We start from the raw sequence: 124,184 nt of genomic DNA on the forward strand, positions 1-124,184 counted from the left end.
GGTGAATTCAGACAGGCGGGATCCCACAAACCCAGACCCCCGAGCGCGCACTGCAGCGCCACAGACACACCCCCGACACCAACAGGTCACTGGGTGAGTCCCCTTGCGTCTGGGGACAATTTTGTCTATTTATGCAAAGACAACAGGAGGTCTGAGGCGCACATTTCAAACACTGAATTGTTAACCCTGTAAAATCACCCCACGAGTGCGGAACTGCTGCCACCCTACGTCGAGGGCAAAAGCGTGCAGCGACCGGCGGCTGCGCGAGGCACGTTGTCCGCGTGGACGCGCGGCGCTGCCTCTAGGATGCGCTGCGTCACTGCGGGGCTGGAGTCGCTTGTCACGCAGGCAGCTGGCAAATCAGAGAAGCTGAACTCTGGAGGCCTCCAGTTCTCATGTGAGAATGAGGAATTTGGATCGGTTGGGTGTTTCCTAAGCCATGAGCCCTACACATAGGATTCTATGGGTAAGTTTAGGAAAATTTCGGCTTAATGAGTTAAATAGGATTCTTTACTTCTATATTTCTCAGATTTCGTATATTAATGATCTTGTGACTCCCTCGAAAATGGAGATAAAGTAAGTGATGCTTTTCAAAGATGCCTGAACACAGGGAAGTGGTGAACCAGCGGGTCTAATTGTCCGCGATTCTGGGAAGAGAAGGAGGCTGTGAGATGTAGGAGCAGGGTAAGAGAGAGATGCTCAGCTCTGCCCCCAGAACCCCCTCCACGCATTCCCGGGAAGGGAGGAAGCTTCCCGAGAAGGGCCCCTTCCAGGACTAGTGGCAACGTCAGGGGTTATAATTTTGCGAAAACAAATGACACCAGCACTTTCTAATTAAGGCGAAAGTCGTGTTCAGATGGAGTATGCGCTGACCTGTGATGTGCTGGCTTAGGTGCTGAAAAGTTAGTTCCACCCCCTCCAAATTCTTCAGCCGCTCACAGTGAATCCAGTCATGGTCTTTGTGTCGCGTTAAAATGCAAATATCCCAGGAGAGAGAGATCCTTAAACCTAATACATCCTAAATGTGTACGAAGCTGAAGCTGTCAGATCCTTTTCTGAGGGAAGGTTTTGATTAAAAAAAAAAAAAAGACAGACAGAAAATGTGAATATAGGCTGTCGCAGAGGAAAGGCAGCAGAAAGAGGATTGTAGACACGGTGTGAAGGTCTCAGATTTTACTTGGTGGACTGTCTTAGGCTGACTTCCTCAGAAGCAGAGCCTGAGACAGGGGTTCTGGTGGAAGAGGTTTGTTGAGGGATTGCTCTGGGGGGAAAGAGGGTTGGGAAAGCAAGATCTGACAGGAGAAGAGAGCTAAGCAAAAATAAATTCTGCTGTTCCCTGGCTTCAGCCTGCCCCCCAGGGATGCTCTGGGCCACAACTGCCCCTGGAGTTAGTCTGACCCTGAAGCAGAGGCCAGCATCTTGTACCGAAGTACAAGATGTGCATGGTGGTCTATGTACAAGGCAGTCATTGGTTGCCAGCTGTTCCATCCTCCAACCCTGGGGTAGGGCATAACCTTCCAGACCAGGAGACTCCCATTTAGCTGAGGGTGCTGTGCTAGCAAAGGGGACAGGTGTGAACCACAAGAAGCCTACGTCACGGCAGCTGGGCGACGGGGGCTGCAGCCAGATGACGGGATCTGGGCGTGAGCTGTACCCACAGCACGCATGTTCAGAACTGGCTCTGTCTGCCTAACAAAATTTCAAGGAACTGGAACAGCTTATGAAATTCCTCCTGTTCCTCCTTCCCTTGGAGTCCTCGGGTTGATTAAAAGCCGTCTCTGGTGATGCGAGTCTGACATTTCCTTGGGGGAATTTTAACAATACTCTAAGCTCTTCTCTCAGTTCCAGTAATTATGAGGGTTAAAGGAATAGTGATGTTTTCCCGTCTGTAGAGATTATTTTCCTTTCTTTCTATCAAAAGGATTTTTTAAAGGTCACTTGACATGCCCATATCCTTTTGAGCGATGCTGAAGTTCTATAATGCAAATAAATAAATAAATAAATAAAAAAAATAAAAAGGAGGAAGGATTTATCTTTTGAAAAGAAAAAGCTAGTTTCATGGCATTCATCTTCTCACAAATTTGCCCACAGAAAAGTTAAAAAGAAATAGGAAAAGATAAAGAAAGAGAACTCTCTGCCTTTTGGATATTCTTTACCGTAAAGCAATTCTAGATCTATTTCAAGGAGATTTCAAGGTAATCTTTTGTAGTTCTTAGTATAAAGTAAGAGTGGTGTGCTTCTTATTGCAAAGGGAATTTAATTAATTTTCCTAATAATTATTATTTTGCTGTAAAGTCTTTTCTTTGTGTGCCTTGGAGAACTGTTAAAGGCTTAGGTTTTCTCTTTGAAAAGCCTCCATTTCCCTTTTCTAAGTATTTCTCAAATAATGGGAGAAATTCTGCTTCTTCCATTTCCTGATTTCTGCTGGTGTTTGGCAAGCTTATTTAGGTGTTCTCGGCATCCTGGGCTGTCCATAAAGTGACATTTCTTGTCCTCCTGGAAATGCTTCAGGGAAAGGTCTGTGAATGTTTCTGGAAGATCTTATCAGAGGCCGTCTGCTCTCTGGAAGCCCAGGCACAGAGCCAGGAATCTTAGCAAAGTCTGGGTCAGTAAGAAGGCGAAGACACTCCTCACGTGTCTCTGTTGAGAGAGTTTGTCCCTTGCCCTCATCAGACTGTACGATCTTTTGTCAAAAGGGAATTTTCTTTTATTCTCCAAGAGCCTTGCTCAAAGAGGCACTTAAAGTGAATTACAAACCTCCACGCCTTCCTGCCTGCTGGTCAGACTATATTCCTTTTGATGGCGTGTGTGTGTGTGTGTGTGTGTGTGTGTGTGTGGTGCGGGGAGAGGGGATGGGGGTGGTGTGGAGGGTGGGGTGCCTTGTGGCCAAACTGCTATCTTTTGCTTCTCTGTGTCTTATTTTCAAAATCTGTGCCTTTAATTTTCCAGGCTTTGGCTCAATATTCAAGGTTTAGCCCTTGGAATTCCACCCCACCCCCCCCCAAAAAAAACCTCCTATTTTCTCTCTCAAAAAAGGCCTGATTTATGTAAATAAATAGTACCACGGCGTCCAAGCAATGGGTCTGCTGTGAATTTTCACAATCCATGTGGCAGTGCATTTGACGTCAGACCCTCTCCCCTGGAAAGCAGTGTACGTCCAAGCATTCTAGTGAGGCCAGCTGCAGCTAGAAGGTGGAATTGTGCAAGCAAAAACAGGGAACAGCAGCTTCCTGACATAGCCAAACACTGACCCCAGTACATTAGTACCTCTTTGTAGGATTAAACTGAATGCCATGGATAGAGCTAAATGTTTCCGGCAGGTGTGGAGAGCCAGAAGCCATCCTTGCCAGCTAGCTGCACATCCAGGCCTGTCAAGAAGACTACACAAACGGTGACTCATCCTTCATCCTTCTTACATGTCAGAGAGAAAACGGGGGTCCTCAGCTACAACTGCCACCAATTTTCTTCTAAACTCCGTTAGCACCCATTCTTTCCTTTTCCCCTCCTGCCTCAGAAGATGAACAGTTCCTCCTTCCATTTCATGCCAATCCTGGAAAATGTCTAATTACCAGGACATGGGGTAAATGTCCTCTCTTGTGTGACTCCTTGGCTGATTCAGCATCTGTCACATCTGTTGGTCCCCATCTGCGAGCCTCTGTTCTGGCGCTGCTTTCCCTGCTCTGTATCTCTGGACACATCTCTCTCTTCCACTGGAGCGTGAGCTGCTCAAGCGTGGAGACTCTGCCTTATTTGTGTTCATCTTCAGAATGTGGCGCAGTGTTTGCCCACGGTACCTGCTCCTTAGGGTGTTGTAGAATAAGTAACAGAATGAGTCATCTGTTCCAAGGACATTCAAATCGAAGTGGTACAGAAATGTATGGGAGAAAGAAAATTTGTTGATGGGGGTATCTGTAAGAAAGCAACTGTAATGACCTGGTTGATGAGTAATGAGCCCCTGAATAGCCACAGTGGCAAGTAGAAAGGCTGTGATGCAGACTAGTAAGGAGGGCATGGAGTCAGAGAAGATTCCAGCTGTGGAAGCCATTGGCAAATCTTGATAGTGTTCATTCATTCATTCAGAGTATATAGTGTCACTTCTCATGCCAGGTACTCTTCTAGAGCCTGGGGACACCGAGAGAAACAAAACAAACAAACAATAAAGAAAGAAACTCAGTGGAAGAATCAGATTTCAGGGAGGAATAAAAGTTATACACTTAACTGTTTTTAGCTTATCAAGATTGGCAGGTAGTGCGCTGTTGGAAACGGAGTGATGGAGCTTTGGAGAGAGTTTAGATGTTTAGATAAATATTTGGGAATCATTTTGCAAAAGAAATAGTTAATTTAGGATTCCCAAGGGTAATGATTGCAGGAAGAATTAAGGAGAAGATAGAGTCTTGTGAAATTTTTGAAAAATAACTTTTGAAACATAAAGAAAAAAGTCCTACAAACATTTGGGCAAGAGGAACAGTGGTTACCTCTTTTGGGGGAGCACAGGCTAAGACGTATGAAGGCAGAAGCTGAGGGAGTCATCAGGAGTGGCCACAAATATTTTGATTTTCTCTTCCTTCTGGGGACATAATGGGATTACCTGTCCTTAACCCTCTTGGAATGAAGTGAGACTCTGTGACTTGCGCCACGGGAGGAGTGATGAAGTGGGCTTCTTGCTGAAATCCTAAGAGACAGAGCGTAGTTTGCCCACTCCCTTTCTCTCCTGTGTGCTCATTAAAGCACATACATAGGAGAAGCCCTCTGCTAGGCTGGATTCCTGAGTGACTACCTGCGTAGGGCCACTCTACTGACCTGTGACAGACATACAGCATGAGTGAAAAATAAATCTTTGTTGTTTAAGCCGCTAAGCTTTCAGGGTTGTTTGTTACTGCAGCAGAACCCAAACTATCCTGACTGATACTCTAAACTGTTCTAATCAAGAACAGACTATCTGTATACCACATGGTCCTTCAGGGTCACCGGTCCCTTCCATTTTATGGCCCTCCCATCCCCCCAGTGTGTTTCCTCATCCGCGTGGTTAGAGGTGGTTCACCAGCTCCACATCTGCATCCCAGCCCTAGGGGAGAGACAAAGGGCAATCAGTTTACTTGGAGGGAAGTGAAGTTAAAGTTGTGCACATCACTCCTCCTCATGTTCCATTCATGAGAATCTGGTCCCAAGGTCACACCAGGGAGCATGGGAGACTGGGAAGAGAAGTAACTAGCTGGGTGGTCCTGTGCCCTACTAAATCTGGAGGAGAGTAGGATGAGTTCTGTTACTAAAAAGAAGGAGAGAATGGCTACTGGGGATCATTTATAGTGTCTACTGCAGGGTACATAGCATGTCCAAAGGACTGAAGTAAACATAACGTAGTTATGGCTGAAGAATATAGTGAGACATGGAGAGTGCCTCAGAGGGAGAAAGCCAAATACCGTATGATCTCACTCATAAGTAGAAGATAAAAAGAATGACAAACAAACACATAGCAATGGAGATTGGATTGGTGGTTACCATGGGGGAAGGGGGGACGGCCAAAGGGGTGATTAGGCTCACATGTGAGGGGATGGACTATAATTAGTTTTTGGGTGGTGAATATGATATAAACTACACAGAATTTGAAATATATATGATGTACATCTGAAAGCTATATAATGTTATAATCCAACATTACTGCACTTAAAAAAATAATAAAAAATTTTTTAAAAAAGAGACTGCAGAGGTAAATGGGGCCAAGACCAAGGAGGGTCTTCCAAGATTTATTTAAATGTAGTGGAAAGCCACTGAAGAGTTTTAAGTGGGTGTAACACAGACAGATTTTTATTTTAAAAGATTTTTCTGGGCCCAGCCCTGTGGCTGAGTGGTTAAGATCACACACTCTATTTCGGTGGCCCAGGGTTTTGCTGGTTCAGATACTGGGTGCCAACATAACACCACTCGTCAGGCCATGCTGAGGTGGCATCCCACATGCCACAACCAGAGGCCCTCACAACTAGAATATACAACTATGTATTGGGTGGGAGGCTTTGGGAAGAAGAAGAAGGGAAAAAAAAGAAGATTGACAACAGATGTTAGCTGAGGTGCCAATCTAAAAAAAAAGATTCTCCTGGTTGTGGGAGGGAGGATGAATTGAAGAAGACCACACAGGATTAGTTTTGCAGGATCTAGGTGAGAGCTGGTGGTAACTTAGACTGGGGCAGGGGCCATGGAGGTAGGGAGATGAATTCCACAGTTAGGTAGAACACAGAAGCAAGAATAACGAAAATGTGGATGAGGGAGAAAGGAGCTGAGGGAAAGGGGAGAGTTAAATATGTTCCTGTGTTTTTCTGGCTTTAGAATTGAGGTGGATAGTTCCATCATTTTCTGGGGGGAACATTCTGGCAGAGCAGGTTTCCTGGGGAAGAGATGAGTGTCATTTTGACCATATTGTGTTGAATGTGTCTGTGGGACATTCAAATGGAGACAGCTGGAGTTAGTTATACATCTCTGGGCTTGGGTTCAGGAGAGACATCTAGGATAAGTCTAAAGAACGGGGAATTGCTAGCATATGGATGAGAATTAAATCCAAGGAAGTGGATTGACATGACCCAGGGTAAGTGAGTTAGGAAGAAAAAGGGAGCTCTGAAGAATATCAACATGTAAGGGAAGGGAAGAGAAGGAGGAGCCAACTCTCATGATTGAGAAAAAAGTGCCATAAGGAAGGCAAAAAATCAGGAGCTATGTAGCTTCACGGATGCCAAAGAAAGCAAGAGTTCCAAGGAGAGAGTGAGAAAAGTATGAAAACTTGCTGAGAAGTAAAGCACATCAGTGCAGAAAGTGAAATTTAGATAAAATCTAGTCCATACGGCAAAGGCAGAAAGCAAAGGAAACTGCAAGTCAGTATAGAAAAATAGGAAGTATGCAACACAAGGATTGAAGTTAGATCTCATATGACAACAGTATCCTGAAAGGTATAGGATAAAGCAAAGATTTTCAGATTGTTTTAAAAATCCAAATGAAAATATATATTGTTTGTAGGATGCTTGGCAGAAACACAAGATCTCATTAACAGGTTTTGGTAGAATAAGAAAACATTGATTAGAAAACTTGAATAGCAAAATTAATAAATAAATATGGAATGGTTGATTCCACAAAGAAACCATTCCAGGTCCAGGAGTTCAGACACTGATTAAATTAGAAAGTCTGTAAGATAAAAAATGTTCTGAAAAAAATCATCAAAATGAACTCAAAACCAGATTTTTTTTAGGAAAACCTCAACAAATAATCAGCATAAAAGAAACTGAAAATATTTTTATAAAGATTTGAGGGTTGAAAGTCTCATCTGTTATGTCTTATAAGTTTAACAAATAGTTTATTTTCTTGCTACATAAATGAGTCCAGAGCATGGAAAAAACTGAAACAGTTTTCAAAATTAGAAGAAATAAATTGGGCCTTATCAAAATTAAAAACTTTTAGGGCTGGCCCAATGCTGCAGCAATTAAGTGCATGCATTCTGCTTTGGTGGCCTGGGATTCGCTGGTTCGGATCCCAGGCGTGGACCTTGGCACCGCTACTCAAGCCATGCTGTGGCAGATGTCCCACATATAAAGTAGAGGAAGATGACCATGAATGTTAGCTCAGGGCCAGTCTTCCTTAGCAAAAAGAGAAGGATTGACAGTGAATGTTAGCTCAGGGCTAATCTTCCTCAAAAAAAAAAAAAAATTAAAAACTTTTGTGCATCAAAGGATATCATCAAGAAAGTAAAAAATGACCCACTGAATGGGAGAAAATATTTGCAAATCATATACCTGATAAAGCCTCAGTATCCGAAATATACAAAGAACTTTTACAACTTGATAACAAAAAGACAAATAACCTAATTTAAAAATGAACAAGGGGATTGAACAGACATTTCTCCAAAAAAGACATACAAATGGCCAGTAATCCCGTGAAAAGACTCAATGTCATTAGTCATTAGAAAAATGCAAATCAAAATCACAACGAGGCCCCAGCCTGGTGGTGTAGTAGTTAAGTTTGCATGCTCCACTTTGGTGGTCCAGGATTCACTGGTTCATATCCTGGGCACAGACCTACACATCGCTCATCAAGCCATGCTGTGGTGGCATCTCACATAGCAGAAGTAGAAGGACTTACAACTAGGATGTACAAGTATGTACTGTGGCTTTAGGGAGAAAAAAAAAAGAGGAAGATTGGCAATAGATGTTAGTTCAGGGCCAAACTTCCTCACTAAAAAGCATACCTTTAAAACACACACACACAAAAGCCACAATGAGACAACACTTCTCACCCACTAGGATGGTAAGAATTGCTGTTGTTCAAAACCACGAACTCAACTTTCACCTTAAGAAACTAGAAAAAAGAGCAAATTGAACGCAAATTAAACAGAAGAAAGGAAATAGTAACAATCAGAGCAGAAAAAGTGAAATAGAAGACAGAAAAGTAATATAGAAAATGAATGCAGCATAAAATTGGTACGCTGAAGAGATTAATAAAACTGATGTATCTCTAGATCGATTAATTAGAAAAGAGAGAGAGAGAGAAAAGACACAAATATCCAACATCAGGAATGAGAGAGGTGACATGACTACCATTCTGTGCATACTAAATGGAGAACAAGGGAATATTATGAAGAATCTTATGCCAATAAACTTGGCAACTTCTATGAAATGAATAAATCACTTGAAATACAGAAACTATCAAATATTATTCAAGAAAAAGTAGATAAACTATGTCTATCAAAAAAATTGAATTTGTAGTAAAATCTTAACCATGAGGACTCGGATGAAAGAAATCAAAGATCTAAATAAATGGAGAGATATTCCATGTTCATGGATAGGAAGGCTCGATATTATTAAGGTCTCAGTTCTTCCCAAATTGATCTATATGTTCAATGCAATTCAAATCAAAATCCCAAGTTATTTTGTGGACATTGACAAACTAATTCTAAAGTTTATCCAGAAAGGCAAAAGACCAGAATAGCCAACACGATATTGAAGAACAAACACAGAAGACTGATGCTACCTGACTTGAAAACTTGTTATAAAGCTACAGTATTCAACAAAATGTGGCATTGGCCAAATAATAGACAAATGGATCAATGGAACAGGATGGAGAGCACAGGAATGGACCCACATAAATACAGTCAACTGATCTTTGCCAAAGGAGCAAATTCAATGGAGAAAAGACAATCTTTTCAATAAATGGTGCTGGAATAACTGGACATCCACAGGCAAAAGAATGAATCTAGACTTTTCACAAAAATTAACTCAAATGGATCATAGATCTAAATGTAAATTACAAAGCTATAAAACTTCTGAAAGGTAACATTGGAGATACTCTAAATGATCTTGGATTTGACAATGAAGTTTTAGATACAACACCTAAAGCACAATCCATGAAAGAAAAAAATGTCAGACTTCATTAAAATTAAAAACTTCTGCTCTGTGAAAAACACTGCTAAGAGGAGGAGAAGAAACGGTACAGACTGAGAGAAAATTTTTGCAACACACATAACTGATAAAAGACATATCAAAAACATAAAAAAAGAACTCTTAAATCTCGACAATAAGAAAACAAACAACCCAATTGAAAAATGGGCAAAAAAGATGAACAGACACTTCACCAAAGAAGATATAGAGATGGCAAATAAGCATAGGAGGATATGTTATGCATGTTATGGAAAGATGTTATTAAAATAAGCTCAATATCATCTGTCAATGGGGAATTGCAAATTTAAAGAAAATAATAAGATACCACTATATATCTATTAGAATGGTTAAAATCCAAAACCACTATTGACAGTGTTCCAGAAAAAACATCTTACATTCTTAAAGAATGCTGACAGCAGCATTGTAATAGGAAAAAAACTGGAAATAACCAAAATGTCTGTCAGTAGAAGAATAGCTCAATATATTGAAGTGTATTCACACAATGGAATATTACAGAGCAGTTTAAACAAATGAATTATGGCCATAAGAAACAACAGGGACGAATCATAGAAACAAAGTTGAGTCAAAAAAGCAAGCAGTAGACTATTATATAGTGCATGAAACAATTTTCATAAAGCAAATGTAAACGATATATCATTTAGGGACGGATTCATATGTGAAAAATTTTTGAAACCCTAAGAGAAAACTAAATTCAAAACTAGCTAGTAGACTCTTCGGGGGCACGAGGTAGAAGGAGGTGAGGCCACAGGTGGGCACCATCATTGTGTGGCCGTGTCCCAGCTCTTAAGTTAGGTGGTGATTTCACTTTTTAAAAAATTATATTTCAGACCTTATAAGTTTTATACATTATTTTGTATGTATCAAGTATAACATACTTTAAACATTTTAAAAAGGGGCCTACACATAACCCAACACTGAGAAACACCGTCCCAGAGGACGTCCATGATTTTTATCTTTTAAAAAGTTCAAAATCAGTGTGAACAAGTCTCTCACATGCCATTAAAAATATCCCGAACAAAGTACTTTCAGAAGGCTAAATTTTTACTAATATAACTTCTTATTAGATACTTTTGGTACTTGTAAAATGTACTTTTAGTTAACCGAATGAGTTATATTCTCAAAACGTTAAAAGTCATTTTCCAAAAATTATAGCTTTTGCTTGGGAAACATTGAGCTTTTGGCTCTTATTTCTAATAGTACTAAAAATAGCGGGGCCAGGCTCTGTTAAGATAATTACTGTTGTGTGACAATGAATCATGTTGCCTGCACATAGAGGAACACTGATCGTTTTATTCTTTATGCATTTAGCTCATCTGAAAGTAATCTCACATCCCTTGGGTCCAGGGGCCAGAGCCAGCCCCTTATACTCCCAGTAAATATTGTTATCAGACCCACACGAAGAATGTTCCCACAGGCCCTGACACTTGTACTGATAAGGAACTAGTTCTCTATTAAAATCAATAAATAGCCAGGGTTCTATTTTGAATTCAAAGAGTTTTATTCATACTTGATACCAGCCTCAAAGGCTGAGTAGAGATCAACAAATCTGAACAACCCCACTCTCTTAGCAGATTTTTCCATGCGGTGCTACTAACAGGAGAAGAGCCACAGCTGTTAGCTTAAAAAGCCCAGATTTATTAAGAAAGAAATTGATGTAGACGTTCCCTGGAATGTCCAAAGTGTTATTGGTTAAAATATGGCACAGTGAAGGTTTACCTTTTAATTTTAAAAAAGAGGTTAGATTATACTATGTGTCCAAGCAAATAATGGCATCAGAAAGGGCATGCATGTTCCTGAACAGGTCCAGAGGCAGGCAATACTTCCTACATAATTACTTTTTCTAGAGGTTTTCATAAAACCTTGGGAGAATTTCTGACTCTAGTCAGAAACAATTCCTAGATTTTTAAAAATACTTTTCAGCATTTCATGACTTTTAGACAATAAACACATTGGTCAAATGCCATTTCCATTTTAATTCAACCTCCCTCAGCTGAGTGAGCATGGGATTTTGACCTGAAAAAAAGCTGAAAGTATTTTACAAACTTTGAATGTGTGAAAAGTGGCAGAGCAAAAACCACGTTCATTCTCGACACGATGGAGGCTGGCGCTTTACAGGTGGCTTTCTATGGGCTTGGCACGAGGCTGAGCACCTTGCGTACTTCTCTCACTCGTCCTCAGATCACTGTGAGGTTGGTGTTATTATTATCTCCATTTTACAGATGAAGTTTAGAGCGTTAGAGTTTGAAAAATTACACCACTGAATCCGGAGTCTGGCCACTTCACCACTCCTATAAATGAACAAACACAAAATGTAAGTCTTAGCAAGATGGTGGATCTACAGGAGCTACAGAGAAAATTAGCGTCTATCAGTCCTATTAGTAGCATAGTTGGCTCCTTCCAAGGAGATCAGAGGAACAGTTTGGAAGATTTGGCATCCTCATCCTGTTCTCCTCCAGGTTTCCTCTCTACCTCTGACTGTGAGTTATCAGTTGTTTCCCGGCTCCTTATGGGGCACTACCCAGTGCTCACCAATCAATACCATCCCCTCATCAATGTAGCTATTGGTCCACCAAACAACTCAACAAACACACATTGAATTCCCACTCTAGATGTAGCATAAGCAGATGAACAAGGCAGGATGCCTGTCTAGTCGGGAGAGAAGGTGTTAGGGAAGTGGTACATTCAAACATCCTCCATCGGTGGGGCAGTGCTCCCTCTCTCCTGAACTCGCTTAGTGCTCACTTTGGGCTCATATATGCCTTGTGACATACACCTTGTGACATACGCCTTGTGAAATATCTTGAAGTATTTACGTTTTCAAGTGTGTGTATCTTTTATTCTCTTAGATGCTGTAAACTCCTTCATGATCAAGCAAGGTGATGCCTTACTCCAGGGGATGCTGGAGCAAAGCTGAGCATCTTCACAGACCTGACTAGTGTGGCATTGTATTTGCAGATATTTATAGTGAAGTCTAGAAATGAAAAGAATTTTCTATAAGAGTTTAAAAAGTACCAACTTTTTTTTTCTGCTTTTTCTCTCCAAATCCCCCCAGTACATAGTAGTATATTTTAGTTGTGGGTCCTTCTAGTTGTGGTATGCGGGACGCCACCTCAACATGGTCTAATGAGCGGGGCCATGTCCACGCCCAGGATCCCAACCAGCGAAACCCTGAACAGCCAAAGTGGAGCATGTGAAATCAACCACTAGGCCAGGGGCCAGCCCCCCCAACTTTTGACACTTGTAATGCTTGAAAGAACTCTATGCGACCAAAAGACAGCTACAAATCTAAAATATTACATTTAAAACAGAAAACTACATCAATTTGCACTAAATTATAAACCCTAACTAATGTAGTAATTTTACTGTATGTGAGAGAATGACCTTTTTGGATGTTTTTGTTTCAAGGATTACTAGAATTATTTATGTGATACTTTATAAACACGATGAGTATAAAAATTTTCACTATTAGACACAACTAGAAATTCCAGATCCTTAGCAATCAACATTTCCATTTCTACAAAACTGTGCTAAGGAAATAATCAAATATGGGCACAAAAACTTAAGAATAAGCATGTTCAACATAGCATTATTTATAGAATACTAAAAAGCTTTGGGATAAAAATAAAATAACCAGCAAGAGGAGAATGGACTATTAGGCAGACATATAAAATGTTTTCATGAAATAGTTAATAATATGCAAAAATATTAATGTTAAGTTAAAAAGAAAAGATAAGGACTAGCAGACGACCACGGTAATATTATTCTGTGATAACCAAGCCCCTGCCACCATGGATGCCTTCCAGTAGCCATATTTGTTTTCTGTGACCCTGACCCACTACCCAGTGAATTTAGGATTAGGATTGACATTGAAAGATACTCGTCTCGGCTGGCCCCACACATGTAGCTGTGTGCACATAGAGTTGGGGGTGGGGGAGGGACAGAGGGAGAGAGAGGCTAGTAGATGCCTGGATTCCTGATGGCTTCAAGTGCTGTATCCAGGCCCTCAGTGGCACCACTTCAATTCTTTCCCTTTCCACTTAAGCTGGTGCCATTGCATTGAAAAAATTACTCACATTACAACTGGGTAAGCAAAGAAAATGTAGATACTTTTCATCTTGAAAAAAATCTGATCTTCCTTACAAGCTCCCCTGGGTAGTGGGAACATTGTGTTTTAGGTATATCCAGTAAATGCAGTGTAATCCAATGACTTAGAGCCTCTGCAGGTAACTCATTTCCCATGGATGACTGAGTATTTTGTATTTTAGATTAGCTCCCCCTCACTGCTCTTTTCCAAAATGGTGTCTGGGAATTTAGAGGGCTTACATCAATTCAGTGTCCTTCTGGCATCCATTGCTGAAACATGGCACCAGCATAGCTGGAGGTCTGTTCCTTCATGGTTTAGCTAGCCTGGTAAGCCCTGCTTACTGACCCATCACTTCCTCAGCTTTACTCTTGCTGTGTGCCCCTGAAATTTGGCTGTGTCTTCTATTCTAGCAGTACATTTCCCAGCTTCAGGGTCTCTTTGTCCTAAAGATGGTAATCTCCTCCAGCAAATGTCTAGCCAAATGCTGACTCATTTTTGAACACCTTTGGGGTATTCGGGAGATTCTGAGATCCCATCCACGCCATATAGAAACTGAGGATGGCTTGGAAGAGCCAAATTGAAGCACACTGTTTGTCTATCTTGATGGTGGAGGCTACATTTCCAAATGGGAAGTGGGCAATGGCCCCTTCCCTTCACAGCCCCTCTCTGCCTCCTCCTTCTGGGACCTTGGCCAGAGATGAGGCACAACATCATGTCTAACCATGGATTTGTTTCTCTTTTTCTTTCTTCCTCTTCTTACAAGCCACCAGAATCAGAAGGGATGGGCTTTCTTCCCTTCATCTTTCTTAACATTCTCCTACATCATATGCTCCACCTTCCAGTGGTCATACTCAACCTGCTCCCTTCCCTGGGGCTGTGGTAGCTGATGAGGTGGAGATGGGGGAGAAATCAGCCTCCCAGTAAGGGAGGTGTCAGGATTGGAAGATACCTATCAAATGAATGATGTAGATTCTTATTGCTGGGAAACTAAAAGACCAAGACAGCAGGATACATGACTTCATGCAGAAGATTATTCTAGATCTGTAAAAACACACATTCAAAGGCTCTTTTGACCACTATCTCTGCTTTTTTTAGATTTGAAGTGTGTGACTGTGCTCCTTGTTAACTGAGAGTCTTTGTTATAGAAAGTTCAGCTAAAAAGACTGCAAGGTTAAGCTTCATGCTTTGAATGTACATTTATTCTTCTGAGACCCCCATGTGTCCGTCTTGGCTACGGTTTCTGCCAATGTTTTCTTGTAATTACTTGACTCCTGTAGATTAGATACTGACCTCAGCTTCTTCACTGAAGAGAGACAACAGATTCAGAAAGGTTCCCTGAAAGGTCTTTGTAGCCACGTTGCCTGGTGATTCTACAAAGGCTGAAGCTGGGGGAAAGTGGGAGGAAGGAGGAAACTGTCTTTCCGTACTCGCTTTCATCTTCTCCACAAAGCTTTTCCTGAAGCAGTCTGATCCATCTTCCTCTAGCTCACAAGAACTTGAAATGCTTTTCTTGCTCTCTCTTCCTGATCCTGTCACATTAGGCAAGTTATTTAACCCCTCATGCATAAAACCATGGTTATAACAGTGCATACTTCAAAGGGATTTGAAGGTTTGACCAGAAAGAGAAAAGCTTTCAAGATCCTGAGGGATTCTGGGCACCCCCAGGTCACTGTGTGGCCAGGGCTTCCTGCCTGAACTGCCAACTGGACCCGGTAAGAGTTCTCCACCTCACCTTCTTCATGAGTGCCTCCCCAGATCAGGAGGTCAAGTACAGTGAGATGAAAAGGGCTAAAATGGATTGATCAGTGTCTTGTGAAGCCTAAGTGTTGGGAAAAGAGACATGGTGTGGATTGGGATACCAAAGTTGGGATCCTGCTTGGGATTCTCACTAGCTCCACGAGCTTGGGGCAGCTCACGTGGCCTCTCTGAGCCTTAGTTTCCGGCTAAGTGCAAGCTGTAAATCTGCTCTTCCTGGGAAGATCGCTGGAAGTGAACAGACGGTTTTCAGAAAAAACAAAACAAAAGCCTGAATGGTGAATAAACATGTGCACTTATAAGTAAGGAAATGCACATTAAAACAACAAGGTATGCCTCAGATTGGCAAAGATTTTGAGGTATGACAATATTGAATATTGGTCAAAATATCGAGAAATAGGAGTTGCATTGATATAATTCCTATGGAGATAAATTTGTTTATATTGAGTAAATTTGAAAATGTATTCACCTGACCACTGAATCATCCCACTTCGTGTGTACTCTAGAAAGTTCTTTTGCATATGAGCACAAGGAAACATGCACAAGGATATTTATTTGAGTACTTCTCATAACAATAAAAATTTGAAACCCAAAATATATATCAAAGAGGAATAGATAATTAAATATTCATGCAACTGAATACTACATAGCAGTTAAAAGGAATGAATAAGATTATATATATTATACTTATAATATATTTCATTTTGACATGGATAAATTTTAAAAGCCTAATGTTATTGTCCAGTTATATGTATCCATTACTATTTATATAAATTAGAAATATTCTTTCACACAAAACACTGTGTTTAGATATATATATATTAGGCTGCTAATATACATAAAAATGAAGTGGTAATGGTAATGGTTGCCTCCAGGGGGAAGGAGGGAAATGAGACTAGAAATGAGGGTAAAGGAGATTTCAACTATTTGTGATGTTTTATTCTTTTAATAAGAAAGAAAAGCAAATGCGATCAAATGTTAATAATTCTGTACTTGACTGTATTTTTAATTTTCTTAAAATAAAGATTATCATTATTCTTGACTAATACTTGTAGTCATCATTACTGTGACTTCAAACAGATTTATTAAAGAGAAACAATGCAAGTGAACCCAGCATTTACATAATTAATCTGTGAAAGCAATTTAAGTTTGATTTCTAAGGCTTCCTACTGTCCGATTGTCAGGAAGGAGACACAAGGAGAAAGGCTCCGGCAGAGATGGGAGCCATGGTAGGTATCCCATGATGTAAAGAAGACGTTTAGGACACACCTTCCCCAGGGCATCTTTTATAGACTTAAAACTGCTTATTTTGTTTCTTTGTGACATCTTTCCCTTCCTCCTTCTCTGTCAAGACCACTTTGGATGCTCATGTTAAACTGATCCCATCTGTATAAAAACGTTGAAGTTGGGAGGGATGGGCCAAGATTGGCCTTGGCATCCCTCACATCCCTGGACGTCGACTGAGCAGCACCACAACCCGCCCTGCCTGCCCCAGCTAAACAAACCTCGTATTTGTTTTCTTATCAGGCTTTCAGTGATCCGTGGTTTGCAAGGTTGTCATCCATTCTACGAACAGAGTATCAACAGCGTGTGAACACGGCAGCACTGAAATGTGACATTCAATCAGAGAAACACTGAGGCCAAGTCCAAGAAATCCCCCAGCCCTTCCAACAGGTCAGTCATCACCCTTATCAGGCCATGTGGTTTCTTCCCGAAGTGAATTTTCAACCGAGGCTGTCTGTTATCTCATTAATGAATCAAGGAAAGGGCATTAAAAGAGGAAGAGAAGATGTTTTGAGACATGTCAAGTTCCTGAACTTTCTCCTTTCGGTTGCAGTGATAGGAACTCAGGGATGGAGGAGTTTGGGAGAGGGCAATCTGAAGTCACTGGGGCAACTACAATGACATAGACTTCTACACCTCACAGAAATCCCTGAGGTCACTATCCAAACTGACCAGGGCCCAAAGGGCAGTATGGGAAAAAACTGATCCCAGATCTGAAAGAAAGTGGATATGAGATGACAAAGGATCCAAATGGATATTTAAAATTGTAGCAATGGTTTCTGTGTTAAGCCTTCCTTTCTTGAGTTACTCATTGATCCAGTCTTAGGCTACATCACGATTTAACTCAGCAGTTTTCCCTTATTTGTCTGAGATACTTACAAGCATGAATCTCACACGGAAAAACACTACGGTATTTCACAGTTGCTGCATCCATCGGTGTTGATGGCTTGGATTTTATTGGTTGCATCCCTGGCATGCTAGCTGTAACTATGCTCATTGCTCTTAAGAATGAATACTGGAATGTGTGTGACAATATCATGAGATAACTTTGAATTTGTTAGAACTCATATTTAGAAGAAATTATTATCCAAAGCTGGTGTTTTCTAATTTGTAACACATTATCCAAACCTGGTATTTTATAATGTGTAAGACATTATTGGTGTCAGAGTCACAATCGATCATGATAAACAAGTTTCCATCAATAGGAGATGTCTGAAACCTGATGATTTAGATTTCTGGTTGCCAACTTCAGGTTTTGAGGTAATTGAGGAGAATTTCAAAAGGTCAAAAGAATAACTTCACAAAGACTTGTTCTAAACTACATCCTAGAAAGAAAATATTGCTGCTAACTTGACAAAGAAATAGTACTTTAATACATAATATTTTTACAACATAAAAAGCTAGATGGTCTGATGAGAAACACTCTAAGCTTCTCAATACATAATTGAGGAAAAATTTCAGAGAAGACATAAGAATGAACTAGAATTAGTAAATAATGTGGGAAAACATTAACCTTGCTAATAATACAAAAAATGCACATTAAAATAATAAAGAGCTAACACTTTACAGTCTTAGAATTAACAAAAAGCTAAAAGATTTTTAAAAAATTAAAAGATAATTCCCTGTGCTCAGGTGAGTGCCTCAAAATTATCATTTTCATAGATTACTTGAACCAGTATAAATAGATAACAACATTTGGGATAGCAATTTGGCAAATAAATATCTAGAGCCTCAAAAATACTCATAACTTTAGGCTCAGTCATTAGTCTGCATAAAGCCATATGCATGCAGATGTTTATCATAATATAACTTATTACAGTAAAAATTAGGAACGTATGATAATTAAAAATTGGTAATAGCCAATTTGGATTTGTTAAGTGATCTTTAGTACACTTCTAAGATGGTCTACAATTTAGTCACTAAAATGATATATATTTAAGACTAGGTGGTTAAATAAAAATCATAATAAAATAATATTCAGCACACAAACCAGATTCACCTGTGGATACACAAAATTGCAACATTTTAGATCAAAAGCAATAAAAACTTAGGCATAGAATTAACAATGAAAGAAAACATCTGAAAAAATAAAAGTTAGCCCAAACTGCAAAGGTAAAAACTCTGCCATTGGTCAGGCTGGTATAACAGACACAGATCAAGATCAAGGCGGCTGCTAAGTTGATGGGAAACGTTTCTCCCAAGGCCCTGCTGCAGCTATAAAGTGTTGTCACGGTCCCCTTCATTGAGAGGCTCCTACTCTCTCACTCACCGAAAAATCTTGTTTTCTAACACCTAGACCATCAGAAACATTGCTCTTTGAAATCCTAAGAATGGAGCACCCACTCTTCTCGCTGGACGATTTTGGTCCTTCGAAACAGAGAAGCAGCCTTGATTTCCAACCCATGATCAGAGCTTCAGATAAGGGATTTCTGGATGCATCATTTCACATCCATCCTAACTTTGTGATTTCTAGAGAGAAAGGACTCTGGGTCCACTTTGCAGTCCAGATCTTCATTCCTCAAAGGAGTTACACTACTGAGTGGAGGAATTTTCCAGTTGCATTTTTGAGGTCATGATTGCAGCCTTAGAGCATGCTGACTCTTTCATCCACAGCCTTGCTTTGCTCTGAGCCTATCAAAGCACTGCTGCACTTAAATCCTATAATAACCTCATTTCTTTCTTTCTTTGATGCGACACCCCAGGGTTCCTCTGGTTTGTGGTCTGCCTTATTTCAAAAAAGTCAATAAACGTGATTTTTCAGACTACAGCTTACCCTGCTAGTGGCTTTTGACCGACGGGGTTACAACACATCAAAATCATAGTAGGGACTGTCTTCATGTGACAGTATTGTCCTATGTTTATTACACTTTTCCAAATATTTTTCAGTAAAGAACTGTTTCTTTCATAATGCAGAAAAGTTAGGCACTATTATTTTTAACTAAAATTAATCATCAAAGTCTCACATTACGCAAACATGTCACAATACTAACCATAATTACATCTGGAGGGTAAAATTGTGGGTGATTTATTTCTCCTTCCTTGAGCTTTGTCTTTTTTTCCCCTAAACTCATTATAATAAAAACGTGTTACTTTTTAAATTAGAAATGTCAGTAGTTACTATTTAAAAACCTTTGACAAAAATTCTGCTTATTAACAAAATGAAAGCTATGTTTCTGGACAATTATACTGCAGCGTGGGAAACTGAAATGACAAGTCCAGGGCCTGACCAGGAAGGGAGAAGGACGTGGTGCTTCCTCCAGTCACACGGTGGTGGTGGCATCTCCATGACCTCTGATGAGCAAATTTGACCTCTGTCCTCATTTCGCATTTAGGCTCCGGTAATTCAGAAGCTATAGTTCTGCTTAGGCCTTTAGGAAGCACAGTTTATTTTAAGGTCTTAGTAAGAAAAGACTGGAAGCCTTTGATGTAGGAAGACTGAGTTCCGATCTGCTCTTCAACTCTGTTGAGTGTTCTATGATTTGTTAACATCCCCTGATAACTAAGGCTCAGGGGAGGTCATTCTAGTGCTTTCAACTCAAACCAGAAACGAACATTTCAGAAGTTTTATTGTCAGTCTCAGTCACTGGGTGGTTTTATTCAAGTTCATCTTGCAGCCTTGTGCAGTATTTCTGAGGCTCATTTGACATCCTCAGTTAAAATGAAATGCTGCGAGGAAGAAGGGGATAAATGAAATTTTTAAAAAAAATTCTGGTGAGATATATAGAATATAAAATTTTCCATTTTAATCATTTTAAGTGTACAATTTAGTGGCATGAGTTACACTTACAATGTTGTGCAACCATCATGACCACATATTTCCAAAACCCTTTTAGCATCCCAAACAGACATTCTGTACCCATTAAGCAATAACTCCCCGTTTCCTCTTTCCGCTTAACCCTTGGAGACTTCTAATCTACCTGCTGTTTCTATGACTTTGCCTATTTTAGATACTTCATATAAGGACAATATTTCTCCTTTTGTATCTGGCTTATTTCACTTAGTATCATGTTTTCAAGATTCATCCATGTCGTAGCACGTACCTGCTTCATTCTTTTTTATTGCTGAGTAACGTTCGATTGCATGCATATACTTCATTTTGTTTATCCATTCATTTAGTGATAGACACTTGGATTGTTTCTACTTTTTGGCTATTGTGAAAAATGTTGCTGTGAACGTTGGCATACAAGAATCTGTTTGAGTCCCTGTTTCCAATTCTTTTGGATATATTCCTAGGAGCAGAATTGTGGGGTCATGAGGTAATTCTATGTTTAACTTTTTGAGGAAATATCACACTGTTTATCACAGTGGCTGCACCATTTTACTTTCCATCAACAATTTACAAGGGTTCCAATTTAGAGATGGAGGTAAATTTGGGACCTGATTTTTAATCCCAACTCTTCTAAGGATTTGGCTTATTATTTAACAAACCTAACTCTGAGTGGCGTATCTTATTCTTTCATGCATTGTTTTTTCTTTTTCTTCTATTGAATTACAAATGTCAGCTGTCTTTGAGCACAGATAAAGAGATTAATTATTCACTTGCCTTGGTATCTATGCTTGTAGATTAACCTTGAGCAATTACTCTGTTATTTCAATAACCAAAATCTTTCGGCTGGATTTCAGGATGAGCCTTCCTCATGCCCAATTCCAAATTTACAAATAGGATTACAGTGATATAATATATAATATACTATAAATTATATAATATATTATAAATTATATATTATAAAGTTATATAAAATATATTTATAATTTGATTATATTCTGTTATAATAAAAATCACCTAGAAATAAAGGTGACTTTTGTACTGCATGTAGTGTGATACTATTATGCCATTCTCTTGGGAAAATAATCTGGAAAAAAAATTCCCGCTTTGATCCAATACATATATATGTAATATTTCAGGAGAGATTTATATGTTAGCTGACTTTGGTTCCAAATGTGAGTACAGGTCACACCTACTGTCTTAAAAAGCATACTAGTCCTTCCAGATGGTAGCTCTCTTTTTTTCTCCTAATTGTTCTTCCCATTTGGCAGTGAAATGTCTGAAGCGTTAAAATTAGTAAATTCAAATGCCGTACAGTCTAATTGGCACAAAGATGTCTAGGAAGCACGCCATATCTAAATATCCAAGGTACCTGTCTGCTTTCTTGGTGGTTACTATCTGGTCATCCTGGTGTCGAGAACTTCCAGGAAGGATATTGGAAAAGCTGCACGTTTCTCACACACTGGCCTCCCTGGAGAATTGTCACATTTCAAACATGGAATTGCCTGGAAAAATCAACATCCACATTCTCTCACATTGCCATTCCAAAGGCCAAGTGCCAGAAATCTCCCATTTCCCCCGAGATTTCCCCTCCTCCTGTTCTCTCTGCCCTGAGACCTATATCCCCGACATTGACAGATCCCCAAACGCTCTGGCTTCTGGCTGGTTGGATCAATGGGGAGCCAGCAAGAGATCAGAGGGAGAAGAGTGAGGATAGAGATTCATTTCTCTGGCTCCCTCCCTGAGCAGTTACCTCAGGCTAGCTGGGACCCTCAACAAAAGGTCACTCTCAAGGAGCTCTCTTCTAGACAATTCTCTCTTTCTTGCTTCTAGTATCTCTCTCTCTGCCACGAGACCTGGTTCCTGCATGATTCCTTGTGGTTCTCCTACTTTTGTAATGAGTTCCTTTGTAAATAAACTCTTCCTTAATTAGTTTAACTTGACCGTTCTTCTGTATTCTGTTGGGACCCTGTGTGATACAGGCAAGAAAAGGATTTTGGTATTGCGGCTTCTTTCAATGAAGCTCACCTTGGCTAAACTAACAATTTTCTATCTTGGTTTGTGACAGTTCTGGGTGACACTATTTATCTCAATAGGTGTCATGAAATTCTCAAAACAGTTTCAACTGTAATTTAAAATGAAAAACTTGACATTTAGCACTTGTAACAGGGGGGAGTAAAGGAGTGTGACTGTTAGAAGCATTGGCTCAGTCATTCTTGAGTTGATAATTGGCCATTAAAAGAGGTATGTTCCAGGAGGCTGGGCATGAGGCCAAGGAGTGGCAAACACACATGCTCAAGGACGAATCAGGGGCAGACACTAGAAAATACTGGATATTGTGAATTAGAGAGTGGATGCTTTGCCTCAAGGCATTCAAATTCAAATTCATTACAAAACTGCAAAACTAAGCTGTAATTTTTTTGAATGTAAGCACAGGTATAATTTTTGGGATACAAGCACAAATTCAGTGAAAAATGATAACGTTTGCCAATAACTGTAAGTCAAGCGAGTGACCATGTCTCAGATGGGAGAAGGAAGACATTGTCATCAGGAAGGGACACAAGTGTCCTTCTGAGGGTGCTGTAATAGTTTTCTTGGGCTGCCATAACGAAACACCACACACAGGGTCGTTTAAACAACAGAAATTTATTTTCTATTTTGGAGGCTGAAAGTCCAAGAGTAAGGTGTCGACAAGTTGGCTGTCTTAGGCGGTCTCTCTCGTCGGCTGCAGCTGGCTGTCTTCTTGCTGTGTCCTCAACACGGGCTTTCCTCTGTGCATGCGCATGTCTTGTTTCTCCCTCTGTGCAACCAAATTTTCTCTTCTTATAAGGACACCCATCATATTGGATTAGGGCCCACCCTAATGACCTCGTTTAACCTTCATCAACTCTTTAAAAGCCCTATCTCCAAACACAGCCACATTCTGAGGTCCTAGGGGTTAGGACTTCAACACAAGAATTTTGGGAGGGTGCAATTTAGCTCACACCAGGTGCACATGTTCTATTTCTTGACTTGGAAGATGGTTTCACAAATATTCAATTTATAATTATTGATAATACTATATATTCAAATATTAAGCATTTTTATGATTTTTATATTATATTTCACAGCTTTTAAAAGTTGAACAAATCAGCATACCATGCTGGCCAAAAAAAGAGTTCTGGCGCACCCTTTCAGACTCTTTGTGTAGGCTAATAATATTCTTTGCTAAGAAGATCATCAAAAATAAGATATATACTAGGACAAGGCAATTCATCTCAGCACTGTTTTTCCTCCTCAAGAATGTTACAGTACAGAATATTTAAGGATACTTATTCAGAATACCTAATGCATAAATATTTTTTTATTTTATTCTTACGCCTTCTGAATATTAAAACTGTGTGTGTATGTGTGTGTTGAATACAAATTCTGGTGTATGTATAATCCCCCAAAACCCCAAACCTACTGTCATGAGAAAGCCTGCTCTTCTGTGAAATATCCTTTGACTCTGTCCACTGGGTTGTGGGTGACCTTGTGAAACTGATGGCTCTGGGAATGAAGCTGCTCTGTTAAAAGTGAGAATTTCCAAAAGGAGCAGCATATTACAGCTCAAAAGAGGGAGAGACGTTTTGTTTTCCATGTTCCCTAGGGAAAAAAGATGTTTATCACAAAGCAGAGATTTATCATGGTGTGTTCATTTCCACACTCTGCCATTGAGATAACCTAACATGTAATTGGATTTTGCATTATCTGTTCTTAGTAGGAAGGATCAAAAATCAGGTTGTGTAGGATTATTTGAAAGGTGCCAAAAAGCCTTTCTTCCCCCAGGAGAGCTTACTCATCACCTGGTACAGAATAATAGATGCCCAACATCCCAGTTACTTATCTATTCATTCTCCATCAATGTGCCAGGTAATGGAATGCAAAGGTGAAATGAATGCAGTTCCTGTTCTGTGGAGCTCCCCATCTAGTGAGGGAATCAAGTTGGTAAACAAGTAATTATAACATAACACAGTGAAGAAATAACAGAAGTCCATACGGGGGATATAGAAACAGAAGGGGGTACCCAAGGTAGTGTGAAGCCTCTGAGAATTCTTCCCAGAAGAGAGTCTGTGCTTAAACATAAAGGAGGATTAAAAGTGAATAAGGTTACACGTCAGGTGATAATGTCCTGAGGAGATGGAACCACATGAAAAAGTCACAAGGCATTAGCCATCTCACGGTACAACTACGATCATTTCCACATTCCAAAGACAAAAATGGAAAATGCGGTTGGAGAGGTGAGAGAGAAAAGAACTTTTAGTTTATGTTGAGAGATGATGTCATATTTCTTCTAGATATATTAATCCGGCTGCTATATAGATGATGGACTTGAAGGAGAAAGCATAGAAGGCAGAAGGACCAATTAGGAGAGATGATGAGAGAACCAAAGATAAGCTGAGTCTCCAAATTCTAGCTGGGATGAATAGATGAATGATAGAGGCACTAAGACATTGAGAATATAGGAAGATTTGTAGGCAAGGTTGATCATTTAGTTTGGGAATGGATGAGTTTGTGGTATGAGTGTGACTCTGGTGAGCAGTTAGATATATATCCAGAAGAAGTTCAAGAGAAGAATCTTCACTACAGATAAAGGTTTGGTGCTATCTAGAATCATGAGAGTAGATGAGATCACCCTGTCAAAATTCCTATGCAGAATAAGAGCAGTGGACAGGGCTGGAATCCTAGGAGATGCCCTGTCTAAAGAGTAGGAAGAGGGAAGCCCAAAGAGGAAACGGGGAAGGAACTAAATATAAGCAATAGACATGGACCAGGAAAGTCAAATGTAATGAAAGCCAAGAAAGTAGACAGTTTCAAAAAAGAGAGAGCAATCAATAGTGTCAAAATAGTGTGCTAATTCAATACAAAATAACTGAAAAATATCCATTGGATTTTATAAGTAGGAGGTTATTTATGACCTTAACTCAAGTAGTTCCTGGAGACCAGTGGGGGAAGAAGCCCAATTACCAGGAATGGTGCAATGAATGAGAGATGTGATGAAGTAAGCTAGTTTGTGCTACTCTTCTGAGAGGTCCAGATCAGAAGAAGAAAGTGAGTATTGGTGGTAACTCAAGTAGGACACTGGGTTAGAGGAGGATATTTTGATGATGGGCAATACTTGACATGTTTATAGGCTGCAGAGAAGGAGCCCTTAGATAGAGAGAAGAGGGGCTGACTGAATAAGGACCATGATGTGATGTGATCAGAAGAAGGAGGGAGGATGTATCAGCCTTTCCTAGGGCTGCTGTAACAAAGTACCACAGACTAGATGTCTTAAAACAACAGAAATGTATTCTCTCACAGTTCTGGAGGCGAGAAGTCCAAGATGAAGGTGTCAGGAGGGCCTTGCTCCCTAGACTCTGGGTAGAATCGTTCCTTGCCTTTTCCTAGCTTCTGGTGGTGGCCGTCAATCCTTAGTACCCTTGGCTGTGTGTTTGTGTCTTCACATGGCATTCTTTTCTCTCTCGGTGTCTGTGTGTGTGTCTGTATTTGTGTCTGGATTGCCTTATTCCTATAAAGACATCAGTCATATTGGATTAGGATCCACTTTAATGACCCCATCATAACTTGATTCCATCTGCAAACACTCTATTTCCAAATAAAGTCACACTCACAGGTACCAGAGGTTAGGACATCCACATATGTTTTTGGAGGACACCATTCAATCCCTAATAGAGGGGTTAATCTTGAAAAAAACCCCAACAGAGGGGTTGATCTTGAGAAAAGATATTTCATCCTCTGAGAGTAGGGAAAAGGAGGTAGAATGGAGATGAATGGAGACAAGCTTGTAGGTAAAGAGGGCAGGAAGTTGAAACAGTTCATGCCTAATGGCTTCCATTGTCATGTGCTGAGAGTAAGTTGGGGCAGAATTGAACAAGGGGCTTAAAGAGGGTGGCAATGATCTAAAAAGTTATTAAAGGCAACAGATAAGATAAATGACCGAGAGGAGTAAAAAGATTGATGGATAGTGGGGATGAGAGTTCATTTAAGGTAGGGAAGTAAAGGGAGTGAAAATGCTACCTCCTTCCCCCACTCTCCAAAAAAGGACGAAAGGATGTTCTCATTAGATCAAAGAATCCAGCAAGACTAATGCAAGAGAGTGGAAAAACCCCAGAATAGGAGGAGTCAGCAGGGAGTAAGGGATGGGGTGGTGAGAAAGGGTGAGCTTGCCTTTCCCCAACTGAGGGGTGAGAGGCCTGGCTGGAAGAAACTGGCTGCACATAATTTATTTCTGACACATATTGGAGTAGACTACTCATTCCTTGAAAAATATGGCGAAGACTCAGTGAAGACAAAAAGTAATTTTTGCTGTTTTATAATTTGCAAAGACTTTTCATGTATGCTGTTTTATTTAAAGCCAAGAACCATGTCTTACAGTAATTTTTATAGAACTTGGTACATGGAGGGGCTCAAAATAAGCTTGTTTCTTGTGGATTCAAATATTTTACTTGAAACAAAGAATGTTATCAATTATGTCTATGACAATAATGAAAATCTAGGGAAAGAACGAGGCACAGACAAGTACATTTTAGTGGGAGGTAGAGGGATAGAAGAGATCTAGTTGACAAGAGTTTCCAGCAGAAAAGAGCCAGAGATCTGGAGTCAGATAGACCTCTGTTGGATTTCCAAGTTTCGTGTGTCTATGTGTGTGACTGTGGGGGAAGCTGTTAGTCTTGGTTTCAAAACCTGAAAAATGATGACTAGGGTGGCAAACTGTCCCCTGGGAGGCTGAGGGCAACCTGAGATGTCTCAGATTTGGCCAGCATGGAGCTTTTTTAAAAGTTGATTTTGAATGCTTTTAGATAAAGTCCTGCCTGTTTATTATAAAAGAAGGGACAGCGGAAAACACCACGTTGTTATGAAATTACTGAACCTGGCTGATGCCAAAGTGACCAGGGTAGGTTTTCCACCATCTACCAGAAATGGAGGCCACGAAGAGAATTAAGTCCAATTATGGAAAATTACAGACAGCTACATTTCTTAAACACTTCAGTTTGCAGCCTATGAAATTAGTTAATGTTAATTATTACCATTTGGGTTTTCACAGCTCCTTAGAAGTTATGATTGTGTGTATAACATTGTAGCTTTATTTTCCTTACTATTCTTGCTGCAAATAAGTTTCTGTCTTTCAAACACCCTCTCCCCCTCCTCTCTGCCATGTGGTCAGTAGCATTTGGGGTGGTCACCGCAAGTGGTTGAAATGTAGGGCCAACACTAATGTAACTTAGAGAAGGGCAAGGAAGGAAAATGAGATTGATTTAAAAATATATCTATTTCTAATTGTTAATAAAAGGTGAAAAGATCTTTAAATACTTGAGAAAACCTTTCTCTATTAAAGCAATCAAAGGCCATTAGTGTGGCCAAACTCCATTCTTCAGTCTCCAGGTTGAAGAACTCACTTTAAATTCCGCCTAAAAACTACCAGAAGTCTTTTAGAGCAGTGGGTAATAATGGTACCACTTTTACCGTATCAAAAAGCAGTAGAATGTAAGATAATTAAGAGTTTCAAAGCCAGACTGATGTGTGTGGAATGGACCTCCATTAATGAGCTGAATAAACTCGTATAAAGTCTCAATTTATCATCCCGGACGTGAGAGTCGCTGTCTGCATCTCAGAGGGTCATTTCCTCCCTTCCTGCTTGCTAGCAGAGCACAGGGCAGGAAACTTGGAGATGAACCATCCGCAGCCTCAGGGGGTGAATCTCAATTAGTTGATTGGTGAAGATGCTCTTCCCTTGGGCAGCATTTTGCAGTGGGTTCTGTGGAATCCTAATTCAGGGAGGTGTTCATTCTGACATTATTTTGGGAAATGCCACATTCTCTTCTACCATATTCTTGGAGACTCCAAATATATTTTTTATATTAATGTCTCAGAGGAAGCCCTCACTAAGAAAGTTGTTTAATTAGTGTTTACTGTTCGTAGTTGATTACAGTACTCTGTTTCCATACTCTACTTTTTAACAACTATAAGAGTAGTCTTTCAAGAAACACACTTTGGGAAATGTTGCATGAGTATTTATTTATTGCTTTTAAATAAGCTATGTTTAACCGTAAAGCATTGAAAGACTGTTAATAGTATAATTGCGTTTAAATTATTTACATCTAAATTATGCTCTCTTAAGCTAATGTCAAAATTATCCTTAGCATCTTTATCTCTTGGTGGAGATGATTTCATAAAATCCTGTGCCACAGGAAACTGGCTGAGTTTTAAGCATTCTCTCCATGAACTACACAAAGTAAATAATCAATAGCGACTGTCCACAGACACTTACGGGACACTTTTGAAGTGCTTATATGACTTTAAACCGTAATAACTTTGTATAAACACATGCAATTCCTAACATTTTTCTAGGATAGACTTAAACATAACTAGAATATTATGTTATCCATCTGTCAATGTGATTTCTTCCTATTATAAATATACAGTATGTCATTTTGGTTGCTAAAAAGTTCTGTAAATTGTACTCCTCATTCAGTAAACACTGAATAAGAGCTTTATAAACAAATGCTCTATCACAAACATACAAATAAAGAACATGTATGCACATCTGTTTGTTTTGTATTTGATGCTGATAACGAAATCCTACAATTATCACTAAAACGGAACAATGCATGACCTGGAATCCTCATTTTCTTGACAGGTGTTATAAAAACGTGGCATCATCGCAATGAGGGACAGTTACTTCTTGAGAAGACCTTGAACCTCATATTTGGCAAAATGTTTCTAGGGCCACCAAATGGAGGACAGAGGACAGAGACAAGTCTGGGTCCTGAAGGAGTCAGTGACCTCATAGGGATGGGACACTCCTCCACTTCACAGGTCCACGGTGTTCCTCAACAACACTGACATGTCCATGCCTCACATATCTAAGATTCATTTTCCTTTTCAGCCATTACAAGTCTTACTGACACCTCAACTAATGGATGCTGATTTTCAAAACAGGTAAGAAAAAAACATCATGGATGGTGTCGTAGGTTGAATAACGGCCACCCAAGGATATCAAGTCATAATGCGTAGAACTTGTAAATGATGTCTTATTTGGAGAAAGGGTCTTTGAATCTGCAATTAAATCTTAAGATGTAATTAAATTAAGGATTTTGAAATAAGGAGATTATCTCGGATTATGTGGTAGGGCCCTAAATGCCCTCATAAGTGTCCTTATAAGAGAGAGAGGCAAAGACAGATACAGAGAAGGCCATGTGAAGATGGAGAAGCTACTAGAAGCAGTAAGAGGCAAGGACTGGAGTCCTCACTGGAGCCTCCGGAGCAAGGGTGGCCATGGTGACACTTGATTTGGACTTCTGCACTCCAGAACTGAGAGGACACATTTGTTGTTTTAGGTCACCGAGTGTAGGGTAATTTGTTACAGCAGCCACAGGAAACTCGTACAAATGGCAAGGCCAAGGGCATTCAACAAATGTGCTGTTAGGATTATCCATGATGTCCCTCTTCCTTTCTTTCCCTTCTTGGTTACCTGCTGTCACCTCTCTGTTCCTCTTACCCTTCCTTGCTCCCTTCTTCTCTTCTTGCAGTCTTTCATTTTTATCCTCTTTCTTGCCATCTTCCTGTCTTCCCTGCACACACACACGTATACACACACACAAATTTAAGAATAAACTATATAGAGAAAACAAACAATAAAAGCAAGAAAAATGCCATATAGTGTTAAGTGCTTCTGTGAATAATTTAACTAGGAATCTAAATTATTGGGTGATCTGGCATGGCCTGCTGATAAAGTTAAATTTGAACAGAAGTCTAAACAGTAAAAAAAGGTCCAACCAAAAGATGATTGGCATTGGGGGTTGAGGGGAACGTTCCAGGTAGAATGAACAGAGGATGCAGGTTTTAGGATGGGAGCAAATTAGACCATTTGAGACACCGCAAATCCCCCAGAGCGGCTGCAGGACCATGGTAACCATTATTTTAACTTGTGTCTGTCACAGAGGAGGACAAGATGGTGACTCGTTCAGGCTCCTTTGCTCCCCTCTCCATCCACTCCTAGCACAGTGATGGGCACGTAGTTCTGTGGTTAAGAATGTAGAATCTAGGTCTGGACTGCATTTAATTCCTAGGTACTGTCTGCGTAGACTTTGGGCAAATTTCTAACTCTCAGAACCCATTTATAAATAGAGAAAATAATAATAATATCAACAGCATAACATGCCTGGGAGAATTAAATTCATTAAAGCATGTAACACTCTTAAGCACAGTTCATGGCATATAGTATACAACTCAATAAAGAATTGTTTTTGTGATTATGGCAGGTTCTCAGAAAGTGCAAGGTGAATGAAGGGATGCACTTCTATCACTGAAATTAGAAGGAATCTCCTAAAGCTCAGAGCTAGAAAGATAGGTAAGGAAGAGGCCAGTCAGGAACCTTGGGCATGGGCTGGATCTGAGTTTATGAGCCGCAAGAGCAGCTCTTCTCTTCTCCTTTGTATTCAGCTCTCTGTTTTATCCATCCTAAGATCCTGGAACCTTCAGAAAGTTCTTGTAGAAGTTGAATTCCCATCTCCTGTATGGGATAAGGAGTTAAGGGGAGGCAATAATCTTGCTTGGAATGGAGCCAGAGTGTAAACACAAGGGACCTGTTTCTGGGAGAACATTCACTGGGGACATCTCACTCAGGCTGGGGGCCCTACGATCCATCAGTTGACAAAAGATGCTGAAGAAATTCAGATCTTGTTGCCCACCACACATCATGCAAAATCACGGGAGTACAGGTTGGGCCAGTCTCCGACAAGTGGTCTGAGTCTATACTGAAGGCCATGATGGAACATGGACACAGTTCTGTCAGGGCTGCTCATAGAGAGGTGGATCCAGGTCTGTGGGCCCAAGCATATATAATTGGCAATCTCTCTTTAAGAAGATGAATGCAAAATTACAAGTTCAAAAATAAATGCAAAGCTGAATTTTTAAAACAATTTAAAATTCTTTTAAAAGAATTCTAGAATTTCTTTAGTATGCTTTTTTGGTAAAGAAACTATCGCAAAATACAAAATTTTTAAAGCTGATAAACAGCACAGTCATAACAAAATCAAGAAAAGGAATATATCTTCATAACTATCTGACAAATTCTAAACATAATTTCCTACATTTTCTTTGATCATCTCTTTGTAAGACAATGATTTTGTAACATCATTTTTGTAGAGAAAACAGAAAAATATTTCAGTCTTTCCTCTAGAATAATAGATGACTGAAATTCAATTTTTATTACTGACACTTTAAAAAAGCTTCCACAGGCTAGTTTCTGGTTCTGTACATTTCAAACTTTGTTTTTCCTCCTCTTTCTACAGCTTTCTGGGACTGAGAGTCATAGGTCACACTCAAAATGGGATTACAGTCCCTACCTTGAATCTTTGTGTTTCCATCGTGATGAGTCAAAACACTAGGGGGCAGTATTCCTGGGAGCTCTTCCCATTCTAGGACAGCTAGTAAGAATGTAACTACAACTCGAAGTGACTGTGAACCACATAAATGTATCCCACTTATTCATAACCAAATGTAACTCTGTCTCAATTTCCCATTAGTTGCATCTTCAGAATTCCAGTGACCACCCCACTGCCAAGAGGGGAGTGATGGAGGGGATGTCAGGGTGGAAAGAGATAGTGGTCTTGAGCAATTGTAGATAAAATAGCTTAACTGTGCAAATGTTGCAAAACAGAGGACCAATTGAATACATTGCTGAGGCATCCCTCAGGACCTTGGAAAGGGCTAGTGGAAGTGAGAGGTGCTCTAGTTTGAGCTTCATTAGCTTCCCAGTGAATCCATCTCTGCACACATACAACCTCATTTCTTCTAATGCAATGAAGAAATACTTCACTGACAAAGCTTATAAAACAAGATCCAAGACAGACTCCTTCATATAGAATTCTGCTCTCCAGTTGATGGTGACATAAGGACCGACAATTCGTATTTCAAGCCATTATTTTCCCCCATTAACAGTAGATTCTAAAGGACTGTGACTTTTAGCTGATATTCTCATCTGCTTTAGCTTTGAATAAAGGAGATAAAGTTAGTGAATCTGCCGCTCTGCACCTTCCACCTTCCCCTTCTCCCCTAAATCGTTTTCTTGGATCTAAAAGCACCCCTGTGTGAAGCAGACAATAGTATCATTGGGAGCATTTCAAAAGGGAAGCATTTGCACCAAAATGCTTCGTACGTACACTAATGACATGCTGAGACACAGCTGCAGGGTGTAAGCAATCCATCTTTTTGTTTTGCTCCTCATGTTGCTCTGCTTTTTTCCTTCTTGCTGTCTGAAAGCATGAATGAAATAACAATATGAAAACCGCATTCTTTTATCCTTGAATCTGACAAGATGGCAAAGCCATAATATTGCTAAAATGCTTAATTAGTCATGCAAAACTCATAAGAAATTTTAATGACTTTCAAAAATATTTCAATGAAACTGGAAAACAATTTAAATTTGCATATAATACATGCTCAATAAATATTTGTTGATTTATATTCTAAAAGCAAAACTGCTAATGCACTTTTGGAGGGGTTTTTTTTTTTTTTTGCAGTAATTTTTCGAAGTGAGGTTGAATATAGTAACAAATGTGAAGGAAACATTCTCTATTTTGGCTGTTTTGAAATTAACAGTATCTTAAAAAGTATCTTGATTTAACAATACTTAGTGATGTAACCACAGGACCAGGAACAGATTTTGCACCCCCAAATTTGCCTCTGACATAAGGATTATTTTGAGCTGATGATTGTTAAGAAGCAGCAGACACAGGAAAAGCTCTGAAAACCTAGGAGAAATTACCCTTTTTGTAAGGGAAATTTCCATTTATAAAAGAAATCTCCATTTGTAAGGGTGTATCCCTCTGTGCCAGGAAGAGAGGGATGACTCCAAATCTCTAGAAACTCTTATCAATGGAGAAGGCAATGACTTAAATCTGCATGACAACTTTACCCTTGTTTATTATACTTTTCCTAGTAATATCCCATAACTGACCCTCATCTTAACAACTGAATGTTAAAGCTGGTTTTTTGGGAGCAGCAAAGCCAGCCAGGAGCATTCACAGAAGAAAAAATTTTGACCTGCCAATCAAAACTCATCCTGTCAGCCCTTTCAGACCAGCTGGCTCTCCCTAACCCCTTAAACTTTACCCCACACCTTGGATGGGCAAGACAGATTTGAGAGCTTGGCCTCCTGTCTCCTTGCCGGTTGACCTCACAATAAAGCCTTTTCTTTTCTCAAAAGCTGGTGTGCCACGGTGTCAGCTTCTGTGTGCATCAGGTGGCGAGCCCTTGCTCAGTAATAGTGGTATGCAAAGTGATTCATTGTATCCCCTTATAAGTTTGAAATCTATTATTGATGAGGATTTTTAGGCTGCTTAATTTTAAAATGGTTTATGATGAGGATTTTTAGGGTGGTTAATTTTAAAACTGCAGATGAGAACCAGGCTCCGAGGAGTGGAATTTGCTTGCCCTTTGATCAGAGACAGTTGCATTTGTGAAGGAAATCTCCATGCCTCCCTCTCTGCCCCAGGAGGAAGGGGCCATGGCCTTATCTCTGGAAACTCTTAATGGGGAAGGCAAGAACTTAAGTTGTTTACTGTCTGGCAACCTCATGTAACTGACCCCCCACCCCAAAATCCTCCTTTGTCTTTAGCTGAAGATAATATTTGAGCGGTGACTTCTGCCATTTACTCAATCCGGTTTGATTCTTATCTAAAAGTTGTGGGACCGCCCAATGGCCGGACCCTACCGGCACTGGTACCATTTTAACTTTTTTTGTTTGTCTCGTAAAGAGATAACTCACATACCTATGCCTTAAATTTAGCTCTAACCCTCAACTTGGGGCAGCAGAAGCTCTGACTGCCCATGGGTCCTGTCCCCATGCTATTCTATACTATTCTCTAAATAAAAGAGCACTACTGCCAGATCTTGAGAGTCTAAGAAATCTTTCTTTTGACTCCTCGGCTCACTGACCCCGCATCATTATGACTAAAATTTTAAGAGATTGAACTTTTAAGATGATCAATCTATAATTGACTCTAATTCATGAATTTCTTGTCGTTGCATTTTTCAAACAAGTATTGAATCAGTATATGATAGCCCATATTAAAATATGAAATGAATAAAAAGTCATGAAGAATATAAAAAAAAATGTGTCCAGGAACTCTGAATGGGGAAAGCAAACAAAATGCTACCGTTAAATAGAATTGGTTAAGTGAAAGGCATAAAACAAGAACTGCAGAGAAATGACATTCCGTTTTTTTCAGACGGGGGGACTGTCTTTATGGTAGTTGCCATTTTCCTTTCGGTAACTGGGTCTTTCTTGAGCCTCTACTTTTTTAGCCATTAGTGCTTATGCCCTTCTACACATTTGACTTACACTCTTTTATTTACTATAGGTGAAATAATTCCTTTATTAGAAATCATTGTGAAAATCACAAAAAGTCACAGAGATTTCATGGAAATGGGGCATCTTGGCTTAATTGTTTGACTTTCAGTGTTAATTTAATGTGCATTCTTAGTTAAGTCACATAATTACTCAGTATTCAGCTTTCGCATCTGTGAAATTAATAATAGCACAGCTCAGTCCTGGATGACAATGATCATGATGAACTTCAGAATAAAATGCAAACTCCGCACAACAGGTAAGACTGTCCTCTTACCTGTTGTGCAGAAATTGAAATCCGAATGTCTAGGCATCAGTATTTTTAAAAAGCTCCCCAATTTGCTTCCAAATACTAACAAAATATAGAGAAGAGTGTGGGATTGTGTGAAGGTTTAGATGAAACAAGGTTAGCCATGCCTCATAATTGTTGAAACTGGGTGATGAGTACGTGGGAGTTCATTAGACTGTTCAGTCTACTTCTGTAAAAGTTTGAAACTTTTCATAATTAAATGTTTTTTAGAAAAGCTCTCCAGGTGATTTTAATGTGCAATCAGAATCTGCTTCCTGGGGATCCCAACCTGTAATAGGAAATATGAAACTAGAATCCTTACTGTTCTTTCTTTTTAATCTCTCTATTAACTAATTAATGACCTAATTAATTAACTAAACAAATGCTTATAAACGTTCATTCTAGGATGTGTAGGGGAGGAAGACATTTCCTGTACCCACTCTAGGTCCTTCTGGCCAGACAACAAATTAAATTCACATGAGACAGAATAACAGGAGAAAAATCAAACAAAGCTTTATAACATGTATACATGGGAGAGACTCAGGCAAACTGAGCAACTTGCCAAAATGGCAGAGTTTCTCATCTTAAATACCATCCTCAGCTAAAGGCAAAGGAGGATGTTGGGGGTCAGGGGGTCAGTTATGGGAGGTTACCAAAAAAGTACAGTAAACAAGGTTATTATGCAGATTTAAGTCCTTGCCTTCTGCATTGATAAGGGTTTCTAGAGATAAGGTCATCTCCCCTTCTTCCTGGTACAGAGAGGGAGATACCTTTACATGTGGAGATTTCCTTTACAAATGTAAACGTCTCTTAACAAAGGGTAACTTCTACTTTTCAGAGTTACTCTCATGTCTGCAGTTTTTCAAAAAAGTAAGCATCCCAAAATAATCCTAATGCCAAAGAGGCGGATCTTGGGGTGGCCAATTCCAATCCCCCAGAGCTGGAATAGTCCTAGATCCATGGCAGGCTCTGGAGTTCCCTAAGGTGCTGACAGTATAGTGGATGAGATATACCTGCAAACAAATAAGCTGTGGGTCCTATGGGGGATGACATGTTTAGGGAAGAGTAGGGCATAAAGGAAGTGTGTGTGTATGTGTATGTGTATGTGGTGTGTGTGTGGGTGTGTGTGTGTGTGGGGGTGTGTGAGGATGTGTGTGTATATGTATGTGATGTGTGAGTGTGTGTATGTGGTGTGTGCAGTGTGTGTATGGTCTGTGTGTGGTGTGTGGTGGGAGAGGTCAGTTGTGTCTCGGGGAAGCACCAGGAACTGCTTTATGGAAAAGTGACTCTGAAGGTGAGTTTGGTGAAATCCTACCCACCCTTTAAGATCCAGCTCAAATTCTGCTTCCTGCATCCTTCGTTCCTGTTACCAGACAAATATAGTCTCTATTTCCACTCTGCATTGCAACCCTTTGTTTCTACATTTATTCCAATTACATTAGGCCGTGAGTTATTATATTGTAAGTTCTTTTTTTGAAACATATGTAACTATTCATTAAACAATCTGAACTCGGTAACTCAGTGTTGGAAGCTGAGACAGTGGAGGGCTCACCTCATAAGCTTCCTGACTCTCAGGATCTCTTCGTTGCCTGATGTCCAGTGTCTTGAAAATTGTCATTTCCTATATTTTGTGTGTTTTTTTGTGGGGGTTGTTTCATACTGGAGGATAAATTTGGTCTCTGTTATTCCATATTGGTCAGAAGCAGAAGTCCCACTAAACATTTTGTTCACACAGTCCGATCCCCCCAAAATCGAACCTACATCCCCATCATATTTATATTTATTTGTAAATTTTATACACATATACTTGGGAATATGCAGAGTAAATATTAATCATATTTCTTACTATCGCTATTAGTAACAGTAAAACTTAATTTCTTTCTTCATCTTTAGATTAGAACATCGACACTCCTAGAAGTTAAAATATTTTCTTCTGGCGCTCCATTGGATCATCCGCATACTCCACAGGTCCAGGTCTGAAGGACCAGGAAGTCCAGTTCTGTGAACTTTCAAAATCCCATGAAAAAGGTACCCAAGATACTCGGTGTGGGTGATATTATATACTTTAGTTCTGAAATAAGACACTCAGAAGGAAGAGACTAGCACACCTTGGCTGATACCAACTACGTGGAAGGTTCTGTAAAAATAGTTCTTTAAAAATAGAGTCCAAAAAAAGTACATTCCTTGATCCTGTTTGGCAAAATTCCCATTGTCTTTTCCCTTTCCCTTGGTCAGGCCTTATTTACATGTCAAAATGGTCCATAAATCTTCAACGCATTCTCAGCACTATGTGAGGTAATGTGGGGGGATGCAGAAGGTCTTCTAAGACAAACGCCCATCTTGAGTTCAGCCATATTGGCTTTCCCGCCTGTGTCAAGGGTGAGATGCGCCGTGGGTGGGCCTTCAGCACTTGCACATTCTTCTGTTCCCAGGGTCGGGCTAATTCAGTTTTCTGCTCCATGTTGGCTCCGTGTAGGCCCATCCTCTTCCAAGTTCCTCCGCCGTGACTAGAGATGGCTACATTCTGCCGAGGAAACCAGCAGGGGTGTGGGCAGCCAGCTGCAGATCTCAGGCATCAGCACCCACTCAGGAACAGCCCAACGGAAGAGATGCACAGGGCAAGGCCTGGTGTTGAGGGGGCGGGGGGGGGGGGGGGGCGGGTCGGGTCGGTGCACAGAGCTCTCTGCCGTCTCAGCCGCTCTCCCCCAGTCTCCACGAATTCACCCGCCTGGGAGCTCCTACTTAGTTCTTTGGGATGAAGAATTGTTTTATCTATCTTTGCGTCTTTCAAACTCTTCTAGAAAAGCGACCTGAACATTATAAGAACTCAATAAAAGTATGCCGAATTAAATGAAATAGATTCTCCTTATACTGTATTGCTCTATTAAACTTTGTCGTATCATTTGAAGTTTGAGTTTATCCATGCGCCTTAATTGGCAATCAATATTAATTTAGGAAAGAGTACTGGTTTAAAAGAAAAATACGTCAAGTTGGAAAGAGAACCTTTTTTTTGTTGGTCAAAAATGGACACTGCTCTTTTCAAAGAGAGCTATAAATAAACACCCTAATTTTCCTGTTCCCTGAGAGAGGCGCACTAGCCAGCCGGGCGCAGCCTTGAATGTTAATTTTGCTCTATTGAAAGCACCTGGGATTCAAAGGCTTTCCTTCCCTGGCTGGCACAAGAGCTGTTTTATCTGCTGCCTAGACTTTGGAATGACCCAATTCTGTCACTTTTGTGAGAACAAATAATTAAAAGAAAGTTGGTTGACAGAGATAAAAAGTACAGAAAAAGAAAAAAGCGAAGTGCAGGAAAAATATCAACGAGGGGCTTTCTGGGCACTTGGTTAGTTTGGAATGAGGTCCTATTCTTTTGCTTTAAACTTGATAAATTCAAGGCTGTTCCTAATGCTTGGTATGAAAGTTCTGGCATCGCCAGTGAAGGGCCTGCGGGCTCACACCAGGGGGCACGTTAGTAAACCTACTGATCAGGCTTCGAGGGACACAGGGAGCGAAGAGGCTCCGCCCACCTATTGGCGACTGACCAACGCTTCAGCCCACTGCGCCCTTAACGCACAAACCTAATCTCCTGCAGGCAATGCACCGAAGCAAGCAATTTTAGAAATGAACTTACCGTGAGAAATTCCCGAATAAGTGTTTCTGCTATCCATAACAGGACTTTTGCTTTTTATTTTTTCCAACTCCAATGAGCACAGAACAAGGACATGATGGGCCAGCATTGCAAATAAGTACAATTTACTGCATAAAAATGGTTTTTGAACACTAGAAAACTTGTATTTTGACAAAAATCATGAGATATCACAAACAACAACAGGCATTTAAAAAAAATATTTCTGTCAGCTTTTTGGTGACTAATACTCCCGCCAAGAGCTACTAGAAACACTGGATAAAATATTTCAGAATATTTATTTGAAAGCCTCAGAGACCTACCGAGGCAGCTATGGCTTAGGGGGCCAAATTCCAGAGAGAAGAAAAGCGCAATCATGTGAGCCGAACATGAGGCTTCACCTCTTACACTGTTTGCCAGTCATGAGCAGCACTGGGAAGCTGTGAAACTGAGAATCCAGTCTTAGGAGACTGAAGTTAAAAAAAATTGGATTCAGAATCCACCAAGGAGGACAAGTGCTAGCTTTCAGTTGGGACCTTAAAGCTGCTATACACTGGGAGCAGGAGGAACTAGAGAGGGAGAAGCCTTGACAGTGACTGAAGCTCAGGTCTGAGATAGTTCAATCCACGATTAGATTAAGGTCAGCTGTCCTCCTAATCGTTTAACAGAAGGAAAAGCACTGAGAACCTTAAATTTTATTTAGATTTTCTTTTTCATACCCAATATCTGACATTCAGTAAGAAATTATCAGGCATAACAGGTAATAAGATGAAAGGACTAAATACCAAGAGAAAAAACAGAAAATATAAACTGACCCATAGAAGGTCTAGATTTTGGAGTCCTCAGACACAGAATTTAAAATATCTGTGATTAATAAGTTCAGGAAATTTCAGTAGAGGACTAGAAGCCTATATTACAAAATCAAAAGGAAATTGTGAAACTGAAAATTTTAGTAATTGAAATTAAGAATTCAATATATAGATTAACACTATATTAGCCAGGCTGAAGGGGATAGCGCCTACCTGTGGGGAATAGGGAGGGGTAGTGATGTGGGGTAGAGAGGGTCTTCTGGGATTCCAGTGATATTCTCTTCCTTTTATCTGGTTCCATGGGTGTATTCACTTTATAATAACCCATCAAGTTATAGACACGTGATTTGTGCTCTGTTACGTATGTGTGTTAACTGGTGAGACTTTTTTATTAAAGCACATGAAATACCCCCACACAGACTCTGAAATTCTTGGAGGGACGGGGTGCTTCAGGAAGCGAAACTGTTGTAGGTGGGGCAAACACCAAGCAAAAATGGATAACATTTTCGGGAGAAAAACGGTAGACTTTTAAAGGACTTCCTCTGAACTTACTTGCTAGACTAACTGGCATTTCCCGCGCCCTCTGTTCAACCTTCTGACGGATGCCCACGGAATGTGGAACACTCAGCTAGGACGTTCACATGCTTTTTCCATTTGCTAGGCTGTGGGATTACAAGAGCCAGTTGTGTTTACTACTAAACCTGAATAAAAATGGTTTTTGAACACTAGAAAACTTGTATTTTGACAAAAATCATGAGATATCACAAACAACAACAGGCATTTAAAAAAAATATTTCTGTCAGCTTTTTGGTGACTAAACCTGAAACTAAGCCTCTTGTACTTGTTCCTTTCATGACAAGATTTAATTAAATATTATATAAACCGACGACATTTGAGTGCAAAAAAACCCTGTTTCTGTGAAAAGTGTACTGCTTCCTCAATAAAGGTGAGTCAGTAGAAAAGAAAAATAAACAGACTGCACAGTGAATAAGGTCATTCATTGATGAATAAAGGTTATTGAGCAATGACCTTTTGTGTGCACACACCATTAATGTATTATCCATTGAGAAGGAGGTGTGTACCCACATGGACATTCAAACATGTGTGTAATAAAGATAACCTAATAATTCCTACTTCACAGACTCGTTCTGAGAACCAAATTAGGTGATATATCTAAACGACTTAGAAAACATAGGCTAAATGGCAACTATTATTATTAGTCATTAATATAGAAAAGCCAGATTTTGGATTTGAGTCCTTGAACAGAAATAGCTGCATTTCATGAGGATTCTTTTTTAAAGTTTTACTGTGTTACGAAATAATTTGCTGACTTAGGTAAAAACTTGTATCATCCTAAAAATGGTCTTACTCTGGCAATACTGAAACCAAGTGGGCCCCTATTAGTAATTGGAAATGTATGCAAATCATATGGATTAATAATATTTAAGCACATTTTTCTTTGCTGGACAGGGACAATCATAGAAAATTAAAAGAGATTGTTACATTTGATCACTGAAAAAACCATAAACTGAACGAGAAAATTGCATGGGTTAAATCAAAATTAACTCATTTATTTCCCACTGTCCCTATAAATTCTATGGTTTGCAACTTCTCGTGCGTGACAGAAATTTAGGGTAAGCCCCCTTGATCTTAAAGAGGATCACAGACTTCTCTGATCACATTCAAGTAATAAAAACAATCCCAATTCAGTAATAGTAATATGCAGTGCCTGAACTCCATTCGAGGTTCAGCCTCTCTCTCTTCCCAGATCAGGCCGCTGCATGGCTGGCCACCAACAGTGGGAGAGGGAGCAGGATTGGCTGTTCCACTCTTTCCCTGGCTGGCCTGCTACCTCACCTCCTTCTTGCTACCTCCATTTCTTTCCCCTCCAGGATCGGAGCTGTGTGAAAGAAAGGGAGAAACGGAAAGGAAAAGCCTTTCTTAACAGCATGGGCTTTCCCTGGGCTTGGGATGTATTTGAAGCTGTCTCTCTCTCCTAGGGCCATCTTTCCCCATCTCGGGGAAGTCACAGCTACCATCCCTGTTGTGGGACATTGTATGTCCTCTGGCTGCTCACCTGTGGTTTCTTTTTTAGCCTCTGGGCATACAGTGGTTGGTCCTCCTGTTGGGGTCATTTGTCCTGCCTTGGATAGGCTCTCTCTTGTGGCCCACATGCAAGGACACACTCATGCAACCATTTCCCCCACCAGCCCTGTGAACACAGGTGACCCCCAGTGCAGTAGCCTCTGTTTGCTCCAGCATCAGAGCAGCTGACCAGCCTGCCGCTGCCCCCTGCATGCATCTGGACACTAGAGCCTGGGTGCACTCAGTGTGCAGGGGACACTCATCAAACTCCCCAGTTTCCCAGGCTTGAGGTGGGGAGAGGTGCTTACCTCTTTAGGGCTGTGTCATCCAGCACATTAACCATCAGACCCCCGACCTTTCCATCTCTAACTCTTCCTGCCTCTCCAACCTCTAGTTTGGAGGTGGGAGGTATTTTCACAAATTCCTTCTGAAATCTTGCATAGTGGTTTCACAACTTACTTTGCACTGTGGCATCTGTTGTCTTGGATCTTCAACCCAAATGAGACATAAGTAATTCTCTCCCCTTAAGTGATTTTTTACACAACTGGAATGGCAACGAAAGCCTACCAAATTCATTGATTTCTGTCTAAATGTGTAAGTGCTTACTTACTAAGTATCTGTGGAATGCCGAGTAAGTGTGCTAATACAAGTTTCCTATTTGTAGACGTCATTTGACTAAATGGCCATCATGGGAGATGGGGAACGTTTCCTCTGAGACCTTTTGAACTGAATTAAGTTGTCATGTTAGAATGGGTTTGGGCTGCCTTCCCTGAGATCAGTGGTAGGGACCAAGGCCTGTGGCAGCCTTTTCCTCATCCAGGATTCTAGAACCAACGGTGCTAAACTTGTGAAAAACGTCTGAGCTTCACGTTCCAGAGGTAACTCCCTTTATCTTACTCGCTCCTGAATTCCGTGATTCGTTCATGTACGGTATTTTAGACTCTGAGAAAATGGATTGAAAGCCTCACTCACCGTGTTTGTTCTGGCTCCCAGCTGCTAAATAACCCTCCAATCAGTCTGTAAAAGGGAAGTTTCACTTAATAATCAGGCTTCTTCAGACCCCTGCTGGAAAGAAATCAGGTGCTCCTTGGAAGGGTTCCGAGGGCGGCATCCAGGGGCGGGCGCTACGTCTGGTCCAGGCGAGGCAGACACAGTCTTGGGAACTGGAGTGGTAGGTAACCGCTGTCTCCACAGAGGGAGGAGATGAGCTGCAGGGCCAGGAGGAGTAATTACCAGCAAACGACTCTCATGCTGGGGAGACAGAGGCTGCTTCCCTGCCCTGCCACCCTGAGAATGGATCCGAAGTCCTTCTTGTGCCTGAAAGTCTGTATCACCATCACCTCTGACCCCTTCTCCGCTTTGGCCACTCCAGCCACACTCATCTTCTTCGTGTGACTCAAACAAGGCAGCTCCTATTTGCCTCGGCCTTGTCACTTGCTGTTCTCTCTGCCTGGAAATGGCTTCCCCCAGATCTGCACATGGCTCACTCTCCTTTCTTTCAAGGCTCTGCTCTGGTACCATTTCTACAAAGAGGGCTTCTCTGACGGTCCTCCTTAAAATAGCTCACAGCTCCCCACACCAGTCACCCTATTCCCTTATCCTGATGTATTTCAGGGCATCTGCCCTGCCTCGTGTATTAATTCTTATCTGTCTATTTGCTTATTTTCTGGGTCCCCCACTTCAGAGTGCGCCTCTGAAGGGCAGGGACTTTATCCACAGCTGTTCCCCAGCACCTCGAAGGCTTCGTAGGGGATCCATAAATGTTTCTTGAATTATTGGGTATTGTTCTATTTGCTTTTCATTTTTGTTTGTTGTATGAGATGATGTATCTCATCTGCACAGAAGTCTGATAGTGTGACTTACAAGCTAAACTGGGAAAGTCTTACAACCCGAACTTGGACCATCAGAACTGACACTCCAAAAATTGAGCCTCTGACTTTCTTCAAAACCACACAAGAAGATGACCATGTGTTAGTTTCCTCCGGCTCCCACAACAAATTGCCGCAATCTAGATGGCTTAAACAATAGAAATTTATCCCCTCACAGTTTTGGAGGCTAGAAGTCCAAAGTCAAGGTGTTGGCAGGGCCACACTCTTTCTGGGGCTCTAGGGGGCATCCCTCCTTTGCTTTTTCCAGCTTCTGGTGGCTGGTGGCATTCCTTGACTCCAGTCTCTGCCTCCATCTTCACGTCACCTTCTCTGTGTCTGCATGTCTCTCCTGTAAGGACACTTGTCCTTGAATTTAGGGCCCACCTGGATAAACCAGGACGATCACCTCATCTCAGAACCCTGAATTTAATTACTTCTGCAAAGACTCTTTTTCCAATGAGGTAACATTCCAAGTTGTGGGGAGTAAGCCGTGGACCCATCTTTTTAGGGGTGCACTACAGACAATGGAGCTAAAATTTGAGCTCCGTGTTTCTGACTCATAGTTAAACTTACGAAGCCTGCGATTTCCATTTAGATGTCAACATTTCAAAAAGCTACCTTCAAAAGGAAATATAAAGTGCCTTAATATAAAGCACTTGGCACAAATATATTTTGATATTTAACCAACGGGGAACAGACTTAAACTGACTTTCCCCAGCACACACTGAACGGTCCTCCCACCCAGCCCTGGGGGAAGGTGTGGGCAGGCAAGGCTGGCCTTTGCCGTGGCCCCTTCTTCCCCTTCGTGACCCCGTTTCTTTGTTAGCAGCATCCCCTTCCCTCTTCGGTACCGTATTAATCCACCGGCAGCTTCTCAGGACAGTACTTCATGTCTTCAACCTTGCCATCCCACATTCATCCAGGAATCTTCCACTTTCTTTTCTTCCCTTGTGTCTATTGAAGTAGTATGGCTGGTCCTTGATATTTTTTTATTTACTATTTAGGTTTTGCTTGGTAATCATTGACACCCCTGTTATGGGTTGAATTGTGTCCCCCCCCAAAACATATTGAAGTCCTAGCCCCCCTGTATCAGAATGTGATCTTCTTTGGAAATTGGGTCTTTACAGAGCTAATCAAGTTAAAATGAGGTTATTAGGGTGGGCCCTAGTCTAACATGACTGGTGTCTGTGTAAAAAGGGGAAATTTGGACACAGAGATAGACATGTACAGAGGAACGATGGTCACATGAAGACGGAGGGTTGGAGAGATGCGTCTACTTGCCAAGGAGTGCCAAGGGTTGCTGGCCACTGCCATAAACGCAGAAGAGGCAAGGAAGGATCCTTCCTCAAGGTTTCAGAGGGAGTGTGGCCCTGCTGACACCTTGATTTCAGACTCCTGGCCTCCAGAACGGTGAGACAATAAATGTCTATTGTTTTGAGCCACCTGGTCTGTGGCACTTTGTTATGGCAGCCCTGGCAAATTAATACAAACCCTAAATGACGTAGTCTCCCTTTCTTTAGCACACAGAACTCAGTCTCATCCTGCCGCTGCCCTCTGAATCGCTGTCTGGGTTTCATCAGCCTCAGAAAATTGGTGAGATTTGGAGGAACGCAACAAAGGCTAATCGTTTGTTTGAAGTTCCAAAGAAGACTTTAGGAGAATTACTCCAACATTTGGGGCAAGTGAATGCATGAGTAATAGTTGAAGATAAAGGCTTATTTATATAATCTCAAGTTGGCTAGGGAATATGTTAGTTCATATAAAGAAGCTGCCTAATTATTTACTTAATCACAGTTTAAGATTTAAAATGATTTAAGAAGACAGGAATCCTGTTGTGAGAATAATTGGGCACTGGGCTAAGTCTGGAATAATTGTCTCACATGAACTTATGAATTTACTCATAAGACTCATATGAAAGTAGGCATTTTCCCCTTGTCTTCCTCATGCTCTATTGGCATGCACCGAGCCTCCCTGCAGGGCACAATCTTTGCTCCTGCACGCGTGGCACATCCAATTTCCAGGGGCAGAGAGCAGAAGGAGCCATTGGTAATGCCCAGGATGCTGACGTGGGCGGGGCCCTATCACAGGAGGTTCGAAGGCCTCCTGTATCTCTAGCTGAGGAAGGTGCTTCTCAGTGGGTGGTACTATTATGGGTTCTCCTCACTGTTTGAGTATTATTTAGATGGGAAAAGATATCTACTTGAAATGTAATTGGTAGTTGTATACTATCTTTAACTCTGAGAAGAAAATTTTCGCTATAACCTGTCTATTGTGGACATTTGGTCATCTAAGATACGCACGTCTTCTTATTTCCACTCTATATGAAAGTAAGATATTAACTCAAATTCTTAGAAAAGGGATCACCTTCCCAGAAAATATGTGCATTTTACCAGGGTTCTTTATCCAAACACATTAATACCTGTATCTCCTATACTCTGTAAAGTTGATGAGGGTGGATGTTTCTGGTACGGGACTTGCCTAATGTTTCTCAAAGCGCACAGCAGGATGGCTGCCCACTCTGTCTTTACATAAAGTCCGTCCTGAAAGCTTGGCAGAATGAAAGTTCAGCACTGTGTGCAAACTCTGATGGTCAAGCAGTAGGTGGTATCCCAGCTCACACGAGAACAAAAGGGTCATGCAAAGTTCCCGAACGGAGTTCATGTCAAACTTTCCTTATGCAGGACGGGGGACCATCATCGCCTGTTGCCAGTGAGACCAGTGTCCCACCAGACTCCTCACAGATGACGTTTCCATGAACTTCCTTAAGTCACCATCAAGTAGTGTTGGGTAAGTGTCACCATTTGGTGACTAGTGCTGCGAACCGTCTAACCTGGAAGGTGTTCACAAGCTTCTTGAGCACATTAGACCTAACGAAACCCACCTCCTAATAGTCTGCTTTTCCTCAAGAGCCTGAACTCACAAAAAAGAAAATCAAAATCTCACTCCAACTTCCCCCTCTTTTATTTAATTACCATGTTTAGCTAATGTTTAATTACCATGTAATAATATTTTCCATTGTAAATATCTAACATTTTAGATTAAGTGATTTTAATTTTAAATTAAATTAAATCTTTGAGGGCCAGTCTGGTGATCTACTTTCCATGCATAACCGCTTCAATGGAGAAATGTGTTCATAGTTCCAAACTATTGAGTTATTATTAGACTTGGACTTTTGGTTTGCAATCTCCTGATAATTTGGAAGAAAAAAAATATATATACACACGTATATATCACCAGATACATATTTTACTTCGATATCAGCATGCAAAATGTGTCATTTTTTTCCACCCTTTAAATAAAATGCAAGATTTTCGAGATCTCCATCTTGCTGTAACAGCGGGAAACTCAATCTCACTCATGATTAGATCCCCTCTCGCCAGTCCCAGCATGGTTATTCAAAGGTCCAAGAGTCTCATCCAGGCAGGTCTTACGTGAAGGGCCCTCTGGTCTTCAGTCTTCATGGTCACTGCAGATGGTGGTGGCAGCACAGAGGAGGCAGATGGGTCTGCTGGTCTCATTAGCGAAGGGGCAGAGAGATCTTTGCTGAGCATCGAGTCCCCTTCCCAGGCTCTAGCTTGTCTAGGGGCACCAGATAGGTATTCCTTCCCCAGGGCTCCTGCCATCTGCTCTCTCTCTGTCCTCCCACTGCCCAGTGCCACCTGCCCAGGTGGGGAGGGGCCCTGCTCCTCCTTCAGGCCCCCGTCTGCTGTCGGAGCAAGCTGTTTCAGTTCAGGCCACTCTGCACCCCACCCCAACCCCATAGCTCTCCATTCCTCACCCACAGCCCCCATAAGGCAGAGATTTTAAAAATCTTTTGAGGCGAGCCGGGTGGTGCAGTGGTCAAGTGCCCACGTCCTGCTTTGGCGGCCCGGGGTTCGCCGGCCTGGATCCCGGGTGCAGACATGGCACTGTGTGGCAAGCCATGCTGTGTTAGGCGTCCCACGTGTAGGGTAGAGGAGGATGGGCAAGAATGTTGGCTCAGGGCTAATCTTCCTTGGGAAAAAAAAAAATCTCTTAATGCTGCACTGGGAGTAAAGGCAGTCACAAATCTTCTGGATTTGAGTCCTTGCTTGTCACCAAGCTTGGGGCTGTGGGGAAAGAATGCTCCTCATTCTTTCTGATTCTTCTGTAGGCAAACAAATGAAATAGAAAGCAAGCAAAAGTAGCAAAAAACAAAAAAAAAACAAAAAGCCCCACAAAATTAATATCTTAAGAAACTGCCCTTCAATGCATGCATACTTGTGATTGAACTCTGACTTTCTTAATCTTGTAAGGTGCTTTCCATAGCTGAGCAGTTAAATGTCATACTTCATGAAATTGTCATCGAGTCTTTGCAAAGGCTGATAGAAGATACTGTTTGCGTTGCATTTTGTGTGACTCTAAAGAGATCGATCATTCTAGTTTTTTAAATTGCACTTATTCCAGAAAGGTTCCCACCTTTGTGTAACATACACGCTCAACCCCAAAACATTTAAAAATAGTTGTTGAGATGAGAGGCACGGTTTACCGGCAGGGTGCAGCTGCTCCCGCGTGATGCTTGCTGAAGAAAGGGGGGAGACTCAGCCCTGAGTTAGCTTCTTCCTTGCTCCCCTCTCCGTGCGAGCCTCTCTCTAGAGTCAGTAGCAGAGTCAGAAAGAGTTACACACCCATGAGGCACAAATCTATTATTTATCATCCTCCAAAGAGAATCATTTCAGAAGAAAGATATAAGGTTGGGTAATACTTGTAAGAATTGAGTGGATTTTTTGAAAAGGTCTTTTTTCTTTGAAAACCAGCTTCCTTCAGTTTTCTTGGAAAAATTTGAAAACCCTGCAAAGCCGATGACGATAAATACAGCCCTTGGCCGGCTTTCCCTGTGTTGGAGGTGCTGATGTAGTTTCCTTTCTTTAGTTATTTCAGGGAATTGAGCTCATTTAAATTTCACCATTAAAAAAAAAATTCCACCCCCAAACAGTGCTGTTCCGTGTTGGTTGAATAATTCACGAACGGGCAGATGGAAATGCACAGAGAGCCACAAGCTCAGTGTCCCTTCATATTTGCACCCTCTGTTAAATCTGCCCTATTCGCTCCACAGCGGTTAAAGCAGCACATGGGATGAAGCAACAAAATCAACTTCCCCACTAAAATTCCACATTTATGAGGGTTTATTAAAAGCCCTCCTGGCTAAGCAATGTGTCTCCAGAATCGTAGAGAACAGGACAGAGTAACTAGAACCCAGGCATTGTACTACACAATAAGCAGCCTTCCAAAGAATTATTCTCCCGGTTCTGAGTTTCTCTATTCCTTAAAAAATTTTTTTGGGGAAAAATGCAGTTATTGTTTTACCCATTCAAAGCACAAACAGAAAAGTAGAACTAAAGCCACCGCCGTGTTTTCCTGCGACTCTCAGCCCAGGCCTCCTGCCGGGCAGCAGTGGGGGCCGAGTGACTCAGGGAATTAAGCATCCGGCTCGCCACCCGGGACCTCCATCGAATTTTCAGTGACCTTGTGAAAATTGCTTCAAGCATCTGTGCCTCTGCTTTTAAAAGGTGAGGAGAATAATATCAGCCTCTTACCAAGGGAGTAGGGTGCAAAGCAAATGACTGTAATTGAAAATGCATTGCTAGTGGTTTGTGATGAGCTGTGTTCAACCCTACCCGGCGCAGGATGACTAGAAGGTGAGTGATGACAAGGAGCCTGCTGTGTTTCTAGAGCTGCAGTTCAGCCAGGTGGCAGCTGGAAGTCATTTGAAGGCTTTGCCAAGGTAGGAGGGCATGAATAACTCGTTTTAGTCCTAAAGAAATGAAACATTAACACCTGCATAATCAGGCATTTCAATAAGAATAAAGAAATATGTCTACTTCTAGGTTAGCCTGAGACCCTAGAGGCCTCAGAAGTCATTCAGCTCACCACTACCCAGGCCTCGTAGTATAGGATCCACATTCCCAAGTGGGGCCATTTCCCATGGAAGACTCTCTCCATCTCCTGGTGAATGTGTTAGGCGGCAGTTATTCCTGATCATGAGCTGAATTCTGATTCCCTGCAACGTCTCTCTATTGGCTCTGGTCCTACTATCTGAAGCAATAGAACCAGTCTATTCCTTCTTCCACGTGACAGGCTTTCAAATTATTGAAGTCAGAACTCCCACTTTTCTGTCTTTAGCTAAAATATTTCCTATTGCATTGCTTATATGGAATAGTGCCCGTAGCTTCTCATCATCATTGCCATCTTCATTATTGTTTCTCTTAAAATGTATTTTTCAAAACAGGTCACTACCTCAGGAGGTGGGTCTAACAGTTCAAAGCATAGTGAGGCCTCTTGTGCTTAAATTTTCATCACAAATATTTATCGGGTGTCCTCTGTGTGTTTGGTACTATGGATATAGTGATGAACAAAACAGACATAATTCCTTTCCTCATGAAGCTCACGTTTGGGATGGTAGAGGTGAAAGAAGGAGACCCCATCTCCCAAAAGAAAGTTACAAAAAAGTCAACAAAGTAATTCCAAGTCTTGAGATGTGTTGTGGTGGAAATGGCTGATTGATACTTGGCATCCATTCCCATCTCCTTCCAGTTTGTCTTCCTTCGCTGTGTAGCCTGAAAAGCCAACACTACACTTTCCAGACTGCTTTGTAGGTAGGATTCCGGATGAGAATTCAGTTCTCAAATAAATGCAACCCAGCTAGGCCCTTGTTAAGGAGTTTTATTCTAAACGCAATGAAAAGCCATTGAAGGATTTTAAGCACTGTTCCAACATTTATAGCTTTAATAGTTTTAAATATCCGATAAGGCTGATCTCCCCTTACTTCTTTTTATTTTTGAAAATTTTAAGCTTTTTTTGCTCAGTTATTCTTCTAGATGAAGTTTAGAATAATTTTTTCAATTTAAAAAATTCTACTGTGGATGATTGCATGCGGTTAAGCTTAAAAATTAATTTGAGAACACACAATTTAATTTTTTCATCCTCAACATATTATATCTATCCACTTAAATTTTCTCTCTCTCAGTAAATTGAATAGTAGACTAAACATACTAAATATTGCTACAATAGGGAGTTATTGGAGTACTGTGAGAGCTTCTAATAGTGGAAGCTAAGCCATACTCAGGATTACAGGCAAGTCTTTCCAAAAGTGACATTGCAGTCGAGTCTTAGAGAATGAATAAGAGTTCACTGGGCAGAGAGAGAGAGGGAGGGAGGAGAGTTCCAGACAATTTGATCAAATTATTGAAAGGTCCAGAGGCAAAAGAGAGTCTGAGACGGTGCTTCAAGGCACTGGAAAAGTTTGATATGGCTAGCACATAAAGTCCAAAAGGAGATGGGGACAAAAATTGACTAATCTAGGTAAGCAATGACCAAAATATGAAGAGCTGTGTAAGCTGTATTTCGGTATTTAGATGTGTATTTGGAGTTTAGACGGAAGAACCAACTTGATGTGGCAATAGAAGGGCAGGGATGGTATGGAAAGGAAGCTGTCAAGGAGAATGCCCAGGTTTCTGGCTTGGGAACTGGGAAAATAGCAGTGCCTTTTACAGAGATAAGGAGAACAAGAGATGGTTCATATCTGGGAGGGAAAGATCATAAATGCACTTTTGTGTCTGTTGAATTTGAGGTGCCTGGGGACACCCAAGTGGAAATGTCCAGCAGACATTTGAATCATAACCAAAGAAGATGAAAACCACAGAGGAGTGGTGCAGGTGGAGAGACTGATTTTTGAATCATCGTGGTAACTGAAGTCATGGAAGTGGACAACATCAGCCAAGGACGGTGTCAGGATCAAGTACAAGAAAAACCACACGTAACTTCTGCTTTGAAGCCCAAGGATGACGTCAGTGAAGTTAGAAGTCCCATTACACTGGTGTCTCTGCTGCACTCATGTAAACCTTCTGGTCTGTTTCACACAAACTCTAGCGAGACCATCTGGCTGCAAGTGGCAGATACTCAACTCAAACTAGTTTAGGGAAAAACAAAAGGAGCATGGGCTCAAAGAACCAGGAGATCCAAGTTAGACTTCAGACACAACTGCATCCAGGGTGCTCCAAGGCTTATTTCTGATTTGCAACCTTCTCTAAGGAAGCTCCTTCTACAAGGTAGACAAGATGAGCCCCAGCCAACCCAGCTCACAGCCTCAAAGCTTAGCACTATCAGTGGAAAGAATACTGCTTTTTCCAAGTGTACGTACATTAATCCTAGAGAAGACATCGATTGGCCCTGCCTAGGACTTATGACCAACCATAATTCAATTGCAGTGGCCAGGATAATGGAAACCCAGATCGGCAGCTCTCAGAAAACTTAAAATTCTTGAGATCCACTCTAGACCTGAATCAGAATATCTAAGGAAGAATCCCAGGTGTTAATACTTTTTACAAGCTGCTAGAGTGACTCTTATTGAAGGGGTTCACAGATCGTGTTTTGAGAAACACTGCAAGCTCCCCAACTGGCTGGGACAGGATGTTGCCTGAGAAGACCTCAGGTCTGCACCCTGTCAGTCTCGGTGAAGCTGGAAAACGTTCAGGCTTTTGAGTGGACTTGGGCTCAAATCTGGTGTGGATCACTTTATTAAACGTATGACCATGCAATTCATTTAACTCTCCTGACATTTAGTTTCTTCCTCTCAGTACACAGGGAAAATAGTTACCTAGAATGGCTCTGCAAGGTTAAACAAAACATCTGTGAGGTCTGACTGCCAGTCGCTCTCCCCACTGCTCAGGCCCCTCAGGTCCAGGACTAGCATCTAGGCCTTCCGCTGCTCTGGGGATGGGTCCTGCCTCCTGTATCATCTGCCATTTGTTGCCTAAGACTCTTCCCAATGTTCAGTCCTTCCATAGCCATTCAGGTCCCTACCTCTGCATTTCCAGGATGCTAAATTCTGCCCTCCCACCTAGACCATCACTGTCACTCTGCCCCACCTTCTACCTGTCATACCTTCTACCTGCCCCCACCTCCCCTCCTCACCCAGCCTGCTCACTGATCTCCACATTCCATACTTCTGACCCCTGGCTCTAGGCCTGGAATATATTTTCATGTGCAAAGTGGTAGCATTGCCTTCAGATGAAAGCTAATCTTGGCTTTTAGAGAGTGCTAGATTGCAAAAGAAATAGCAATTATCACTCTTTTTCAGGAGAAAACATCTCATTTAAAGGACTTGATAATAGTCAGACTCATGAGACTCTTCCTTGAAGAGCTGCACTTAGAGAAAAACAGACAAGAACCCACAAATGCCATGTTGCATTCTCCATATATTTGGTCCTTCAGCATTTTTAATTTTTTTTTTTTTTTTTTTTTTTTTTAGTGAGGAAGATTGGCCCTGACCTAACATCTGTTGCCAATGTTCCTCTTTTTGCTTGAGGAAGATTTTCACTGAACTAACATCTGGGTCAATCTTCCTCTATTTTGTAGGTGAGTTGCCACCACAGCATGGCTTGATGAGTGGTGTAGGCCCATGCCTGGGATCTGAACTCACAAACCCAGGCTGCTGAAGTGGAGCATGCTGAACCTAACCATTAGGCCACTGGGCCAGCCCCTTTCATTGTTTTTTAATATTCCTTTTTTCCAGCTGCCATCTTAGGAGAGAGAAAAGCAAAGAGGACACAGAAAATTAACCTTAATTGAAAAAGAAAATGACTCTACTTACGAAAGCCCTGATGGGATCGACATAGCACATATTAGAAATGGGACAATGAATGAATTGATGTCAGAACTCCATGAACTTACACCAACAGACAGTGTTTCACCAGGTGAATAGGCAGGCTATCAGACTGCTACAAAATATGTACCGAAAAGAGGTTTGTACAACTGCATTTCTGTGAAGATGCTGTGAAAGCCCAGCCTTTTCAGCTTCAAGCTTTCTTGGATGTTAATGCACTGAGTTGTGTTTTGCATATTCTGCCCTTCTCTGTGGTTGTTGGGTTGGTGCCAGAAAATGTTAGTGGAGCTTTCACTCACATCATCCAATGACCTTTATTCTAAACTTTATTCCTTACATTTAAGAGGCATTTTTCTTCTAAGGAACTCAAAGGGGCAAGATACTATTTTGGTATTATCTTGTCCTATATTATCCTATTTTTTTCCTCCCCATATTTTCTTTGTTGAAATGCTCATAAGCCTGGCCCTCCTCACCTCCAGAGAGGAGGGGGCAGGATTGACTTGGAAATCCTGGCTTTTCCTGTCCAAATCCAAAGCCCTGGAGGGAGGGGAAAATTTGTGGGCCCACGGAAAGTGACCTAAACAAGCATAGTGGGGAAAGGATTCCACAAGGTGAGAAATATTCCCCAGGGCTCAGGGCTGTGGAGAAAGAGATGGGAGAGCTCATGCTCTGCTTTCTGGCAGTGCTATCAGAGGGGCAGCAAGACCTCTGAGGTCTTAGACGCCAAGAGTAGGAGGGGCTAAGAGCAAGACCATGGAGGCCAAGGCTTTGTGGGTTCTCCAACCAGTGTCATAAACCCAATGTGTCCAGGTTCCTGGTGGGCCGCATAAATGGGCTGGTGCAAAACTCTGGAGTATGTGCCCTGCCCAAAGGCTGTGAGGGCAAGACAAAGGTGACCTATTGTTCTTGACAAGTTTTGGCCCATGGTCCAGGGGCCACATTTCATGGGACAATGGCTGTCTTAGTAGCATCTAGTGTGGGCAGATTACTAAGGTCCAGGGTGTACCCAATGCCTTGGTGCACATCAGCTCCCAAATATTGTCTTTAACTCAGAGGGGAACGGGAGGGGTAAAATCTTGAAATGACCCTGGTTAACTACTCATAGAAGTTTTAGGGTGAGGCTTAAAATAGAGATTAAGCTGAGTTATAGAGATTTTCACAAGTTTCTTATACACCTGACTTTGTGGGCTGATACTCCTGTCATCAGAGAGGGGTCTAGGATAGTTTTGGCTTCACCAGTGTGAATCTTGATGCTACTAATAACCAGCTGTGTGATCCTAGGAAAGTTGTTTTGCATTTCAAGCCTCAGTTTCTTCATCCGTTAAAGGGGACCAGTAGTAATATCTCTAGAAAGGTTGCTGTGTTAAATGAGACAATATCGGTCAAGGACCTGGAATGATGCTTGACTCCTAAGAAGCAGGCACTCACATTGTAACTCTTGGTACCAATGATGTTGATACCTTGTGCTCTTTGCCTCATAGAGAATTTGGTGAAATGATAATTGGTGAACTTTCCTTGGATCAATATGGAGGATGTCAGTATGTTGATTCTCTTGTTTCTTAAGATGTGTTTCCCATCTGACCTCTCTCACCCTCATATAAAGAAATTCCTAGAGTCTCCGCTATGGGTCCTCCAGACATCTTCAGACTCACTTCAGTCTTAGGTTTAACACAGCTTAGGACCAAGCTAGGATGTTTACTATAAAATCCAATGAGTTTGTGTTTTAATCTATATGCTAGAAGAAATCTGATGTTTTTCTTCTTTTAGAAACTGTTCATTTTCTTTCAAGCTTATTTCCATTTTCTGTTTAAGTGTCTGTGGAAGAACAGCTTAAGCCCATTCCGTGGTTGTTCCCATGCATTCAGTGGCCTGAGCAGCCGGAACTGCACACCAGTCTCCAGTGGCGGCTGAGCACTCCAGTCTGCAGCAGGGAACTGCTGAATAGGCACAGAGGACACCTGCACGCCTTCAGACCAGTCTGCAACCTTGAGCTGAAAAGCAGTAAATCTGGGAGCTGGAGCAGTCCATTGACGCTGAAATTCCTCCTTGGTGAAGGCCTTTGTCAGCAGTGGTCTGCTCTTCTATTTCAATCTCTTCAGGATTCTGCAGAAGCAGAGATCAGGCAAGACCTCCCATGGGTCGCCATCACAAAGGCTGGTGCCACACCCGTGCAGAACTTCCTGGGCCAGCATCCACCACATCAGAGCTAGTGAGTGAGCTCCCTTATTGTTGGACAGGATGGCCATGTCCACATAGCACAGGGGAGAGTCTGTGTTACACACAGTGATGGCAGGCAGGTTAACATAAGGGCCTCTGAGTGAGGCTGGTGGTCAGCTGTGGGATCAGTAACCACTGGAAGCTTTGGCTCCTGGAAGGCTGCCAGGATCCCGTTAGTGAAGGTTCCAGCAGTGAAGCAGCCAGCAATAGGAGTGGCTCCAGTGGCAGCAGCAACCTTTAGCACAGCCTGCTGGCCAGTATTCCTGGAGGATATGACACTGACATCCGCCGGCTTTTCAATGGGCATAATGGCATGAGAAGCTTCTCCCAGGTTCTCTTGACATTTATGAGGTAATGCCATCATTTTTCCTTTTGTAGATGTATTGTTCCATTTGGAAGTCAAGGTTGGTGCCACCTAAGTGGGTACCTGCTGCAAGGAATTTAAGGACATCCTCCTCCTTCATTTTCAGGACATCAAGGGCTCTGGACACCGTGAAAGCTTCCCTTTAAGTTACAATAGGAACCCAGAACAATGCCGTGTGGAGCCGGCTCGGGGTAGCTCAGAAAGGCCAGAAATTTTCATCGAAACTTGATGAAGGCACTTCTACGAGGGGCTAAGTTGCTGTGGTCCACATGTATGGGCTTTTGGAACTCTAATTTGATTCAAGGCCAGAAGTTAGATATTCACAGAAGTGGAAGAATAGATGCGCCTTATGCTAAAACTTTAGATACCATTTCTTTCAGCTGGATTCTGAGTCATTGCAACTCCTTACTCCTGAAGTTTTGTGTTTAGTTTTCTACTCAAACCCTTCCCCTTGGTGGAGAACATCACAACTCACAGATCTTCAGCTGGACCTGTAGTTTTGCCTGGCAATTCTGGATTTCCCCAGTTATCTTCCTCTTTTCCATTATCTCTGACTATTCAAACCACCCATCCTGAGGCATCCTCTCTCCCTCTCAATAGATGATCTTATTTGGTACTTGCTCTAGATTATTCTTCCCTCTGGCCTCCTGGGAAGCCACCCTTCATGGCTTAGCCCCTCTTGCATCTTCAGCTTCTCCCTTTACTGGCTTCTCTTCATTATTTAAGTGTGCTTACAGAGTTCCTTTATTAATAAACAAGCAAAGAAGAAAAAATGAAACCGTTGCTCAATCTCAGGTCGCCCTACAGCCATCTTGCTATCCCTTCCTTTCCCCTCAGGATCAAGCATTTTGAAAGCATTGTGTCTGCATCTCTCCCCACGTCCTCACCTCTCCATCCTTCCTCTGTTCACCAGGGTCCGGTGTATGCCCCTTGCCTTTCCACAGAAATTGCTCCTTCTTGACAAATCCAATGGCAAGTTTGGAGTCCTCACCTCCATCCGGCGGCACCTTTGACACTACTGCCTCTTGCTTGTCCTCCTCCCTGACTGGCAGCTCCTTCTAAATCTTCTCTGAGCACTTTTCTCTGTTTGCCCAGCCTTTATACATCTACGTTCTTTGAGGTTCTGCCTGAGGCCTCTTCTCTCACTCTTCATTCTCTCCCTGAGTGAAGCATCTAATCCTGTGCCTTCAATTACCGTCTTAAAAATATGTCTAATATTGTAATTGGAATCATTCTTATCTTTCCACCTTCTCAACTCACATATCCGGCCTCCAACTCTTTTCAAATCTTCACCTCAGCATCTTTTAAATCATTGCCATTGCCCCAAACCAACTTCAGACTCCCGTCCTTTCTCATTACGAATTTTGAGGTAGACTTCTGGCTGGGCTTACTGCCTCTCGTCTTGGTTCCCTCTAACCAACATCATAGCCGGAGAGATCTTTCTAAAACAGAGGCCAGCAAACTTTTTCTGTAATGGGCCAGGTAGTTTATTATTTGAGGCCTTGCAAGCCCTACGGTCTCTGTTGCAGCTATTCAATTCTGCCACAGTAGCGTGAAATCAGCCACAGACAATGCGTAAATAAATGGGCATGGATGCGACTCAATAAAATGAGTTACAAAATAGGCCGCGGACCAGATTTGGCCTATGAACCATGATTTGCTGATTCCCGTTTTAAAACATGAACATAGTCTTCCCATCGCCTTTAGAATAAATTATAAATTCTTGAAAGCAGCTTATAAACCAAGCCAGACCTCCTACCATCCACCTCCACTGCTAACTCAGCTCCAGCCCCTGAGAGACTTGCATCATTGCGTTGCGTTTTGATCCACAGCTGATTAAGTAGGTCTATTTGGGGTTGATATTCTAAACAACAGAAGCTTGAGAAGCGTGAAGTGATAGAGGTTTGAGTTACAGCTCTATCCTTACCAGGACTATGATCTCAAGCAAGCCTCAATTTCTTCATTTATTAAAATACATGGGGTTAATTATATTATCTGAGGATAATACTATTTTCTGCCTCTTCCATGATTCATTTGCTTAAAAGTGAATGGCATAGTGAAGACAAAAATCTCTCATGAACTGTAAGGTGTTGTGTAAATATCTGTGTTGCCTACACAGGCTGGGCCAGTCTGCCCTCTGCCCTTCCATCAGACCCTCTCAGCAGGTCCTCTCTCTGCTCTCGCTCTCTACAGCCATCTGGTTTTTGGCAGTGCAGGTCAGTTGCAGCTCAGCAGAGCCCCAGAGGAAGAATTCACACCACCTGTGCCCTCCTCAGATCAGCTCGTGCATTCTTTTGCCAGAGCAGTCCACTCCCACTTCCCTGCCCAGCCCCAAATCTGGTGACGGGAGACCTGGCCCCAGGCCCAGCCCCATAGCTGGAGCAATTAATCACTCCCACGAGGGCTAATTAGAAGTGACCTCTATGTCTGTGTGTGGGGAGAGGTGGTGATAGACAGGGAAGAATTAGGCTACTCACTGTATCTGGCCTCTTTCCCTCACTGTTCCAGAAGGGAACATTGCATTTCCAAATGGAGGAATTGTGGACTGAGCAGATGTAGTAAGTAAAAGCAAGTCAAACTGACGTGGATTTATGGATCACCTATTCCTTTTGTGAGCCTGGAATGATTTCCATCGATTTGCAGCACCAGCATGCAGTCCCTACTTAAACGTTAAACAGGACCTTTTATTTTTATATTTGCCTTTTTTTTAAGCTGCTTTATACCTTCTAACTTTGGTTGTCTTATTATTTAAAGATTCTCTGACTCATTCAGGCTTCTTAACTCACCTATTGAAATTTTCTGACAGGCGTCAGAAGCACAGGGAACTAACCTTCCATATTCTTTAAAGTTTCGATGAAGCAGCAGCTCTCACATCTGGGTGCTGGATCGGTCACACAGGAGCAGCAGAGGAAGAGAGCACAGCTGTCTTTTATTTGCCGCCTGGAACTAGATTAAATTACTTTTTCATGATAGAGAACTAGAAAATGCACTGCTTTATACTTTATAGAAGATTCACTCTTTGGATTACAGAATTACTAAGAGCATCATGACAGGCATTTACATAAATAAAGTTCATTTACTGTGAGTGGTGCCTTTTGCCAAAAATCTGTTGTGTATATATATATATATAAATTGCATATTGTAACATTTTCACAAGAAAGGAAGTTCTGCAGGGGTTTCTGTAATTGATTTTCCTTTCAAATTTCGTTAGAAATCTATTTCATTGTCTTAATCATTCTTTTTCCCTGTTTTAAAAAATTCTGTTTAAATTAATAATTGATTAACTATACAAAAGCTTCTAGATCCTGCATTATGGCAACTACTGTATATATCCCAAATATTATGTTAAATATTAAACTGTAAAACATAAGGCACCCCAATCTAGTATTAGATTACCTGGGCATCTTGGAAAAATGCTATGGTCCCTTTACGTTTCCAAATGGATACACAGAGGCTTCATTATTAAGCAGATATAACAATTATAAACATATACAGAACCGGCAATAGAGGCCCAAAAACATTTGAAGCAAAAATGGACATAATTAAAGGGAGAAATAGACTGTTCCACAGTAATAGTTGGATACTTCCATACTCTACTATCTATGGTGGACAGGATAACTAACCAGAAGATCAATAAGGGAATTGAGGATTTGAACCACACTGTAAACAAGCTAGTCCTAAGAGACGTATACAAAACACTCCACCCCAAACCAGCAGAATGCACGTTTTTCTCAAGTGCTCATGGAACATTCTCTGGGATAGATCATATGCTACAATACAAAACAAGTCTCAATAAATTTTTAAAGTTTGAAATCATCTAAGGCGTCTTTTCCGACCACAGTGAAATAAAACTAGATATCAATAACAGAAGGAAAACTGGAAAATTCACAAATGTGAGGAAATAAGACAATATACTCTTAAACAACACAATTTAACCCATCACAAGAAGGATTATTGTTTTGTTTTTTCTCAACCCCAGTTAGATAGCAAACTGGAGAATGACTCTAATGGACCATCTGGAAGGTGCTGCCTGTGGGCCAGTCAACTGCCGCCAAGGTAGTGGATTGGGGTAAGAAGATGCTCTAGGGCAGACAGTGGTGTCTGGGTGATTTCCCAGGAGCAGGAAGGGGATCTGGTCAGACACATTCCAGGTCCATCACATTGATGGTGGTATGTAGAAAGTCAAAAGAATTCTAAGGAAACTAATAATTTGAGGCTCACATGGAGAAAAGAGGCTGATGAGATAAGGTGTCAGCTACTGTTCTGCTGGGTGAGGGGAAGCTTTGAACCCGGTTGCCTGGGCAACCGAGTCTCTGCCTCTGGATGTAGCAGTGGTCAGTGAACCTGTGAGTGGGTGTCTTTGGCTTTCTAAGCCACAGAGAATAGAAGCATATCCAAATGTATCATTAGAACGATACGGCCTGAAGTAAACAAGGAGAGCTGAGGTACAGAAGGAAATGGGTTGAAGAACCTAGGAAAGATATAAGGACAGAAGCATAGCTTAGATAAATACACAGATTGGGCTGTCACCCACAAGAGTGTAGGTGCACATTACTAGAAGAATCTGGGAAGGGTGCGCTAGGTCCGATAGTGAAACCTAATGATTTTAAGAATATCTTTATCTCCTTATTCTTATTCTTTCATGTGTATTTCATTTCTTTCCTTTTTTATCTCTGCAGGTGGAATGGAAAACACTTCTGCATTCTGGGAGCAAGCGTTTCTATTGTTACTGTCAATTAAAGGAGAAGACCTGGTCTAGGTAACAGGTCCTGTTCTCACTTCAGAGAGTCTCCTGAGCGTTGGTTGCAGTGTTCCTCATGTAAAGGTGCCCATCCACTTTTCTGGATGCAGTGGAGTGGCAGAGAAAGCACCATGAGCAGCTCGGAGCACGGACGGGTCATGGGTTTTCAAGGCAGAGTTATCTTTTGTGCAGAAGCTGCTGAGCTCGTCTCTGTTGCTGACAGTTCACAGACTCTTCTTCACCCTTGCTCAGGAAGAATTTCCTTTCCTTCTTGCCTCTGGCAGTGACCAGCCATACTTCTTAGACAGCTCAGTTAAATCCCCAGGAGAGAAAGAATAAGAATAGCTCTTAGCAAATGTATGGCAGGAGGAAATTCTTTTGTAAGGCATTTAAATTAGGAAATATATTGGCTTTAAACAATGTTCATCCCATTTTGGGAACTTAGTAAAATGTCTTCAAATATTTTAAATTCATTTGGTACACAAACTATGTGACTTAACTAAAAGAAACCTTTCCGAGTAATATCTAAAAATATTAAAAAATCTAGCAAAATATTTGAGAAACTTGAATTCCCTTAAATGTGCTCAAACTGTTCATAAACTTAATAAGATTTCATTGTGAAATTACAAGTCTAAATTAATTACTCAATTATACATTTTAAATTAGAATTACAAGGCTGATCTGTTACTCTAATTGACCAAATTCTTATGAACATCATAAGTACATAAAATATTAAAAATGCCCAGATTCATTAAAACAAATAGTAATACTGTGGTTTTTATTACTTAGGCATTTCTATTTTTAATTCTAAATCTTTAGAGTTGAAAGATGTTTAACCATCAAGGAAATAATTATGCCATTTCAAGCAATTTTGTAGCATATCTTCTTTGCTAGTTGAAATTCCGTAAGAGTGGAGAACTTCAGCTGGAACAATGATTGGATTCTTGTTGAGGACATTGATGGGACAGGTTTTTGATCTATTATATTATGACCCTCCATGTAGGGTGGTCTGATGGCTCTCATGGTCCATATTCCTGTGTTTAGGTTATATAAGGCCCAATTCTTTCTTCTACTCACAGAATATGAGACCCCCATTCAGCAGCTATATGAATTTTTTATTCTCTTATGTCTCTCTGTTCTTTCAGGGGGTGCAGGCAGAGGGGTCTTGTTCCATGTTGCTACATAGCAAACTACTCCAAAACTTACTGGCTTAAAACTTTTTTTAATTGCATCTCACAGTTTTGCGGGTCAGGAATTTGGGCAAGAATCAGCTAGTCCATTCCTCCAGCTAGTTCATTCTCCAGTTCCACCAAGTGACTTCCATTAACACCATGTAGAAGAGAAGGATCACCCAGCTGAACCCCAAATGGTCACTCCTATGGCTCATACTTTGGGGGAATGGCCGGAAGGCTGGGCTTAGCTGGGACTGTCATCCAGAATGCCTACATATGGTCTCTCTGGCAATGTGACCTCAGGGTAGTCAGACTTCTTACATGACCTCCCAGCACTAAGAGCAAGTGTTCCTGTAGCAAGGTGGAAGCTGTGTGGCCTTTTGTGATCTAACCTCGGAAGTCACATAGGGTTCACTGCCACTTGATTGGTCAAAGAATCACAAGCCCCGTCTATATTCAAGAGGAGGGGATAAAGACCCCTCGTTTCAACGGCTGGAGTGTCAACGAATATGTGACCTTGTTTTAAAACTGCCATAAAGCTCTTAAGATATTTAAAAATCTTTTCCATTTAACTCAAAAGTTCTTTGAATTTGATATGCATTCTTCTCATAGACTCCCTGTATTTTACAAACACCTAACTCTTAGAGATATTAAAACAACCTCTCATTAAATTCTAGGTATATTGCATGACATGGTCTGATAATCTGGTCATGACTTTGAAAGGTTGTTCTACTTGATAACAGACCTTGAAAGGTCATTCTACTTGATGAAATCATTTGTAAGAAAATCTCTGTATTTTATTCACTGAGCCATGGATGCTATCTCTTGAAATGTACTCAGAAGGTGAAAAGTCCTGATTTTACATTAATAATTTCTTGAATTTTCTTAATTGATAAACGAAAAGTGTTTTACGTTCTCATATACTCAATTCAACAGATATAAAATGAGTATCTTCTTTAGTGAAGTGTGTATTAAAGGAAAGTTTGAATTGTATCAGGTATTGATGGTTAGGATGTCATTCAAGTTGAATGGGACAAGACGAGCAATCAAGGAAGAAATCACTCAACATGCTTGAGGATGAGTCTGCTAAGAAAAGAAGCAAGTCTGCAACTTCACTTGGTCAGGCTCAGGGTCCGAGCCCCTTTTGTGTATTTCTACCTGGCTGGCTCCGATAGGGATCTTAATCTTGACTCTACTTTTTGGGTGATTTTGCCCATTGCCTCTCTTTGAAACAAGAATTGTTAGATGTCGAATAAATGTTTGTTGACTAAATAAATGAATGACCAATTTTAAAATAATTTGAATGTAATAAATCAGCTCTTTGCACTAAAATCAAGCTGCTCACTATTTTTCAGAGATCAGGAGGCATCTTAGGTCCTCTAGGTGTGCCTGTGGTCATCATTCTAAATAATGTTATCATTGTTTTTCCCAGTCAACTTTATTTTGCTTTTCTGAGTATTTTGATTCCAGATAAAGAGCCGCATACTGGGTTTCTCTCCACCTGGATTTTCTATCTAAATAAGGTAATAGAAAATCAGGACTCCGAGAATTCAGGGTGAGCTCAGTGATAACGCAGACCGTCAGCAGCTCTTGTCAGTGGCTACTGCAGTCAAATAGAAACAAAATATCCTCAGGAATAAAGTCTCATTTGCTTCCAGCAAAATGCACTGAAGAGAGTACGATGTTTGAAGTGTGCTAAAGGCAAGATAATGTTACAAAATCACCACTGCCTAAATTCACCTGGTTTTGATCTCACTCAGTTGTGACCTACAATGTGGGTGTGGAGAGAGATTTGCTTGATCTACCCCTGATTTATATAAAGTTTCGGGATCACTCTACCTTTTACATTTCATTGGCGGGTTCTGCCTCCACATTAACCTCCTCTTTCCCCTCCAAATACTGCGTTCTCTTTGCTTTGTCTTACATGCCTCATGCAGCTACCTACTATAGTTAAGGGGGCCCAAGAGGAAAAGCTCTACCCATGATTTAGGATGATGATTTTCAGTTCTCAAATGCCCTCTAAATACAGAATCTACTTGCCTGCAAAATGTTTAGAATGGGGTGAGCTCTGGCAGGTTTCTTGCTTTGAGGAATCCAAAGGGAGTGCTGATCAGAGGGGAGGAGAGAAATGTGGAATGAGTCTCATAGTTCTAAACCTTGGCAGGCTGAGCTGTGCCATGTGGGAAACAACTCAAGGGGCTTGGCGTCGAGCGGTGGATGTGACTGCCCCTCCTGCTATTGCAGCTAAGTGACTGGAGTACCAATGTTTCACTCTCATTTAAAAACAAAAAGCTTCCTGGTAGGAGGGCCTCTAGCTATTTTTGATTTATTATCTAATTTTCAGACACTAGAAATTAACAGCAATGAGAAGTGAAAATGGACAGAGAATAGCAGGAACTCTACAGTGATGATTCATTCATATGAATAAACAGGATCATTTTCAGCAATAAGACAAACTAGGTGTGGCCATTTGAGAAATTTTGAGGTCTCTACTATCTTCTGTTTCCTAGAATTTCATCATTGTACATTGCATACTGATGAAATTCTACAAACACCCGATCATGAACATTAGCTTTTTTTCCAAGCTGGTTTGTAGGACTTTAGTAAGCAGTTTTTGGATGAAAAAAGATTTTTTTCCCCTTGAGAAATTAAGTTTGAGAAAAGAGGATTGCTGATCTAGTGAGCCCAAAATTGTAAAAAAAAAAAATTAGTAAAGTAAGTTTGCATGTGCAGAGAATCTAATGCTGATTTGGCTTCCTTTTCTACTGAATATGAATTTGTCTGATTCAGTTAATTTTGCCATGTGTTTTTTACTTAGGTAATATAGCAATAAATTTTTTTAAAATTTAAGTTTATTTCATTATGTTGCATTAGCTAAACTTGCTGCTTTACCATGCTGTACTAGCTAATATTGGTTATATTAATGATCACAGTCTTATTTCTGATTTTAGTGAAAATGGATTTAGTGTGTTTTTATTTAAATTTTATTTAAATTGATGTTTCCTTTGGTTTGGGGTAGTGGATTGGATCACTGTTCCCAGTTCTTCCCTCAACCAGTTACCCCTCCCCACTGTGTCCTGGTAGGTAGAGTGTCTTTCTCTGCCCATTTGTCGTTGGGCTTGGCCATGTGACCTGATTTGCCCATCAGAATATGAACGTACATGACTCAAGAGAAGTCTTCACAAGTGTTCCGTTGATCTGCCCCACGTAGCTGGTACCTCCTGGTAAAGGTCTGAGAATGAAGATACTTGTAAGGAAAAAAAAAATCTGGACCTCAAGACTGGAGTTCAGGTTGGCATCGCAAAGCCCAGCCTCAATCAGCCAAAATGCTGCACCGTGCAGACCCATGAGGATGCAAATAAATGTCCACTGTTGTAAGCCACTGAATTCTGAGTGTGTCTATTCTGTGGCAAAAATGGACTAACACAGACATTGGTGCTCGAAGTGAGTTGTTGCCTTTACAATAACCTAAAATATGTGGTATTGTCTTTGGGACTAGGAGGCAGGTGGTATGGAAACCAGTATAGGAAATGGAAAACTTGAAATCTGTGTTATATACTGGGAAAACAATTGGCTAAACTATTATCTGCTATACCCTGAAAGGCAGAAAATGTACCTAATAAACTTGTGGAATTGGAAAGATATTTTGAATGGTGTCAAGATGGTGGTGTAGGCGGACTCTGAACTCACCTCCTCCCACAGGCACAAGAAATTTACAACTATCCTTGGAACAATTACCCCTCAGAGAGAAGTGAAAACTGGTTAAAAAGAACCCCTGCAACAAGGAATAGTGCTGACTGAGGGGTAAGAGGCAGAAATTCCTTTCTGTAGACAAAAAGTCACCTCTATAAGCTGTGGCACTTCAGAGCCAGCCGGGAGCAACCCTAAGGTATGAAGCCTTCCCTGGAGGAGCGGGGCATTCAGCCGGGGAGGGTTACCACTATAAGCAACTTTTGGGCTCAGCAAAACCGAGATAAACGTCATAATATCTGGTTTTATGGGGAATACCCCAGAAAAGCTATCAAACATAAGGGGAAAAAAGCCTGCTCTTAAAGGGCCCATACACAAATTCACTCATTTTGGAAAGCAACCTAAAAGCACCATAAAGAAAGGTACACAGTCCTTTGGTGAAAATGACTGTGCACCTTTTCACTGAGCATCACTGAGATGCTCCCAGAGCCTATCAAGAGAAGTGAGACCTCTCCAGGGACTGAGACATTGGCAGCAGCCATTATTGTGACTTAGTACAAGTGTGCTGACACAGATGCTGGCAGATGTCATTGGAGTTCTTCCCCAGGCCTGTTAGCCTAGAGTCTTCTCCACCCCCTAGAGCACTGATTTAATCTTTCTCAGCTAAGGCAGGCAGCCTGCCCTAGGGACTGGCCCCACCCAACAGTAAGCCCTCAGGCAACCTGTGGGCCATCATAGATGGGGTGCCTGGAACCTCTGCAACCAGGCAAGTGGGCCGCCCTCTATGTGGCAGGGCATGCATGAAGAGCAGGTGGAGTATGTGGAGCCTCTGCAGTGGGGTGACTGGGTCCACTTCCGTGGGTTGGGGTGCATGCACAGGGCAGGACTATGTTGATGGGCTATGTGGCCCTGTGGGAATGGGGCTTGTCAGCTGCATTAGATTTGTGCTTCTCAAACAGCCACATAGGGGATTGACCTCATCTTCCAAAGCCTGAAAAATTTGGGTGCCTGTATGCCTGGGGCCAGCATCAATCTCTCAGCTGCTATCCCGAGAGAGCTAACAAGAGCCTTGCAAGCTGGAGGCCTACAGCAGTTATAAGTCCATCAGCCTAGCAACCAGCCACGCTGGGGACCTACTCACTTAACAGAAAAACTGCAACAGGAATGTGCTATCAGACTTTGCGACCAACTGTGTTGGGGCTCTCCAAACAAAATAAAGTGACTGAAGGGTCCACAGCAGCCACATGCAGCTGAGCATTACAACCAGCCAGCCAGGGCTACAGCCTAACCTCCCTGGGCACCTGCAGCAAGTGAAACCCTGCCACAAAAGAAGGACACATATAGCCTATATGGGGGACACTCCTGGAAGATTTGGAACTGGTGATGAGAGGGAAGCACACTCCTGGGCCTCATAAGGCATCTCTTACATAACGCCAATGCCACCTCTCCAAGATCTGGAGACATAGATGACCTACCTAGTACATGGATATAAGCACAAAGAGGCAAAATGAGAAGACAAAGAAATACATTCCAAGTAAGGGAACAGGACAAAAACCCCATAAACAGAACTAAACAAAACAGAAATAAACAATCTACCTAAGAAAGAGTTCAAACAAAAAAGTGAAAAGGGTGCTCACTGATCTTGGGAGAAGAGTAGATGAACTCAGTGAAAACTTCAACGAAGAATTTGAAAATACAAAAAAGAAACAATCAGGAATGAAGAATACAATAATGGTAGTGAAAAATTCACTAGAGGGACTAAAAAGTGGAGTAGATGATACAGAAGAATGGGTCAGTGAGCTGGTTGAAAGACTAAGGGAAATCGCCCAAGCTCAATAGATAAAAGAAAAAAGAATTAAAAAGAATGAAGACAGTCTAAGGGACCTCTGGGACAACATCAAATACACTAACATCCAAGTTATAGGTGTCCCAGAAGGAGAAGAGAAAAACAAAGGGGCAGAGAATCTATTTGAAGAAATAATAGCCAAAAACTTTCCTAATCTGAGGAAGGAAACAGACATCTAGGTATAGGAAGCACAGAGAGTACCAAACAAGATAAACCCAAAGAGGCCCACACCAAGACAGATTGTAATTAAAATGTCCAACATTAAAGATAAATAGAGAATCCTAAAAGCTGCAAGAGAAGGGGAACAAGTTATGTACAAAGGGAACCCCATAAGAAGAAGAAGTCAGCTGACTTCTCAGCAGAGACCTTCCATGCTAGAAGGGAGTGGCACAATATATTTATAGTACTGAAAGGAAAAAACTTCCAGCCAAGAATACTCTACATGGCAAGTTATTATTTAGAATGGAAGGAGAGATAAAGAGTTTCCCAGATAAGCAAAAACTAAAGGAGTTTATTGTCAAGAAACTAGCCTTGCAAGAAATGCTAAAGGGACTTATTTAAGTGGGAAAGAGAAGACCACAAAGTAGAATAAGAAAATTATTTTTTTTTAAAGCAATAAAATCGCTGGTAAAATCACAGCACTAAAGGACAAAAGTACTAAAATTATAAATTTCCATGACAAGAGGGTAATGGATACACACACCCAAAAAAAGAGTTTAGATGTGATATCAAAAACATAAAATATGGGAGGAGGGGTGTAAAAGAGTAGAGGTTTTAGCGAGAAATCAAACTAAAGAGACCATCAACTTAATGTAGATTGCTATGTATGTAGGTTATTATATGTGAACCTCATGGTAACCAGAAACCTATAATAAATTCACAAAAATTAAGAGAAAGGAACTCAAACATGATATTAAGGAAAGCCATCAAACCACAAGAGAAGAGAGCAGGAGAAGAAGAAAGGAACAGAGAAGAACTACCAAAACATCCAGAAAAAAAGTAACAAAATGACAATAAGTACATACTTATCAATAGCTACTTTAAATGTCAAGGGACTAAATGCTCCAAGCAAAAGCCATAGGGTGGCTGATTGGATAAAAAAACAAGACCCATATATATGCTGCATACAAGAGACATGCTTCAGACCTAAAGACACTCACAAACTGAAAGTGAAGGGGTGGAAAAAGATACTTCATGCAAATGGCAATGAAAATAAAACTGTGGTAGCAAAACTTACATAAGACAAAATAGACTTTAAAAACAGTAACAAGAGACAAAGAGGGGAGCTACATAATGATAAAGGGAACAACCCAACAAGAGGATATAATGTTTGTAAATATCTATGCACCCAATATAGGAGTACCCAAATATATAAAGCAATTATGAGTAGACATAAAAGGATAAATAGACAATAAAACAATAACAGTAGGAGACTTTAACACTCCAATGGATAGATCTTTTACACCAATGGATAGATCATCCAAATAGAAGAGCAATAAGGAAATGACACATCAGACCAGGTGGATTTAGTGGATATATACAGAACATTCCACCCCAAAACCCCAGAATACACATTCTTTTCCAATGCACAAGGAACATTATCGAGGATAGATCACATATTAAGCCACAAAATAGTCTCAATAAGTTTAGGATTGAAACAATAACAATCATCTTTTCTGACCACAATGGTATGAAACTAGAAATCAACTACAGGAAGAAATTCAGAAAAGCCACAAATATGTGCAGATTAAACACAATGCTACTGAACAAGATTGGATCAATGAAGAAATCAAAGGAGAAAACAAAAAATACCTGGAGACAGATGAAAATGAAAATACGATATGCCAAAATATGGGATATAGCAAAAGTGGTCCTAAGAAAGAAATTTATAGAAATACAGGCCTACCACAGCAAACAAGAAAAATTTCAAATAAATGATCTAACAGTGTACATAAAGGAACTGGAAAAAGAAGAACAAGCAAATTCCAAAGTCAGTAGAAGGCTAGAAATAAAAATCAGAGCAGAAATAAATGAAGTAGAGACTCAAAAAAAAAAAAAAAGAAAAAAATCAATGAAACTAACAGGTGGTCCTTTGAAAAGCTAAATAAAATTGGCAAGACTTTAGCTAGACTCACCAAGAAAAAACAAGAGAAGGCTCAAATAAATAAATCAGAAATGATAGAGGAGAAATTACAACAGACCCCTCAGAAATACAAAAGATTATAAGAGAATACTACAAAAAGCTATATGCCAACAAATTGGATAATCTAGAAGTAACGGATAATATCTTAGAATCATACAACCTTCCAAAACTGAATCAAGAAGAAATAGAGAATTTGAATAGACTAATCAGCAGTAAGGAGATCAAAACAGTAACGAAAAACATCCCGAAAAGTAAAAGTCCAGGACCAGAGGGCTTCCCTGATGAATTCTACCAAACATCCAAAGAAGACTTAATACCTATCCTTCTGAAACTCTTTCAAAAAATTGAAGAGGATGGGAAGCTTCCTAACTCATTCTATGAAGCCAGCATTACCCTGATACCAATACCAGACAAGGACAACATGAAAAAAGAAAATTACAGGCCAATATCACTGATGAACATTGATGCAAAAATCCCCTACAAAATACTAGCAAATCGAATACAATAATCCATTAAAAAGATCATACACCATGATCAAGTGAGATTTGTTCCAGGGATACAGTGATGGCTCAACAACCACAAATCAATCAATGTGATATGTCACATTAACAAAATGAAGAATAAAAGTCACATGAATAACCAAAGGAATCCTGAGAAAACAAAACTGGAGGTATCACACTCCCTGATTTCAAAATATACTACAAAGCTATGGTAACCAGAACAGCATGGTCCCGGCACAAAAACAGACACATAGATCAATGGAACAGCATCAAGAGCCCAGAAATAAACCCACACATCTATGGATAGCTAATTTTTGACAAGGGAGCCAAGAACATACAATGAAGAAAGGAAAGTCTCTTCAATAAATGGTGTTGTAAAAACTGGATAGCCACATGCAAAAGAATGAAAGTAGACCATTATCTTTCACCATACACAAAAATTAACCCAAAGTGGATTAAAGACTTATGGTAAGACATGAAACTATAAAACTCGTAGAAGAAAATATAGGCAGTACACTCATTTACGTTGGTCTTAGAAGGATATTTTTGAATACCATATCTACTCAGACAAGGGAAACAGAAGGAAAAAAAATGACTCTTCATCAGACTAAAGAGCTTCTGCAAGGCAAAGGAAATCAGAAACAAAACGAAAAGACAACCCACCAACTGGGAGAAAATATTTCCAAATGATATTTCCAACAAGGGGTTAATTTCCAAAATATATAAAGAACTTATACAACTCAACAACAAGAAAACAAACAACTTGATCAAAGAATGGAGAGAGGATATGAACAGACATATTCCCAAAGAAGATATATAGATAGCCAACAAGCCTATGAAAAGACGTGCAACATCACTAATCATTAGTGAAATGCAAATCAAAACTAAAATGAAATATCACCTTACACCTGTCAGAATGGCTATAATTACCAAGACAGAAAACAACAAATGTTGGAGAGGTTGTGGAGAAAAGGGAACCTTCATACACTGCTGGTGGTAATGCAAACTAGTGCAGCCACTATGAAAAACAATATGGAGATTTTTCTCAAAAAATTAAAAGTAGATGTCCCTTACAACCCAGCTATTCTACTACTGGTATTTATCCAAAGCACTTGAAATCAACAATTCAAAAAGACTTGTGCCCCTATATGTTCATTGCAGCATTATTCACAGTAGCCAAGATGGGGAAGCAAGCCAAGTGCCCATCAACTGATTAATGGATAAAGAAGATGAGGTATATATATACATAGTAAGGACAAAATAGTCCCATTTACAACAACATGGATGGACTCTGAGGGTATGATGTTAAGTGAAATAAGCCAGAGAAAGATGAACACTGCATGATTTCACTCATATATGGAGGATAAACAAACACATGGACAAAAAGAACAGATTAGTGATTACCAGAGGGGAAGAGGGTTGGGCGGGGTGGCGAAAGGGGTAAAGGGGCACATATATATGGTGACTAATAAATAATAATGTACACCTGCAGTTTCACAATATTATAAACTATTATGACCTCAATAAAATAACAATAATAATAAAAGTTTTAAATAATTAAAAACCCCCTCTTTTTAGAAGGTATATTATAGTGGTTGCCAGGACATCCTCATCTGACTGACCAATTGTGTCTGTAATAAATGTCCACCACATTAGTGTCTGAATGGCATCAATGAGAAATCCTGTCACTCACAGTCAGCTCTCCTTGATTTTCTAGTGGGGAGATCTTTTTAATCTTAATCTTACCATAGAAATATCCTACCTTGACAACTGAAAATTAACTTTTCCATCCATATATTTTTTCTTTGGCTTTTTGACAGAGTAGTATACTTTCCCCAATTGATTCTCAAAAGAACTAACTGCCACGTACTGAAGGAAAGCAGAGGAAGATTGAATAGTGACAAGAGAAAGAGGAGGTTCAGATCATCATCACTTACAAAATATTTCTCCTACTGAAGGGCATACAGGTCCTTTATGAATTTTTTCTCTTCTAGGCTATGCTTTGTTTGATGCTGTAATGTATTTGTGTTGCCGTCTCCTCATTCACACATACATACATCTAGAAAAGTCATTCCAAACTAAAAACAGAGAAAAAACCAGCATCATATGAGAGACACATGTGACAATATAAAATGGTCTAATGTACAAATAATTAAACCTCCCAATGGAGTGGAGAATGTGGCGGAACAAATATTTTAAAATATAATGAGTGAGAACTTATAAAAATTGATGAAAGACATAAACCTACATATCCAAGAAGTTTAGCTAATCTCAAGCAGTTTAAATACAAAGAACCGCATTTAAGCAAAACATAGTCAAACTACTGAAAACCAAACACAAGCCTCAATAACAAAAGCTGAGAGAATTTGGAGCCAGCAAAAGTAGACAACCTGAGATGCTAATGGCCATTCTTCAAATTGAAGGAAAATAATCACAGGTGGAAACATTGGTCTTTGGGAAGGAATTAAAAGCAAAGGAAAGAGAACTATGTGGGTAAATAAAGAAATACTATTTTTATTAATTGTTTTTTTTTGGTGAGGAAGATTGGCCCTGAGTTAACATCTATTGCCAATCTTCCTCTTTTTGCTTGAGGAAGATTGTCACTGAGCCAACATGTGTGCCATTCTTCCTCTATTTTGCATGTGGGATACTGCCACAGCAAGGCTTGATGAGTGGTATGTAGGTCTGCACCCAGGGTCTGAACCCGTGAGCTCTGGGTCATCAAAATAGAGACTACAAACTTAACCACTATGCCACTCAGATGGCCCCTATTAAAATTCTGAAGATGCTGTTTACCACCTAAAGCAAAAATAAGCAACATACTGTGGGATTTACAATATATGTACAAGTAAAATATGTGACAATAATAACACAAAGGGCTAGATGGTAGATAATGGAAAAATACTCTTGTAAGTTTCTTACATCATTTGTAAAGTGGTAGAATATGAACTCGAGGTAGACAGAAATGTTAGGGATACATATTTTAATCTGTAGAGCAGTGCTATCTGATAGAATTTTCTGGAATGGTGGAAATGTTCTATAATCTGCACTCTCAAATATGGTAGCCACTAATCACATGTGGCTATTGAGCACTTGAAATGTGGCCAGTGCAACTGAGAAACTGAATTTTTAATTTTATTTAATTTTAATTAATTTCAATTTAAATAGTAACGTATGGCTAGTGGCTACCATATTGAACAGAACAACTCTAGAGTAACCACTAAGAAAATACAAAAAGGTACAGCTAAGAAGCCAATAAAGGATATAAAAAGAACAATAAAAATAACTGGTTAATCCAAAAGAAGAGAAGAAAGAAGGAACAATGGAACAAAGAATAGGTGGAATAAACAGAAAACAAATGCAAGATGGTAGACTAACGCCCAACATATTAAGATTTATGTTAAATCTAAATGGACCAAAATCTCCAATTAAAGGATAGATTACTGATTTTTTAATGGAATTTATTAAAAAAGAACCAACCATATTCTGTTTACATGAGACACACGTTTTCTTTTTAACTAATTTCAAACACAGAGAAGTTGTATGAGTATACAAAGAACTCCTTTACTCAGAATCACCAATGTTTTACATTTCGGCACATTTGCTTTCTCTCTGATTCTTCTGAACTATTCAAGAGTAGGCTTCCTATATCATGTCCTATTACCCTTGACACTTCAGAGTGTATTTTCCAAGAACAAGGTTATTTTCTTACATAACCTCAGTATAGTTATCAACATTAATACATTTGCACTTAACATACAGCTGATATTCCAATGTTACTAATTGTACCAATAATGTCCTTTATAGAAATTTCCCCAGTGTAGGATCTAGTCCAGCATTACATATTGTGTCTAGTAGTCATGTTTCTTCAGACTTTTATAATTTGAAACAGTTCCTCATCCTTTCTTTTCTCTTTGATGGCATTTTGAAAGAATACAGGCCAATTATTTTATAGCATTTCCTTCAATTTGTTTTTTTCTGATGTGTCATTATTAAATTCAGGTTACGCATTTTTGGTAAAATACTACATCAATGACGTTGTGATCTTCTCTGCATATCACATCTGGAGGGACATGATGCCTGTTTTCCCTTATTAGTAATGTTAATTTGGAAAATTTGGATAACATGGAAAAGTTACCATTTTTCCTTTTTGTGATTAATAAAGAACTTCTTGGGAAATTGCTTAGATAATGTAAATATTATTTTCCTTATCAAATTGTCCCCCTATTATGTGAAATACTACCATTGGTAATTTTAATAACTATTACTGATGAATCTTGCTTGAATCCATTTTTAATATGGAGTTTTTAAAACTCCATCATTTTTTCTATATTTATCAGTTGGCATTCTAATATAAGGAAGAACCCATACATACAGCTTCTTTTCTTTTTCTTTCCTTCCTTCCTTCTTTATTTCTTTCATTCTTTCTTTCTTCCTTTCCTCCTTTCTTTCTTTCCTTTTTTTTCTCTCTCTCTTGCTTTCTTTCATTCTTATTAGTATGGACTCTGGGGTTCTTATTTTATTAACTGAATTATAACTCATTACGTCCTTACCTTTTCTGATGTTCAAACTGCCCCAGATTTGGCTAGTGGGAGACCCTTAAAGCTGGTTCCTGCATCCTTTTGGCATGCCCCAATTTTATTTTAAGGGCTTCCTTAGTTTCTGGTACAACAAAATATTCCAGGCTCATTTTTTTTTTGATCTTCTCTTTTCCGTCATGAGCTCAATCGTTCTCTAAGGGATGTCTGCTTCCTTTTAATGAGGAAAAAATTTAGAAACCAATATCTGGGCAAACAGAAACATTAATAATAAGAACACAGATACAATAAAAGAAAAAAGTGAAAAGGTTATGCCATCCAGATACTAATCATTAAAAAGCTGGCATAGTTATATTAATATCAGATAAAATAGATTTCAAGATAAAGGGCATCCCTAGAGCTAAGGTAGGATACATCATAATAATAAATGAGCCAATTCATGAGAAACACACAACAATCCTAATTATGCATGCATCTAATAATGTTACTAGAAAAGCAAAGAAACAAAAAAAAATTAAGCAGGAATAAAGAAGAAATTGAGAGATTTGCAGTCATCAGTGTTCTTCGTCACACATCTCTCAGTAATTAATAGGACAGGTAGGCAAAAATCACTGAGAATATAGAAGTTTTGAACAATGTTAAACAAATTAACTTAATTGCTGTTATAGAACACTACAACAAATGACTATAGAATACACACTCTTTTCAAGTTCACAAGGTACATATATCAATGCAGATCATATGTAGGGTCATAAAGGGGGATTAAAATTTTAAAAATATGTTTCCTGACCATAATAAAATAACCTGTAAATCAATAAGAAAAAGAAAATAGAAAAAATCTCTGAACAATCTCTTGTTTTTAAATAACTAAAGGATCAAAAACAAAATAATAATGGAATTTAGAAAATTTTTTGACCAAGTAATAATGAAAGTATACCATGTGAAATTTTGTGAGATGTAGCTAAAACAGTGCTTCAAGGGAAATTTATAGTTATAAATATATATAAATTAGAAAAAGGAAGAGTTAATACCAATCATTCACTCTTCCTTTTCCAGAATCTAGAAAAGGAAGCGTAAATTAAACCTAAAGAGAGTAGAAGAACTGAAATAGTAAAAAAGAAATTAATAAAGGAGATCTATAAGATGAAAAACAATAAAAAACCAACAAGGTCAAAGTTGGCTTTTTGAAAAGACAGATCAAAAAATAAGAGAAAACCCACAAATTACCAACATAAGGATGGAAAAAAGGGACACCATTACATAACCTACAGATATTAACACAATAAATATGGAATATTAAATGAACAACTTTATGGTAATATATTTAACAACTTAGATAAAATGGATAAATTTCTTGAAAAAAGCAAAGTACCAAAACTGACACAAGAATATGTAGAAAATCTGAAGAGTTGGACATTGTCTTTAAAAAGTGAATGTGCAACTGAAAACCTTCACACCAAGAAAAATCTAGGCTCAGATTCTCCTTTGGAGAATTTCACCAAACATTTATGGAAGAGATAATCTCAATCCTATACAAATACAGAAAATAGAGAAAGAGAATACTTCATAAAGCATTGATTTATGAAGTCAGCATAACTCTATGACTAAAACCTGAAGAAGATATTATTAGAAAAAGACATTAAATCTTTATCTCTCATAAACAAAGATGGAAAAAATCCCTAAAGTAAATAGTAGCAAATGGAATCCATGGATGTGTAAAAAGAGTATTATATCATTACCTAGTGGCAGCATTTCAAGGTTGGTTTAACTTTAGAAAATGCACCAGTGTAATTCACTACATTAACAAAATAAAGGGTATATGATCATCTCTGTAGAAGGGGAAAAAACTTTGATAAAACTCAACAGTTTTCATGGTAAAAAACAAACAAACAAACAAACAAAAAAACAACCTCTCAGCAATAGGAAGAGAAGGAAACTTTCTCAAGCTGATAAAAGATATCTACCAAAAAGAAATCTTTGCAGCTCATATATGCTGGATGCCTTTCTCCTAAGATCAAAAAGAGGACAAGGCTGTCCACTCTCACTACTTCTGTTTAACAATGTAATAAAAGTTCTAGCTCATGTAATTAGAAAAATAAGTTACAAAGATTGGAAAGGTACATGTAGAACCATCATTTGCAGATAACATGATTATATAAGTAGAAAAGCCAAAAGAATCTATACACTACTAGGACTAATCAGTGAATTTAGCAGTCATCTAATACAAGATTAATATTTTAAAATGTCAATAGCATTTCCATATACATGCAACAAAAACATTGAATACTTAAATTTAAAGAAACAATCCATTTACAATACCTTAGAAACAGTTGATACCCAGAAGTAAATTTAACAAAAGAAAATTCTTCTACACTGAAAACTACAAGAGAAAACTATAAGAAAACTACTGATGAGAAAAATTAAAGAAGATCTAAATAAATGAAAAGCTATACCATGCTCATGGATCAGACTCAATATTGTTAAGCTGTTAATTACAATACCAGACGAAATACCAGCCGTCTTTTTTTATTGAGGTCATAATAGTTTATAACAGTGAAATTTCAGTTGTACATTATTATTTGTCAGTCATCATATATATGTGCCCCTTTACCCTTTATGCACATCCCCCACCCCCCTTCTCCTCTGGTAACTACTAATCTGTTCTCTTTGTTCACGTATTTGTTTATCTTCCACATATGAGTGAAATCATAGGGTGGTTTTGTCTTTCAGTATTTTGAATATATGATTCCACTCTCTCCTAGCCTGTAAGGTTTCTGCTGAGAAATCTGCTGAAAGCCTGACAGGGGTGTCTTTGTAGGTTATTTTCTTCTGCCTTGCTGCCCTTAATATTTTTTCTTTGTCATTTACTTTTGCCAGTTTTACTAATATATGCCTTGGAGAAGGTATTCTTATGTTGATACAACAGGAGGTCTATTTGCTTATTTTACCTGTAATTCCAGCTCCTTCCCAAGGTTTGGGAAGTTCTCAGCTATTATTTCTTTGAACAAGTTCTCTGCTCCTCTCTCTCTCTTTTCTCCCTCTTGAATATCTATAATCTTCATGTTGCATTTCCTAATTGAGTTGGATATGTCTCAGGGAATTTCCTCATTTCTTTTTAGTCTTAGTTCTCTCTCCTCCTCCATCTGAAATATTTCTATATTTCTATCCTCTAAATGGCTAATTCTGTCCTCCCTAATGTCAGCTCTGTTTTTTTAAGGATTCTAGATTGTTTTTTATCTCATTCATTGTATGCTTCATATCCAGTATTTCTGTGTGGTTTTTTTTAGTGTTTCAATCTCTTTTGTGAAGAATTCCCTCTTCTCATTAATTTTATTCCTGAGTGCATTGAACTGTCTTTCTGAATTTTCTTGTAACTCATTGAGGTTCTTTAGGTTGTACGTTTCTGTGACTTTAGAACTGGTTTCTGGACATTTGTTATTTTCCTTCTGGTCTGGTGTGTTAACATATTTCTTCATGCTGTTTGATGGGGTGGACCTTTGCTGGTGCATAGCAGTAGTCTGGTGGCAGATTCCACCTGCCACCACCGAGGGGGCAGGAGCTGTGTTTTCTGAGCATGCTGCATCCACTGGCAGTCATGCCCATCTGTTGGAAGCTGTGCCAACAGGGCCCATCTTTGTTTGCCTGCTGGTCACTGCTGCATCACTCATGCAGGCCCAGGTGCTCTGGTGCAGAACCCCTGCCCTGGCTGACTGACCAATCTGGTGCACCAGGCAGGATTGGGGGAGGGGGTGCTTTCTTTCCCACCTGTGCTCCTGCTCTGCACTCACTGGTGGCCTGCTTGGGCTGCTCAGCTTGGTGGGGGCTCCCTTGTAGTCACTGAGCTGCCTTGGTGTGGAGTGTTCCCACAGGCTAGGAAGCAACTCCGAGAGTGAAAGTGTTCCCATGGAGGGCTGTCTTTTCCCCCATCTCCTCTCAGAGTTGTGCTGGCTGCTGCCTGAGATCCTGTAACCTGGATCACTGCTGCTGGGGATGGGGAGGAGATCTGCTCACCTCCTTCCACTGCTTCTGGGAGACCCAGTATCCCTACTTTCAGATGTATGGCTACGTGATACTCTTAGATGTCTATTGTGCTGTGTGGATGTCCTCTGTTGGTTAATGAACATCCTTTTCATTGTATCTTAGTGGGGAGAGCTTAAGGGAATAGCTAACTCTGCCATGATGCTGACGTCACTCCTAAAAAGAGTTTTCAACTATTTTTCTCCCAAACTTTGCTTCTTAGATAGCTATTCAGTAATACTAATAATAACAAAAACAATAGTAATGCTAGGAAAGAGGAGAAGGTGAAGAGAAAGGGTCAAACATTTATTGGGCTTTTATTCAGTGCAAGACACTGCACAAAATCTTTCTGAATTAGATTTTCTTATTATTCCCATTGGATTGAGAAGGAAACATGTACAGTGAAGGTATGTTACTCGACCAATGCAGAAAGCTTCTATCCAGTTACCTCCCCAGTGAGTGGCAGTAATGATTTTGGGGGTATTGACTTTGGACCAAGTGGTAAATCTAGGAAACTATTATAGCCCTGATATTTTTTTTGCCTCCTATTATATCTGTGGAAAAAGTACCAGGAAAGAAACTTTCAGACTCCTGAAGAAAAGAGACTCTACACTCCCTTAGTGTGCTCAGTGTTGGGCACCTGATTCTTAAACTAGCATTTCTTTCTGGAATTTGACTTAGAATTCTTTATTCTGGGATATTCTTGCTCAAGGATTACCAATAGGGTGTTTTATATTTTTTGCTGAAACACAAGTAAAAATGACAAACTCTCAGTTGAGACTGGCAGAATTTGACCATTATGGCTCTGCTATTTCCACTGCCTGGACTGCAGGCTATATTGGCTCAGTGGTGACTCACCCAATCTTTGCCCTCCCCCATCCACCAAATGTCACTTCCACAGCTCTCCCTTATGACCGGGATATGGCACATTGTCCTTAGGCCCGTCTCTTCCCTGCATTCTAACTTACTTCATACAGTGTAGAACTGATTGTCCCTTAATAACCTTAGCTTTTGTTTTGTGGATTCATGGCAAGAACTGTGAAGGGTCTGAGACCTTACTCTGTGCTAACAAGTTATCACGCATGACAGCAGAAGACATGAGACTCCTGGGTCAGAAAAACAAAATATTATCACTCACAGCAAAAGCAGTAGACAAATCTTCATGTTCATTTGCATGTTTCCCATGACATCCAAGTCCCTCAGGGGCAATGCAAAGAGCCCACGATGGATGCCTGGAGACACAATGAGTTGCATTACAGGAGAGGATCACTGACCTTGGAAAGCTGCCACTTTTATAGTAGGCCCATTCTTTGTCTATTGGAGACGTACCTCATACTCCAGGGGGCTGGCCAAGTGGTTGAATGGTTAAAATTCCATGTGCTCTGCTTCGGTACCCTGGGGTCATGGGTTCAGATCCAGGGTGCAGACCTACCCCATTCATCAGCCATGCTGTGGAGGCATCCCATGTACAAAGTACAGGAAGATTGTCACAGATGTTAGCTCAGGGTAAGTCTTCCTCAACCCCCACCCCCCTCCAAAAAAAAAGAAAAAATTATACTCAATTATTAAAATGTTTTAAATTTCATCAATAAAATAATTTCTCTTTTTCTGTAAGTTCCCATGTAATATCCTCAATTTTATCTCCTGGCCTGCAAATCCTAAACTATCTGGCTCTTGCTAAAAAAACTTTGCTGGCTCCTGGTCTAGGTAACTGAGAGAAAGTTTATAAGGAGTCCTGCTTATTTGCCATTTTTATAGCTGCTAATTTCACAGCTAAGCTTAGAAGAAATGTGTGACTAAGCAAATTAATTCAGGTGTCTGCAGATTCTTTTTTAAATATAATTTTTGAGTAGGTAAACATGTACATTAATTCAAATTGGAATTTAAAAGGCTCCTTATCAGTCTTTCTCCACTAGTCAGGTTGATCTTTGAGTCTAACCATTGGCAAAGCTGAGGTTTATCACTTAAAAACACCTTTGCTTTATATTCAGTCTGATAATAAAAGAGGCTAGCATGCTTGACTCAGAGGGATAGAATACTGTTTATTTAAACTGTCTTTTTGTGTCATTTCCTCTTCTTTCTGGTAAGCCAGCTTGTCTGGATTTTTTTTATTTAGTGCATAGTACAAATGTCAAACTAGGTAAAGTGGATGTTTCAGTTATGTATTGATACTTAATAAACTACCCCAAAATTTAGTGGCTTAAAGCTTCATTATTTCCACTATTCTGTCGTTGACCAGGCAGTTGTCCATCATTCTGAGGTATCAGCCGGATGCAGAAATGTCTGGAAGGGCCAAAATGGCTTCACTCACATTGCTGGCAGTTGGTGCTGCCTGCTGGCAGGGAGCTCAGTTGGGGTTGTTGGCTGGGGGCCTTGATTCTTCTCTGAGTCTCTTCAACAGCTGCTTGGGCTTTTTACTGCATGGAAGCTGGGCTCTGAGAAAGAGCATCCCAAATGCAGTCTAAGAAGTACACACCACCATTGAATTCCATTGACCAAAATATGTCAGAGGAGTGTTCCTCCATCATGCAAAATGTTAACATATTGGGAAGCTGAGTGAAGGGTGCACAGGAACCCAGGATCTCATGTCTGCAACTGTTCTATAAATTAAAATTATTTTAAAATAAAAAGTTTACAAAAGTGTAGCTTTCAAGGTCAGCCCATATTTGCCCATATTTAAGGGGAGGGGAAACAGATTCCACCTTTTGCTGGGGGAATGACAAGGTTATATTAGAAGAGAGCACATGGGATGGGAGCAGCTGTTGCAGCAACCTAGTGGGCTTCTAAACTCTGTTCAGCAAGTCTTAGTCATGGCATGATTTGGAGTGTATGCATGTGAGTGTGTGTGTGTCTGATTTCTAATCCTTTCCCCTCTGAACTTGACAATCTTACTCTTTCACTTTTGAACCAGAAGTACTTCTGTGTTAATATTGCCTCCACTCTCCTTTGGATCACATTTCCTGAGCACGATCTGGAAAAAAATATGGTCTGTGATGTGCTTAACACTGAGACTGAGCAACAGACATAGAAATCCATCACTGGCAAACTGTGCACGAGTTAATGTAGAGAGAGTTTTTTCCTGAAAGACCTGGTTCTCTAGGCTACAACCTCAAGAATCTCGATGAACTGCCAACCATCAGTGTTTGCTTTGTGCGCTAAGAAATCATGAAACACCCTTAGATTTCAAAGCTTGGCTGCGATAATTTGCAAGTCATTTGTAAACACCTCAGCATTTCTTTACAACTCCATTTGAGGGTCTGCTTTGGCCTTTCCTGAAGTTCCAAATTCCACTTTCTGCTCCTCTAGCCTTCCTTCAGACCCCTGCACGGGAATAGAGGACTTACGAGGGAAGAGGAAGAAACCCGGGATTATTCGGCATGAAAATTCCCCCCCAAATTTCATTGTTTAAGAAAGCACCATATTCACAAATGAAGTTGACCTATGTTTTACTTGTTGTGCTGTCTGTATCAGCTCTGGCATTAGAGATATGCTAGTTTTCTGAAATGAACTGGAAAGGTTTCATCTTTGAATGTTCAGCAATAATTGAAATAACCCAGCAGCCATCTGTTCTTGGGGCAGGGCACATTTTTCAGACGTAGATCTTTAATAAGTTTTGCATTTTTTTCAGTGATTATTGGTCTATTCAGATTTTTTATTTATTCTTGAGTCAATTTTCAAATTTTATTTTTCTAGAAAATGAGCAATTTCATCTAGATCTTCAAATTTATTGGCAAAAAGCTACACGATACTTCATTACGATCTCCCAAATGTATTCTACCTGTGGTTTCACTGTCTTTCTCCTCAATGAAGTTGTATATTTTTGTCTTATCTCTTTTCTTTGATTGATCTTAGTTACCTTGTTTTCTTTTTTATTGTCTTTTTGGAAGAAAAAACTCTGATTTTATTAATTAATTCTACTTCTCTGTTTGTTTTCTGATTCATCAACTTTGTTAATTTCTTTGGTGGTGTGAGTACTCTCACTTTACTGAGAAGGTCCGGGAACTGAGACACCTGGGTGGTAAATTTTCAACCTGGATATCGAAGTTGCCCACTGATGCGGGCCACATGATGGAGAGGAGAGCTGTTAGATGTGGTAGGGGTTTCTGAAGGGTCGGTGGACGAAGTTGAGAAAGGTAGGGACCACTTTTGGTTCTTATGAGTGATATCCGAAGATAGCCCTTTCGAGTGATTTCCCTGCAGTACAATGAATAATTTAAAGATGTTCAGAATAAGTAGAGCATAAAGGACAGAAAGCAATAAAATGAGCACATTTAACCGTGCTTACCTGGATCTACCCTCCTCTTGCTGCTGTCAAATTGCTCTAAAGCAATTAAGAGTTTCATGACTTCGAGGAAAAAAATTACTTAGAAGGTTATATTTCGAAATTCAAGTTTATGAAATCCCTTGTTATTCAGTGATACTCATTCTTCCCTCCACAGCTGAGTACTTCCCACACCATGAGGTGGAATCTCGTCTTTCTCAAAATCAGCGCAGATTCCTGATGAGCAGAAAGAGATGTTTACACCGCTGGGAAAGCGAATGATCCTCCTGCCATTTTCATAACTTAGGGAGAATAGATGAGATGGAGTTAGGAATGTAGGGTTCTGTCTTAGGTTTCAACAATGAAGAGACTATTATAGACAGGTAATTCCTTGGCTTCAGATTCCTCTGGGATCACAATATCTGTCTTACCAACTTTAATGCAGAGCAAATAAAACTTTTCCCGATGGTTCATGCAAACTGAATAATGATGCATTTATATGTACTGCTGTTGGCCACGTCCAACAATTTTAATTACATCCACCATCTTTAATTCCCTGGCCCCAAGCACATGGATATACCACAAACCTCTCCAACTGAAATTGTTGAAATCATTCTTCCATCCTATTATTGTCTTCTCATGAGACTTGGAGCCTCCTCAGCCGCCCCTGTTTTGCCTGCTCTGAACTCAACCATCTTTGAGTTTTTGGCCACCCCTCACTTTCCCCTTACAACCAACCAACCATCAGCAATTCTACCTTCAATGCCTCTTTCATTCACCTGTGCTGATCTAGATCAGACCCTCTCTTGCTCTCAGGACAAAGGAACTGGGAGTCATCGAGCACCTGTCACGTGCTGGATACTGTGGCAGACGTTGGCTGCCTCCTGTTGCGTATTCTCCCCTTTCTTTTAGTAAGAAAATCCTGATTTTAGACTGGGCACGCAACTGCTCATCTAAAAGGAAGTCTCAGAAGAGGATGTGCAGCTTCTTTCTAGCCTTTCTTTGTCCAGCTGCCTAAAGGAGGGATCAGTAAAGTACAGCCTGCGAGCAAGAAGGAAGGGTTTTTATGTATTTTAATGATCGGAAAAAATTAAATGAATAATATTTCATGAAATGTGAAAATTACGTGAAATTCAAACTTGTGGCCATAAATTAAGTTGTACTGGAGCACAGCCACACCCACACTCATCTGTTTACATCCTGCCTGTGGCTGCTTTCAAGTGACCACGGCACATTGAATGGTCTCAAAAAAGACTGTGTATACAACCAGCAGAGCTGAAAATATTTACTATCTGGCCTTTTAGAGAAAAATTTGCCAACACCTCATCTAGACCATGAACGAGTCTAGAAGTCCAAGATCAAGGTGTCAGCACATGGAACCCTAATCTTCGATTTCCAGCTTCCAGAACTGTGAGCAATAAATTTCTGTTGTTTATAAGCCCCTCAGTCTGCAGCCCAAGTGGACCAAGACACCCCGCTTACCAGTACCATTAAGTCAGTCTATGTTAGTGGCAAATCCTAGCTATTTAGTCCCAAACCTAGACCGTGCCTGGCACACAGGGGCTCATCAAATGCTTTATGGTTCCATTGGAGTGCATAGTGCGCAGCCTCAAATTTAAATCCTTGGCTACTTCACTACGTTATCATCATCCTAGACGCTGGTTGTTAGGACCTCTGAATAAGAAAAGAATAACTGAATATTCCTTCAAATAATCTCCTTTTATACACTGACACTGTCTTTGTGCATAACAACCCCACATACTGTCACCATGACAACACACTGTCCTGAGTCCCATTCAGACCATCAGACATACTTTATAAATAGAATAGTCAGTTTCATTCCACCCAATTTTGCCTTAACTTTTTTTGTAAGAAAACCAGAAAGAACAACCATCATATTAAGTCTTTGCTTTAAAACTCAGGACATGGTGCTTTCCTGAGGTTTTTATTTAACAGTTCACATAGTCATGGGAGATCTGGCATGAGTATTTAACATTTAGAAATCATTTTGTTCCGTAACAAATAGCAGAGAACCTTCCATCTGGTAGGTGTAAAATTAGTTGCCGGAAACACAAAGAAAAGCAAAACCCCTTTCCTTCCCTCGGGACACTAACAGTACAGCACCTGCTCTATTCACGTGTACGATGCGCGAATCTCTAAGTTCAAAATGAGAGATCACACGTCAGAGTGTTACCTTCATTTCCTCTAACACAAGCGAAGCCAGTTATCAATGTCCTCTGTCCTTTGCAGTTTGCTCCAGATTTTACTCAGAGTCTCAGGTCATCATAACACTGAGGGGTTTATAACTTGTCAAAGGACAAGACGGCCACATTCGGAAAAAAAGAGACAACGCATTAACTCCAATTAGTGGGTTGTCTTCCTGTTATATTTTAAAATACTTTTTTAAAGAAGCATTTTTCTTTACCTCGGGCAATATAATGTGTTCCAAGAAAGTTTTCAGAGAATACAAAAATTCTACCTTATTTAATAATATTTTATATTCAGTCTTAACGATCATCTTTCAGATTTTCCTGGGGATAGAAAGGGTGTGCAGAATTGACTGGGATTGGTAATAATAAGAATGATGATAACAGTTGTTACTGAGAAGTCAGTATGTGTTAGGCATGGCGATCTGCCTGTTTACATTCATTACTTCAGTTAACCCTTACCGTAATCTAGTGAAGTATGTACTATCATCAACTCCATTTTAAAGATGAGAAATCTGAGGCTTAAAGAGATTAAGGAACTTGTTCAGCTCCTACATGGTGGAGGTGAAGTGGAGGAAATTCTGGATCTTATTGGTACTCATCTGCATGAGTAAAAGGTCCATTTTTCTCAAAGTAACTGTTACATGGAGCATTTGTAGCAGAATTTTTAGTACCGGTGAATATTTTATTAAGTGAAGACATTTCTAGTCCTTCGCCATATATCTTGAGTTAGTAACTTATCTCTTGTTGTGAGTAAAACCTACTTCCTGTCACTCTATAAAACCAAAATAATCTCCAGCCAGACTTTGGAACCCAGAGCACTGCCCCTGAGGTCGCTGTGACGTGGATGTTTCTATTGGGATCTTCCTCTTCTCCGGAGCCCTGTTCTGCATCCCTGACTCACAGCGCACGCATGTCTCTAGGTGGCAATGATGCAAGGGGCCTCGGTGAATAAGCCCATTAGCAGTCAGCACTGCTGTGGGTGGAAGAGAAAACGACTCAGCTTGGGGGAAAGTCAAAGTGCACACTGTTCACAGAAGCAACAGGAGGAATCGAGTGTTAACTGGAAAGGCACAGTTCTCATTCCTTAGAGACCTCACACTGTAAAAAGCTCATTATAATATTTCCTTCTCATCTTTCCGTGACTGAGAAGTATTTCTTAATGTTGAAACAGAAGGAAAAAACATTGAAACTAAAACCTGAAAGTTAGTGGAAAGAATAATGTTTTACCCAGAGGCCTGTAAATGGGCCAAGAAGAAAAATTAGAGTCAAAAAAAGAGAGAAAAAGCAGAGCTCTTCAGGACTTCAGAGCTAATGGGTAAACCTCCAAAGTGCCCACCACTTGAAAGCAACTTATATGAACACTCAGCAGTCGGAGACTTCACCAGACAGGAGCCTAATTACTCAAATCTATGATGACTGTGGAAGAAGGAGGTTGCTCTGCAAGATTCTCGTCTTCCAGGAGTGATTCAAATATGGTCACGTATACACCAAGACACATAGCTGGACAGCCTCGACCAGAGTTTCTCAACCGCAGCACCAGTGACATTTGGAGTCAGGTTATGGAGGCTGTCTTGTACCTTGTGGGATGTTTAGCAGCATCCTTGACCTCTGCCCATGAGATGCCAGAAGCATACCCCCGTCCCTCAGTCATGACAATCAAAAATGTCTCCAAACATTGCCAAGAGTCCCGTGTGAGGCATAATCACCCCTAGTTGAGAACCAATGGCTTCGATATTTCTTTTTCAAGCTCCTATAATGTCTGGTGACCCAAGTGACCTTTCAGGAGACCTAGCTGCACAGTGTCAGCCCAGGGGTAAGGACTTTCACATGCCTTCAGATGGCTTCAAATCCCAACTTGTTCACTTGCCAGCTGTGTGGCCTTGGTCAAATTACAAAATTGAGCAAAAATAATACTGACTCTGATTCCATGGAACTTACAGCCTAGCAATGAGATGGATATTAATCAAACAACTGCTCATGTGAGTGTATAATAACCCAGTCGGATGAGTGCTGTGAAGTGAAGTACTTGGCAATAGTGCGTGCATAGGTCCTGTGGTTGGAGAAAGAATCAGACATTCTGAAACATCAGTGTGGTTGAACCCAGAAAACAAGTTTACCATAGGCCAGACACTCTGCTAAGCACTTTCCTTGTAGGATGGCATGGAGTGGGTACATGTGGCATGACATGGGTACGTTAATACCTTTATCTATCAGGTAAGGATCTGTGATGTTGTCACTTAGCCAATGTCACATGATTTGAGAGTGAGGAAGCTGAGGTTCAAGACCAGATCTGTTGACTTCAGAGCCCATGTTCTTTCACCATTCAATTATACCACCTCTTCATTACTGCCATCTTTTAGTTTTTTTGTTTGATTAATTGATTTTTAATAATGAAACACTTCAGATACATCACAAAGATGTAGAGAATAATAGAATAAATGTCCATATATCCATCATCCAGCATGAGAAATCCAATGTTACCAATGTAATTGGAGCCCTCTGTTAGCTACTCTCTGCTCCTCATCCCCACCCCAAAACCATGTTCCCCATAGGTAACTACCATCTTGAATCTGCTCTGTATCTTTCCCATGTATATTTTATACCTTTATTACATATATACGTAGTTAGCCTAAAAGAAATGAATAAGCTTTTAAGCTTCATAAAATGATATCAAATTATATACGTCCTTCAATTTGCTTTTATACTTTCTTTTGAAGTTTATCCGTTTTCTTTTGAGGAGCATCCACGCTGACACATGAAGCTCTAGTTTATTCATTTTCATTGCTCTATAGTGTTAAGTGTATAAATATACCACAATTTATTTATTTATTCCCCAATTGCTGAACTGGATTATTTATTTATATTTTTTGGTGAGGAAGATTGTCACTGAGCTAACATCTGTGCCAATCTTCCTCTATTTTGTATGTGGGTCACTGCCATAGCATGGCTTGATGAGTGGGGTGTAGGGCCATGCCCGGGATCCAAATCTGCAAACCCCGGGCCACCAAAGCAGAGTATGCGAACTTAACCACTATGCCACTAGGCTGGCCCCTGACTGGATTGTTTTAAAGTTTTTTTTCACTGTTATAAACAATGCTGCAATAATATTCTTGTACATATCCTCTTGTGCACAATTCTGGAAGTTTCTCTGAAGACTAGAAATTGCTGGGTTGAAGAGTATAAGCATCTTCACTTTTATTAGACATTGTCAAGTTGATCTTCAAAGTGAAACCAATTTGGAAATGCTCAGCAAGTAACAGAGAGCTCTCCTTGCTCCATACTGTCTCCAAACTCAGTACTCTGTCAGTTACGTATTATTATGTATCTCTCAGTTTGTAGCCTGTCATTTTGCTTTATTTATTGTGTCTGTTGATATGCAATAGTCAAATCTAATGTAATCAAATCTACCAATCCTTTTATTCATGGTTTGTGCTTTCTGTGTCTTGTTTGATGAAACCGTAGAAATGAATGATTTATAAAAGCTCTTTACATATTTTGAAAAGTGATGGTTTGTTAGCTATACATCATGGTTTCCTTTTAATGTCCTCTTCGTGTCTTTTGTTATCAGTTTGTGCTTTTTCTTATTGATTTGTCAGTTATACACATTGCAAATTTTCCCCTCCAGTTTGTAGCCTATGTTTTCACTTCGTTTAGTCTTTTGTCAAGCAGATGTCACTAATTTTGATGCTGACAAATTTATCATCCTTTCCTTTACGGTATGTACATTTTGCATCTTGGTTAAGAAAACCCTTATTACACAAAGACACTTTCTTATTAAATGTTTAAAGTTTTATTTTTAAATGCAGCTCTTTGATTCACCTAGAGATGATATCTGTATATGGCGTGATGTAAGGATCCAATTTCATGTTTTTCCATGTGGATAACCAATTGTCCTAGCACTCCTGAACCCGACTGATCACTATTGCCACCTCTGCCACAGAACCAATAACCAAATATGTACGGATCTGCTTCTGAGCTCTCTCTTCTCTTCCATTTGTCCTTTCTTGTCATATTGTCTTAATTATTATAGTTTTGTAATAGTTGATATCTGGTAAGGTATGTCTTGATCTTATCCAGCACTGTTTTTGGTATTTTTCACCCTTCGTTTCTCCATGTAGATTTTAGGGTGAACTTTCAAGTTCTACCAAATTTTGCTGGCATTTTTATTGGGATTATATTGAAGTTATAACCTGAGAGAAGCATTATATTTTGATTACCTAAACATAAACTTCTCTCTACTTATTTAGGTCTTCTTTAATATCCTTCAGCAAAGTTTATGATTTTCTTCACAAGACATGCACATATTTTATTGTTTATTTCTAAGTTCCATACATTTTAAAATTACATTTTCTCTCTGTTGCAGACATATAACAATGCAATTGAATTTTGTATATTGTTCTTATATCCAACAATCTTGCTGAACTCTGTGCCTAGATCTCATAAGTTTCATATAGGTTTTCTTTGGTTTTCTATGCAGAAAACCATAATGCCTGTACTCATACTGTTAATACTCATATTTATCATATGAGAGTCCATGATGTTGTCGCTTAGCCAAAGTCACATCTATTCATTGTTCTGATTTAAATATTTGGATTCATCATTATTATCTTGGGTGGTGTCAAAACTGTTTTTTCTAGACAGGCAGCCCTGATGGCCTAGTGGTTAAAGTTCCATGAGCTCTGTTTCCGTGGCTCGAGTTTGGCTCCTTGGCGTCGAACGGCTCCACTTGTCTGTCAGTAACCATGCTGCAGCAGAGGCTCACGTGGAAGAACCAGAAGAACTTACAACTTTACGCAACTGTGTACTGGGGCTTTGTGGGGTTGGGTGGCGGGAGAGAGGAAGAAAGAGGAGAAGAAGATTGGCAACAGATGTTTGGCTCAGGGCTAATCTTCCCCTGCAAAAACCAACCAAACAAACAAACTTGTTTGTTTTCTGTTGTCATTGATTTGGACTACTTACAGTGTCCAAATCAGAGTTAAATTGGCAATGTATATAAAGAGCCCAGCACAATGCTTTGAAGCATTATAAAGGCTCTAAAATATTTGCTTTGTTTAAAAGGAAGAAAGAAGGGGGATTAGAAAGGAGTTTCAGGAGCAGAAATTTGAGCCATTTTAATAATTTTCAAGCTCACTGTGCCCTGCAAACCCAATATTACCTCTGATCTGTGATATTATAATGGAAATTATGGAGCAGAAGTCAGATCTGTAAGGCCAAGATATGGGAAATTATTTAACATATCAAAAGGAACCCATATTTACTCTAGTTTTCCTCTTGGGCATGCTGACAATATTTCTCAATTGGGAATGTCTTCTGTAGCTTTCTCAAAGGTCACAGACTGACATAATGGGCCCAGTAGAGGTCAAGCAGGCACTGAGGAATTGTTCAATAGTCATCTCAGGGAGAGAATTGTAGCGATTCTCATTGGATGATGTTCCTGCTTATAGGGTATTTTGAATTATCCTAGGATAAAAAGAAATTTCAGGCAAATTTTAAAATTTGAGGTACTAGAGGCTATAGCTTTCCAGCTCTTTTTCAGAGGTTAAACAAATAACTCTGGAAAAAAAGGATAATTGAAAACATTAACCCACTGGCCAATCTCTTCCTCAGTGTTTGAACTTCTGTATTTAATCTACATAGGTATGACGTAGAGTCCTGTTTAGAGAAAGAGGTAATATGATAATACTGAACTTGGTTACTTGCAAAAATATTCAAGAGCCATAGTTTCAAAATAGGCAGACCTAAAAACAGTCACATTTTGAATCGCTGCGTATTCCATCTTCCTCAGCAGTAATGTTAGAAGAACACTGATGTGTGTTTAACAAAGTATATAGAAGCACTGATAATTATGTGAAAATAAACCAAATGGAAAGCAAAGAATGTAGAGATTCTCTGGATTGGCTCATTTAAAATCTTCCCCAACACCATTCCGTTGTGCTGCCTGTGCTGTAAAACTAACTACATTCTGCGGTCTCTCCTAAAGAGAGCTCCAGGTGTAACTCAGGTTCCGCCCTTCAGAGAGGCTCTCATTCATAACTGAGGTGTGGAGAGGGAAAGGCAGCCTTTGGAGCATCCATTTTGCCAGTAGAGATCGTGGCAGAGGCGGCATGTGTGTGTCGGCAGCTGTAGCAGTGGCTTTCTGATCTGACAGCTTCCTATCGCGGAAGAGGCAGCAGCTCCTGGAGGCTCAGTCCGTTTCTGCAGTCACTCCAACAGTTCTGTGATCTGCCTCTATCCCATAAAAAGATCTCCAGCTTACACTAGTGGAGTGGATTCTATTGCCTACCGCTAAATACCCTACCTAAGGCAGTTCATGCTAGTCGACCATTTCACTCTCAGTGGAGCTGAAATTAACCACGATGGGAAGACTCTGACCTTTGAAACACACCTTGAAGCATGTTGGATTCACTTGGTCTGCACCAGACACTATGCACAGTGCTTGGAGTGTAGCCCCAAGGCACTCCCCATGTGAATGTGTAAACATGGGGGTGGGCAGTGCGGTGGCCAGGGAGGGGGCAAAGAGAGGTTGAAATAAAAACAAGCGAATATTAAACAGGGTTGTAAGAGAAAGATATAAAGCTTGCCATTCTTTGAAGCCTGACACCTTTTGAAATTAGGGAATTTAGGAAGGGAGAAAGGAGGAGAGAGGAGAGAAGAAGGAAAAAAGAGAAAAAAAGAAAGGAAAAGGGAAGACTATCTGACACTTTATAAATATTATTTGCCCTTCACAATGTATAAACATTATCTTATTTAAAAGGTCATCATATACCAAATATGTGGAGAATATTGATCCCATATTAGAGGTGAGAAAACCAAGCCTCAGAGTCTGGGATTTAGGCCCACATCCATCTATCCCCAGACCCCACACTGTTTTAAACTTAGTGTAGTGTAATGGGGTGGGGAGAGACTTAGGAACATTTCCCGTTATCTCTTCACAATTGTTAGTTGAATACCCAGTCTGTAGAATGAGATTTAGAAATGTGAGCACTTTTTTCCCTTGGAGTCTAATTAGAGCTGCCTGATTTTTTCCTCTATGTAAATTCAAATCTTTATACTTTGCACATTTACTGGGCAAATTTTAAATGAGGATATGAATGTTTCCGGCTATTTCTGCCCTCTCCTGAAAATTTTGCTGATTTGACCCGATAGTTGCTATAAATAACTCTTGTGGCGTAGGGAAGTGTAAAGTTAGGAGGAAGAAGCTGTCAGAATGAACCATGCTTTCAGGACAACACATAATTCCCTTATAGATTCAAATAAGCAACCGTGTAAGTGAATAAGATTTTTAAGGATGGGCTGCATCACCAATGGAGTGTGCTAATTTATTTTGACAACTGCTTCTAATTACTTAATATAACAATTACATGGGTAAGAAAAATGCTGGATGATATGCGACCTCATTGCTACTTCAGATCAAGAGAGAGCTGTGTGCATATATTTGCCAGGCACCTGTGTATGTGTGTCTGTGTGAGTGTGTGTGTGCGTGTGTGTGTGTTGGGAGGATTCAAAGAAACTTTTGGAGGCTCAGCTATAAAGAGAGATTAAATTCCATGTGGAATATGAAAGACTCTTCAAGTAGTAAATATTGCCAATTCTCAGCTCTGCAAAATCAATGGCTAAAATTTATTTTAGGTTAAATTATATACTAAAGCTAACTTAGATGTCAGGCTTTTTGTGGGGCATCCTATTACATGTTAATATAGCGCCCTCTTGTGTACTGTAATAAGTTTTAACAAGAAAGTTTAGGAGGCAGTATTTATATCCTATGTTTTGATTTCTAATTTCTAATGAAATACAGTCATTGAATCGTAGTATTATTTTATCTTCTTTGTATATCCAAAGGCATACATAACAACAATATATAGAAAGAAGCTAGACTGAAGTTTGCAGGTTTCAGGTTGTGCCTGTGACTGCAGAGAACAAAAAACCCTTTTATAAATCAAGACATTTCTTAAGAAAATCAGATTTACTCTCAGGAGGCAAAGAAAAAATAACTTTGTAAAACAGGACAATTAGTTCTCATAGGTTCTTGGAATTTTAGGGCCAGAAGAAAATGTGGAGATCTCCTGAGGGACAGGATGTGGTTGGGGCTTGCTTTTCCTGTGTCATTGTTGCTGTCACCGAGTACGGTTGGCACAGGCTGAAGGGCTTTATATGGAGCATGGTTTTTTGAAAAATGTCTCTTTTTAAAAAAATTGTGGTAAAAAGCACATAACATAAAATGTACCATCTGAACCATTTTTAAGTGTACAGTGGTGTTAACTATAGGCACACAGTTTTGCAACAGATCTCCAGAACTTTCTCATCTTGCAAAACTGAAACCCTGTACCCACTGAAAAACAATTCCCCCTTCCCCCTTCCTGACAATTTTTTCCTTTTCAGGAAATCTCACGTGAGCTTCGATACCTGAAGAGGTGGAAACAGCGCTGCTCTCATCAAGGGCAGTGGAGGTGGCGCCCTGTCCACTGGCCATCCTCCAGGTCACTGCTCTGGAGTGTGTTGTCTCTGAATCCCGAGGCTTCTCAGGACCGTAGTGTGATACCCCAATGACAGACTTTGCTCCTCCCCACTGTTAAGCGTTGAATTGGACCCTTTCCTCCTGAAATTCATATGTTGAAGTCCCAACCCCTAGTACCTCAGAATGTGACCTTATTTGGAGATAGGATCTTTCCAGAGATAATCAAGATAAAATAAGGTCACTAGAGGGGGCTTGAATCCAACATGACTGGTGTCCTTTTAAAGAGGGGAAATTTGTGAAGATGAAGGCATAAATTGAGGTGTTGCTTCTGCAAATTAGGGAACACCAAAGATTGCTGGTAAGCCACCGGAAGCTAGGGGAGAGGCCAGGAACAGATTCTCTCTCACAGCCCTCAGAAAGAACCAACCCTGCCAACACCTTCCTCATTAATTCTAGCCTCCAGAGCTACGAAAGAATAAATTTCTGTTGTTTAAGCCCACTAGTTTATTACCCTAGCAAACTGATGCTCCCAGATTTTTCTGTCCGTGGCACTGTGGGCGGTTACTGCTGCCTGGGGTAGCACAGCCAACGCAGACTCAGGGTTTAGGCTGAGCAATTACAAATCCTCAGAGATACGACAACTTTGTAATATAATGCAATGAAATATTCTATTATAGAAAGTAATTCACTCAGTGGAAATGTGTTTTCTAATTGCCTGCAAAGGGGAGCAGAACATGCCAGCCCAAAATATGCTTTTCTTTGGCAAAAAGATTATCTTGAGCTGGTTATTTTAAAGAAACAGCACACACAGGAGAAGCTCTGAAAACCGAGTAGAAGTTACCCTTTTGTAAGAGACATTGATATTTACAAGGGAAATCTTCATTTGCAAGGGTGTCTCCCTCTCCATACCTGCAGGAACGGGATGACAAATCTCTAGAAACCCTTATCAGTGGGGCAGGCAAGGACTTAAATTGACATAACTCCACGCTTTGCCTGAGAACCTCCCATAACTGGACAATTATTTTTCCTTCTCTACTCCCAGAAGATGTCTGGGCATTTATTTTTGTGTGGGATTGTTTTAAAGTAATTTCCTGGACATCAAGACATTCCACCCTGTCCATTAGTTGCATCTTTAAAAAATGAAAGCATTTTCCTACACGGGTTTCCCCCACTACCTGAAAGCAGAGCGTTCCTATGAAAACTTTATTGTAAGCTGAAATGGCATGAAGCGAAGGAGTAATTACCTCAGAACGTGTCTTGTTAACAGATGCACAAAATAAATCAGGGTAGAGCACAGATGCTCATAGACGGTTCACCGTGGTGGCGGCGGATGCTGAGGTGCTGAGATGCTGAGCGCAGCGCCCGGGGAGTCCGCCTCTGTTGGGCTCACGCGCGTGGCCAGACCAACAGGAATGCTGCTTTCACTCTTCGCGTTTTTACATAAAAGCCAAAATCCTCTTCGGATTTCTTTCAGTTAGCGAAAACAAGTACTAATGTAGGTCTTTTGTAAAAGCGAAGTGGCTTAAAGCGAACTTTCGAAAAGCGGGGGTTACTTGTATAGCTAAAATAAACTTTTCTCACTTAAAAACATTGTTTTAAAATCTTTAATATTAGCTAATAATCAGTCCATATTTAAATGTCCCTGAAATCATATATAACTCCAAAACGTGATCCAGCCTGAGACCACGCAGTGTATGGGATTGCTAGTTCTTCTGCTCCCTTTTAATCTGGCAAGGCACATTTTAATGACACTGTCTTGCTCAAGAAAATGGCTCACAATGAAGAAAATACTCCAAATTCTGGACTTATCTGATCGTTTCCTTGTGGCCATTTACCTTTTCCCTGTAAAATGGAAATTAGATATAAAGGCTCAGTGAGATTTAAACTTTTTGGCTACATATTGCATCTCATCGAGGGCTCTCCATATCTAGTTGTCCACCAGCGGGATGCTGAGAGAGACCACTGGGATGGGGTAACCTCTTCCCTCCATGGCAACCAGGACCAATCTCTGTGGTGTGAGTGTGGCCCCATTCAGGTGTCCATTTCTCCATCAATCATTCTTCCAAGGGGGTCATCACCAGTTCCCTGCCTGAATCAATGATTGGATTAAGTGTTGCAAAATGATTATTTCCTACATATATCATTTCTTATATGTTGACTGGGGGCATTCCTCATCAACTGTGGATATCTGATTACCCTTGTAGAGGAGGAAAACAATTTTCCCTCTACCCTTCTAGATTTTTGGCTGAGACCCCCCTGTAATCAAAAGACAGATTAACAGAAGAAAAACAAACAGACGTTTAATAGCATGTATACCTCCTGTATGCATGGGAGACAATCCAGGAAAACTGAGTAACTTTCCAAAATAGTCCAAGTCATCACCTTAAATACCATCTCCAGCTAAAGACAGAGGAAGATGGGGCTGGGGGTGGGGGGCAGCTATGGGAGGTTATCAGGCAAAGCACAGGAAACAAGGGTGTGGTTGTTATGTCGATTTAGATCCTTGCCTTCTCCATTAATAAGAGTTTCCAGATAATTAGTCATCTTCCTCTTCCTGGTGCAGGAATCGACAGCAGAGTAACAGATGTTTGCCCTGCCATGTGGACAAGTCTTTCTGTTATAAAAAGTGATCTCTGGTAATAGCTCCCTTCCTGGCACAGGTCCCCTGTCTAAATTCTTTGAGGCAGTTAAGGGAGAGGCAAAAAAACTTTTCTTGAGTCTGCAGGGTCTTAACTGCATTCAGCTCAAAATAATCCATATGCCAAACTGGCACATTCTAGGGTGAGGGACTTCTGCTCCATCTTACATATCAGGAGCAGTATTGGGAGAACTCACTAATGTTTATGCCAAAACACAGAGCTGAGAAGAACGGAGGAGGTCATAAGGAGGGGTTTGGATTTTCTCTCACTCCTGAAGGCTGAGTGGGTCAGTGCACCAGGGGTCAGTGGACCAGGAGACACCTTGGGGTGATGCAGCGGGACAGGAGAGAGCTTTGCAGATCTGGCTGCCCAAGAGCTGAGGGGCACAGCAGGAGCAGCTGAGAAGGGACTAAAGGAGCAATTACCATAAGCAGCAAGTGTCCGCAAAGAGTTGACCACGTGACAGACCCTTGCCTCTCCCGATACCGCAGTCCTTGTCATGAATCACTCAGCCTACCGCCTGGAATATGGGAGCTAGGCAATAACGTTCCTCCTGTTGTTCTCACCATTATTATGAAGAGGCAGGGGTGCTCCCCGGTCACTGCTGGGATCAAGTACTTGCCCAATTACTAGAGGCCGCTGAAAAGTGGGACCAGCTGACTCCCAAGAGCACAACAATGCACAGCAGTCCCCTGGGCAGTCTCAGACCTCCTGGGAGGGTCAGAGTTGGGAATGAAGTGGAATTGGATTCTGGGAGGCAGGGAACCCTACACCTCGCTGGTGCCTCTGACAGTCTCTGACATTGAAGGAGCCACAGCTGGGTCACACAGATTCGGGAAGAGGAAGCAGGAAGAGGGGTCTGAGGGGCCTGGGCTGCAGAGAGGAGACATGGACATCCAGACGTGGTCGAACCCCCAGAGACAGATCTGGTTAAATGCAATGTGATCTGGGCAAGACCAGGAAAGTAACTTCCTCCTCCTTCTCTTGTGCTCCTCCCAGTGGAGGGGACCTTGGATACTTTCCAAGACTCCTCCCTTTATGCCTAATGTGAGTGAAACTGGGACCCCTCTCCCTGGTTTAACAGTGAATCTTGCAAGCAAGGTACATAGGCTAAAGTCGGTACAATAAAATCCACGCTGTACTTGAAGCAGCTGTGCAGGCCTCCTAAGCCTGTGCCAAAATGACCTTGCAACCCCACACCTCATGACTGAAGATGCCAGCTGGACAGACACACAACAGGAAGAGATAAAGGGGCCTCACTCCCACATTTTCCAGCACATTTCTTAGAGACTGAGGGGAACAGTAACAACCTTGGTCCTTGCCTCCCTCCACACATGGATGACACCAACCCTCCAAGCCTTGTTTGATGAATAACTGAAAAGGTCTTGTTCTTGATATCCTCGAAGTATACGAATGCTAGCTGTGTATGCCCTTTCCTGCACAGACACTGCTTTGTTAAAAGGGATATGAACTGTGCTCAGATCTGTAGACCTGGGACCAGTTCCTCAGAGCACTCTGTTGGACTGGGATTCGAATTGCTCACTTTGATTATCAAATAAACTTCTTTAATTAACCTTTACCCAGACTCTATTTCGGTCGACACTGGCCCTCCCCTTAGGCTGGAGCCCCTCGAAGGAGAGGACCTTCCAATGGGTTCCATGGGCCTCGTTCCCTTTGTTTTGCATCTCTTGATTCCTACTCCCACTCTGTAAGGCTCAGGCTGTCTTTTTTTTTAAAGATTTTATTTTTTTCCTTTTTCTTCCCAAAGCCCCCTGGTACATAGTTGTATATTCTTCGTTGTGGGTCCTTCTAGTTGTGGCATGCGGGACGCTGCCTCAGCGTGGTTTGATGAGCAGTGCCATGCCCGCGCCCAGGATTCGAACTGACGAAACACTGGGCCGCCAGCAGCGGAGTGCGCGAACTTAACCACTCGGCCATGGGGCCAGCCCCCTCAGGCTGCTTTTTATGGGTAACATACAAATCTATAAACAGAAATATGTGGGGATTTATACTCTCTCCTCCGTAATAAGCTGTTGGCTCCTTTGAGACAAGGAACCCATTTTCTGCAAGATACCTTATATTATCTATTATGCAAACGGGAGAATTTGCGAATGTTACTGATTGACATCTGTTCTCCACAGTTCTGATGGGAATGCTCGCAGGTCTGTTCTCAGCGTCACAGGTGAAAATATCAAATAGCACTAGATGTTCCAAACATGTTTGTTTTTCTTTCCCAAGAGGACTTCCTTGCACTTCCCTAAGTCATTTCACCAGGTGGCTCACCAAACTGTAACCTCGTCCAATAAATTTGTCGGGCAAATACGTCATAGACGCTGAAGCTAGTAACGTCGAGGACAAACCAGGATTTCTGGCTTCACTTGTTGGCTCCAAGCATCTGGAGAACTTGCTCATATTTTCTTAACTTTGTTCTACATTTAATTTTATTAAAAATTTTGTAATGATCAGCAAATTAATGAGATTTAATAAGACAATGTATGTAAAACTCTTAACACAGCCCTGACACCAAGCTTGCTCTCCCAATGTGAGCTCATTTTATTGCCCGCTCTTTGGAGAAATCATCTTATTCATCATTGTCTCACAGAACCATATGATACACTATGTAAGGAAGCAATGTCTAAATTGTTGAACTTTGCTTGGTATTTTTTTGCTTGATACATTTTCAGAGTCTGCCCCTTCCTATTTTCCCTGCATTTTCTACTTTCTAAAGTGGTCGTAGATACCAGCACAGGAAGACCTCCATGAAAAGAAAATGCCTTCTCTGTGCATTATTCATGGCCTCCATGACCCAGAAAGGGCTGGCCTAGTTTTCTATTTCCACAGGGACATTTTGCACAGCCGCATTCTGTGTGATTGTTAGCAGTCATGGCAGGTAGTATTTTATTCAGCCCAATCTGGACGTCCACACAACCCCAAACCAGGATAAGAAAACTGGAGCCCCTCTTGGGAAATTGATTTGCGAGAAATTTCCTGTCTGTTTGGGTGGTATGTCCACTCTGAGATGGGTCTCTAAGGACCCTGTGATGGGATTCAAGTCAGTAAAATGTAGAGGGGACATGTTCCTGTATGGAACGTGCTTCTCCTCTACCCAAGGAGGTGGAGTTTTAAATGAAGACTGACAATGCCAATGTCTGCCTAGTCCAGTGGTCCTCAGATTTTCATCTGCATCGAAATCACTTGGGGAAGTTTGAGAAAAGTCAGAATCCAGGGCCTCTCCACTCCCACCCTCTGCTTATACACAGATTCTAATTCACTAGGTCAGGGAGGGGGTTCTGGGAATCTGCCTTTTTAACTAGTGCCCCAGGTGACTTGTTGGCAGACGATGCACAGGCCACCATTTTAGAAATGCTGGTAGAGTCCATTCACGGTCTTTCATTCAACGAGCATTTACTGTATGCACAGGGTAAAACTGGGCAGCATGAACAAAAATTGTGCATGCGGTGTATCAGAAAGAATATACAAAACACTGACGAAATACAATTTGCAAAGCCTGTTCACGTCTGTTGTTTCCTCTCCATGTCAACTACGTGAGAGAGGCAGAGAAGTGATTGGTATTTCCATTTCACACAAAAAAGGGAGAATTTAAGTAATCATCCCAAGTTTCTAGGGCTGCTAGATGACAGACATGGATCAGAGCCAGGACTTTTGAGTGCTAGGGCTGGAGAGAGGAAAACCATGACGATAGGTACCCTCACCCCCAGAAAGACAAGGGCATAAAGCTGTACTTACACGGATGTTCATTGCCATGTGTATTGCAGGGGAAAATTAGAAACAACCTAAATGTTCATAAATAGGGACTTGGTTAAAAAAAAGCAAACAAGGGGCTGGCCCCGTGGCCGAGTGGTTAAGTTTGCATGCTCCGCTGCAGGTGGCCCAGTGTTTCGTCAGTTCGAATCCTGGGTGCGGGCATGGCACTGCTCATCAAACCACGCTGAGGCAGCGTCCCGCATGCCACAACTAGAAGGTCCTACAACGAAGAATATACAACTATGTACTGGGGGGCTTTGGGGAGAAAAAGGAAAAAATAAAATCTTTACAAAAAAAAAGCAAACGAGTATTAGGTATCCATACAGCAGAATATTCTGCAGTCTTTCAAAAGGAAAAGGTATATCTTTGTTTACATAGAAAAATGTTTATGATGCAATGTAAAGTTTTAAAAGAAATCACCAAACTCTGGGTAGAGAATGTTCCCTTTTGTGGAAAAAATTGTGCATGAATTTAAGTCTGAAAGGCCGTTACCTTCCACACATCTATACAGAGAGAGAGAGAGGGAGAAAGAGAGTGAGCTGTCAGAGGCGCAGATTCCCGCTGTATTTCTCGGCATCCTGGTGAACAGTTGCTGTTGCATGAACACTAATCCATAGAGCTTTCCTCGGACCCTCTGTGGAACAGAGCGCTCAGGAGTCAATTTCTGTAAAGTAAGTTGTATATGAATTTGAGAAGTATTTGGCATAGAAAGAAATAACCTCATTCGAGGTGATGGCCATTGGCCAGGAGCTCCTCTCCCGAGAACCACTACACTGTTCTTAATTGTAATTATAATACTATTCTATTTCATATGAGGTAACAGTGTAACATTAATGTATGTATCCAACACAGTAATATAGTGAAGGTTTTAGTTTATAAGAGCCAAACATTACAAAAAATAAAATCTAAAATTTTAAAAATAATAGTAATTGTTACACAGTTGTTGGAGGGGAGTGCATTTAGCAAGAAGATTTTCTCTTGGAGAAGGTGAATCTTGGAGCCTTGAAAGACAAGAATTGGCTGGGAGGAAGGAAAAAATAAAACACATATCCAAAAGTAATCAAAAAAATTTTCCAACTCACAGCTACAGAGTACTGTGAGACATTTTATTAAAAATTTCTTGTAGGCTTTTTCAGAATTGAGTAATGTGTATTATCAATATAATTCCACTTTCAACCAATCATTGTTTGCCTCTCCTCAGCAGGATCTAGAGGGACAAAGATGGCAAGACAAGGTCCCTGTCCTGGAGAGGCAATAGTCTTACCCTCTATTTTTCAATCTGCAATAAATTCTACTCAAAGTGAAACAGGCATAGATGCATTCCTCAAATGATGGGCAAAAAGGCTCTTAGATGCAGAGGCTAGTGTCTTTAGTGGCTGGTTTACTATTTTTAACAAGATGAAATGTTTTTTGTACTTGTCAATACTGAAATTTATTTTTTGAGAAAACAAAATATTACTTTTTTTCCTTCACTCTAATCATGAAGACAAAAACCTAAAGAAAAACAACATTTAATTCCCATGAGAGTGACTTATGATATTTCTAGGTCAAGGGCTGCCCTCTGCCCCTTAAGAATCTGATGAAAGTGAGGACTTGTCCTCTGAATGCACATATGCACGTACTCACGAAATACTGCAGACAATTTCAGGAGGTCAAGGACCACCAAGCCCATCCATGGACACCAGTTAATCAACTCTGTTCTAGACGTTTGTTCTTTTCAAATGCGAATGTGACACTATTTATTCAGCAAATATTTTTAGAGCACCTGCACAGTACTACGCAGAAGCCCTGTTGGGAGTCGGGTAGCCACCTGTGTTTTAACAAGCCCTCAAGGTGATTCTGATGCATGCTATAGTTTGAAATCCACTGGCCTAAACCAAAATATGCCATACTTGGGTCCTGCCTCCCAAGAGGTTCTGATTTATTTGGTCTGGTACGGGAGTCCAATCGTTGGTGTTTTTAAAACCTCTCCAGGAAATTCTTAGATGCAGGTGTAGTAGAGACTCGTTGATTTAAACACTGGAAATGTGCTTTCTGGCTCCTGATAAACATTTATAGTCCCCAGAGAAGAAAATCTGTTGTCCACACCTATGTATCCACAGCTCCCAGTACACACTGTGGCATGAGGCTCAGAGCTTGAAAGGTGTCCAGCAGGACCAGACAGCCCTGCTTCAATCAGGAGGGCTCTTTGGAGGCTGTGTTCCTCCAAATGTCCCTCTGCGCCCCAACTAATTTACTGTTCAAGAGCAGAAGCCCCAAATCCTGCTTCCTAGTTAATTACTAAATAGTAATTTCTCTTTTAGAATTGGTTTAATGGAAAAGATAACATGCAATCTCTGAGTGGTCTACAAGAAACTAGAGGAGGGTAAATCCATCCTTGGGGTGAAGGCATGTCACTTACAATTGCTGTCCTTAGTGACAAATAGATCAATTTTTGTTACTGATCAGCTGCTCTGCTAACAGCTTCTGTTTAAACATCTGTTTCACAACTAATGTAGAAATCTTTGCTTTGGAGAGTTTGCAGGCTTTCGATTCACATGAGACACAATTTTTGCAAGTCATTCCCCTCTGGAATATCTGCATGGAGTCACTAAAGCCAGGTAAAAGACACTGCCTTGACCAGTAGAGTGATTTTTATTAAATAATGCAATATATATACATATGTATATATATAGGCACACATATGTTATTAAAAAATAATAATAGACCTCATTTTATTGAGCATTTATTATAAATGGGTTCTGTATTGGATATATTGCATACATTAGTTCATATATTCTTCACAAGAATTATTCAAAGCTATTATTATCCCCATTTGATGTTGTTCAAGGTCAAATACTCAGAATTTAAACTCAGATCTTTCTGATTCCAGAATCTATGGACTTGTCACCATATTGCACTATCTTCCATCCTATTTGGACACCTAGAATTCTACTATTTATGTCTGCTTCATAAATTAGTATGGGGAAGACTCATACGATAGAACTCAAACTCCTCTTGCAATTGAACATTGAAAGTGTTTGAGAAAGTAGGAGCGCCATGCTCACCATCTGCCTGTTCTAGCTGCCTCTGTTTTAAGCTGGTAAGATACTCTCTCTCAATATTGGATTTATTTTGGCAGCTGTACGAGAGCCTGTAGAATGGATTAACTCATTCACACAATCATCTATTACTGTATTGAAGTAACAGCAAAATACTGCTCTAAGAACTATCTGCTTACTTTGGTAAGTTGAAGAAAAGCTAACCATGTTGTTTAAGCAAGAAACTATCCACTTAGGGCCTGACGAATGTGATATGCTTTTATACAAGTGAGAATAAACAGAATTTGCCAAATCTTCACTTGGCTCAGTTGTATGATCCTGACACGACAATGGCCTTTGGGAAGAGCGAATTTTAGGTAAAATAGAATTTGGCATGCACTTGCTATTACATCACGATTCTTCCAAGTATTAAAAATTATAATGATTTATTCTGTTTATAGCAAAATAGTCATACTGTGTTCCCTCAGTATAAGCAAAGTCTTTCTTTTAAAGTTTCCCCCTCGGTCCATCTATTCTCTTAGAAGCCAGAAGGACCACTTTACAAGCCCCTGAGGAAGACCTTAGAAGTCCTTTGGCCCCACAGGGTTGTGACTTATCCAGGTTCACACGTGGTAAACAACAATGATACAGTTCTGCTTCCTATCCATAAGCCTACTTTACCTCCTTATGTTGCAAATTTGTCTTCTGAACGATACTTTTTAATCTTAAGCTTTACCATGTTAAATTATAGGGGTGCATTTCATCATAAGAAAAATAGAAAATAAGGAAGTGACCAGCTTAGGGGAAAGGAAAAGCTTCAAGCAAAAATGATAAAAATAACTTAGGTCCACACTGCTGGTTTCTCGCCTCAATCACGATCTCTAAATGCTCATGCCTTGTGAGGCCTAGAAGTGCCAAATATTTAAGAGAGAGATGATGTTATGCTTGTTAGAAATACTGCTTTCTCCATTCACAAATGAATGTTGATTAATAAATTATATAATAATATCAAGGAAACTTTTCAGAAAATTAAGAGTTTTTAATCCACAAAATATTTATCCAGTCAGGAATCAAAGTTTTTGGTGTAGGTAAAAAGGAAGATGCCTGAATTCAACATTTATTATATCAAATGCCACTGCCATTCATTTACATATTGTTTACGGGAAATCAGATGTTGAAATAACTTTTAAAGTGTAATACAGTGTTTTTAACAGTAGTGAAGAATGAAGCAATCTAAATATTCATCACTCAAATTAATTATGGTACAATCATTTGATAGAATATTGATTCTGTAGGAGCATTAGAAGCATTCTTCAAGGAATTTTTAATAACATAGGAAATGTTCAGAAAATAATTCTCAGAGAAAAAAGCAAGACATAAAATTTCTCTCAATGAACAAAATATGTAAATACATAAAATATTAGAAAGTAACAGCAGAATATCAGCAACATTTATATAAGGGGAGGTAGGATTGTGGGTAATGTTCATTTTCTTCTTTATTTTTTCAATATTTTACAATGGGCACTTATCCGTCTTTTAATAAGAAAAAATATTATTTTGGTCTATCAGCAGGAAGAAAAACAAAAGTTACAAGGAATCTGACAAATCACCCAATGAATAACTAAGAGTTGCCTAATCCAATGCCCAGTCTCATTAGAGATATTCTCATTTGGATGTAAAACTTTTTTGAAAGTATATCTGTTTTGTAGAAAACCACAGGCTACTAACATCTTCCTTGGGAGTTTGGTCTTATAAGATATTGGTTTGTATATCCGTTGTTTTCATGCCTGGTGTAAAGTATTTTCTCAATAAATATGTGTTGAATGAACGAATGAGTGAATGAATAGGAAATGATTCCTCAGGTTGTAACTAGTGAAGAGGTCACCCTTTGCCCACTTTCCTTTATCATTGCAATCTTGAATTTTTTTTAATCAACCAGCAAGTACGTCTGTGAGTATTTGTCCTATAAATATTTTAATCATAATTTTCTCTAAGCCTTCTCTAGGAGGATTAGGTTTAATATGCTTACAACAGCAATATGAATTTAACTAATACTAAAACCCTTAATGAGGGTGTGACTTTCCCCTGTCAATACGGGAAAGAAAGCATCAGACCTTGAACTTACATACAATTGTCTGAAAGCCTTGAAAACAGTAGAGGCTCCTTCCAATAGCACAAGACTTCCTGGGTGTTCACTTGTACTAGAGTTTGGCAACCAAATCCACTGGCATCACACAGTAAATACCACTCGTTGTCCTGCTTCCAAGTGTCTTGTTGCTAAAAATTTTGAAACTCTAGAAGTACTATGCTCAGAAGCTAGACTTCAATAGGAATGGAAATTAATTGGTATTCCTAAATCTGGGAAAAGAAGAGTAACTAGATCTACCCAATCGAGGAACCACTTGCCCTTAACAAAAGTTGTATTTTTACACTCTTGGGCTTTGTGGCTGTTCCTCAAGTCTATTTACCACTGACTCCACAAACAATTTAGGACCTCTTTTTCAACAGTTTAGCCTATGGCATTTCAAGAAAAAGGAGTATGTCGAAACATTTTAAATTTGCTATTTAATTACTCATTTACTTTTTCCCCATGCTTTGAGACTATGAAGAATTTGAGGGTGCTTTTAGGTAACACATAAAATATAATAATAAAAAGTAAACTAAAAATTAGGATCAGATAAAATGAAAGTGAAGTACACACACACACACATACACACACACATGCTCACTCTCAAGGATTACTGTCCTACATAATTTGCTACAGGTGGGACACAAATTTGGCTTTGAGCCTCCTGGAAAACATAGCCCCAAAGAAAAGTCAGTTGCAGAGTCTTCTTTGTCCAAAAGAAGAAAACTTAAGGGTTTCTCAGGCCAACCAAAGATTTTATAGCACTCAGTTCTGAAAGAAGTTACTCAGAGGACTATGTGTAGGGACCACTTGAAGATAAGGCACACGACGCCCTCGATAATATCCCCACAGCAGATAGAGGTAGAGATTTCATAAGGCTGCTTCTTGTTGTGTCTTTCCAACAAGATCAATTTCATGATGCTAAAGAGCAAACCAGGGAGATCAGTCTGCGGTGAGCAAAAACAGTGCCCAAGGACGTCACTTTCTTACATTTTGGTTCAAATGCTGAACAAAGCCTCCATTAAAAAAATCAGAATGGATGGATTGCTTCACCTGAGATCATTCATCTTCAATAGACGTAGGTCTAAAGTGTCATTGATTGAAGGAGGTTCCAGCCAAATACTTTAAGATCAACCAAATATATAGCCAGTGCTGAGATTCTTTAATAAAATCAAAGGCTAACCCAATCCATCTTGATGAGCCGTTCTACCTTGGCTGACAAAGGTACCCGCACAGAAAGTTAGTTTTGTTCAAACAACAACTTAGGGACTACTTTTGGACCAAATTGTCTTAAAATGCATTTTAAGAGTGTCAACTTGTAACATTTGCTGTTTGGATAAGGTAAACCTATACCCAAACGAGACGAAACATTTTTAAGCTATTCAGCGAAATAATAACATCCGGATTAAAAGTAAGTCTGCTCAAGGTTAGCTTCACCAGCCCCAATGAGGCCTTGGGCCCGCTACCCACTCTCTCTGTTTGTATTTCCACTTGGAAAAGTGGGACTATGTGACCAAAGATCAAATGATATAAACAACTTGAAAGTGCATTGTACATTATAAAATGCCAAACCAATGCCTAAGATTATTATCACATCTGTGAAAGTTTTGTAAATGAACATTAGAACTTTATTTAGACTGAAGGTTCTGATTATAACCCTAATAATTTCCCCCGAAAATTCTTTACCCATTCAATTTAACAAGTATTTATCTGAGTACCTATCTAATGCTTTTGGTGGGACAAAATGATAACACGGCCCCTTAACACAGAGGGGCTAGAATGCAATTTCTAGAACATGTTATTAAATGATGCAATGAGTGCTCCTGACAATAACTTGCTGTGTAAGTTGAGAGCTGCTGGATCTGAGAGTGTCACGGCTTGATTGAGAAGCCTTCTCTAAGCAAGAAGACACCGTAGAGTGTTTCTCCTCCTCTTCTTTTTTTTTCTTTCCTGAGGAAGATTCACCCTGAGGTAACATCCTTTGCCAATCTTCCTCTTGCACCCTGAGCCAACATCTGTTGCCAATCTTCTTCTATTTTGTATGTGAGCTGCCATCACAGCACGGCCACTGATGGACGAGTGGTGTAGGTCTGTGCCCAGACAAGAGCCCAGGCTGCCAAAGCAGAGGACACCAAACTTAACCACTAGGCCACTGAGGCTGGCCCTCTCCTCCTCTTCTCAATCAAGCCCTCTGTGATCTTGTCATACAGTTTTTGTTAATAAGTATTTAACTGATAAAATGTTCAAAGAAGAATTTTTTAAAATTGCCCCAGGATTGAGAGCTGTATTCATTTCCATGGGAGATTAAATTTTCTTGCCTGAACTCAGATCTTAAAAGACAATGAGTTTTTGTGAGTTCAGATGTTACGTGCTACTCAAGAGTGATCTTTTCAAGTCTTTTCCAAAAGCAACCATGCACAGCACAGATCGTTTTAGGCCTCGCTTGGTCCTCTGCCCTCCTCAGCAGAACACTGGCCTCTACAGTCCGGCTAATGCACAGGGCTATTTGAACCAGTTTATAGTATAAATTGCTTAATGCTTATTTATGCATTTTGCAATCATCCCTTAATTGTTAACATCAAATAAAGAAGGTAGGAATGTGTCATAGCCTTACTTTAAAAAGATGCTTTTACATTACTCTTTCCACAACAAGCTCTCACCTAAGCAACATGGAGGGAACAAAACCCCTAACCAACGTGTGCAAAGACCAGATCATAATTATAATGAATGTTTATATCAGTCCATCACAACATTACGACAAGCTATTGATAATTAAAAGTAAAAAGTGATGTTCAGTAAGCTACTTTGAAAAGTCCAACTAGTACAACTAAATATAGAGATCACTAATCAGTGCATATAGTAAATACATATGTAGAAAAACATTAATTTATTTCACTTTGTGAAATATAAATGAAGTTATGTGAATATATATGAAATTCATATATTCATATATGAATATATGAAATATAAATGAATTAATTTAATTTGTTAATTAAAATATTTCACTGAATATTTGTAGTAATTTTCTGGCCTTGTTTACAATTGAACAACTGGTGGAAAAGAGAGCTGGCTAAATATGTCAATACCATAAATAACATGATGTTGATGAGAATGTTTAACCTAGTTAAGATCAATTAAAACACACAACATTGGGGCTGGCCTGGTGGCGTAGTGGTTAAGTTCACATGTTCTGCTTCACTGGCCTGGGGTTTGCAGGTTCTCATCCTGGGTGTGGACCTACACACTGCTCATCAAGCCGTGCTGTGGCAGTGTCCTGCATACAAAATAGAGGAAGATTGGCATAAACATTAGCTCAAGGACAATCTTCCTTAAGCAAAAAGAGGAAGATTGGAAACAGATGTTAGCTCAGGGCCAATCTTCCTCACTAAAAAAACAAAAACAAACCAAAAAACCCAGCACTTTAGCAGGATCATCTGGTTGTATTTGCTTGCATTTGATTTGTTAGTTATGTATTTATTACTTTGTAAATGTCAGCACTTTTAGTTCCTATTTTATTTGAAGGTAAAGCGACATTTTCTTGAATGGCTTCATAATTCAGCCTTTTCACTCAGATTGGCCCTCCTCCAGGTTAGTGTGGATTGGTGAGTTGTTACTGCACGTGGATTTTTCCATTTATAGGACAGTTGCTCTCTCTAAACCGAGGGAGGCATTGGGCTTACACGGAAATGAAGTCCTGCTCCCTTCAGCTACTCCCTGGCAGGAGACTGTAAAATAAGGCTGGGCAGTGCACAGTGCCTTCTTCCCTTCACTCAAGTTTATGCTTATTTGTCAGAAAATAAATACCAGTGGATGAATTTAATTTCTCAAAGAAAAATATTTCCAACTATTGTAAAGCAAGACCAAAAAAAGAAAAGAAAAATATATACATTTGCAACACATTTGAGCAACAAAGGACTAATAGCCCTAATATAAAAGGAGCTTTTAAAAATCGTTAAGGGGGAAAAGAACGAGAACAAAAGATGGACAAGGTAGCTGATGCGGAATTTAATGAAGAAATCTGTGTCCACAAGGTTTTTGCTTGTGGTGACTGTGAGCCTTGCATTTAACAGCCTAACTACATAAGAGTCGATTTTAAGTTGATAGCAAGTTAAGTTTGAACTCATTCTAAAACTACGTTTTTACTCCTCCCATAATGCTTTTTGTTTTTGATGTCACATTTTACATCTTTTTATTTTGTGTATCCCTTAACTGTTTATGGTAGTTACAGTTATTTTTACTGCTTTTGTCTTTTAACCTACACAACAGCTTCATAAGCGGTTTATCCACTATCTTTGCTATTTGTTTACTTTATCAGTGATATTTTTACTTTCACATAGATATGAAATGTAAAAATCAAAACAAACAAACCAAACCAAACCAAACCTAACAGATACAGAGGAAAGATTGGTGGATGCCAGAGGGCACGTGGGTTGGAGCGTGGCAAAGTAGGTGAAGGATCAAGAGGTACAGACTTCCAGATATAAAATGAATGGGTCTTGGGAAGTAATGTATAGCATGGTGACTGCCACCAATAACATTGTATTGCATGTTTGATGGTGAGAGATGGTAACTGGACTTATTGTGGTGATCATTTCTCAGTGTATACAAACATAAAATCATTGTCTTGTACATCTGAAACTAGTATAATGTTATATGTCAAGTACACCTCAACAACAAAAAAAAGAAGAAATACACACAGTAGATGAATAAGTGGCGGATAATGAGAGCTGGGTTTGTTGCTGTCAGAAAAGGGCATCACAAATAAGGCAAAACAGAGGGTTAGAAGGAATTCTTGAATTCTATGGTGTTGAATTGGAGAATCAATATACCCCAGTGTACTCTAATTACTAAAAATTCGTGAATTTTATTATATTTTCAGATGGATAGATACAGGAATAGGGATATGGGCATGTGTGTGTGTGTGTGTCCGCGTGTGTATATGCACGTATCTATTAGCTCCGTCTGCTGAAAGAGCCCAGAGGCAATGATTTCTTAGTACCAGTGGGCACTCCTGGTACCCAGGCCTTATTTCCACAACCCATTCTCAAAGAAAAGGAACCAGGGTTCCTTGGACAAATGGCTAGGCCCAGGGTGGTGGCAGGGAAAGCAGAAGACGAGCCGTAAGGAAGTGCTCAATAAATGTGGGGATCATGTAAAAAAAGATGCAGGAGCCAACTTGAAACATTGGCCAAATCTGGGGTAATCTGAGCAGCAAAATAAGTGATGACAGTGTCTTAGCTTCGGCAGCTGTAACGAAATGCCACAGACTGAGTGGTTTAAATAACAGAAATTTATTTCTCACAGTTCTGAAGTCTAAGATCAAGGTGCCAGCGAGGTAGGTTTCATTCTTGGCTTGTACGTGGCCGCCATCTCACTGTGTGCTCACGTGACCTCTTGGTGTGTGCATGGAAAGAGAGAGGGAGAGCAAGCTTTCTGGTGTTTCTTCTTTTAGGGCAATAATTTCATCATGTGTGCCCTACCCTCATGACCTCATCTAACCTAATTACCTCCCAAAGGCCCCATCTTCACATTGAGTGTTAGGGGTTCAACATACGAATTTGAGGGTGGGGGATGCAAACATTCAGTCCACAACAGAAAATAATGCATTATAACTCATAGAGTAAAACAGGAATCCATGAGACTATGGTGATGTAAAAAAAAGAATAAATAAATAAATAGGGGTGAAATAAAAGCTGTTCATTAGAGTTGATTTCCAACTAATAACAGTAGACAATGATGGGAATAAATGATCACCATTTGGTAAATATCACAGTAATAACTATTTTTGTCAAGAATCATCAATGGATACTCAACTTACTGGGTTGAAATATAATGAGAAATAGGATAATTACATAATATTAAACTGTAATCCCACAAGATACTTGTTAGTTACAAAAAGAAAAATAGTAACTTAAGAGCAGAGAAACTTGGCAGATCTTACTTTAACCAAGTGATCAAAGTTAACAGCCATAGTAACGGGACAAATCGACGTCACATGCCTTCTAATGTGATACATTGAGAAGTCTACATCATTTCTTCTGTGGTATTTTTGCAAAAATGCAAAATTTGAATTTAATCAGAGGAAACCTCAGACAAACTTAAATTGAGAGACTCTTTAAAAATCTGAAGTTCATGAAAGACAAAGAAGAACTCAGGAACTGTACCAAATCAAAGGAGACTAAGGAGATATGACAATTCATGCAACCTGTGATCCTAGGTTGCCCCTGAGTTAAGGGTATTGTCCATTTATTATACTTCCAGCTTCCACATAACAAAAAGCATAGAAGCAAGCACTAAGCAAATGATTTTTAGTAAATATTTATTCATTGATTACTTACCAAGGAATCTAGATGAGTAGAGTCCTCTGCCCCCAGCAGCTCCCTCCTCTCTCAGTAGAAATAAGTGTTCTGAACTGCCCATAGAGTATAGGTATGCACTTAGGTATGTCAGAGGAGCTCTGTCATTCACCAGAGAATTTAGTACATAAGCTAAAAAAATCAAGCAGATGCCTTGAAAGTGCTGGACTCTGCCAAGTTAAGATGTTTCATGATCTCAGAGGGGACTCATTCATTTGCTTGTGACTCTGGAGAACTAGAGAACCAGGCCTCCTTGCTGATGTGTCCTCAGTCCACATCTTCAGAGTGTCTACCCAGAGAGTGCCTATGTTGTCTATTTCCCCTTTTGGGAAATGTCACTGGAAAGATCACAAATTAAACCTCCCACTGTATTATTTTGCCTGAGAACTCTCATAAGTCTACCTGCAAATTTGCAGTTTCTACGAATGGTGGGTTAAGTTACTGAGATCATCTCTTTGATGAAAACAACCAAAAATACTGAGCAAAACTCACTTAAAAGCAGTGATGGCCTAACACGACAGTAAAGAACTTTGAGGCTAAAATTAAAATGGAAAATGGGAACCCCAAGGAGTAAGCTAGAACAGAAGCTGATTTTGCTTTGGGGAATTTGACAATTCAGGTAAATTTTAACTTTCGTGTTGACAGCCTCGTGGAGTGAAGTGGACATAAATCAAAGTTCAGGTCATACACAAAGTTCAGAATTGAGAAGGAAATCCCCCCAAAAAAGCTGTGACCCTAAGGGGCTAGATCTTCAGAGTAAGGTGGACAAGAGTTAACCAGGTTTCACAAAGATTTGCATCCAAGTTTCCATTCACCTGGGTGGTACAGGGAACCTGAGCCTTCGAATCTGATTTAAGGTAGTCCTAAACTTGTTTTGTCCCCACGTCCCTGGAAACTACACAAATCTTCTCTGGAGGAAGGTACATTCCTCATACTCTCACATTACTCCTGAAAATACTTTCATTCACAGTGACCAACACAGACACAAAGATGACCTGGCATTAAAAAAACAAATCACCGTAAGAAAGAAACAATAAGAACAGAGATAGGCCTACAAAGATTTCAAATACTACCATTACCAGATACAGACTACAGTCTGACTATACTTACTATGTTTAAAGAAATAAAAGACAAACTTGGAAATAATTACGAGAGGAAGGAAATCAGACCAAAAAAGATGGAATACTATAACAGTGAAAACTGAGAATTCATGGAACAGATTTAGCTGAAGAAAGAATTATTGAACCAGGAAATAGGTCAGAAGATATTGTCCAGAAGGCAACATGGAAGGACAAAAAGACAAAGAGCAAGAGATAGGAGAATAGAGTTAGAAGGCCTAACATACTTTTAACTTTAATCCCAGAAGGAGAAGAGAGAGAATATGAGGCGCAGAATGGGAGACACTTGAACACATGAAAATGGCTAGGGATTTAAAAAAAATTGATAAACAATATTTATCCATAGATTCAAGAAGCCTAACAAATCCAAGAAAGATATATAGAAGTCCACAGCTAAATAGAGCACATCAAAACTACAGAAACGCCTAGACCAAACCCATTTTCCTCCAGAAATGCCTCAATGGATTCTTAAATAAATTAACCCCCAGAGCATGAACCAAGATATTTTATTTTACAAAAAAACTCTGCCATCCCTTAAGTTAATACACTTCTTGTTTCCTTTAATGATTACAAGAAATTGATATCCAGTGCCAACTAATAGACAGGCACACTAAAACTCCTTGGCAAAAGATAAAATTTTGCTTTTAGTTTCAGTTTAATTTTTCAAAGAAGTTAGACTTTGAGGGTATCCACCATTTAATAGAGCAAATCAAAGGAAAGAAAGCACTGGAACATGAAGTATAAAACTTGGTTTGACTCTCTAGGTTTGGCTAGAGAACATGACGAATTTTCTGGGATTCTCTGTAAATTTTTTCAGAGTGCATGGTTCACTGCTCACCAGGTTTCATCTCTGAAAGATTCTGAAAATCCTTTTAATCTTTTAAAAGGTAAAGCTTGACTGTCTCGTTTCCAAGAATGCAGAAGTCTTTGCAGGTGAAGAGAGGTGGCCTGAGGAACGGCGAACAGCATTGGAGGAATCCAAGACATGTGGATTCCATTCTCAGTTTTAGACTCAATTAGCTGTGTGACTTGGACAAGCCACTCTGCCTCAGGGGCCACAGTTAGTTCACACGCTTGTCACCGTATGTTTCTGACCACACTGACCTTCGAGTAAATCTCGATCCCAACAGTGGGCATACACGGTAGTTCTCCGGCTTCAGTCTTTGCCCATTAGTGCAAGAGAATCAAAGTCCCCGTACTACTTCTAGGTGTCACCTGCAGGTGACTCATATGTGCTCATGAGCTGAGTGATTTTAATTTCTTAAGATTTATACCTTCTTTTTCTCCCTGTTTTTTGACTCTCTTTGGGAGTCTGCAGCTGCAGCTTCCAAAATGAGACTTAAACGTCTTCCCCAGACACCAAGGCTGCAGTTCAGGGTTCTATTGAGCACTGCATGATACTCTGGGGACCTCAGGGCACTGAAGTGTGTGGAGCTCTCCCTTTGAGGTTACCGTCTGTCACCTGGTGCAGGGCTGCCTTGAGTTCCCTGTGCTCATAGAGAGGTCAGTGACATTGCTCTTCAAACTTCTGTTTCCTACAGCCTCCACACTCCCAGGGGTACGGCTTCAAGTCTGGCTGGATAAAGAGGGAGGAAGGCAAGGAAAGAAGAGAGGCTAGAAACACACAGTTGTGAAGCCCCGTGAGCCAGACAAGGAGAGTGCACCTTCTTTTGTGGCTGCCGAGTCTGCTCAGGCTTCTAGCATGGCTCAAAGGGTTAGGAGAGTTCCCACCCAGAGACAGGACCAGGTTACTTACCCATTTTGAACATTTCCATAAACTCAAAGTATTCTAGTAGCAGGCTATCCTTAGTGTGTTGGGTTTAAAGAGTCAGGACAATGCACCAAATGAGATGGTTTCCTGAAATCACTCCATTAAAGATTTAGTCTTTTGGATTTTGTGTATTTTCCAGCCCTCTATAAAAATACTAAGAATCCTGGGCTTCATCTGGAAAGAGTCTTGTTTTTTAGCTGGCTGATGAAAGACAATGCAGAAATGGGCCACAATTTGGAGCCTTAGAAAGAGAAAGAGGGAGAGAGTAAGAGCTATGCCACTGTCTGGTTCCTCTCAGCATGCAACTTACTTATTCATCCTTTCTTTATTATTGCAAAAACCTTAATTGAGGGCTTTTAGGGGTTTCATTGTGTCCCCTCAAAAGGTATGTTGAAGTCTTAATCTCCAGTACCTCAGAATGTGGCTCTATTCGGAAATAGTGTTGTTGCAGATACATTAGTTAAGTCAAGATGAGATCATACTGGAGCAGGGTGAGCCCTTAATCCAATATGAACTGTATCCTTACAAGAAGATGGTCATGTGAAAACACAGAGACCTGGGAAGAACGCCATGTGAAGACGGAGGATTGGAGCAATGCATCTGTGAGCCAAGGAACACCAAAGATTGCTAGAAAACCACCAGAAGCTAGAAAGAAGGAAGAAGGATTCCCACGTAGGTTTCAGAAGGAGCACAGCTCTGCGACACCTTGGTTTCAGACTTCCAGCCTCCAGAACTCTGAGACAGTAGATTTCCGATATTTCAAGTCATCCAGTTTCTGGTATTTTGTTACGGGAACTCCAGGAAACTAACACAAGGGCACGTGTGCGAAATCTCATTTTAGTGGCTTTGAGTCAAAGTCAAACAAGATATAGTCCCATACTCAGGGAATTGTTAGACAGGATTTTTTTAAAAAAGAAAGAGAGAGATTGGTTAAGAGGTTTGTATTGTTAGCAGAAGAGCTTTAAGAACTCAATATACATACTCCAAAGTAAATTAAAGAATTGAGCTGGAAAAAGTGGAGTCTGATAGGATGACATAGGTAAGATGCCCTCTGTCCTCTTCCTTTAGAAGTCCTGAGATGACAGCTTTGGAGATTGAAAAGATAGTTTATGTTTATAACAGAAAGGAAGCAGTGCTCACTAGAAGTCAGCATGAGGTTACCCAGAACAGGGTCTGTCAGGGTCAACTCATTGCCTTTGACAGAGAAGTCTGACTGGTAGATGACAACAGATCGCAGACAAAGTGTAGCGAGAATTGATGGACATGCCTGGTGATACCCCTCCTGATGTCCTTATGGACGAGAGGGGTGGTTGAGTTGGGAACTGAGTGAGCAGCTGTACCTAGGACTGATGATTCATTAATGGAGCTGTGCCCATCAGTGAAATGCCACGGAGCTCTTGCTGCCCTCTTCAACACTTTTGTTAGTGACCTGGAAAAGGCAGGCATCATCAAAGTTGTCTTTGATGGGCCAGATGACTCTGTCGACACCTGGATATATGCTCTCAGTTCCGGATGAAAGCACGTACTTAAGGAGGGCATAGGGAAACCAGAAAATGTTTTGAAGAGAATGATCAAGTTGGTGAGGTATTTGGGGATATTCAGGCTAAACAAGAGAAGAACAGGAAAGACAAGACAGGCAAGAGAGAGTGTTTTCCCTGGATTGAAGGGATATGATCAATGGGTCAAAGAACAGGAAGGCAATCTCAGCTTGATGGAGAAGGGACTTTCATATGTTTGAGCCTTTTTTTAAAAAATGCAGGCAACAAAACGTGAATGATAGCAAATCTCTAGAGATTTGTCTATAAATTTAGTAAAAATTCTAGCAGGAATTTTTTTTTAAGAATCTAACAACTTATTCTAAATATATGGAAGAATAGAGGCTTATAAACAGCTAAATCAATTTCAAAAAAGAAGAGCAAAAATGTTACTCTTGTCCAGTTTATAATAAGATATACCAGAATGTCATGATGATAAGACAACGTGGACCTGGTTCAGCCACAGGTAAATAAAACAACGGAACAGAACCAAGAGCTCAGCAATACACTCCTGTGTGTATGGGAACTTGCTGTATGATGGAGATACTATTCGAATCAATGAAGGAAGTGGATGGACAGCTCAATGGGTGTTGTTGAGGAAACTTATGGATTTTATAGGGAAAATTATAGTCAGAAAATTTATACTATACAAAGATGGGTGAAGATAGATTAAAGAACTGAATGTGAAAGATGAACTCTAAAGCAAATATAAGAACATGTAGAAATACATATTAGCAATTTTGGAGTAGAAAGAACTTCAACAAAATTTCCAAAGTACAAAGCATAAGGTAAAAATTATTCAATTGTCTATTTCAAAATTAAGGATTTTGAGTGCGTATACAAAGTTATCAGATTACTGACAGATTGGGACAAGTTATTTGCAGTGTAACACCATAAGAGATTAATACCTAGCTATACAAAATACCACAAGTAAATATTTGGGACATACAAGCAAATCCACGAGTAAACAATAGGAAGCCTATTTGGAAAACGGTCCTATTAAATTGGACCTTTGAGACCTTGGTTTCCTCATCCCTTATTCCCAAAATATTTATTGAGTGCCTGTCACATATCAGTACTGTTCGAGTACTGGGTATACAGCAGATAAAATTCCCTGCCCTTATGGAATTTAAATACCCCACAATGTTCTCTCCCACCAATAGGAAGAATAAATTAGTTTCTACTAAGTGAATTTTCGTTTTAAATCAATCATGTCATTTTAAAGTTGGCAGACTTTTTAGGGTGCATTTCTTCCTATTCCTTACTTTTGTATGACAATAAACGACTTACTGGACAACTCACACGGGTCTGACAAGCACACTAAGCTGATGCTAGTAGGGTTTAGAACGTAAAGCCCCAGGGTTAGGCGGATCCAGAAGGTCTAAGACCAAATCAAGGCTCTTCCTCTACAATCCATGTGTGACATTTGGCGAACTACCTGAGCTTCAATTCCTTCGTCAGTAAAATGGCACCAATGATGAGATGTCATAAAATTGGTATAAGGATTAAATGAGATCATATAAAACAGGTCAGCATCTGACACATGTTAAAAACTCAACGTTGGCTATTTTTACTTCTATACCTTGATTATGGTTTTATGATTCCCAAAATTGCTATTTTCCTGCATACTATATTTCAAAATTAGTATGGTAAAATCCCTGGGTTTAATCAGACAATTAATTTTTTCTTTAAGTAGTAATCAGAAAAGAAAGTCGTATGCTTTCCCTGAGACTGAACTCTAGTGGTGCATGAGGTGTGTCTCGTGGATTAACCATTAATCTTAGTGTGTGAAACCTAAATTCAGGGTTGTAGAGCTGGAAGGGATGTGAGAGACCATTTTGCCACTCCCAGCCCTTTTGCACACGGGGGGTTTCACGGGCCTGGAGGAGGTAAGTGCTGTGCCCTGAGTTTGCACAGCTAGAATGATGGCACTGCTTATGTGATTTCTATTAATTGATTATGATTAGAAAAGATAATTGTGATTCAGGAATCATGGTTCTGATGAGGAAAGATTAATGTTACCAGCAGGTTTTATCAAATGGGTATAAACTGGTGACATGAATAATCTCACTTAATTAGAGACATAGACTTAGAGGGCTCATGGTTATTTAACATAGGAAGAACTTGCCAGACTTCTAGTTGACTATCATTCTTTGGTTCAGTAGGTGGAGCCAATCTTCCTCATTAGAATAAGATAAAGAGTCAACCTAATTATAAATGCAAAAAAAATGTGCTCTCCGTCATTGAGGGTTGCAGAGTGGCAGCTGGCTGGAGACCTCGGGTGCAGTGACAAGAAGTGTCAGAGCATGAGTTCCAAGTCAAAATCCATAGGGGTCATCGGAGCTCCTTTCTCAAAGGGCCAGGTGAGTCAAAAGCCTGGCTTTGAATAACTGGAATTTAATACAAAGTTTCAGAATTTAAAATTAGTAAGTTGTTAATATCTGGTTAGTTAAGTTTTCTGATGCAACCTGGCCCTTAAATATACATTTTCAAATCTTCTCACCATTTTGCAACATTGTATCATTATGGTCACCAGCCCACTTATTCTTGGGGCACCTAATCTAGCCACAACCAATTTTATTTGAATCTACTAAATTTTTCCTCATAATTTTTAGGAGAAAACATTTTTATTTGAATGGAAATGGATTATTGCTGCATTGTAGGAACTCATTGAGATTCTGTGCTCTAGTTTCTTTTGCTGTTACTGTGTATATGTAGAGGAAGAATTCTAAGAAAATGTTTTGCTTCTTATATAAAAATTCATAGATTGGTGGCAACTTTCAGACTTCTTTGAATTTGAATAACCTATATATTACTGCTTTATGCAACTCTGTGAGTGATTCATATTATCTGAGGGGTTGAATGATTCTATAAAAGTGCTAATTCACGGACTAGGTAGACTCCTTCCTGTACCTCTCTTGAAGGGGAAAAACGAAAAATGAAAGAAAATCTGGCTGCAAGTTGGCAACGTGGAAAGGACTAATGGATTTATGAAACTCAGATTGCCAAAACAAGACAGAAACATTTAAATATACACTCTTCTGCCCGGACACACTCATTCTGGTAAACATAATGAGATTATAGACACCTTAGACATCAGTATGTGTCTGTGCTTAAAGAGTTAAAAAAAAGAGAGCAAAAACAAAAACAGACAAGCCCAAGTTGAAATTGACATTCCTGAGGCAGATTTTTTGTCATCGTCGTTGTTTTAAATGGAGGCTTCTCCAGGTTTCTCAGAATTCTCTTTGCCCATCTGGGCAGCAGTTTACTCCTCTTCATTTTGAACTCTTGTTGTGCACTCTGGCTCTTTATTGCAAAACAAATTGAGAAAGGTCAGACGTAAATGCTGCCCACGTCCCCTGGAAATCCTTCAAAGGGCTTTCTCAGAGCACAAGGACATTTTGCTGACGTGGACACGTTTCTCTTAATGCCAGGGTTAATCGCAAAATCCGCAGCGGAATGCTCACCTGTTCTTGGGACAGCTTCTAACAAAGATGGAATTGAAATAGCTGACCAAAGAGAAGGAAAGGAGGGAGGGAAACAGAAACGAAGGCAGAAAGGAAGGAAAGGAGGAAGGAAGGAAGGAGGGAGGGAGGGAGGCAGGGAGGCAGGGAGGGTAGGAAGGAAGGAAGGAAGGAAGGAAGGAGTAGGGAGAGCAGTCTAAATATGCTGTGGCCCCTGGAGCTCGGCAGAAGTCCTGCTGATAACAGCAGCCCCTTCTAAGGGATAGTATTTTGAATTATAGTCTGATGCATTTTCTGTTCTCAGTAATTCTTTTTTTTACCTCTGTACAGCTCTTCCCCCATTTAAACATGGCCCTATGAGAATGAAGCTTATTGTCTCATCATAGTAAAGACTCAGAGAGATTTTTCTACACTAAGCCATAGCATAGAAGGAAAAAAATGGCAGAAGCTTCTGTCCTCAGCTAAAGGAGGTAAAAGTTTGACAAACAGGCAAGGGAGAGGATTAGAAGGCAGATGACTAGAAGGATGAGTCTGAGAAAGGACTCCATCTCCTGCCTCATCCCCTGGCAAGGCAGTTCGAGGCTGGGGAGAGGTGGTGGCAAAAAATGAAGTAGGTATATTTATTTTATAGTTGAGTTAACTAGGGCTCAGAGAGGTTTGGTAACTTGCTCAAGGTCACCCAGCCTTGACTGTGTGACTCCAGACAGGACTGTTTGACCCCAAAGCCTGTGCCCCTGACCCACATTGACGCAGCTCCGCAGTGGATCTTACACTTGTGGCCAGTTAGGGATTGAGACCCAGCTTCAAAGTCAGCAGAGCTAACAAAACGATTTCCAAAATGGGCAGATAAACCAAGCAATGAGGAAAGAGCAATCTTGAGAAGCAGTTAGAATCGAACAAAAAAGCTTGCTAGCAAGTGTCACTCCAGGAAACTGAACGACTCTGTTAGAGTAAATATAATGTCAACTAAGGGCTCTACTGCATTTGTTCTAACTTTTGAAAGGGAGAGAATAAAAGGCCAGGGAGTGTGATCAAATTGACAATTTTTGAGCAGCTACTAAGTGTCAGCCCTACAATACAAAATACGGTGTGGCAAGTGTAAAGAACGTTGGACTGAAAGCTAATAACGGAGAAAAGATAAAAACAAACACAAAACCAAAGGCAAAACTTGTGCCAAGCAGCACTCTATTGGGGTTTAAAGAAGCAGAAATTGTATCTCCTTGATGAGAGAGCAGGGGTCATGCAGGAATAGAACGGAGCGAAGGAGTGAAGTGTGTCAGGCGGAGCATGTGGGGTCCCTCGTGGCCAGGGACAAGAATCTGACCTCAAAGACTTGTCTGGAAGCTAGGGCAAGTCATCTGGTAATTTCAACTGGGAAGAAATATTTGCTTAGTTCCAATCCCAGGGACAGACGCACCTGTCTTTGGGCACGTCTTCTTCTCTGACGATGAGAGAGAACTGTATCTAAAAGACTTGTTGGAAGTTAGCATCAGAGAGACACACAAAAGAACAATTTCTTTGGGTCGCTAATCTGCCAGGAGGCTGGAGAAGACTTTACTGCCAGTAGCAAGCATGTGAGCTTCCTGATGTAGGAACACCAAGGGTAGGATTCTGTCAACTGTCCTTCAGCAGGTCACACCTTGAAATACCAGGCTGGTCTTTGTGGTTTCAGCTCCCACGGGATGATTTTCCCTGCTGCCTGCTTCCTCCCCAAGTGCCCTAACTGACTACCTTGGGGATCTGCACGTAGGTCTCGCTTATGCCACGCTCTTGTTTTTCTTATGCCTTTGCTGAAACTGCTCCCTCGGTTTGCAAAGTTTGTCACTCATCCTACTCATGTTGCAAGACTCAGCTGAAATGTTATCTGTTCCGTGAAGCCTGCCCTGATGCGCTCTGACCCCAGCAGAGCTAGGAGCCTCCCATTTTTGTTGTTTACATCTTGCATCTGCGATGAAGCAACTCTCCAGTACTCTAAATCCCTGATCAGCTTACGAGTTACTCAAAGAAAGAAGTGTCTCCTTTTAGTTATTATATCTCCACCGATCAGAGTGCTTTTGTACAATATGTGTGTTCACTATGCTGATAATGTGGCGCCATGGGAAGAGGAGACGCAGGTTTTGCAATCCAAAGTACTCGGATATGAGCTAAGTTTCTGCCACTTGTTAGCTGTGTGCCTGTAGGAAAATTATATAACCTTTCTGATTCTAGATCCTCATATTTGACATAGGAATCATTCAGTCTACCTGGCTAGGATAATTAAATCAGATGATGTAAATTCTTGGCTCTGTAGGAACTCAAAAAATGATAGTTACTATTCAACTGATTAAATAATAAAAAGGGTTCCTATTGTGGGTATCTGACAGTCATGTCTGATTTACCCTATTTTTTAAATTTTTCAGCCACGAGGAGGAGTGGAAGAAGGCCCTACAGTATTGAGAAAGGCTGGTCTGCTTGAGAAACTTAAGGAACTAGGTAATTTTTAAGTTGAAAGATATCATTCCGATTTCCATCTCACCCTGAAGGAAGGAGCTGGCTCCTGCTAAAATGGAGTCTGTCTGGAATGACACTGATACCATGAAATTGCAGCACTGGGTATAACTTGAGCGGTACATCCTATAACAAAAGCACCGTATGGGGAGAATGCTCAATAAATATTGTTGGATTAATACCCTCACTCAGTTGTTTTGTCTTTCCAGCCAGACTACTGTATAAGAGAATCTCTGTGTGCAAGAACTGGGCTTGGTGTGGGTGGTTGGGGCGTCGGGGGAACTAAAAATGGAAGGCAAGGGGAGCGGGAGTACCCTGCTAGCAAGAGGACCCCTACTGTAAAAGGAAATTAAATAAAACAGTAATACTAATACTTAGTGTTTGCATAGTGTATATGTGTCTGCATGCATATATATACATATATATATAATGAGCATGCAAATGAAAAATGATATATATTTTAAAAGAATAGGAAGTAAATGTCATCTTTATATATAAAACCCAATTGAAGTGTTGGCAAGGATATGGAGCAGCTGGAACCCTCATATATTTTGGGTGGGAATGCATAATGATACAGCCACTTTGGAAAGTAGTTTGGCAGTTTCTTAAATAAACATACATTTACCTTTTGACCCAGCAAATCTACTCCTAGGTATTTACCCAAGAGAAATGAAAACATATGTCCACACAGAGACACGTACTTGAATGTCTTTAGCAGCATTATTTATAATAGCCAAAAAGTGGACACAATAAAATACCATCAAAAGGTGAATGAATCAGTAAGAAGTGGTAAGTCCATACATGGGAGGTGTCAACAGTAAACAGGAGCAGACTACTGACACAAGCAAAACATGGGTGAATTTCGGAGACAATGCCCTGAGTAAAAGGCCAGGTACAGAGACTATACTGTATGACTGCACTACAGGAAATTCTTGAAAAGACGAAAGCGTGGCAGCAGAAAGCAGAGCAGCAGTTGTCTGGGAGTGGGGCAGGGAATGCCTGCCAAGGGGCAGGAGGGAATTTTGGGGGATAATGGAAGTGTTCTAAATCTTGATTATGGTGGCAGTTTCAAGACTGTAGATATTTCTAAAACTCATTGAGCTAAACTCCATTCCCAGGCTTTCTGTATGCTTAAAATGAATGAATTTTAGTGAATAAGAATTATACCTCAGGGCCAGCCCCATGGCTGAGTGGGTAAGTTCACGCTGGTTTGGATCCTGGGCACGGACATGGCACCGCTCATCAGGCCATGCTGAGGCGGCGTCCCACATAGCACAGCCAGAAGGATCTACAACTAGAATATACAACTAGGTACCAGGGGACTTTGGGGAGAGGAATTAAAAAAAAAAAGAAAGAAAGAAGATTGGCAACAGATGTTAGCTCAGGTGCCAAAAAAATTTATACCCTGTAACGCTAACAAAAAATAAAGACCCCAGTAGAGGACAGAAGACTTGGGTAAATGGACTGGATTAGTCCCTCAGTTAACAGGCAAATCTGGTCACGTTTTATATCAAGATAAACCTCTTGAAGGTGTTACTGAATCATGGATACACACAGATGTGTAATAAATACAATGTGAATGACTGGTTTGTTAGGAGCACTGAACTGATCCCATGTCACAATTTTACATGAAGCGCTGTATCCTGAAGCCTAACGCAGGGCTTTTAGGAAGCACACCCAGGTCCTTAGGAACTTTGGGTTACCTGCAATTTCTCCTTATTAAAAAGGTGTAATAATAAAGCCTTTATTTCCTGAGTTCGCCGAAGTGTTAGGCTTGTTGCTAGTCACATACGCTTATTTAATTCTGACAATACCACCACGAGGCAGGGACGACAGACAGAAGACGGAGCAGAACTGCTTCAGCGGGTGACACATTGGGTTGAAACCAAGGACTGCTAATGTAGAGTCAGAGAATTTAGAAAACGCTGGTGTATTTTCTTCTGGAAGAATATATATGTATTCTTTTTAAAAACTATTTCTTTACTACAAATGCAAGACAGGCTTATTTTAGAAAAGTAAAAAGCACATAAGCAGAGAGAGACAGACAGAGAAAAAGATAGTGAGCCACCCATTCAGGGCAAACCAGAAAGACACGACTGCCATACTTTAGGGTCTAGCCTAACTGGATGGATTCAAGACGCGTTTCCTGACAACCCAGGACACAGCAGGCACCGGTGCGTGGCACAGGTGAGTGATGACGTCAGGCAAAAGCGGACATGGTTTCTGCCTTCGTGACTTTCAGGGTCCTTCCAGAACTTTTCTTTCTTTAGACCTTAGAAAATACATTTATTTTGTAAACTTGGAATCATCCTACACAGACTGTTTTGTAATCTCTTTTTTTACTTAACCAACCTGTAACGTTTAATTTTAATTATAGAGTGTGATGTGAAAGACTACGGGGACCTGCCTTTCGCCGATGTCCCTAACGACAGTCCCTTTGGAATTGTGAAGAATCCAAGGTCGGTGGGAAGAGCGAGTGAGCAGCTGGCCGGTGTGGTGGCGGAAGTCAAGAAGAGTGGCCGGACCAGCCTGGTGCTGGGTGGAGACCACAGGTTTCAGTTAATGCTTGTCTCTATGGGAGTCTGGCGCAGATGGCATAAAGGAAGTGTAACCAAAACCACAAGAAGAGCGAAGATATGGAAGGGAGAGCATTGATCTGGTATTTTATACCAGATTTTCTGCCTTTTTTCTTTTATTTTTATTGGTTACTACTTTATTTTGGAAACACAGGCTTAGCTCTATTTGAAGGCTT

General features: G+C 40.3%; 1 protein-coding gene, 1 long non-coding RNA gene and 1 pseudogene across 7 annotated transcripts in view; 2 read left to right on the forward strand and 1 right to left on the reverse strand.

Moving 5' to 3' along the window:
* The first annotated feature begins 209 nt into the window (after window positions 1–209).
* On the forward strand, window positions 210–37,890 carry LOC139073412 (uncharacterized). Its single transcript, XR_011522115.1, has 5 exons — window positions 210–466; window positions 16,801–16,947; window positions 28,983–29,284; window positions 36,880–37,014; window positions 37,463–37,890. It is a non-coding gene; the product is annotated as an uncharacterized lncRNA (long non-coding RNA).
* Window positions 37,891–54,810: 16,920 nt separating this feature from the next.
* LOC139085400 (small ribosomal subunit protein uS2 pseudogene) lies at window positions 54,811–60,477 on the reverse strand (annotated as a pseudogene).
* A 56,787-nt stretch (window positions 60,478–117,264) lies between these two features.
* The window catches only part of ARG1 (arginase 1), a 12,487-nt gene continuing 5,567 nt past the window's right edge, over window positions 117,265–124,184 (forward strand). Inside the window, exons 1-4 of one of the 6 annotated variants that reach the window (XM_008508175.2) lie at window positions 117,265–117,370; window positions 117,644–117,844; window positions 121,345–121,417; window positions 123,810–123,984. In XM_008508175.2, the coding sequence (XP_008506397.1) occupies window positions 117,710–117,844; window positions 121,345–121,417; window positions 123,810–123,984 (383 nt within the window). In that variant the 5' untranslated portion in view covers window positions 117,265–117,370; window positions 117,644–117,709. The remainder of the gene's footprint in view (window positions 117,371–117,643; window positions 117,845–121,344; window positions 121,418–123,809; window positions 123,985–124,184) is intronic. The other 5 variants (XM_008508180.2, XM_008508177.2, XM_008508179.2 and 2 more) reach the window with 5 other exon arrangements.

Source organism: Equus przewalskii, chromosome 9, assembly GCF_037783145.1.
Source record: "Equus przewalskii isolate Varuska chromosome 9, EquPr2, whole genome shotgun sequence".
Classification (NCBI taxonomy): domain Eukaryota; kingdom Metazoa; phylum Chordata; class Mammalia; order Perissodactyla; family Equidae; genus Equus; species Equus przewalskii.